Here is a 144,179-nt window from a genome sequence, read left to right as displayed (position 1 = left end):
ACTATCATTTACCACGTCTCTGATGTTCACCTTAAGGTGTCATAAAGCAATTTACATCCAAAAAACCTGGCAGGTAATAATACTGACTACATATCAGTGCCCTCAGTGTCAACAGAGATTCCTACCAATCATTATGCTCTTTTTTTTTTTTTTCCATCAATTGGCTTCTCAGGAAACACCTTTTCTATCATTATTTACATCTTCACATTTTTCAGAAAGATGGGTTTCAGTGATCTTCTCCCACTCCGTTTCCACAGCTAGCTCCATTATTTTATGACTTGCTGTGAAGTATTGGAATTTTTTGCTTTTGATTGGAAGGAAAGAGTGCTTAAATCACAGCTTCCAAAGAAAGATGCCTAATCATAATTTACAGAGATCCAATTGAGAAGTCTTGTCAAACCTGAGAACGATAGGTTGGGGATTTCAACAGCAACTACTTCTCAAAAAACCAGGTTAGAAGCAATGTACAGATAATGTCATCCTGCCTTACTTTTGGAGTATCACATATCAAAGGACTTTATCCAGCAATTTCTACAGTGTAGAAAAAATACTTTATGCTTGATGTTTCTTAAGGATACCCACTCTCATTTAAACACTCAAATGATAAGTCAAAAATCTTCCACTGCCATAGTTCTTAGTAGTTTATCAACTGTTCAAATGTTTCACTGCATTCTCAATCTGAATTTTGTCATCAGTTTCTAGAGATTGGCAGACATACCTTGTTCTCTTAGGTCAAAGAGCATGTACTATCAGATTTTTTTCTTCTGTCAATCTATTCAAAAGGCACAGCACTGTAATATTTCTATTTGCAAACAAATTAGGCTTAGTTATCATATCTGAAAACAAACTTCAAATCTCTCACTTCTTTTCAGAATGCTTAGGAATTGCTTGATACTTCTTTATGAAGAAATTAAAGAGATCTAGTAGAAATATTCCAGTAGTGGTCTTCCCTGTTCTGCACATGACTGTAACATCACTCCTTTTTTCCACTTAAAGTTCCTGTGATGGTAGATCCAAGTACTCTGTTTATCTTCAGCTACAGCACCACACCTTAAGTTTGCACTTGATACCTTAAGTTTGCACTTGATTTGCCATAGATCATGTCCCAGCTCCTATCTCAGAATCACTTTTCCAGGAGACAGTTTCTTACTGTATGTATATGGCCTTTTTCTTTGGCTTTCCCTATAACTTTATTAAGAAATAAATTATTCATAGGTACTCTCCAAATGCAGCAGTAGAAACCTATTGATATAATTGACCTGTCCTCCAAATTTCATCTACATCTGTGTTTATTTTGTGTTTTCTTTTGAGCCATATTGCCAGCTCACAAACACTGGACCAGGACTAACACAAAGAAAAATCAGATGCTTGCTGTTTTTTTTAAGGAAAATACAAATCACATTTTTGTCATTAGATATATGCTGCACTTATAAGCATGAGTGTTGTTTCAAGCAATTAACATTTATAAATATATACTGGTATCATTGCTTTCCTGGAGAGAGTCTTAGCAAGTTAATAAACTTGCCCACAGAGAAATTTTGAGGACTAAGCTAAGTGTCTTGAGTACTTGTGCTTCAATATTTAGGGTGTTTAAATATTACAATTATTTGAAGTTTAAATATTTTTATGAAGATTTTAAACTCAAATCAGAGAAGAGGAAACGGCCAAAGAGCAGAAGAAAAACAGCCATCAGTCACTCCAGCTGAGATAAACAGAGACTGAATAACTTCACTTCAGTATCTTTTTTTTTTTTTTTTCCCTGGCAAGATTTTATGTTTTTAATTTGCTAGACCAGCTCGTTGATTTTTTAAATTTTTTTTTCATATTTGCCTGGCTGCAGAGAACTGCACATGAACCTAGGGTAAAAGGAGTTGTACTCAAAACAGTAGCACAGCATAAAATGTTCAGACACAGGATAGGGATGACCTCATCCTATTTTGCCTGAGTTGACTGGTTGTAAGAAGTAAGCTCGCCATTAATGTGTTCCAACAATTCTTTGGGGAACTGAAGTTCAACATTAAGAGGGATAATGCCATTCCCCTTCATCCATAGCAATACAGTGGATATTTTGGAAGTTTAAAATGCAAAAAAAATTAAAGGAAACTGAAAGTTTATTGCTCCCAAAGCAATATTAAGGAGGAATTATGATTAACATCATAAAAGAATATATCACAGCATGCACTGCAAGCAGTAGGAGAATTATCCAAGATATTGTTTTGCAGTAGGAAAAATCCTGAACAAATTAGAGCAACTAAATTCACTCCTGAATGCTTGTACTCTTGTTGTGACACCATTTAACATGTTTGCTCTTCTAATAAAAAAATAAGGAAAAAGCTGCTTTCACATAAAAATGAAACTGAAATGAAAATTATCTAATCTAAAAGCTATTTTCTAGTGAGACTATCTCTGCAAGTTCCTCTCATGCTGTTCATATTCCTGTTTTCTGTCCTCCAGCATGCTTAAATGAGTTTCCCAAACCCACAAAGCTCCACACATTATTCAGCTTTATTATGTCTTTCCATAAAGTCAGTCTTGTCACATTAGTCAAAGTATGAACATCTCAGTCTGTTTTCCTCTTAGCTGTTCCTTAAGTTCCAGGAAACAAGCTGTGTCCCTCACGTGCTTACCAACAAAAACCTTCTCAGAATAACCCAGACTAACTTTCTAGCAAACTGGGAGAGGATAATATGTGGCACAAGAAAAAGCAAACTTCTTAGTTGTGGTTAGGCACATCCAGAATTATGTCATCCACTTACACATATTGATTCCAGATTACAAATCTATTTCCCCATAAAGCTTGGACATAGATTTTTATCCTTTTCTGAAGGAAATGAGAAACACTGGGGTTCCAGACTGCAATGAGTCTACATCTTCCTCCTCATAGCAGAGCGATGTGGGTGCACACAGACACAGAGATAACCTCTCTCCAATGTTTTGAAAGAACACAGCAATGAAACTTATTTCTCCAAACTACATAGGTTTTTGCAATTCATATGTTCTGTTAAAGGAACAAATTAAAAGTATCTTCTATTCATAGAGGCATTTATTTGGGGTTGTGGGGTTTTTTAAAATCAAGACAACATTGCGTGGCCTATAAATGATTTTTTCCTGACAGCTCTTAACACATGAATCATCTATTAGACTGTAAAGCAGGAATCATGATGGTTTCCTCCAAAGAAAACAGCAAACAATTTATGCACAATGTGCAGCCTTGTTAAAATGTTTTTTTCCCAGTGGAGCAATACAAAAGTTCTCAGAAGTCATAGAAGGGAGGGAAATGTTTTATTCCCTTTTTGCCTTTGCTTCAGAAACAGCATCTGTGCCAAAGACATGAAGGGATGGATGAGAAATGTTAAGAAGTGGAAAAATTAGCAGATTTAGGCTGCTCTAATTAAAACTGTAATAGAGGAAAATCACAGCTACCATATAGAGACAGAAGAATTATGAATATGAATGAGAGAATTTTATATGTAATTAATTTTATTGAGAAGCATAATTAATTATACAATAGGAGGGAGATTGTTGCTTCCTAAACACTTCTGAGCAGTAGAGTACCAGGCACCTTGACACAAACTTACAGGAATTTCTGTATTATGAGCAGCTCATCTGCTTCACAGAGATGCTATCCTCTCACCTTAATCTCACAAAGGTGTTAAGAGTGTCTGTGGAATCATTTCCACCTCTTCACATCACAGGAGGAGGTATCATGTCTCAGTAAAATGGCTGCAGTGCTGTATTGAGGCATTTCAGTGCTCAGGGCATTATATTAATTTGCTTTCCTCCCACTGCTCCTCCTGCACCAGGCAGGTGTCCAGTGTCCAGTAATGCTCTTGTTCTACATCCCTGATATTCCCTCACACAAACCAAAGGAGCTTTTTACACTCTGAATAGAACTCTTCTTCCTGAAAGATATCATTAAGTTGTTCTTAAAAGAAGAATTCAAGCTGCACTTTCTCAGCTATGGGAGGAAAATTGTAACTTTCTAGAAGGCTGGTAGACAGAATTTTTAAGATAGGTATCTGTGAAAATAGGCACAATCATCTATTTGGAGCAGAAAACATCATTTTGCATTGTGTTGACTATATTACATTAGACACAGTCTTGCCACTGCTCAATAATGGAAAATTATCTCTATAAGTCATCCATTAACCAACAACACAGGACCAGTTAATTCAGCAGTACATAAATATTTCTCACTATTAATTTGAAGATAAAACAGTTTGAAATGTGTGAGAAATTGAAGGACGCAGTAATAAAGAATAGACGAGGTACAAGTATAAAGGGGAAATAACAATTGTCAGAGTTTCCAAATGGTCTTGTGCTCTTTCAAAATCAATCCATTCTCAGTCCATTTTAAAAAACAACATGACTGGAAGGAATCTCTTCAGTCAGTGTACTCAGACCTTTGAGGAACCTCTCAGGGAGGTTTATTTCATAAACTGATTAAGTTATTTCTTAAAACTCATTCTAATTTCAGTTCTGCTCTTCTTGTTGCTATTGAGTAATCATCACACAGCTTCATTCTTCAGAACCGAGATACTTTCTTTTGCTATCCAGCCTAAATATATTTACACTCCCTGAAATCTATCCTGAATTTGTTCCAATATTCTCTTTCAGTTTAGTTTCTCTTTTTCTCACTTCTTCCCTTTCAACACTATGACCTGTCCACTCAAACTCTTCTTTGATAAGCCAAATATAGAACAAGGATATTTTCTGGGGTGGTCTGAAGTCTTGCATCCCAAATATGTACCAAGGCTGAGTTATGACTCTTTCCTGGAAAGAGACCGCAAACACACACAAATTTCCAGAGCCTTGGTCAATAACATTGATACTTCCTTCTCTCTGGTTGAAACATGTTGTTCAATATATCACAGCATTTTGGTTTTTGTTTTAAAATTCTTTACTGAAGCCAAGATAAGGGAAATTTATTGTGTCTCTTTTTTTAGCAAAACCCAGAACTCTTATCAGGGAGAATGTTTGGGTTACTGGTTGTTTGTTCTTGGGAAGTGCATCTCGCCTTTTCTCCATTTTCCAAACACAGTTCACGAGTAAAGGATTTTCTTCCTCCAGTTACACTGTAAAGTCTTTAATACAACTAATTCAGTCTAACATAATCAAATTCTGTTTTATCCTTTCTACAAGTTGCATTTAACTTCTGTCCTCTCTCCCCTTCTTCCCCCACCATTTGGCTATAAATCTTACTAATACACTCATGTTTAATCAGAATATCAGAATTCTGGAATTAAATATATCTCACTCGCCCCATATACACACTCTGGCCCTTGGATGATAAATATCTTGAGATTAGATTTCACTTCAGTTCTGGCAATTTTAAATCAAGATATTGATTGAATGGAACTTCAGATCTGGCCATTCGCAAGATAATACCTCAGCTCCTACTTAGAATTTCTGCAAAAAGGAAATCAAATGTTTCTTGTGTCAGGGAGCAGCAAGAGCAAGGCTGTTGCACAGGGGAAGATGAGCTGGGAGCTGCAGATGATCACAGCAGAGGCTTGCTGCAAGACCCAGCTATCCAAGCACACCAGGATGCTGATAACAGCTGTTTTGTTGGCAGTCCCAGACAAAGGAAGATGATGAATCCTGTCCAATATGTATCTAAGGGGTCCAGAGAGGCAAGAGACAGCCTGGAGGCAAGACCAGAGAAAAGCCAGCAAGATATGAGACAGTACTACAAATGTACACGTACAGTATAGCTCAGGCAAGGCATAAAGACACAGTGCAAGCTGAAGCACAGCTCCTGGAGAAAAGGACAGAGGACATGGAGTGGAGGCCCCAGGGGGAGGTCAGTCAGGACATCAAGGCCTGCTGTGCACTTGAACATCGTGGTGGTCCTGAAAACCAGTACCTGCTCTACTCCCAGTCACTGCACTGCTTTGACAAAAAGCAGCCCTAGAAAGGGAAGGAATGAACTATATAAACTTGAGAAAGAACCTAGAAATAGTGTATTCAAATGAATGTTTCCTTGATGCTGACCCCTTCATAGCTACCCACTTCTGCAGGTATCCAACAGACAATAGAACTGCTTCACTATTTCATTAATCTTATTTTAGGGCCCTCACTATGGAAATATTATGACAATAATTTGTAAAATTATAATGTCATACCTACAGTCTGACCAGAGTTTATTATTTTCATTAGGATATGGCTCCCCTCCAACCAAATAAAGCAAAGCTGTGATTTACCAAAGATTTCCTTCATTTTTGCACCAATTTGACTTTCCTGTAAAGAATACAACCTGTAAAGAAGCCTACTTGTCTCACTATATTAATAGTGATCTTCTAGTAGAGACCTTCTGTGTAACAATTTATCTAGATAAAATGAAAGTCTTAAACAACCAAAATCAATAAAAATATCTAGCATTCACCTCAGTCTTCTGCCACTTTCTCTTTTTAAAGCTGCAGGCACATTTGATGCCATTTCTACATTCCCAGTAATTGTAGAGGCTGGATTTAGTTTTTACTGTCAAGAGAATCTCACCAAAGGTAGTCCAAGGTGAAAATATTGCTACAAGGTTTTCTGGTTGATAATTGGTAATGCAGCAGAAGATAGACTGAGGCTGTAATGACAGGGAATGCATATTTGGGTTGTGACAGATTCTGGGATTTACAGGTGGAAGAACATGGCCTGAACCAGCAAGTAGATGTTCAACCCCTAGCCAGGGAACACCAATGGCAACTGCTTCAGCATGTTTGAAAGAGAGTGGGACAGAGAAATAGGAAATAAATTAACTTCTGACAGGTAATTTGTCATGGATTAGGAGTGGAGTCCCCAGTTAAGTGCTCCTGCTGAGAGTCTCCAAACCACACTGTTGCTTGCTCCCCTGCCACAGACTGGAGAGGAAAACTGGATGCAACAAGGGAGAGGGGTTGAGATATGAACAGTTAACCAGAAACAGCAATGAGATAAGAAAACAAACAGTAGCAGTAACAACATTAATAACAAAAGTGTACAAAAGCAGGAGTGATTCACATGCAAAAATGCTCACCATGAAGCTTGACCCAACCCCACCATAGCCACACTGCCCTGACTGGTCCCTCCAGCTCAGAACCAGGGCCATGCAACCACTCCCTATGCCAGACTTACTGGACTGGAAGGAACCCCTCCTCCTCAGAAGGGACTCCTCCCTGTCCCCAGCAATGACATGAGGTGCTGTAGAGTAACCTCCAGGTCCTGGACATGGCTCCTCCTGGCCACTGCAAAAATTAACACTGGCTTGTTGGAACCAGGACATAATTATATCTCCAAAAAAATATTTCCCCCCTTCATTTCCTTATACAGTAATGTTGATGGGTAGTGGATTGATGGATGGATGATTTTGGATGGAGCTGCCAAATCTATATATGAGGGTTTTTTTTCTGTTTTGTATTCCCTCTTTCCCATTTTCTGTTGACTGTGCTGACACAAGTCAATGACAGGTGTTGCTATTAATTTCCATCACTGAGGTATTTTACATCAGGAAGTACAAAATCTGGCGACACAAACCTAAAGCACAACTGTAGCTATAGTGCTTTACAATCAAGACAAGGTTGATCAGGGAGCAGTTTTCTCTCATCTCGCAGACTGCACAGTCTACATTTTGTAGCTGGCTACAGCTTCTATCAAGAGAAAGCAGATGGGGATGTCATGATATTTTCATAGTGAGAATCCTAAAACACTATAAGACTAATAAAAACAAAAAAACCCTAATGATATACAGACTGCTAATACTTCCCCTGCTGTAAGATGCAGCTTTAATTAAATATATTCACAGCTAACTAACTGCAGATTGGAAGGAGTACTGGGACTGAAAGGTTGCCAGTGAAAGATAAACAGTCATATTGAAAAAAGAAAACAAAGCAACAAACCTGGTTTCTGGGCACTGCCTGGGAAAAGAGACAATGTCTCATAGGTAGTCTGCAAAGTGATGCCCATTTCTGAAACTTAAAGCATAAAATACGACTCAAAAATAAATAAACACCACCAGCAGCACCCAAGGATGCCAAATTTCAGATGGTGGAGGCTTCAGCTGCAGGGCAGAAAAGGTTCCCAAGACAATCTTGCCCTGCTTTGAAATGTCACCTCTCACTCACTCACTCTATCTTTATTTAGCTTTCTCTTGAGACCTGCCAAGCCCAGTAGCATTTCCTCCAGAAGAATTTTTTATTGGCCAAGGAGTTATTCCCAAAGGGAATGAGCCTTTATTAGGGAACAAAAAGGGCATCTGGTTCAAATCAAATAGTGGATCAGAGAGCAGAAATATTTTGTGTTTACTGATACAAGACTTCTGCAGCTTCCAGTGAACAGAATGGGGCACAGAATGCCAATTCAATTAAGCAGCACTGTTTCCTCTAACTCCAGCAGGGAAGTTTGCTGGTGCAAGGCAGGGACTCCTGGGAGCTGCTAGTTACTTCCTATGTGACCTTGGGCAAGATTCTTCATATCGTCATGCCACACTTAGCTGGCAAGAGTGTTGAAGTCTTAATTAACATAGGAGAAACATGAAGGAGACTGTAGGAGAAGCACAATTTTGTCATTATTACATTCTCATTTGGACTGGTTAATGCATCTCTTGCTCCTATTCATCAGCTTCCAAAACTGCCTCAGTTTTAAAGGAAATACAGTGGCTGTTCTAATACACTAATTTATAAAGTAAGAGTTACTCTACAGATAATCAAGTCAAATCTAGGAGCTTGCTGAAAGGAGCAGTCAGGACTCCCATCTCCTCTCTGCCCCAGTGCTGCCTTGTGCTCATGCTTTCCTGAGTGCTTCATGAGCTGGTAGTGCTTACTAAAGGCAGGAAAAATGCATTTCCCCACATGAAAACATGGATTCAGAGAACAGACCTGTCTCCTTTAGGTCAGCCGAGATCTTGAGACAGGGTACAGCAGGAACATAATTCCAGAGAGCTTGTGTGGGGTGGAACAGGGAATGGCAGCTCCACCCTGGCAGCTCTGAGCTGCCCACGTCCCATCTAAGCCTTATCCATGAAGCTTCTCCTCTGTCCAAGCAGACATCGCCACAAATGATTCATTTTTTGGACAAGGAGCCCAAGACCAGTAAATATGACTCTTTTCAATAGGCAAAGGGGAGCCATCAGAAGGGAAGAGACCTTAAAAATCAAGAACCATTTTAAAAACAAGCTCACCTATGCCTATTTGACACCCCATGGTCCTGAAAGCCATTTCTCCTGCTTTCCTTTGTTTACTTCTTTCAGAGCTCTTTCCAGAGAGATAGACAGCTGATAAGTGAGCCTGGAGCTGTTGCACAGGAAAGTATAAGACTAAATTTAAAGTCTCTAATAAATATTTAGACTATTTTGTCATAATCATACTACAGCATCAAGAAAGCTTGCACGTTAACTACACCAGATGAAGGGCAAAAGAGAAGGGAAGAATGCAGTGATGTTTCAGAGGGGAAAAGGTTCACATTTTCAACTCCCTATGTTTCTTCCCAGTGACAACTGTTAAGGAAAATATAAAGTGGAGAAAACAATTGCTTTCTCTTTCAAGGTAGGATTTAATCTGGCTCGTTTTCTGCCCTGATAATTCTCCCATTTTTTCAATACTGTTCAATCCTTTTGAAAGAAGCGAGAGGGGGCAAAGTAAAGGGAAGAAAAAAATTCCAGTTCACTGCAAAAAAAAATATCATCCATCTCCTTGTCATTAAGCCTGTATTTGGCCTAGTGGAAGAACATGATTTCAAAAGACGGATTTATTTTTTTATTTAATTAAAGTTATTTCAGTGAAAGCTGGGTGTTGTTGATATTGCAAAATCCGTACTATTGCCCCTAGTAGAGGGGCCTAGAATGAAAAATTGCTTCAGCAGTTGTTTTGGTCCAAGGCATATTCATGCTCTGTTTTAATGTTTGTAAAGTAAAAATTTACCAGTAAAAGAGAAAAAAATCTTCCTCATGATTAATTGTTCCATGAAATTCAAACTAGCTCCTACAACTACTGATGAATCAGATTAATATACCTACAGTGCACAGGCATACTAACACGTGAATGCCTTTGTTTGGCTCTAAATTAAGAGTTAACCTGTGGTAGTTAAAAATCAGAAATTGTTCTTATGATCTTCCTTGCTTTTAGAAGAAGCCTGATAAGAACCAAACTACATTTCCTTGAAATTCTTTGGTTTTGTTCTGCTTGTTCCCACCCTCCTTTGAAGTCTTCTGATGCTGGAATTTGTCATATTTGTTATATAATAATTGCGTAATCTTCTATTTCTACCACCCTTAGTCTTTATTTTTAAGGTTCAGCCACTAAGGGCCATAAAGAGAAAAAAAAAACAAAGTTCTCACTCCAGAATTGACACACTGAGTTGATCAGTTGAAAGGGCTTGTCATGCAACATTGCAAAGTTTAATTCTGTGCTTCACCTTAAAACAGGGGAACTAGGAGGTACTACCAAAACGTTGATTAACATGCATTCACATTAACTGGGGGAACAGAAGGCATGTGTTCTTCAGAGATCTGGCCTGTTATCTTCAAACTTGTGCTTGAAATAAATTTTAGTGAACCCCAGAGGATAAATCAAAACATTTACCATACCACTAAATCCGTCAGGAACCCATTGCTAAGGAGAAGCCAATGAACATATCCCAGACTAGGTACTTTGGAATTTTAGCAGAGAGAGACAGGGCAGATGTTTTCTGACCCATATTAATAATAGTGTTGCTTCAACAAAAAATGTAGTGTGTTATCCAATTACATGTGCAGTCAGTGGCTTGGGTCCATTGGAAGCTGACTGGTTGCCCTCCAATGAGCATAAGGATGTGTTTCTGGTGCAGCAGGTGTGTTTTCTTTCCATGCTGTGCATCCACCTGAAACAAGATGGTTCCCTACCACTTTTCAGCTGCTGTAAAGTCCTTGCTCTGAACTGAGGAAAACCAGAGGCAGAAGCTAAGCATTGTAGTCCTTACTCAGGAAAAGTACTGTAAGACTACTGTTCACATAGGAATTAGCAGAGACCTTTCTCATAGGAAAAGGGAGTAGGCTGTTGATCTGTTTCTGCAGCAGATTCTCAGCAGATATTTATCGACTAACCAACTGTCCTCATTCTTTTCCCTACTCTTGTCATGGTCTTTTCTGCTAATTGCACATATTTCTGGAATCCTGAGATTTTTTGAGATAGAATTCATTCAGGACACAATGGAAGAGGAGGCTGTTACCGTTTGATGAATAAATCAAGCAGCAATAATGACCTCCAGTTCATTTCTGTGTAAACCACAGAATTTTTGGGAATGTGTATATTCCCCGCCCCACCCTTTTCTCTTACAACAGTAAAACAGTTTAAAAAACCACAACAAACAAACACAAAATCAACACTGACCCTATTAGTATGCAGTTTGTAATACAGGATGAGTAAATTTTCTAAAAGATATGGGGATTGTTTTTTAAGTTTTAATCACTCAGGTAATCAGACTCACTGGGCTACAATGGTTGTGAGATTAGCAAGGTTACAGTCTCAAGGATGAAACAGGACAAAGACTGAGCCTGTGTGCTTGTACAATGATAAACCCCATGCTGCTCTGTTAAATTACTCTTTGTACTCCAGCTTAAGAAGTGAAAGCAGGAACAACAGAACTACACTGACCAAATCAGTGCTTCCAGCTTCATTGTCCCTTCCATCAGTGAGGTGGCCCATTGACTCAATAGCTTCATGCTTTAAGAAGTCAATTTACCTTTAATGTACTTAGAGTGTCGAATAATTTATGAACAGCTCCATCCCCAGTGTGGAAGAGACAGGAAAACTTGAGAGAGTAACTGTTTTAAGTGTCCCAAGCTTTGCCATATTGCATTCAGCTCTGGGGTCCTCATCATAAGACGGACATGGACCTGTTGGAGCAAGTCCAGAGGAGGCCACAAAGATGCTCAGAGGGCTGGAGTATCTCTCCTGTGAAGACAGGATGAGAGAGCTGGGGTTGTTCAGCCTGGAGAAGGGAAGGTTGCAGAGAGACCTCTAGGAGCTTTCCAGTACATAAAGGATCCTACAGGAAAGCTGGAGAGGGACATTTTATAAGGGTGTTTCATGATCAAACAAAGAGGAATGGCTTTAAAGTGAAAGAGAGTGGGTTTAGATTTGACAATAGGAAGAAACTCTTTACTGTGAGGGTGGTGAGGCACTGGATCAGTTTGCCCAGAGAAGCTGTGGATGCCCCATGCTGGAAGTATTCAAGGCTGGGTTGGATGGAGCTCTGAGCAACCTGGTCTAGTGGAAGGTGTCCCTGCCCATGGCACAGGGTTGGAACAAGATGATCTTGACAGTCCCTTCCAGCCCAAACTATTTTATGATACTCACTCACTCATTCTCTTTAGGATCCATGTGATTTTCAGTAGGTCCATGGACAGCCAAGGGAACACACACACAGAAATGTTTCAGACACTTGAATCTCACGAATACATTTGCTGTAAATAAAATAATTCACAGGGTTGCAGAACTAAATGCATTTAGCTCACACATGGGTTTATATAAAATGTGGGAAGGTTTACAGTGTTATAGATTGTCATTTTGTTTATAAGGCAGCTGCAATGCTGTTGTTGCCATCAGAAGGGCTTCTTCGTTTTTAAACAGACACATTTTGGAAAAAAATGGTTACCATTCCTTTACTAAGAGTCTTAGTTACCACAACCCAGAAGTGTACAAGTAGCTGTGTGAATCTCCAGAGCACTGATTAATTTTTATGCAGCTTTGAGAGCTCTCATAATTTGCAAATTTTACACCAATACGAAATAAAGTGACCAAATCACTCCTAACTACAGACACTTAACTCTAAACTGAGATAATGTCATTTGACTTACAATAATACTTTCTTGGATTCACAGTAAGATGAAGTACAGATCAGAGATTTACAGCCTTTACCACCCAGGACAGGTAAAAATTTCCTTTTTATTTTAAAAAGCCTATTAATAATTCATATGAATGGACTGAGCATTAATTTGTTGTCTCAAACTTCAAAAACAGGGTAAATTTAGCAGATGCTCTGGTAAACATCTGTAGCTCTTGTTAAAATGATAAAAACAAAATTGGTTTTCTTGGAAGGTCAGCCTAAATGTCACCTTCTGTTTGCCTTATCCTTAAAGATAGGATTTATTTAGAGAAGCAGATCATATGCAACTGTTTAGTGTTATAAATTCCTAGTCCCAAAGCTGCCAAGAGCGTAGCTTTCCTGGCTTTCTTACAGGTTTTTTTGTTCATCTTATGCATTAGAAGGAGCTCTAAAATTGTTACCTTTAATACTTAAAAATAAATATATTGATACTTCTTTAAAAAAGGAGATGAGGATGTTCTGCTTTGAAAAATAAGCAGTTACACTGTGCTCTGCTTAAATATGTTGTGTCTAATAAAAAAATACAATGTGCAAAAAGAAGAGCTTGGGTAAGGCTATATACACAAAAGTGATTTTCTTCTGGCAGCATAACAGTTTATTGCTTGGTAGTCATAAAACTGAGGCAATTTCCTTCTCAGTTGAAGATGTCTAACAGTGGTTATCACCTCCCTTCAGCAGGCAGGTAGAAACCACAACAGAACCAATAATTTTTAATCGTGAGACCAGACTTTCAAGAATCTTGGCACAAATTTAGAGGCAAGGATTCCTGTGGTCTCAGCATCACACCTATATTGCACTCCTCCACTGGGTGTACAGAAAACAACTCAGCTTGCCTGCAATAAGCAGGCTCATCACAGTAATTCAGAGCTTGACATGGGGTGATTTCTCCAGTGGAGAATCTGAATACCGCCTTAGGAACAAAAGAAGCAGTGTTAGTTCAGATCTCTTATCTAAATAACATTGGATGTTTTGAGAATTCAGACACAGATTAGGTCTAGCCAAGTGAATTTTTACGTAGGATAGTCACAACGCCCTGGATGCCACCAAGCCTTCTTTCTTTTTACTTTCATTATTTCATTGTTTTAATTCTCCCAGCCAGAAGAATATGATGTTAATATCTGTTTGATGTATACGGTTTTTAAAATGTCTTTGCAAATAAAGTATTTTGAAATATTTACGATTGTGCCAATGGGACAATGTAAAAGGGAAAAAAATTTCCATATTTATGCTTACTTAGGTTGTCAGCTTAACAGGGAAGAAGGAAGTATATTACCATAGGGATCCTTAAGTAATCAAAGGTTTGTAAGCATTATTGCTGTATAAATAATGTCTGAATCTCTTTGAAATTCTGGAATTGCTGACTATTAGTTATTTTGTATAATAAAAGTCAAACTAACCAAGCTCATTTATTTTAGTGTCATTAATAAATAGAAGAACTCAACCATGGATCCATTACTGACCCTGGCATAGTTCAGTGCCACAGCATTCCTATTGCAGGTCACAACTGTTCAAAGACCTCTAATATATCTTCCATTTCTGTCAGAACATATAAATCAAAATATTTCTAGCAGTTTCATGTTTCCTTTTGAAGGGAGCTTGTAAAGAGGAAATGCAGTTCCAAAGCCATCTTCTGTCCCCAGTAAGGAGTACAGGCTTGGGAAACACCTTCAGAATTCATTTTGAGCAATCTTTCTTAAATGCATACTGTCAGCAAAAGCTAATACCATGGTGGTAGCAAAATTGTCACTGTGAAGCACTCTGAGATAATGACTTAATTAAATTCTTCAGTTTCAACACAGAAAAGGACTTTAATAACTATTCATATTAAATAGTGATTCATAAATCAGCACATATAATGTGAAGGTCTTACAAGCTTTAGAAATACACAACGTAAAATACCATATCTCTGTTTCTCAGTTGGGATAACAGTGAAATAACCAGAGAAAACAGAAATAAGGCTATTTACTAGTACAAAGTAAGAGAGCTAAAGAACAATTCTTGCTCAACTTAATTACTTATTTCATTGTAACCTGCACTGCAAACATTCTCAAGTGCAACATATCAAGAGAGCAGGTTAAAGTCCAGAGTTGGAGTAAGAATTAGAGATGTTTTTTTAAGGCTTGATATTGGTATGCTACCCCATTTTTTGCCATCTGTATTTAAAAGGCAGTATTTTCTTTGGCTGTAACATCAAATAACATAAAAATTATCCCCCTGGCTTAGAATGCAAGCATCGCCTTCAGTGCTAGCATTTGCTTTGCAGAAAAAGAAAGAGAGGTAAAAGTGAAAAGTGACAAGAAGTACAAATCTAAACTTTAAGGTGGCGTGGCACACTTACTGCATGTCCTTCACAAGTGCATGCCTCTTCTCACACTGGAGAAGAGCCAACACAAAGCATCCTCAGAGTAGATTTCAGCAGTGGCTTTTATACAGCTGCCCACTTCTGGCATGGTAGGCTGGGTAGCCTGTCCAGTTGCAGTTCAGTTCTGTGGGCTTTAGCTGATAAATTACCATCCACTGGTACTATTTCAACTCAGTGTGAACAACTTTGGCCAGAACTACTACTCCTGTCTGCCCATAAGTGCATCCTAAATCATTATCAGATTATCTATCCTTGATGTGCAATCTGTTGCCTGACCTAAGCAGGCAGCATGTAATTTGTCTGCATAATATTCTTAGCCCATCTGTGGGACCAATAACATGAGCTCTTCAGATTTTTCCAGCCTTTTCTGGGATGTTCCATAGAAAAGAAAAAATTATTACAAAGGAGTAGAATTTAAGACACACAGGCTACCTTGCTGCATTTGTTAGGGTATCAAATTTAATAAAGTAAAGGTTAGAAACCTTATCTGTCTGTCAAATATATAAATGACTTTTAACTTAGGATATAAAATGTATTCGTATATATAAGTTAAGAAAAGTCTGTAGATGGAGTACAAATATTTATAATTATAGTAACAGGATGTGATCATATCCAATGGCCAGGCAGTCACTTATCCTTTTAAACTTTTTATTCTGAAAACGTCTTTTAATGGATAGCTTCCTAAGCATATCAGAAAGAGTAAATCCAACATAAAATCATATAAGTAATTTCAGCTTCCTTGGAGACATAGTATTGGTGCTGAACCTTGAATTAATGAAAAAGACCATATACAAAAATAATGATTAGTTATCTATTTGTCTTTTTTTTTTTTTTCATTGATCAGAGTCAGTCCTTGTTGCATCTCAGAACACCATGGATTTTGACAGATTCACAATAGAAGTTTTGATTCATGAGGTTTTCATAAAGTCTGCTGGACATGACCTAGTGAAACAATCTTTTTTAACTGTGATACCACTACTCAAATGTGCAAATAGAAGGATAGTTGTTGATACAGTCCCACTTTAAATAAGATGGATCCAAACCAAATATCTGAGATCTAAAACAGAATAAAAACTAAGTAGTACAGCTTAATTAATGGAAGTATTTAGCCTGCAAAAATCCATGTTCTCGCTCAAATGTAATCCATAGGTATCCTCACAAACCAGAAAGTTTGAGGAAAGCTGTGACTCCATTTCTTTTAAGGAGCACTTGTTGCAAACCAGTAATCCCTCAGAGTCTCCAGTTTAGTTGTCTTAGAGGGAAAAGAAAGTTCACCCTTCCCTTTAGCTTCTGTTTAACCTAACTTTACTTCCACTTAAGCTCTGTCCTAAGCGCAGTCACCCCTGGCATCTGTTACTCTCTGAAGAGGTGACAGCTCTGAGGGTGAGGAGGTGCTTCATACAAAAACTCAACCATCAGAAGCACATCTAGCAATGGAAGTGTGGCTGCTAGAGGAGGAGCCAGGGAAGTTTGCCTTTGTCTTGTCCTTTGTCACACACAGATAGTGACTTGTATCCTTTCTCCAAGAATATCACCCAATCAGGGAGAATAAGAGTCTAGATATCCCAAATAGTAAAATCAGCCCCCAAAAGAGGAACTCTGACCTTCAGGAGGACCTGAACTTCAGAGCTAAATCTAGTATTCAGAAATTTAGTAGCTCTCCATTTTTTCTTGTTAATTCAAGCATTCTAATAAGTAAATATTTAAATCTAAGAGCTGTCCTTGGGATGCTTTTCAGACTGGGGAACTCTTGAGATACATGAGATAAATAAAACTAATTCTCTCTCTTTTGCCACAGATTGGAATAGTCTAGGTTTGCACCAGGGACTAATTCCACAGTAGTTAACATACGACCATGCCAAAAGTGTTTTCAAACTCTGCCAAGAAATTTCAGAAATTACTGACATTCAATTCTTTCTATCTCATTTAGCAAGAGATCTGTTTTAACCTTGCTTTGTTGTATAAAATGTTCTTTTCCTGGTTTAAGGATTGTAATAATATTTTGATTTTACCTTTGGATGACAACTCAGCTAGTAGAAGACTGCCAAACTCAAGGATTAAAAATACATCTATGAGTTAGCTCCAAAGAATGCAGTAGGGGGAAAAAGTAATTTAAAAAGGCATATTTTTACATTTAAACATCTAAGCTACTTTGAACATGTTTTTGAGATTTAATCTATAAACATGAGGTACAGTCACTTTTTTTTAGGGAAAGCTACATTAGAATTGGACTTTTACACTGAGCAAAATGATATTTGTTTAATCAAATTCAACAGCGGACAAACAGGTTAGTATCAAATTCCATGTAGACTTTCCATGGCCAACAATTTCTACAATCACAGACCATTTAAGTCTTAATATATTTATCCTCACATAGTTATCTCTTTGAGGCAGGGCAGTGATCACATCTGTTTCCTAATGTCTCACAACAAGTTTAGGAACAGAACTCTGGCATTGTTTGCTCTGTCATAGTGATTTATTTGCGAGATCAGTTTTTCACATTAGACAGCTATTTTGTTTTCAGCCCCACCGCACTGATTGAGCCAGACCTTGTTTACAGTTTATTCATCAGAACTGTTGTAACCAAAACGCCAAAGTTCACCCAAAACTGAAGCAGTACAACAGTCAGAACTAGATCCCAGGGATCTTGCCTTCCATACATACATTTTATCTTCAAATCAAGCATCCTGCTTACCATGAGAGGTAATAGAAATCATCCATATAAGATATGCCCTCCTAACATGCTTGTTCATGAATAATATCACTGAATACATGAGTTGATTTCCAGCTGAAGAGCCTGTTAATATTACTGTGTATAGAAAGAACTGAGAGAATTGAAGATATTTATGGAGATGAGTGAATATCTAAGACATATTGGCTTCAGTCCTATGTCATGTACTAGTGTAGCAAGGCATGCTGTCTGCATGGTATTTCAATAGTCTCTTCAAAACAACAGGAATTGTGAAACTTGTCTGGCGTTGTGGTTCTTTGGAAACTGAAATTAAAAAAATGTCATTACAAAGACCAATGTTTTCAGTTAGGAAGCATTTCCAAGAAATAAATGCATTCACTTTGGAGATGGGAATACATATTTTAAATCAGAAAATGCACTTATATGGTCTTGGATTTCCCCACAACTCAGACAACTTGTCTAATCTCCAGATGAACATCTTTATCCACAGTATTATTATTTAAATTGAATTCTGGAAATTGGAAAAGAGAGCTTCATTGAAACTGTTATTTCAGGAAATATACTGGTTTCAGACAATAAATATTTTTGGCTCCCTGCCTTTTTACTGTTTCATTACCTTTACACTCAAAATAAGCAAAGAAATCCCAACAAACCTTATCCCATTCTACAGCGACAGCAAGAGAGTAACTTCTAACGATGACAAGGGAAAATGGCTATTCTGAGAAGGCCACTCAGGCAGATACCAAAGCTTAAAGTTAAGCAGTACTAACAATAAAACTAACATCAGTCAACGACACCTGGAAGTGTTTGATGCCATCCTGATGCAGTTTTTTAACTACCATTTTTTTCTGAGAATATTTAAGGAGGGTATTTAGAGCTGTACTTCAAAAGCAAAGGCCAAAAAAGAAAAAAGTTTCATTGCAAGCAGCTGCTTTTCAAGAGCAAGCTATCAAATTTATCACTAAGAGAACTTCCAAATCACACCTACACACCTTGAAATTCTTTCATGTCCACTTCAATAACTCAAATACACACACAAGATCCAAACAGACAAGCCCAAACTGCTCCCTGAATTTCAAAGTATCCACGTGTTCAGGTTAGATGTGCAGGGAAGGTGTCCCCAGCTTCTGCTGAACCAGAGCATTCCACAATTGTCTGTGTGCTTTCCCCTCAGAAACACCTAGACAATGCAGAAAGGTAGGGAACTCTTGATTCACATCAGGCCCTGCTGACACACAATCTAGTTCATGTCTGCACTATTAATATGTGTTTTCTTCAGCTCAGAGAGACTGTAGCATCTCAAATCAGATGTTTTGCTCTCTGAGTTAAGACTGAAGTAACTAAGTGCTTCCATCAAGATTTTTAGATTTTGTTTTCAAACTTTAGTATCCATTCTCTTACTCTAAATCACCAAGCACATCATCAAATCAAAAAGAAAAGCAGAACAGCAAAGTAGAAATTAATGAATGCAGCAATATTTTATGTACAAGAAGTCCAAATCTCAGCAGAACACTGGAGAAATCTAAAGTATTATTTTCTGTTCTGCAACCTTCCTTGTGACTGAAATAACAAACCTACATAGGAAAAAGTATTTCAGGACAGTACAGGAGATAGTGATTTGGTTGTCCCAAAGAAACACAAAGAAATTATGAATAACTGCTTAGGGACAATGAGTAATTAAAATAAATCCCTTGCTTTTCAAAACAGGTAAGCCAGTAATGAGGAAATATATCTAGGTTATTCTTGACTAAGGAGCCACTTAAAGAAGAACACAACAGCAGAGTTTTTAAAGAGAAAGGAATATAGCTGGAAGAGCTAGTGAAAAAGCATGTGTTCCTAGAATTATTAAATCCTCTGGAAAACAAAGAAAAGTCAATGATAGTAATATAATCCAATGAACCATAAAGTCTAATGTTAGACAAAAAGTAGGGCAATGTTAAATGAAAAATGCAAAAAAAATCAGAAAAAAATTATCTAAAAGAAATCTAGTTGCGGTCAGTAGCAGCTTCTAGGGGATAAAAACTATTTTGTTGGAATAAAAAAAATATAGAAGGAATGCTCTCATGCAAATGACAGATGAGTGACCTATCCTTATCAAAGAACATGGTAATATCAAAAAGAGAAAGAGAAATCAAGCACAAATTGAACAAATACACTTCTTGGGAATTAATTAAGAATATAAAAGTGAACTCAGAGGAAAGAGATCAAAACAATCTTACAAAGGATACCTTTACACATGCACATGCATTGCTCTCAGCAAAATTCACAGGACAACTCTCCTGCTAATATTCCATTGTGAAGAGATAAACACAAGTCAAGTATCCTGACTTAGATATAGAACCCAGCAGAGAAAATTTCCTCAAAGCAATCGAAGTACACAAGAACCAGAGCTAAGAACAGCAGCTTCAAAACAAAGGAATGCTTATCCACAGCTGATCTTACTCAAGACAGCAAAAGCACTACCAACAACAATGTAATTCATCTGCTCCAAAAATCAATAGTGCTCATATTTGTCTTCCCACATATAAGCTGCCCAGCTCTTCACTGCTACAAAGGGAGGTGCATGGGGTGGAATGCAGAAAAAAAGAAACACTGCCCAATTTCACCAAAGACACATCTCTAGATGGGGATTTAACTGTGTTGAACACTAATACATCTCTATGCTTTCTGTGAAGCTTCTTTCTCAGGGGAATAGAATATAGCAGGGATCTTCCACATAACATCCTAGTTTTAGGGCTTGGTGGCTGATGGGGAATAAGTGATATCCCTGCTCCTGGCTGAGGGACAGTCTGATTGACAGACTACTTTATTGTAGAATGTGAAACTCAGCCTGCAAACAGATTACAGGACTCAGACACATTATCACTGACAAAGAAAATCCCATCTATGGCCCTAACCACACCAAAACAACTGGAGATGATAGAAAAAAAAGTACCTAAATGGGGACACACATTATAACCAGTGGAGAACATTGCTACAGAGTAGGTCTCAACTTAAACCGAGTTCTTTGTCTAAAATGTGCCAAACAATAGCTCAGAGATTCTTCTATCGCATTGTTTCAGTGTGCCCTTTGTCTATTATTGCTAAGAATTAAAGCCTACTCTTTTGTCAAGGTCAGTGCTGGCATATGTATCTAGATACCTCAGCTCTTTCTAAAGCTATTAACCACAAGCATTCAACACTGCAGACATCCAAATTCTTCTCTCTCTCATCTTGTAAAAAGGGCTTGTGATATAATTGATACCAATTCTAAGAAGCAGAGAAGAAAAACAAATGTTTTCATTGTGGTGTTTGTGAATTCATTTGCTGTAAGTGCTTCATGTTACTGTGAAGCTGTCCATAAGGGCTTTGAGAACAAGAAAAAGCAGTGCATTTTAGACTGACTTTTTGGGAGAAGTATCTTTAACAACACTGCCCTGAGAGTATCTTAAATGAGGCAGAAATGATGCATCTCACATTAGCTTCTGTATGTGAACCATCAGTGTCAAGTACTGCTCTACAGTCAATATTCACTGCAGAGTTGAAAGGCTTAATTACATAGAAGCCTATTGTATTTTTTGCTTGAACTGAAGAAAAAACATCCATCAGAGTTGTACTAACCCTGCCATTACAGACTGGGTTAACAGAAAGACAGTATCAACAAAATGTTCTTAAACACATGCACAATGAGGAACAGGACTAGACTGGGGATTTCTTTTCCTCTTAACCCAGATGACCAACAAGGAGATACCTGTGTCAATAGTGACCACCTTGCTGGCCAAGTACAGCTTATATTTACACCAGATTTCTACCAGCAAAAGAGTATAATATGACTTATATATCCATAGAACTTATATTTCAATAGGACTTACATATCCAAGTAATATTCACAACCCCCAAGTTGGAACTGGTCTCATAGATGCAGCTCTCACTGCAGTTAATGGAAACCTAATCTGTATAATTGTACCAATGTAACCAATTATAGAATTTGATTTCCAATGCAAGATTTCTTTGGATTATTTTGGCAGTGCTTAGCTGACAAGACTGTGGTACCCCTAGTAGTTCTGTGTATTTGAACAGACCTATTAAAAGAAATAGAAAGGATACCACAACAAGCTCTATAATAAACAGACTACTAAAATTCTGTTTCAGTAGCTAGAAGAAGCATGTCCCTTCATACAGGTACTTTATGTTCTACTAATCTAGAAGATCAGTGGGCAAATCAAATTAAAGCAGAGTCAGTCTTCAGATGAACAAGTAAAAATTGAATTTCATTGTGTTCCCATCAAATCCCTGGATCTGCATCTCCAAATCTCTGGATAAAGCCTTTGCATCACGATAAACACAAGAGAAGGCATGGAAAGAAAAAAATTGGATGAGCCACATATCCTTGATTAAAAAATCAATCTGGCCTCTTGTGTTCAGGTTTTAGATTTTTTCAGCTGTTGTCAAAGAAAGGTCAATGTAAGGCTATATGGTTTGGGATGTTTTTTTTGGATTGCCCGCAATAGGATGTTTTAGTTGTGTCCATTCTCAGCAGAAACAGCTTATTGTTGAGGCTATAACATCTTCTATCAGACCTCACAGCAGCTTTTTTTTCCACACTTGCAGGAATGCACATCCCACTGGAGCCAGTTAGCTCCCCCATGACAATTCAAGAGCCTTGCAGTTCCCACTGCTGTCCCCACCGATTTGCAGACCAAGGTGACATTGCACTGCTTGGGTCTGAGGTACCAGCCACATGAGTGATAGCAAGATAGCTCCCTTCTTTACTGATACGTGAGAGAGAGCATCAGCTGTGTGACCTAGGGAGAAAAGAAGCAATTAATTGATTGACAAAATTCATTCTTGAGAAGGCATCATGCCAAAAACGGGACTGACCTGGGGATCTTCACACCACCCTCCATTCTGCACAACAAAGTTTGGAATTTTAAGGTGCCTCAGATTGCCAGCAGTGGAAATCATCTGTGCATATCCCAGTGAAGCATGGATTTAACAGTGATGCTGTTTTGCCTTTCACAATATTGTGAAGGAAAAGGCAGTATCATATTACTCTATCAAAGTACTGCACTGCAGATAAATTTTGTCCTGGCTTGTCATTCTGCTGTCTGATCTTCCAAAAACATAACTTTCTGAATTTCTGCACTATGAACTTTTACATACAAGATATTAACAACTTGTAACTGTATTTCCAGAAGTAATAAATTAATGAAAGCAAACTGATGTGTCTAATTTCTAGGGGTTTTGTTGCTTTTTTTTTCTTGTTGTAGGGGGTGTTTTTTCTTTGTTTGTTTGCTTGTTGGTTTTTTAAGCATTTGTGCAGCAGAAATACTTTGGTTAGACAGAAAACAGCCATTGAAATTTCTGGATTATCTGAGAGGTGGGAATTCCAAAAGTAGCAAATAAACTCATTTATTTCTAGTCCTTTTCCTTCAACAGCTAGTAGTAGACTGATTTACTGACAAAAGCAGCTATTTTTCCCAACAGCCTGGTACAAAATAAATCAGTTCCCTTTACAATGCAGTGCACAGAATTTAATATAATGCTGCTGGGACAAAGGGCACCTGCAAATGAACCAGATGTTGTTAGATCATGAAGATGACTGAGCAATATACATTTGCACAGTTCTCATTTAACTGTGAGCAGTCTGACAGAACATCTGGTGCTGGGAATTCATCAACTATTCTTCACCAATATGCTTTCTAACAGACTGGTCTAGGGGTGACTGTGAATGCTGATCATATTTCCCTAGATTCCAGGGAAATCACGATATGTAAGCAGAGTACAAAGAAGGAGAAATAAGGCATGGATGTGAACAACATAAAAAGAACATAAACAAACAAGTAAACAGAAAAAGAATTGTTAGAAGCAGGGAAGAGGCAGGTAAAAACACAAATAAATGTAATGTATTTTAACATCAGAAACCGTGAACTGATATGAAAATATGCAAAATTATTATACGAGCTACTTTTGGCAAATAAAGTTCCACAAACAGCACTATAGAAGCATCTACATTATAGCAGACTTGAGATATGCATGTAGGTTTATCTGTGCAAAACTTTTATTACTGCAGTCCATTCTGACACCCTTGCAATTAGTGTCTTAGCAAAAAGGCCAGCACCTCTTCCACCTCTGCAAAGTATGGGCAAAAAAACAGGAGACAATGTCAAATATGCTCATGGGCTTGAGCAATGAATTCCTTTCTTTTCTACCTATGCCTTAAAGAAGGCATAAGAGTTACCACACTTGTGCCTACACTTGCTTTTCACCGAAAGAGCAGCTTTACAGTTTCTTCAATCATTTGGGAAGTTGCTCTGCTTTGCTACAGGGACCTCACTCGCAAGGCTCTTCCCATACAACTGAAGACTGAAGAGTTGATGTCTAATTGTTAATGCCATCTAGAAATTCATCACTCTAGTTCAATTTTCCCTCTCATAGGAATTTAGACTTTCAATGTTGCAAGTAATTTAAGAATTTATATTCCTGCATCAAGGCTTCCCCCCCAAATTAAAAGCACTTGCACTGCCTAACGAGAAAATGTTTTTAAAACCCAGGTAGCCCAGAACAGAAAGAGTGAGCACAGACCTCAAACCTGAAAATGCTACATAACATCATGTCAGTTGCTGCAGTGATTTGCTTAATCCATGTGCCAGTAGGAATAACAATAAAACTGCCAAAAAAACTTCCAACCCCAGACACAAATCATCAAAGGGTCTAAACCTCCTTGTTAGGAGAGCTGTGGAATTCCAATATAGTAAGCTTATGGAAAGCTGTGCACCATGCAGCCTTAAATCTTTGTTAGCAAAAGTATCCTGCTTCTTCCTCCTGGCTCTGGACCCAACTGTATTTTTTTTTGGATTTTAGTTCATGTTGCCAGCTTTCAACTCCACACACTGCTGTTCTACAAGTAAGCCACCTTCTTTTTTTTATGTTCCCAAAAGTTTGATACTATTCTAGGATAAATATCTTGGCACATGGGTTAACCTTTCCACTTTCACTAGTGAAGTGCCAGTTTCAGTGATCTGTGCTGTGTTGAGTCAAAGGGCATTCCACTGTCTTCTGAAGGGCGTGCAATAAGATTGCGAATGCACAGGAGATAACTCAGACCTGCCAATGTTAGTAGATCTGGAAGAGGCCAGCAGCCCACTGCAGGGTACTCCTAAAAAACCTCAGCTGCAACAGGTGTACAGCTCCAAACTGATCCCTAGATTATCTGCTGTGAAAATAATTCTCCAACAAATTTGACAATTTCTTATACTCCCTGATGTTCAGTTTTAACAGTGAGTGTCAGACACCACAACCTGCTACATCCTCCAGGGTATAATCTATCTTACTGTCAAGAAGTGTTTAAAATTACTTCATCTATTTGTCTGCAGAGTCTGGTGCTCCTATCTTTTTTTCTTAACCAGAACTATTGACATTATTGCCAATTTCCTTCATGTTTGAATAGCTCAATAGTGGTATGACCTGGGATAAAATCTTCTCTTCCCTGGACATGGTGCTATACATGGACCAGCTTCTGCTTTCTGTCCTTCTCATGTTTGGCACCATGGTAAATCATGTATTTTCTGAGTGCCACAGAATCACTGGGTGAAGTTGGAAGGGACCTCTGGAGGTTATCTGGTCCAAGAGACCTGGATACAAACCAAGATATAGGAGGTTCCCTCTGAACATCAGGAAATATATTTTTACTGTGAGGGGGACTCAGCACTGAAATAGGTTGCCCACAGAGGTTATGGAAGCATTCAAAAACTCTTTGGTCTTGGTCCTGGGTAACCAGGTCTAGGTGAGCTTGTTTGAACTAGTTGACTTTTTACTGCATGCCTGAAACTTGCATCATTTCTAGACCATTTCCAGACCAGTCTGAGAGCAATTTGTTCAGCTTTATTAGGCTTAGGTGACTTTGTTTGTTGTTAATACATGCCTTCACACCTTGTCATTTATTTGTGCTACAATGATGAACTAAGAAAATAGGCTGTCCTTATGCATTTTTATGTTAGTTGGGACATTCTGACATCTGGCTAAATGACAATCTCTCTAATCTTTCCTACCATTACAGAAAAGACTTTTGTAACAGTGTGTTCCAGCCTGCCCAGAAATTTTGCATTTATTATTCTAACAAAAGTATTCAACTATATGCCATTTTTTTACTCCTCTTTATGGTAATAGAAATACAAGAACATTTGTATTGTATGAAGCTCTTCCACTATTTGTTCCATATTATTATAGGAGGGTACCAGCTCACAGCATATCTTCTTGATTCTTCAAGTTACTGTCCTGACCAGAAAGAAAAGCTAAATTAGATTTTTAAACTCAGGTAGGATCAAATTTTGAAGAAGCCATGTGACAGCATATGTTTGATGCTGCTGGTGGTTCATAAGTATCCAAACCCTACTGAACACAAGAGAAGAAAACAGTTTCCTGGCCTGCAGCAAGCATCTTTCCAGCAGTCTTCTAACTCCTTCTCCATATTCTAGCTCATTCTCTTTCTCCAGGCAGCAACTGACAGAACAAGAGGACACAGTCTTAAGCTGCTCCAGGAGAAGTTTGGGTCAGATATTAGGAAAAAGTTTTCCACGGAAAGAGTGGTGAAGTACTGGAGTTGTCTGCCTGGGGAGGTGGTGGAATCACCATCCCTGGATGTGTTTAAAAAAAGATTGGATGTGGCACTCGGTGCCATGGTTTAGTTGAGGTGTTAGGGCATGGGTTGGACTCGATGATCTTAGAGGTCTCTTCCAACCTGGTGATTCTGTGATTCTGTGATTCTGTATTTCTAAATTTAGACTGATTCTATCTTCCAGCCTCGGCTTCAACGTCTCATTTTTCCACCTCAGAGTGTGTCATACACACCAAATATCCTTCACAGATATTATGCTAACTACTGAATGTCATTACACTTTCTTCTCTCTTGGGCAAAGTATGTGGTGAACTCTCTTCCATAACAATTTTACATGAAAAGCAACAATTTAGCAATGTGTCTCTTGGTCTTTTAATCTTACATAGTTCATTGTTTATATCTCAAAACACTAACACAGAGAAGTTAACAGACATGGTTCTAACTCCTCTGACTTTTCAAATAAGCATTGTTTATTGATTGAATGATATTTCTCAAGCACAACATCATATTGTGAAATCCCTTTTTCCCTGTAAACTTACAAACAAATGACAGGTGTTTCTAGGAGGTATCAAACAAAGCTTTCACTTTTCAGCAAAACCCTATGCTGTTGAACAAAATGGGTGTTGTACTTCATGCAAAATATCAAATGTGAGAGAAGCAATGAATGTAAGGAGCTCAATGACAAACTTGACATATCACCAAGCATTCTACCTAAGGTATTTGTGTGTTAGAATGACTGCTTCAGTCAAGCAGCCCAAAGTGCAATAATCCAGCTGATTGATGCTAACAGCCTGTTCAAAAGAAATGACAGCTACTTCACACTTCATGCCTTCTAAAGCACAGAAGTCTCAGCTTCACAAGGGTGTGGTGCAGCAGAACCCGACTCTGAATATATTGAATTCATAATGCAATTGATATATCATCTGGGAATGTCTGTCAACTTTATCTGGAGCGTCAGATTTTGATGAAGTTCAAAGACAGTTGGTTTGACTGCGTAAGCTCAGCTTCACCTATGTCTGTATTTCAGTTTTTCATATGCATGAGTCTGAATACATTCCATTCTTGGAATAAAGACTATCATCTATCCTCTGTATCTCTTCCAGGACACCTCTTTATATGTCTGGTATGTCTAGTCACTGAATTTTCCACATGGCAATCTAGAAAGGATGTGGATTAGCTGGAGAAGGTTCAGAGAACAGGGCTAGTAAAAGACAACCAACACTTACCAGAAGAAAGAAAAACAAGGAATTGTTTTCTTTAGAGAAGGAGAACTAGAGAGATGTGTATTGTTCTTTTCAAATATTTAAGAGGTAGCTATGGGATGATAAAGCAGATAAACACCTCTCTATGCCTACCATGAGTAACAACAGTATTAGTGTTTTCAGTTATAGCAGTAGAGCTTTTTTACCTCTACTAACACCACTGTCCAGCATTGGAAAATAAAAGCTTTCTCATAATAAGAATAATGAAGAAGAGGAATAAGCTGTCAATCAAAGTCAGAACCTCCATCCCAGAAGATTTTAAGCATTTGGTGGATAAGAACCTTTCAGAAATGAAATCCATTTCATATACACCTACTTTATGATTTCATGTACACCTTCTTCATGTATACCTTCGTGTATACTGTCCTTTATCTGTGCTCTGTTGCACCATATTTTCTATGATCAAATCTTCCCTATAAGTCAGGTTCAGAGAATTTTTTCAGGCAGCCCAATCTACTCCAAAAGGCTCTTAGATATTTGTCTATGACTTTTGATGTACTTCCAACTTTAACATTTTCAGATAATGCAAAGAAGCATTTCAGTTGAAGATTCATTGTTCGATATTTAAGTCATGGATTTTTCTATGGCTCTGAAATGCAATTGCAGCCTCTTCAATATATGCCATTTATTCTCTCTCAAAATTTCCATTGATTGTGTAGAAAAAGATCGCTTTGGAGTTGCAGCTAATGACTCTATTTTGCTATATAGATACAAAATCTAGGAGGGATTGTGTGATAAGTGGATTTTAGCACTCCTTATTAGTGTCGGGCCACAGAATTTTGATTATGCCAGTTTTATTTCTTATCTTCCTTGCCAGATTTTTTGCTGCACAAGATTCAAATATATCTCTACTGAAAGTCTTATGAGAGAGAATACTGATAGAAAATTAAATAACTGTTTATGGACTTTTCTGATATGAAAATCCCAAGCTGCCAAGATTCATCTGAATCAGTTCTGGGAAAAGAGCAAGGCTGCAATAATATAATATTTTTCTAGTTCACTTGATGATTTATATCATTAACAAAACACTTTGCTCTGGACCCTGGAATGATGATTGCAAGGTACAATCAACCACTGTCATGGTTTAACTCTAGTCAGCGACTAAGCCCCACACAACTGCTCCCTCACTTGTCCCCGGTGAGATGGAGGAGAAAATCCAAAGAGTTGCAATGAGAAAACTCATGGGTTGAGATAAAGAAAGTTTAACAGGTGAAGTAAAAGATGTGCCTACAAGCAAAGCAGAACAAGAATTTATTCCCCACTTCCCATAGGCAGGCAGGTGTTCAGCCATCCCCAGGACAGCAGGGCTCCATCACACGTACCGATGACTTGGGAAGACAAACACCATCATTCCAAACATCCCTCCCTTCCTTCTTCTCTCCCCAGCTTTATCTGTGAGCATGACACCTTATGGTATGGAATATCTGCTTGATCAGTTGGAGTCAGCTGTCCCAGCCATGTCCTGACTCCTTGTGCACCCCCAGCCTCCTGGTGGGGTGGCGTGAGAGGGAGAAAAGATTTTGTAAAGTGCTGCTCAGCAGTAACTAAAACATGCCTGTGTTATCAATGCTGTTTCCAGCACAAATCCAAAACATAACCTCATACCAGCTACTATGAAGAAAATCAACCCTATCCCAGTCAAAACCAGGACAACCACCAGCTCTATCAGTCTTCACTAATGTAAGTTAGACTGTAATTTTGCTGAAGGGCAGAAGAATGTTCCATTACAGAAGAGACAGTTTTCTGCAGTACCTTACATAACTTATTAAAATCTTTCCTAAATTCTATACACCTTTCAAAATCTTTCCTGATGCTCAGCCTCTCCTTTTACCACTGGAAGCAATGTACAATTCTCTGCTCCTCATGGTATGGTGGAAATACAGAGAAATTTTGCCCTACTTAAGCTCCATTCTTTTCCCAACTCTCCAGAATATTTGAGAAACTTAGAAGATATAAGAAAAGGGCATTAGCACAATTTTTAACACTAAGCAGTGAACTTGAAACAAATATCTAAGTGTCCTACACGGTAAAAAAACCACACAATACCCAGCTCCAAATACAGAACACTATATGCAAGTAATTTAAGAGTTATTACATATTCTTCTGCTACAAAATGCATAGATTAGCCAAGGATTGATTTTTCTAGGGCAAGCAGCTCTACAGGACACGTTTTACTGAATGATCAATATATTATTGCTTATTCAGTAAGTGATGAAGCTTGGCTGCTTCATAGGGCATTATCTTCCCTGCTTCCTAGTACAGAGGAGGGCCATGAGCAGTGGATATTTGTGACCCAAACGTAATCCACAGTGGCAATGCCATTGTCATATTCTCCCTAGTGGCTGGAATATTCCTCTATGTCACTGTCACAAGGGACTGAAAAAATACTTCAGGATATGCTCTTTACTAAGAGCACACTCTTACTTTTTCCTGCCACATTTCCCTGACTTCTGACATTGCAATCATGAAGAAGAACTGAAGGATAGAGCTCACATCTCTGCCTAGTAATTTTCTTTCCCCTCAAAAGCCACATAAAGCTAGGTTGTCTGCCCATAAAACCCTACAAAGAAGGAGACGATGCCTATACTGTGAATAGTCTCTTCCTATTTCTCATTCATGAGTGAACCAATTAGGCTGTCCAAGAATAACTGTATCATGTAAACTCAAAGGTCCTTCTAGTCCAGAATTTTATTTCCAACAGCTATAAACACAAGAGTGTAATAACAAGACAAACACACTGTAGTACTAATGTACTTCTTTAGACTACACTCTCTGGCTGTAATGAATTTTGGCTTAGGAAATCACTGAGCCAGAGTTGCTTAATGGTTTGGTATGACTGTATCCTACAGCCGTAGGGAGGAGAGGAAAAAAGATCCAGCAGGCAGGAATTGTGCAGCAAGATTGATTTATTTAATTATTTTACAAACTCTTTTATAGACTTTTTTCTTCATAGTCTAATTGGTCAAAGGATCAGCCACCCCTTGGGGTGATTGGCTAAAATCCTAAAACATCCATTGTCAAAATATTTTTCCGCTGTACTATAAACAAAGGTTTGCAAGGTCGCAAGTGTTCATAGTTTATAGAACTCTGCTGATGTCTTCCGTGAGAGAGAAAAGTATCTCACGGGACTGGAAAGAAGCAGGAAAATTCCTTGCTAACAGCATTTTTGTATACACAGTTTGGGTTGGGTTTTTTTTGGTAATACACAACCTAAGACTCACCTGCATGAGTGTAGATTCTGTGCCGAGAACAGAAATCTTTATTGAAGAAGTTGTTACTGAAACAACCTCAGAGTTAATTCAAGATTCAGTGTTGCAGTTTATGTTGTAATGATTATCACTTGAAATGCTTCAAAGGTGTTCAATTAAGGTTCAGATTTTATATCCCATTGCACCTGTCTCCATCACTATCACTTTGCTGCTGTGACTCTTAAGAAACTTCAGTATGCTCTGAATTGGGCTTAGGAAAACATTTAAGTCATAACTTTTGGGAATTGCTGACAGGAGTCAATTAAAAGTTTCTTAGAGTAGGATTTCCTTCCTTTCACTACTTACAAAGATTGTATTCCTCTTTTTTCCAAAATGCTTGTCTAAAATTGGTGACTTTGCTTTTGGAATGTTTTCATTTTCAAGTGGGCAAAAATGATTTTGAAAAAAAAAGAAATTGGAAAACCATGACTTCAACAAAGAAACTCTTGCAAAAAGTATGTGTTCTTTTTCTAATATTTTGAAAGAAAAGCATTTAAAAATATTTTCTTCTTCCTGTCCAGATTTCTTTTATATATTGTTTTCTAATTCAAACAATATGAAAAGAGAAAAAGCCAATATTATTTGCCATATGTAAGATGACAAGATTTGTTAGTGAAAGAATTATACATCAATATAACAGGTGTTAAAAGTAAGAAAAAATGCCTGGTATTTATCAAAATTATTGCTTGTGTGGTTCTAAAAAACCATTTTTTTATTAAGATTGACTTAACACTCATTTTGCAGATGCATACTTGCCATTTTCTTCTTTTTTTGATTTGCCTGATTTTTCTCTGCCTCATATAAAAATTAACCACATTAGATGGCCAAATTCTGCAGTGAATAAGAAGCTAGGAATATATCAAATGGATTAGATGATGCAGCAGACAAATACTTTCTCTAACTTCAAGATTTTGGAGCATCTCTGCACCATACTCTGAAGATACTAACATGACGTCACAGAGTTTTGCTTGTTAGGTAGTGGATAGACAGCTGAAGCTACTAAGGAGATATTAACATGGAATAACCTATGTAGTACAACTGGCCTGTTTTTAGTGGACATATTTCCTTGATGTGAAAAAATTTAGGTGCAGTGGAGATAACATAGATATTCATTCATTTTCAGGTGTGTGTTTATGATGTCTGAGGACCTTCGAATAGAGACATAGTTCAGAGAGGCAACTGCATAAATTACCAGTTTATTTAGGCTGCCAAAAGACAAATTTATAAAGAGGTACTCAGGTTCCCCACTTTGTAAAATATCCAAGTGAATGAAGCATCTGAGCAAATTTTGGAATGCTCTGGGCTGAGGACTGGTAACCAAGCCAAGTTGTGAGGCGGTTTCAGCAGTTATTTTACGTTTTGTGTTTCTTCCTCTCCTAGCACGGCTCCCTTTGGATGGCTTCAGTTAACCAGCTGTAATTTTAGACTTTCAGGAGAAAAAGATAAAAGATCAAAGAATAAGGATATTTTAATTTTAGTTGCTTAAGAAAGTACTGGCAAATATTAGATGAAAAAGAATACGGGGAGGAAATTTAAATCCTTAAGACCCCGTCATGCCAAGAACTTATTTAACTGTAAGGTGGTATGTCAAGGGGAAAAAAAATTGTACATTTTTAGGGCTGCAGAGAGGAAATAAAAGTCACATGTCTTTGCAGAGCTTCAGCTGTTTTGATTAGAGGAAGGTTTCTTTCTAAGGAAGCTATTAACTACAGGAGTTTAAATATGCTATTTTAAGATACAGAAATAAAGCGGTTGCACCTCAGTGAGCTTTGGCACATGATTTCTGGCCGCTTTTAAAGGGGTGCAGAAGGGTTAATTGGCTTTCTGCAAAAATGCAGAAGGATATGCTGACAGATCCAAGTATTATTTTGAAGACCAGATAAGGAAATACATATGCACACACATGGTTTGTGGAAGCACTCAGCTAAACCAACAAGCATTTAAGATGCACATTCACAAGGTGCCTAAAATCCTGTAAAAACACCATACAAACCTTAGAGGAGGAAAAGACAGCCTGAGTGGCTTGCTCATTTTATGGGTACACCGAAGGGAAAACTGGGATCCCCCTCCAAAGAAAGCTTGGAAGGGCATGGAAAGTTTCTAAGAGACTCTAAGAGAAATGTAAACAGAAAAACATCTATGTCGTGCATTTTTCACAGGTTTGCCATTTTGCAGCAGACACGTGGGATGAGAGCCTCCAAACCTCAGTGACTATGGAGCTGTTTCAGTCAGCCTGAAGGCTTTGGGGTATAAGGGCTAGGAAGGTTGTCAGTGCTGCTTTCAGCTGTGGATCGTGTCAGTCCTAGACCAACCCTGTGAATGGCATCCAGTATGAAATAGCCCCAACAGCAGCTGTGAAAAACCTTGTGAGGACACAGTGAATGCATAGCAAGTCTGGTGACTTTCTGTGCCTGCAAGATTTCTGCACCAGGCTCCAAAAGCACCATAATCCTCCCTGACACTATTGGCCCCACCACCAGTTTGTCATTGCAGAGGTAGGTTCATCCAGATATACATGCACTGAGGACAAGATTCCTGCTACTTTTGCCACACTGAGAGGAAAAAAAAGGGCAATGCCAATGGTGGCTTATCTTTCCCACAAGAACAGAGACCCAGACAACATCCTTGGCATTCCAGTAACAGAAACAGCACACAGTGCATCACTCTGACACCCAAGCCCAAAAAGTGCATCTTTCTTGAGTTTATTTAAGTTCATCACCAGTTCTGCTCTCTGCACTTCTATAAGCTTGTCACTTCATACTGGCACTGTTTTTCTATCTACTCTGTCTGATGCCATCCATCAAATGTGCAACAGAGACACTTCTTGTTTTGAAGTCTTTCCCTTACATTCATTTTAAACCCAGCAAGGGATGGCCAGGCCTCAGGACTCCTGCTTCAAATTATACAGTTTACTTCAAATAAGCTGGCAGTAAAGTTCTGAACATGCCCTTCAGCGACAGACATTGCTGCAGAAAGGACTGCACCCATTTCAAACTGTGAGTGAAAACAGATTTCAGATGCTTGGTCTCTCATGAACAAAATCATCATCATTTAAAGTCCCCTAGCACAGCTGAGTCAATGTGCATAGCTGAGCACTAGAGATGCATGAGGACAGATGATGACACTTGATCAGGGTTACAGAAATGTAACCCAAACATCTGATTCCAAGGCAGGCTTAAAAAAGTTGTAACCAAAAAATAATACATTTAATTAGACCACTCAGAGTGAAAATCTACAGAGTGAAGACGCTGGTTGAAATGACCTAAGATTAAAGCACTAAGTCAGCCCTTCATTTCTACTTAATTTTTATGGAAATTTTGCTGAATGGTGAATTTACTTAAAGAGAGACAAAATGAAAGGAAAATAACGAAAGAATGCAGAAATACAGACAACAGGTAAATCCAGAATGTGGTCCTCTTAGGGAATCTCATTGGTATTTTTTACCCTTCTTTTGGCAAGAGAACATTTTTTTCATTATGTAGGGCAACACTGGCACTTTACTGTCCCTAATTCTTGCCAGTTAGTGTGCCTGACTGCCCAGAGAAGAAAACATGTTAATTAAAAAGCTAGCTCAGTGCAATAATAATTCCTTTCTGCATCTGCTACCCTTTCTAAAGAGAGGAATATATCCCATTTTGCAAAGTTCACAAAGGGCTGGTATCACAAAGGTACTGCTATTAATTTCAGACAGCTACTATAATGAGAAGTATAAATGTCCTGTGAGAGAAGGATGTTGGCAGCATGAAATATTATATTTGAAAATCTTTTTGAGATTGACCTGGCTTTCAGTTAGTGACAGCTTTAATCATAATGGAGGCTTTGTGACAGAGTCTTCAAACTTAAACTACTCATGAGACACACACATTAATCCTGGGGAATAAAGGCTATTAGTCCTGCTTTTCAAAAAAGCTTTCAAATCTGACCAAACTCTTATCTATCTTAGAAAAACCATCCTAGTGAACCCTAATAATGGGAAGGATAACCCAGACCATGATTTACAGGAAAACATGAATTTCCTAATGTAGAGTTCTAACCCCACAAAGAAATTCCATTTTTTCTGTCAAGAGCAGTGATTTCACTCCTATTATGCAATTCTACATTTGAAGCAGTACTGTTGTTACAAATGAATTGCTTATTTCTTCCTTAGTGGTTTCACCTTTTGGCCCTCATCCTAACACAGAATTGCCATTTTCAGGTTACAAAAACTACTCCAGAAAGTTTCATTCTAAATGAAATAAACCACTATTATTTAAAAATCGCCCAAGAAAATGTTTGTATGTCATATACATAACAAAATTTAAAACCTGAATAAATAACGTGACATCAAATCACACCATCTTAAAATTTCTCCCTGTCATCTAAGGGATTTTGCAGCTACCTTAAAATAAGTCCTAAACAAAGAGATGTAGCTTTACTTTCAGTACAGTTTGAGATTTGTCACTGACTTTAATAAAAGCAGGACTCAAATCGATAAACACTATTCAAACACAATGAAAGAAGATGGACATCTAACCATGCAGCTGACTCATCTCAAATAAATGGTATATGATTTAGAAACCAATCATAATCTGTCTTCACACCCTTTCTTGAAAATAATGCAATTTGAAGGAGTTTTATCCAAATATCACTGCTCTGGAAATCATCATGAAAACTGTGCTGAAAGCATGACATCAGAGTACATGTCCGAAGGTCCACAGAAATTTTCTATGGAAGATACACTGAGCAGCAGTTTTAAGGACAGGCTTATCATTTAAAAGTTGTCTATTAAACATAAAGGAATACAGACCAGAATGCTAGCAAAACCTCCAAAACTTAAAAAAAAATGTTTTAATGCAAAAATACCACAATACTACTCGACATTAACAAGGCAGCATGAGAAGAAATAATAAATTCAGGAGTAGTATTGCAGCCCTAATGGTTCAGTGGGTAGGATACAAAACTGAAAACTCCTGCATGCAGAGAAAACAGGGAGTCTCATGGACTCTCAAAGGAGTTCACACCATCAGGGCAAGGAACACACATGAATATACAGAGAATTAAAGGTTGTTGGTTTCTTTCCTGATAACTTGAGAAACGAATAAGGCTTTTCAAAGCTTTTATAAATTCTATGGCACAAACTTTGGCCAGGAAGGCAGTAATTTCTCATCCTCCTGATACAGTTTTATGACCGTGACTTTTACAGGAACACAGAGCAACAGAAAGCAATTGCCACAACCTAGGCAGATCTGCTGACCTAAAATAGAAAGAGATCTCATTTATAAAATAAAGTGGTGTCTGAGTAGCTGTCAGCAATCAGAAGAGACAACTAAGTCACACTGATGTGTGCTGCTGAATGATGTATAGAAATAGGGTACAGGTAGGGGGAGTTTTGTTGTCTGAGTGAGGCAGGGATGGAGTTGGGATTCAGTGGCCCATGCACTAGAAGGAAAAGATGCAATACCACAGCATAGCAGGCAATATTCTGGTTTCAGGCTTCTTTGCCTTCCACTTAATTCTACTTTATTTAATACAGAGAGGAATCTATTGGTGATAGTACCTGAGGGTATGTTCGAAAACCCTATCGTGTTAGAAAACAGATATACACAACAGCATGACATTCCTAAAGTACTGATCTTTAACTTCATAGCCCCATTCACATCCTCCAGACCATTGGTCTGTTTAGGGTTTCTGGGCATCGTGAGTATTTAACTCCATGCCAGGTACTCAACAGGGATGTACAGAATGGCACACACACCATTGGTCTGAAACACTACAATGCTTTGTCTAAGATGTCATACACAGAAAATACTGTAGTCCTTCAACAAAAAATACCCTCCAAATTATTTTTGGGTGAAATTCAAGGTAGTGAATCTGACTACTCAATCTCACGTTGATCTAGGCTGTTCAACAGCTTTCAATCCTTTCAGCTACACCCATCTCATTTTCTGTCTCCTCCCTTTGTTCCAAGCAGTCTGTTTTTTTCTAGCTTGATCACTTTCTCCCTTTGCTCTACTGTCTTCTACATAGGAGTAGGAGTACAAATGAGGGAAAAACAAGACCCATTTCATTGTAATATTTTTCATTTGAGGACTGCTTTATATGTTTATGTGAATGAAACTGAAATGTGAATAAAATTGTGTTCTGTTGTATTTTATAGAAAAGTCCTGAAAATAACAGAGAGGATCATTTTCCAGTTGACATAGCAAGTCAGAGCCAGAGATCTCAGGTTCTCAGATGTGAACATTCACACACCTCAGAGAGAATGATTTTCCAAAAGTAGATTCCAATGCCTGTCTGCAATTTAAATGAACAACAGCAAGATGAGGTCTTTTGATTTCCCCCAAATTGAAATATTGCAATAACTGGGCATTTTTGAAAGTTTTAACACAGGTTTCTATTGCAGTTGTTAAATAACACCTTTCTCCAACATGCAGTCCAGAGTGGCATATGAGAAGCACACAAAGGTATAAGGGCATACATTGCAACAGATATAGTTGATGGGGTTGTAAAGACACAGGTATTTTCGTGTCATCTCAGGAGTAGTACCAACATTGCTCACTGCAATATAAACAGATAATTTCTGTAATAATAATAAAATTTCAAGATGTTTCTATTCTAAAAACACTAATATGCAAGATGGAATTTCCTCATGTATAACATCTGGTAGAAATAACCACGGAGCTCTTCTGTTGCCATGCAGCATGAATGTGTCAAAAAGGTCCAAGAGTTGAGTCTATTGCACAACCAGTTCCTGAAGCAGTAGGATCAAGACAAGGACCAACAGTCAAACTGAGCTTCAGAAACATTTCTCTTATTAAAAGTGACTGACTGGTGAAGCACCATAGCATCACTCTTCACTGATGACTCCATTCACAAAATGAGGAAGTATCCCAACATCCCAGTAAAATACCACATAAAGAAGTTTTCAAGGGTACTTTATCTAACATAAAAAAAAAAATATCTTCCACCCCCACCTAAGCAGTTGGCAACTTCAAGGATCTCTCATAATATAAATATTCCACAAGCAGTTTAAATTCAAATGCATTTTCAAAAAATAACATTACTCTGGTTTTGCAGCAAGAGGACTCTGGCAAGTAATTTACAGTTTCTGCAGTGCTCTACACTCTCTGTTGCTCTTAGGTAATAGCAATATAATGTGTTTGGTTTTTTCTGCATATCTGTGTGCTGAAAGTGCAGAAACCTACAATATAGAAGCTATTAGAGATCTATAAATTATACAATATATATTCTAGGAGGTTTTACCACTACTCTAATGCAATACTAAGCTGAATAAAACCAATTTTTTTATTAAGAATCATGATATTGTTTCAAAGCAACAAGTGTCAGTTTTATACTCTTAGCTGTGTGAAATTGCTTTTGTGCTTGTTTGTTGGTTTCAGTTTTTTAAGACATTAGGAAGTCTCAAAAGCTCTAACAGAAATGAGCAGTAGCTTAACTATGCAAGACCCATTACCTGACCTTCAAGATTGAAAAAAAAAGGCATCAACAGCTTGGGGTGTCCATGCTGGGCTCAAAACATCCTGAAGATATAAGGGTGCGGCATATTTTGTTTTAGTGAAGAACTGGCAGTTAATATCCAAAGCAAAAGCTCTAATAGGCATTTTCTTTCATATTACCTAAACTGAAGGCAAATGATGACCTTGCCCTAGGGCATGAGTAACATTCTTTTTTCCTAAAATGAAAATAAAAATAGTATTGCCTGTTTTACTTTCCAGAAGAGAATGATCAGCAACTGCTGAAAACCTTCCCGGTCTACACGTGTGAAATAAAGTAGGTCAGGAAGAAGTCAATGGCAAAGCCTTTCAGAAAAGCTACCAGCAAATGAAAAGTGTGGGAAGGAAAGAAGTGGGCCTGTGATTTCTCATCCGTTCAGCCTTTCAAATGTGTAGGCTGCTGTTTAAGGTAGAACTGAGACAAGCAGCTACTTAGACATCAACTCCATAGCTATGTTCCTTTTGGAGACCAGTTCTCAGATCAAATCCTAGGATGAGAAAACTGGAATAGCAGCTCCAGAACCAAGACACATCCTGCCTCAGCATCTTGTCTTCTCTTTCAGTCAATGTGAAAGAGAGAGGGCATAAGCACGAGGGACCCATGCCAGTGGCCCCTGCTTTGTACTCCCTCCTAGGTACATCAAGGTGTGTCATCACAGCTTCCTTCCTGCTGAGTGAAGGTGTTGGCTGCAGCTGGCTGGCCTGAGCTGCATCCCACCACTGTGCTGCACCTTTCTATCAGATCAACAGAGCAAGAGGAGAGCCTGTGGCACTGCACTTCAGCTACAGATTTACAGTCCAACACGGTCCTGTTAAAAAGGACACTGTCCTACTATGAGACATTTTGATCTCAATACTCTAATACACTTTTCCATTTGAGGTTGCACATGCCTTGATTTCCATCAGCCTTGAGTAACCTCAGAGTGACACTAGAGCCTGCTGAGCCAGGGGCTTGCTGGTGACCAGGATGTCATGCTGGAGAATGATTAGGTTTTTCTATAGAAAAGTAGTTATGCAGCAGGATGGAAACCTTCCCTTTATTCATCCACATCACATGGCGACTGAAGAAACAAAAATTACGTTACTTGGCTTCTTACCTCCTCAGCCTACACAAGGGCAGGATTCCCGAGCCACTATCACATCCCAACCATGCAGAAAGTTTCATTTTTTTCTTTTCCACAGATGAAAGACATACACCTCCTACCCCGCACCATTCTAGATTAAAAGGCAGTTTTGGGGAAGTTCTAACATTATTTCTTGTCATCCACTCAGTCATACAATTTTTCCTTTTGGATTTAAGCTTCATTTGAGGGATGGCTTCTTTTTTTACTTTTTCTTCTAAGGATAAAAGGTGTTCAAAGATAAATCAAAATCCAACAATCCTCTTAGAAAAATACTGTCAAGGCTGGATAAAGTCCAATTAGATAGAGAGCCATTTGCTGCCCTTCCTTGAATCCAGGAAATCCAGAGAAACTACACTAATATAACGAGATTTTCTCTGGAAAGAAGCAAATGTCATTTAGTCACTAGGCCTTTTTTTTTTTTTTTAGTGTTCATCCCTGTTGTGTATGATCCCTCCCAGGCTGCTTACTCAAATTATCCAGTGGAGCAGCTTATCCAGTGGAGCAGCAGGAGTATTAAAATTCTAGGGTTTTCTATGTCCTCCAAACCCTGCCAGCTCAGAAAACCTCTCAGCACACAGGCAAAATAAAAGCCAAATACAAAGCACACATCTGTCAGCTCACAGGAAAAATCAGCTTCCCCTGTTGCCTATCTTGTGCCCTCCCTGGACAGTAATTTCTAAATTGAGTAGCCACTACACCAAAATTGAAACCAGTTCTAAGAACTCCAGAATACAATAGGAGTTAGTAGATATTGCTTATACAGTGAATGCTACAGTGCTAGTGACCCAGAATCCCTGGGATCTGTCTTGGTTCTGTCTTGATAAACTCTGTGATCTTGGACATGTCCCTGCGCATTCCGGTGATAACTCTTCCAGACTATTTAGATAGCAAACCTTCTAACAAAGTCCCACCCCATGACAATTTTGCACAGGGTCCAGTCCAGCAGAGTTACATCTCTACAAATTGCTGGCAATTACCTGTGATTGAAAACATTAAGCACCTGCTTTCAAAGTACCCAAGTCAGACGTCAGCTTTCTTGCCCCTGATGATGTGAGAGTGGGAGAACTAAGTTATGTTTTTAACATTGGTATATAGGAGTGGAAGACTGGGCTGAAACAAGGAGATGAGATCCTAGCATGTTCCTCACAGGAGAAATACTCCAAGTAAGCAACAGTATTGCCATATTTCCCACACAGTAGGCGTGCCACGGAATGAAAGAAGGCATAAGAAGGCAGGAAAGAATACATGGGGGTTAAAAAGTCTGGACAGAGCCTCTCACATTGAATGTATGAGATTAATTGAGTGTTGGTGCAGTCAGCTGCATGTCACCAGATGCTGTCAAACTGGGGCTATTGTTTTCACAAGCTTAGGCCAGAGTGAATCGATTGAATGTGTATCATTGTCTAGTTCCACAAGCTGAGGACCTGACCTGACCTGACCAGATCAGAAAAGGAGCTGTAAGGAGAACATGACTCTCAAAGAATGAATTAATTTTGTTGATTTAAATTCATTATATTTGCACACATATACAGCCAGATTCCTCACTTTCCCAAATGGTAAATGCTGTAGCTGCACTTATATAAAGCAAGCATAACTGGAAATCAGAAGAAAAAAATTGCTCAATTTTCAGTTGTATTTATTTTTGCTGACTTCCTTGAAAGCAACGCAGCTCTTGTTAGACTATGGTCTCGGGTCATAGATGTTATATAAATAGGAGGCGGGTATGCTCCAATCAGTGGGCAGTCTGTGGCTGCCATCTGGTGGGTAAATGTAAAAATTACATAAGGAAAATAAGGAAATACTCCTGTCTCTCGATCAAGCTTTTTTAAACTGCATTTTTAAAGAATATGTGTGTATTATCTGTTTCTTTTATTTCGGGGTTAGTAACATGTACGAGATATTCCAAGAGTCATTATTAATATATGCAAGTTCTCAGGAATTTAATTCTCATTACCTTTTGCTTCCAGAAATCATCAATTATTGTGTCCTCCCTCCCTCTCCCTCATGTAACTTATGCTCTGAAGACTAGATGTAAAAAAACTTGCTCTAAAAAGTAGTTGCATGTAGAAGGGCAAGAGATTCTCATGTGGTCTTCATCCCTTGTCTAGAAGAACACCAACCCTGCAGTCATTGCCACCCCCACCACTCCTGTACCAGCACATCCCTAGATCCTTTAGAATCTAGACAATATTGTCACACAGTAACAGAAGGTGTTGATGTCCAGGAGGCTGATATTGAGGAGGTCAAGAGCTCCAGAAGAGGGACTGATGATATGCACACTGTGAGGAAGTCTAATGACTGAGGTTCAATGCTTCTAAGGATGCAATTCTATTAAGTTTATGTAGGATAGATTGTTCGCTTTCACTTCCCCATCAAAATCCTTGCAATTTAGGGCTGTTCTATTTACATTTTCAAAATAGCATTTATTCTCCCCAGCTTCCCTCTTTCTATGCTGTCTTTTCAAATAACTTTGTCTTGTTGCAACAAAAGAACAAGTTGCTATTGGAAACACTTCTTTTTTAATCCCTTCTGTAGGACTGTCTGAAGGATTCACCCTGGGGTTCAGAATGTAGAACACAATTTCTCCAAGGACTCGGTGAAATACTGTGAGTAAGTCTGACTGCCTTTATTTAAACTCTTCAGGTGAGGAAGAAATGATTACACATTTTGGTAAAATACTCACGTAAAACCTTCAGTCAAATATATATGGTTACAGTGCCATATTTCACAGGCATCCCTACATATGCATAGCACTGGTCCCACCTGAGGATGCAGGTGCCCCTATAACACAAATTAATAATACAGCACATGAAATCTCACATATGATCCACATATGAAAATTAATGTAATTTTATTCCAATGATCACATTTATAGATTTGGATGCTAAATGAAGTCAACCTTCACAGCTCCTTCTTAGCATCCAAGAAATGTCCAGTAAGTTCTCAACAACTTGTTTATTTTAGTAGTCTTTTAGCAACAAAACCTAAAGTCTGAATCAATTTCACTGACCATCATCAGCTGCTGATGGGACATACTGAACTGATCACCATACATACCTACTGCCATATATTTTTTTGCTTCAGTCATCCACTGTGGAGGTGCAGGAATTGTGTTTGGTTTGTATTTCTCACATCTGTGAAATCTTTTTTCATGATAATGATATTCAGCAATGAAAACAGACTAAGACATGAATGGGACCTGATCTCTCATGCCTGCCACTCACATAGAAAGAAACAAAAAGATAGACATGGCAGGTCTCCTCAGAGTCACTGTTTTCATTTACCTCACACTTGAAGGTTCAGAGGTAGACGTAATTTTAAACCACAGAGGCATTGGAATTATTAAGTTATCTCTTAACAAGAGAAGAAGAAAAGGCATTTACAACTGAAGTAAGTAATCTTGTCATGAGAAGGACTGGACCCCACAGAACCAATTTCATTCACCTTGAAAGCTGGCAGAATCTCATTTCAGTCAATTTAGTGTAGTGCTTGTTTCAAGCTCCACTAGAATGATGCATTTACAACATAAAAAGTCTCAGCAGAAGAGGGTTTTTCTTACACTGCTGGGTAGGACAGCCAACATGACTGAATTCTTGAAGTGAATTTCTTTCTTCAAACAATATCAAATTCACTGTCTGAACATGGAAAAACAGATGTTAGCACTTCCTTTTCACATGGAGTTTCAGAGAACTGATGACTTCTCTTTAGAGGTCAGGGCAGGAGAATGAATTTTTCCCCTTACACTGCAGGACTTCCACAAGAGTTATTTTAAAGAGTTGTTTATTTCTTTCCTTGCCTTTTTTCAGCTTCTGTCTTTAATCTGAACTCTGTCCTTTGCTCACATTTTTTTCTACAGCTGCATATACTTTTATTGCTCTCCCAATTGCTTTCTTTATCAGGAGGTTGAGTGCACTTCAATTTGTCCTTCACATGGTGATCACACAAAGTTCAGGAGTCTGATTTACTTGTGTATCATTCCAATTTCACGCCAGTGCAGTTTCTTTTTAAGAAGACTATAGAGGAAAACTGCTGTGGTTCAGGCCAACACTACAGGTTTGTATGCAGTACTAAAAATGATTCAAGTATTTAGGTGTCTGTTTGGGGCGCAGTTCCCAGGCCACTGGGATATTCCTCAAGGAAAGACAGTGCTTGAAATATGCAGACAAATAGAGGGGAGGAAAAACCTCCCCAATTTTTACTGACAGTGGAAAATACAGTAAGTGGAACTTTCTCTGGTAGCATTTCATTTTTCTACATGCACACAGTGCATAACTATCTTTGTCAAAACAATTTGCCTTTGCAATTGCAGCAGTTGCACATACAAAGAACTAGTTAGCTCTGAAAGAACTAGTTAGTCTGAAAGAAGAATGTAGACTTAGAGAATACTACCGTCTGGCTTTGGGATATTGTAGTCTTGTGGACACAGTCCAGGACACAGTACTGAGAAATCAGAGAATTTTGTGTCTACTACAATGACCTCAGATAAGTCAGAAAAACTCTGCACTTCAGACTCTGTGAGGATCAAAAGAAGTATAATGCATAAAGTGTTTCAAACAATCCAGGACAAATGGTGCTAAGGCCAAGTATTCTAATTTCTCTGTATAATAAAGAGCATAAAACGAAGTAAAGGAGCATGAAACCTTCAACCACAGAATTATCCTGAATAGGACAAAAATTGAAATAGACATTTTAAACTTCTTGAGCAAATACTTATTTCTTACATCTGACCACAAAAATCCCACTGAGAATTATTAGCCTCTCATTTCTGAGAAAATAAAATTCACAACAGGAAACTATTAAAAAAATAAGCTTCATATTTTGTATTACGATGTAATCACACAACAAACACAAATGTCCATAACAGCAGTGCCTATTTTTAACTTGTTTTTAAAAGTTAAAGCCACTATGTCTTGTACACCAACAGAATTGAAATGGTTTTCTGCTTCTGTCTACTAAATCTCTTCCAGCTGCAACAGAAAATCTTAAAGAATAAGCAGCTAGGAACAGACAAATAGCCCAAATTCATACAATAGTGATAATCACAGCAACAAAACTATTCTATAAAATTCCAAGAATACATGCTGGCTAACTGTGACTCACCGTCAATAAAGAGGGGTATTTAATAGGCAATACAATTTAAGTCTGTGCAAATAAACACAGGAAAAAAACCCTCTTTTCTTTTGTTCCTGTAGCATGAAAAACCTAGGATATTTGTAGGCTTCAGAGCCCTCCAGTGCAGCTTTGAGAAAAGCAAAAATGGTCAGGATGCTCATCTTAAGGCAGCTGCAACATGACTAAACTGCAGTTTATTGATTTCTCGAGAGGCACATATTTTGATGTCAGCTATGCTCTAACATCTGAGAGAGTTTCCATGCATACATTAGTCTGCTCCATTCTTGTTTTCCACACTGACACCCCAGTCTTTGGTGCAATTGCAGGAAGAATATGTACTTGCAGTACTTACAATATGGGAAAGATCAGTGCCCTGGGAAGGCAAAAGCTGAACACACAGAAGAAATTCTGTATATTTCTATAAAAACTTGTTCTTAAGCTGTAGAATGATTCAAGGCAATTCAGCCATGGTGGATTTAATTATGCAGAAACAACAGACCATTTATGTTCTCATGGTGACCTTAACACAGGGCACCTTGAGCTGATTCAACATTCTGCTGCCAGAAAAGGGGCAGATACTCCCTGCTATCACATATACAGCTTGTCTGACTCCTCCACATACCAAATCAACACCATAATCCAGCAGTAAACTGAAGTTGAGAGTAGTAAATACTCTTCTGTGCCATAGTGATGAAACCTAATAAATCCATTCATTAGCAGGCCAGTGAGTACCACAATTGGAAGAGAACTGAGTTGTGAAGCCAAGAGCAGTACTGACAGCAAAAGCTACTCATTCTATATGACAAGCTTTTAAATCAGCACAGGCTCCTTCCCTTAACTTTGTACCTCTGCATCTTGCAACACTGGGGCTGCTGTTTCAACTGGTTACAATTGCGAATTTCCTCAGGTCTTTCCATGTGTAGCAGATCCTTGTGGGCCTTTACACCAGTTCACAGCGCCTTCCTCTTCCTTCTTTCACAGTGTACTACCCCAAAATGCTGTACTATTTGAATAACCAGTCTCCCTTCTGCAAATAGATGGATATTTACTTCCATGACCTCTGTAGAAGTTAGTGTTCCAGCATTTCATTAGGAAGGCCCAGAAGATGGGAGCACAGGTATTTCAGACACAGTAACAAGTAGCACCGCTCAAGACAGAAGGGAGTCAACAAAAGAATGCACCTGGATGGGTAGTTACTGTTGCAAATTCATTACCATTTCCTTTAGGGTGTAAAAATTAATTCCCTTGGAGACCTTTAAGATCTGGGAGAGGAGGAAAGAGGATACAAAAATAACCCAGAAGAGGGAAGGAGGACAAAATGAGTGAGCCATGACAGTAGAAAAGCAGCCTTGCCACTGCTGCATTTTTGACAGTCACCAGAGTCACAGGAGAAGGAATCTTATCACAGCAAATACTCCACAGATCTCCAAGCTCACAGCAACAGGGTCAAGGCACAAACCCAATACAGCAGGTAATAAACTTGACTACCAATTATTCAAATCAAGGATGTAAGAGAAATAAGGAGAGACTTTTTTAGTAGGGTCTGTTTTGATAGGACAAAAGGAAATTATTTTAAACTAAATGAGGGTAGATTCAGACTAGATATAAGGAAGAATTTCTTTACAATGAGGATGGTAGAACAGTGGAACAGGTTGTTCAGGAAAGTGGTGGATATCTCATGCCTGGGTAGATTAAGGCCAGGTTGGAAAGGGCTCTGAGCAACCTGGTCTAGTTGAAGATGTCACTGTGCATGACAGGGGGGTTGGCTGAGGTAGACTTCAAAAGTCTCTTCCAGTCCAAACTATTCTGTGAACCTATGATTCTAGGATTGCTTAGTGCTTTAAGTAAGCACAGAAGCAATGTTCTGACTTCTTTATACAGAGACCTGTATAAATATTAAGCAAGCTTACCTTTTCTTTCCAGTACATAGCCATATGTGGCACCTTGCAGAATGGGATGTTTCAGAAGCACTGTAGGGACTTGTGAAAAATCAAAAGCAGCATGTTTTCTAGGCACCTTCAAAGTTTAATCTAGGCACTTTCTTATGCAAATACATTGAGAAGAGTATATAGTATGGGAAAGGAAAACATGAGTTATAAAACTAATTATTTGCATGCCCGATACGAATAAAAAGTGTGAAACTGATATTTTGAATTGTTTGAAAATACGAAGTTAGAATAAAGTATAAGAAAAGATTTCTAGGTGAAAAGTCTTCTAGGTTTCATTTCATGCTGTTCTATTGAAATTTTACAACAATTTATGCAATTTATTTCACTTGTGAAGTATGTAACAATAACAAAATACATAAAATTTAATTAGTGATTGTTTCTATAGCATAATAAAGACTTGGAACTCATTAATTTGTTTCTTCCCTTTTTTTTTTTTTTTTTAGGAAATGATTTCATCCTACAGAACCCCTGGGAAATAGGCAAGTCTTTTTATTTTACTATCTGTACCTCAAATTTTTAACAGAGAAACACATACTTTAACATTTACGAAGCAGACCACATATTAATCCACAAGCACCTCTCTATTAAAATTACAGAATCATAGGAAATATTAGAAGGCACCCCAGAAGGTCAAGTCAGACTGACTCCTGCTCAAAACAGAGCTAGGATCCAAGTTAGATCAGGTTGCACAGGGCTTTTTTCAGGTGTTTGGAGAAATTCCAAGAATTTTTATGCTACATCTTTGGTCAGACTGCTCCCATGCTGAAGGCCCTGTAATCATGAAACTTCTTCTAGTTGTTTAAAGAAGGCTTGGCCCATTTTCTCAGCTTGATAGAGCAGTCAGTAGCAGGTGACCCCCATGATGTCCTCTTGCTGGCCTCCTCTCAAACCCTGACACATAATTCCACAGCAGAGCTCCATGCATTTAAGCATCTTCTTTTCATCCACTCTCTCACAGTTAAAACCATAACAAAGACTGGCAGCTATAAGCAGACACATCTTTATTTGACAAATTATAAAGGCTGTCCTTGGACACCACACTAGTGTTACCTCCACACTAAACTGGCTGTTCCTCCAGCGGGTTGTGACACCACCAGTTCCACCTTCTTTGTTTTATGTCCTAAACAAAAGAATTCAGAGCCTCCTAACTCTAGCATCTGTTAAAATAGCTTTGTCACTAAAATAATGAAAGGCTACTGCAAAAACCATCACTGAGACAACTTTTCCCCATCCCTTCCCAAGTCCCAAACCTGAATAAACTCAGAGCATGCATTCAGTAGGTATATGAAAAACCCTCCCCACAAATATTTCCAAGTGTTACGTGCAGTAAATTACTGTGACATTTTCACATGCTGAAGGGCCAGCAAAGAATAGAGTTAACCTGCAAGTATATAAAAAGAAAGTAACACAGAAGTTGAACTTATTGTATCTATATTTGAACAACACCTTAGCATACAAATAGGTTCCTCAACACCTGCAAATAAAGATTGGTTGCAACCAGACCTAAGCAGAACTGTGTCATGGTAAATTATATATAAGTGGATAATCCTAAACAAAACATTGCCCAAAATTTGCATCTCAAAACCAGCAAGTTTGTTTCTTCAAGCAGATGAATTGAAAAAGAAAAATTTTCATACATTCCTTGAATCTCAGAGATAAGAAAAAATAATTTCTGGTACTTTGATTAGTAGAAGATTTTTCACAGAAGCAGGAGAAGCATTAACTTTTCTTACTTTTGGTTTAATGAAATGGCTTTGCCTACAAAGTGACCTATATGATTCAGTATAGAAAAAGCATAACATTTTATGCATTTATCACAACTGCCATTTACTCTTGAATAAATTTTTTCTATGACCTTTGGATGCTGCTATTGTATGTTTAAAGTTCATAATGTGCTGCCTAAGCTGCAAGCACACTGAAAAACTATATATAAAACATTTCAAAGCAGTAATTCAGAACTTCTAAGTGGTGTGGGCAGCTCAGTTATTTTTAGATTACTAAACAGCACCAAACTTTTGACAATTTTCCCATCTCAATTTCCTCACTGCTCCTTTCCATCTTATTTGACTTGAAAAAGTATGGCCCTAAACCACTGGGATTGATTAAATACCTCTGGAATATTAATCAAGAGATATGTTTTTGTTCAGTGCCTAGTCCCATGGTGCTTCATTAACCTAATTTCCAAGTGCTTCAAAAACTAATTAACTGATCCAGGGGGTCTCCCAAAGGTGCCTTATGCCCAAAGGTGCCCTGGCCATATTAATCTTTCTAAGAATACCAAAAGACATGTCCATTCTTCAGCCCCCTTAACACTGTGTTGGTTTCATCATCCACCAGTGAATAGTGGAGGAGAAGCAAACACAGCCACATTATGCAGGTACAGGATGGGGAAGGAAAACAGTCCACAGGATAGAAGTAAAACCTCCACCATGCATATTTCCAAACCAACTGCTAATAAGCTGATGGCAACTTGTCAGGCATCTGAGTTTTACTTTACAATGTGACAGAGTACCCTGCTCAGAGTATCACTATCAGCAGGACTTTTGCACAGTAGTGTCAGACTGCAGACGATAGTGTCAAGCAGGAGACACAACCAATACCACAACCAACACTTCTGCTTTCGACAGTAGACCTCCAATGCTCCTGTATCAAGATTTCCTAGCGCAATAGGCTCTGCAGATGAGGCAAGGCAAAGTCCAGTGTCTGGAATTCATCCTAGGTTCAGGTTTTGCCTGCATCAGCAGTAGTGTGGCTCAATAGAAGCAGCCCTGTAGAGTGCACAGTCCTTGTGCTGCTGCTGCGTACAGACTGCCCGTACTGTATGTGGACACGGGTACAACACAATTACAGACTTTTTGTCTTAAACATCAGCTGTCTCCCTTGCTGGAGCCTGAGCAAGGGTTCTGAGGATGAAAATCCACACAGAGCCAGTGAGGTCACCTCTGCAGGCCAAGTTCCACTCTGTTCACGGCCCTAAAGGTACAGTCTTATCCCAAATATGATGACTGAACTGAATGGGGGAGTTTTTTGCAAAATCATACAGTGAAAATCTTGAGAGGAGAAAAAAAGACACCAGCAGAGTCAAAAGTGCAGAAAGTTTCAGCCTTGTCCTCAAACCAGCAGCTGCATGAACCCACTCTCTTTGGGGCTGTGCCTCCATAAAATGGAAGGAAGCACAGGGCGTGGAGATACATGATAGTCAACCCACCTTCACAGGGGCACATATCTCTCTGAAGAGTCTTTATAGCCTGTCAGAATGTGTTGGGTATTGGAGTAAAATGTTTCTTAAAATATGTATTTTAAAACACTGGCTTTTACATTTCTTCCCCCTCAGATTTGCCTTGCTGGTGTTGCCAACTGTGGTGTGTGGCCCGTGGAGGATGGCATGGCATAGCACAGTGTGACAAATCCACGGCAAGCCAGGTGTGGAAGTCATTGCTCTGCGTTCTCACTTAGCTTTGTAATAAATCAGAAGAACTGTGTGCCCAGGTGGCCAAGAAGGCCAATGGCATTCTGGCCTGTATCAGCAACAGTGTGGCCAGCAGGACAGGGAAGTGATTGTCCCCCTGTACTCAATACTGACAAGACTGAGCCTTGAATCCTGTGCCCAGTTCTGGGCCATTCAATTCAGGAAGGACACTCCAGTATCCAGAGAAGGGCAATGAATCTGGTGAAGGGTCTGGATTGCATGTCCCATGAGAAGCAGCAGAAGGAGCTGGGGATATTTGGCCTGGAGAAAAGGAGGCTCAGGGGTGACCTTATCACTCTCTACAATTGCCTGAAAGGAGGGCGCAGCCAGGTGGGCATTGACATCTTCTCCCAGGCAACCAGTGACAAAACGAGAGGGTATAACCTCAAGCTGTGCCAGGGGAGGTTCAGTCTGGACATTAAGAAAAGTTTCTTCATAGAAGGGGCGATTAGACATTGGAATGGGCCCAAGGAGGTGGTGTAGTCACTGCCCTTGGAGGTGCTTAAGGAATGACTGAATGTGGCACTTGGTGCCATGGTCTTCTTGACGTGGTGGTGTTCGGTCATAGGTTGGACTCGATGATCTCAGAGGTCTTTTCCAACCTAACTGATTCTGTGATTCTGTGGAACACGGGGCGGCAGGATATCGGAGGGGTCTGGCAGAGGGGAGACGGGCAGCCTGGAGCCAGGGCTCCGCCAGAGCGGGGGCCGGGCGTGCCGGCGGGAGGGCCTTTCCACGGGCGGGACGGGGCGGGGAAAGCGGGAGAGCGGGGAGAGCGGGGCTGTCCCGGCCGCGCCGAGGCGGGCGCCGGCGGGGCACTGCGAGTCGTGAGGCTGCCGGGCCGGCAGCCATGTGGACATCGCTCGGAGCCCGCTCGGAGCCGGCCGGCCCCAGGGCAGCCAGCGGCCGCTTCTGGGCTGTCGTCCTGGGGACGGCGGCGGGGCTCTTCCTCCTCGGGTTCCTCATCGGTACAGTGCAGACTAACCCTCCTTCGCATCGGGGCTCGTCCAGCCGGGGGACGTGGCTCGGAGCCGGGCCGAGGAAGGGCCGGGGTGGGGGGAGAAGCGGGCGGGTTTCCAGCACCCGGGAATTTGTGCCAAGGGTGCCTGAGGTGAGTCCGTGCTCAGCCGGCCGATACCACCCTCCCTGCTTCCCTCCCTTCACACCGGGCGGGTACAGTCACTGACCCTCTCTGGAATATCCAGCTCCTCCGCAGAAGAAAGGTTTTTTTGTGTCTTTGCCTTGTTATTCTATTTACTTTTTGTTAAAGTTAATAGAAATAAAATAATGTTGTCGGCAAAAGAAAGGGGCGCTGGGTTTGTGAGGAGGGGACAAAAGACATACCCCTCGACCCTGCTGCCTTGAAACAGCCTCAGCCCCAGCCAGAAAACCTGGGGCTGGCGGGGCACGGACAGGAGGGGAGAAATAGTCTTTAATTCAGTGTCTCACCTACTCCTCGTCCCGAGCAGACAGGACTGAGGGTTGCTGTCGCGAGAGATTCCCCTTCTCTACCTTTCTTTTGGTTTCACGTATGAATCAGGATCAGCTTAGGGGAGGAAGGAAAACAAAAGAGGCACTTGTACTTTGCAATGCCATTTGGTATGTACTTAGGATTGGTGCCATTGGGAAGTCCCGACTGAATTCCTCTCTCATGTAGAGCCTTTCACTGTGCCCGTGACCATTGCCTCACTGGTGCCAGCTTGTTACCCTCTTCAATCCACTGGTTCTCTCATTCCCACTACCCATGTAGCTGCTGCTGCATAAGCACTGAATGTGTCCAGTCTGACTTAAAAACAGATGTCAGGAACACTTCTCTTTCTAGCCAGGTGTTCCTCTCATCACTTACTCTGGTAGTGCTTGCTCAGTAAGGGAAGGATTCCAGAATAAGAGCCAGACAGACCAGAGAGTGAGAAAGGAGTAAAAAGACATCTGTTCCTTACAAAGTGTGCCTGTGTTTCTGTGCATTTTTGTAAAGCTGCTGCCTTATTATGGAGGTAACTATATGACTGACAGCATGATGTTCTGGTGCTCAAGGAAGATAGATAAGTCTCCTTAGCATCTACAGGAAAATAACAGGTGAATAAATATATATGGAGAGAGTGTATAAATATGTAAGAATATAGTATTTTATATCACTCAACATCTACCTAGGCAAATAAGTTCTCTTACCATTTGTGGGACTAACACATTAGGTTATGGTTGCTTGTATGTGCTGAAATAAAAACAGTTGTAAATGTAAAACAGTGCAAACCTTGTGGGGAGACCAAAGAGAAGTGGTGTGTGTCATGAGAATATTGCTCTGATGTTTTTACTGTTGTATTTTTATGTGTTGTACAGGCTGGTTTGCAAAACCTACAGAAAAGAAGACATCTCTGAGTACTCATGAGGAGATGAGGACAGCATTCATGGCTGAGATGAAAGCTGAAAACATCAAACACTTTCTTTAGTAAGCAGTGTGTAGACTAATCAGTTCAGACAAAAAAAAAATAATCAAGTGGGAACCAGCCCAAGGATCACAGAATTGTAGAATGGGTTATGTCGGAAGGGACCTTACAAATCCTCTAGTCTCAACACCCATGCCATGGGCAGGCACACTTTCCACTAGAGCAGGTTGCTCAGAGCTCTGTCCAGCCTGGCCTTGAACACTTGCAGGGATGGGGTACTCACAGCTTCTCTGGGCAACCCGTTCCAGTGCCTCACCATCCTCACAGTGAAGAACTTTTTCCTGATATCTAATCTAAACCTGCCCTCTGACAGTTTAAAGCCATTATCCCTTTTCCTATCACTACATGCCCTTGAAAAATGTCCCTCTCCAGCCTTCTTGTAAGCCCCCTTTAGGTATTGGAAGGTGCTGTAAGGTCTTGGAGCCTTCTCCAGGCTGAATGGCCCCAGGTCTCTCAGCCTTCTCAGGAGAGATGCCCCAGCCCTCTGATCATTTTCATGGCCTTCTCTGGGACTTGTTCCACCAAGTCCTTGTCCTTATTAATGCTGGGCCTCAGAGCTGAGCACAGCACTGCAGGTGGGCTCTCATGAAGCAGAGTAGAGGGGCAGAATCACCTCTCTCAACTTGCTGGCCATGCTTCAAACAATTCAAAACAATGGAACATGACAATATAGATATTTTAAAGTCTATTAGAATTTAATGTAATAAATTTCTGTATTTTAGTAACTTAGAAGCTTTAACTGCAAGTACTTGATCTGTTTGTTTTAGGGATCTTATAAATGGATTATTTTTCTCTTAAGAGAATGTAGTATTTGTTAAAACTTGTACTTGATTTGTTTGTTTTAGGGATCTTGTAAATGGATTATTTTTCTCTTAAGAGAGTGTAGTATTTGTTAAAACTTGTATTTACTCCAGTCAATAATAGACCACAAGTCATGGTTTATTGATAGGAATTTAGTTTCAGTGTAAAGAAAGAGCATCAGATATTGTAGGAATAATCAACAAATTTGGATTTGCCTCATACTCCCAGTCTGATTACATAGCATGGAGTTGTGCAAAACTAAATTACTAAAAGACAATTTTCAGTTTATAAGATTGTGGCAATCCCACTGCTTTCATTCTAAGTGCATTTGCCATGAACTATTGCAAAAAAATTACCTGGAAAGTATGGTCTCTTTACTACATAGCAGTCACGTACTGGACTATAACATACACATCCAAAACCAAAGATTTAGGAGTTTTTAGAGTCTTAACCTGTGTTTTGGCTCCTGCAAAGTCAACTGTTGTTAAATAGCTCTGTGAAAAGACCTTCCTGCCCTCTAAACTCCCTGTCTGTACGTAAACAGAAAACATTGTACCTCATTAACTGTCATGTGGCCAGTCCTGCAGTGAAATAAGGCAGATGTTTAGTCACTCCTCAGAACTGCCAGTACAGGCAGTCAGATTAGAAGAGAAAATGAAGAAAAACACAATGTTCAGTTAAATGGGAATGTAATAGAGTAAAGTGTTATTGCATAAATCAGCTTTTAATGAAAATGTGATACTTAAACACTTACAGAAAACTTAAACTCATACAGAAAACAGCCATTCTCACTCACAATAAGACATAAGTGTGCTCTTGGTTCAGTATATGTCGTCCAGAAGATGATGTTGTCACTATAACAGTGACTTTTAGTACAGTATTAGATGTTGGCATGATCAGAAGAATGTGAGTTTATCCAGCAGCATTTGGCTGCCAAGGACTTTGCCTAGTTTGGAGAAGAGGAGGCTGAGGGACAACCTCATTGCTCCCTACAGCTTCCTAAGGAGGGGACATGGCAAGAGAGGTGCTCATTTTTTCTCCCTGGCATCCAGTGGTAGGATGCATAGGAATAGTTCAAAGCTGCACCAGAGAAACTTCAGACTGGACATGAGGAAGCATTTCTTTACCAAGAGGGTGTTCAGACTGGAAACAGGCATTCTAGAGAGGTGGTCAATGGTCCAAGCTTGTCGGTGTTCAAGAGACATTTGGACAATGCCCTTAAGAACATGTTTTAACTTGGTCAACCCTGAATTGGTCAGGCAGTGGGGCTAGATGGTTGTTGTGGATCCCTTACAACCTATGCTATGCTATGCTATGCTATACTATACTATACTATACTATACTATACTATACTATACTATACTATACTATACTATACTATACTATACTATACTATTATTATGTATAGTTCTTTCCAAGTGCTTTCTTTGATGGCTTTGGTCTTATTTGAACTCAAGAATTTACGTTTTTCCTAATCTCACACCCCTTCGTAATCAAAGATACAATTTCCTTCATTAACACCAGCTGGTGCCACACATGCTGCTGTGGCATGTTTATGGCATGGTCATATGATAGAATGAGGACATCATGATGACAGCCTCATTCAACTGAGGGAGTTTTCAGCTGGCTTCACCACTGGGCTGTCACAATGGTCTGGACAATTTTTTTTTTTCCAGACAATGGGCTGTTCACTATTTATGTTCTCTTTTGCTGTTTGTTATTCATGCTGGCATGACTTTTAAGTCACAAACTGTCGAGTTTTTCTGTTCCTTGTTTATACAATACTCAAAACTCACTCTCTTTTACTTGCCAACAAGACACACTAAGAGTGAACCTTTAAATAAATCACTATTTGTGCCAAAATTAATTAAAATAGTGGGATCCAAGGAGAATATCTAGTTAATTGCAAGTAAGTATCAGAGTAATTATGCACTTTTCTAAATTGAATACGCTAAGATAATTTTACTCAATTCTTTTATCATTTCATGGTGATAAAGTCTAATTGTGCATACGCCTACTGCTGCTCACAAGACAAGCAGTAAAAAAAGGACAACACCCCATAGCCGGTGTCATCACACCATTCTTGCTAAACCATGCTGCAAGGAAGATAAAAATACCTGTGCTAGATCAGGACAGCCTGAAACCCTTCACCTCAACAGAAAAACTCAGATGCAGAGAAGTCTTGGTCCTTATTTAGCCTGAGTATATCTGCTCATTTCTATGATGTTTATTTCCAGCTAGTCTAAAAGGAGTTCTGACTATGACCTTCAATGCCTGACCCTGCTCATTTCTTCCTTTTCTCTAGCAATTTTACACAGCTTCCTCACCTAGCAGGAACAAAGGAAAATATGCATCTGGCACAGCAAGTCCAAGCTGAGTGGAAGAAATTTGGTTTGGATTCGGTTCAGTTGGTTCATTATGATGTCTTGCTCTCTTACCCTAATGACACTAAGCCCAACTACATCTCAATAATTGATGAGCATGGCAATGAGGTACAAAACCCATAATTTTTCCAACCAGGGAACAAAATCACCTTCATACACCTGGGAAGGCTGTGAGGGAAAACTGTCCTCTGTTCACTTAATGGTTTTGGGCCTGATGCAAAGTTCATGGAAATCAGGGATTCCAGTTTGCTTTTATATTTTGCATCTTTGTTTCATAATATATGTGCTAGGAATACTAATATTTACCCTGGTTCATACAGCATCCTGACATGTGGATTAAAGGACAATTATGTAAGTGAATTACTCCACGTAATTCAATTGTTTGAAAATCACTCCATTATTTAGGAAGAGGAAAGAAACCATGGTCAGCACCATTCTTTGCATTGATTCATTGTACAGTATTGATGATTCTGCTAAATTCAATTTCTAGAAGATTAGAGTTTAGGCCTTGAGGTGTGCTATCACAAGGGGCACGAGTTCATTACATGCTAGCTCTAGTGCATGTAGAAGCTTCAGGGATGAGCAGAATGCAAGCAGTTTTACCACTGTGATCTAACCTGCTTTTATCTGCTGTACTGAGACCACTTCAGGGAACCCTGTGTCTATTTATGCAGGATTCTCTGTGAAGAGTGGAGATAGGATTTGTAAGTTCACACACTGAGCATGCCTACTGTAAAGGATGTTCAGTGCTTGCTAAAGTTTTGGCCACTTCTTATGTAGAATTCTAAAACTAGAGTCCTTTAGTTTGCAAAAGCTTGTGAAATGTGCTTGTGAACAGAAAGTACTTATTTTCCATATTGCCTTGTTTACCTTATTCCTTTTCTCCTTTCCCATCAGATTTTCAACACATCATTGTCTGAGCCTCCTCCTCCAGGATATGAGGCTGTTAGAGATGTGGTGCCACCCTACAGTGCCTTTTCAGCCCAAGGAATGCCCAAGGTAACATAGTAGAATGTTACATAGTAAAAGGAATAGAAGTAGTAACAGAAGTAGGAAAAGAAGCAGAGGCAGAAATAGAAATAATAGTAATAGAAAAGATTGAATACCACAGTGTACTGAAGCATAGCACAGAATATCAGAGAGCAATACAGAATAATGTGGAATTCCTTAGGCTTTAGTTCAAAACCCGAGTTACCCTCAGCAGGAAAAGTGACCTAGCTCTGATATTCTTGGGATTATTGTGATGAAGCAATGTTCAAATTGAGCAGTCATACATATCTTTGATTTTTTTTCTCTAGTTTGAGTCAGAACTGGATTTTATTTTTTCTTTTCCTTAAAAAATATGGCAATAAATCTTTAATACCAGCTGCTGTAAACTTCCCCAGGCATTTCCGTAACAATGTGCCATTGTTTCCCTTCTTGGTGGGCAAATAGACTGTTACATTTACACAGCCAAATGAACAGTCTCACTTTTCAAAATGTTGCTTGCCCAAGGCTCACATTGACAGGTATAGCTGCACAGTGTTGAGTACGATTGAAAAGCTATTGCTGGCGATGAAAGTGTTGCTGTGATCTGAATTTAATGCTAATCCTTCATGTCTTGTTATAAATATGATACCAGCTGATGGACTTTCTTTGATAAAGCTAGCCTGTGTAACAGGAGTTTTCTGATCTGTGATCATTAGTGGTTTCAATTAATATTTTGTAAGATTAGAATTTCTTGGTGTTTTTCGCAATATCTTTCCTGTCTGTACATAGAATAATTTAGGTTGGCAGAACCCTGTGAAGTCATCTGGTCCAGGCTCTGCTTTAATGTCCAATCTGGAAACATGCTAATGCTTCTGTTCACACAGCTCAGTATTACATCAGTCATGTACTTTGTGAAGTTTGTTAATAAGCTGTTCAAGTCCAGAAAACAAAAGGTATACTGTATTCATTTGCCTCAGATACTCAAAGAAAGCTGGAGAACCAGGCAGAAAACCAGCTGAAGAACCAGTACAGAATCTGTACCCTGGCACATAAGAGCTTTGAGTGTTTCAAGAATTGCAGTGGGAATTTTGGAGCATAGTGTAAGATAAAATTCATGGGTTTTGACCTTTTATCATAACATATCACCAAAGAAAGACAGAATAACATCACTGCTTTATTTGGTTTGTGGAGAGAGTAAGTGATGAGATGTGGGAAATAATGAAAACAAGTTTAAAAACCTTCAGCGTCCTTCTTTAGGAATTTGTTCTATTTTAATTAAATATGAGAACCTTGTTACCAATGAAAACAATACCTAAAGACAGATTGTCTTCTCAAAATATGATGCTGATTTTCACCTTATTACATAATAATAGTTTGACAAGACCTCCAGGTACTTAGCTAGGGCTGTTAGCAATAGCATTCTCCAGTGAGCTGTTGTCTGCATCTGTACTGCAAACAGCACAGGAGGGAGCATGTATAAAGCTGCTCAGCAGGAATACCCAATGGGGCCAAGGCTCTTCTGAGTCCTTGCAGGCCAAGAATTTTATGTTAAAAACCATTCTATTAAACAAGCTGTGAACTGCACTGCATAAAATACAACTGAAATTTACTGTGGTGTCTGTGTCCAAAATACTTACAGCTATCCAAGACTGACTCCAGCTTAAGCAGACTACAAAGAGAAGCAAATGCTATCTGAGCGCTTACTTTAAGTTTCTGATACAGAAGTCATAGGTGAACATTCTCTGTTTTGCACAAAGTCTGGCAGCTTTGGATTGCAGGATTCCCTAAAAGTCACTTGCCTACGTAATTGCTTTACAATCAAAGAATTCATACTGCAGCCAGTCCCAGAGATCATTGTTCCCAGGTTGTTATCTTACTAGAGCACATCCTCCTTTCAACATGCTCTTTGACATTATTGTATCAAATCCTGCCTCCTTCTCTCAGGGTGAGTTGGTGTATGTGAATTATGGCCGCACCGAGGACTTCTTTACATTAGAACGTGTAATGGGAATTAACTGTACAGGGAAGATTGTTATTGCCAGATATGGGAAGATCTTCAGAGGAAATAAGGTAATCCCTGTGTATAAAAATGTTACTGCCCTTCTCAGTGTTATTCCCTTCACTTCAACTGTTCTGCCCTTCAGCATTTTCAAGAGACTGAAACACTTCCCTAAGCTGTAGTGGAGATTAGAGAGTGACTGAGTTTTCATAGACCCCGTGTTCAAAGATGATTCTTTAGTAGAACCTGTCAAATGTACATTTCATAGATATGTAATACATTTCTAGGATAAATCAGTTGGAAAATGTTCCATATTTTAATATTCACTTGCATTCTATAAATTGTTCCAAAATATCACTAATAGAGTGTCATACACTCTTAATTCTGAACTAGATCATTCTTCCCTGTTGGTTCAGCTGTTCTTTACCATGTCTATATTGTGTTTCTTTATAATGGTTCTGTACACCAGACAGAGACTATAACTATATGGAGGTTATTTTAAATTCTGTATTTGGTTATTCAACGTCCCCGTCACATAAATTTATTTTTAAACTACAGTTTTAGGCAGATTTCCATGACCTAACAGGAAAGGACATAATCCTGTATATACTTCAGGCATACACTCAAGTTATTTCTCAACAGAGATGTAAGAAGACAGTCTGTTTTAAGTGTGTTTGGCTCTTGTACAACAACTAGTTTGACCCTAATTTAAACAGGACTGTGATTTGTATTTTTCAGTCACCTAAGGGGGTATCAAGCATGGAATTCACTGGAATGCCAATTCTTATTATATGCTGTTGATTAATCTTGTGTGAAGCTTTTAAATAGATTATTCACTGGTTTACAAATATATCATTTTCACCAGTGAAAAGTGGTATATAACTCATATTCTGGGTCAGATAATATTTTCACTAAATTGTTTACCACTCCTAAAGATGCTAACTGAATGGAAAAGACTTAAAAATTGACAAAGGTTTTACTCTCTGTGGATCTTTTCTTAAAATGAAACACCAATACTTTGGAGTTGCTACTATCTAGAGAGGCAGTTTTCCTGTGATTTGGAAATTATATGCCCTTGTTGACACAAAGGGATATCTTCATTCTTACAGTAGTATTTCTAATGACTGCTTATATACTGAAGAATTTGGGAGCCTGTATAAAATCTGGAGGACTGTATGGAAAGCTTTTCAACTTCCTAATGGTGTGACAAAAATAGGATGGAGGATGAAGGCAAGTACTGCATTTCCTTTAAAAAAAAAGAAAAGAAAAGGAAAAAAAAGCAATGATATTTCTGAGTTAAAATACCCAAACTTAAAACTGTTGAGGATTAGTTGTCACTCAGTCACTATCCATCACTTTCATATCTAGTAGCAAACCAGACTGAGATGTCAGAATGACATATATTGTGCAATAATAAAGTCACACATGAACACTTTTAAAACAGCATGCAGGTCAGTCCTTCTGCCATAAAAAGCTTAAAATATGGGCTCTCTAAAGGTAGTCTTGTTCACAAAGAAAGAAACAGCCAAAGGCAGTTTCAAGCTCTCCAATCTTCCTGCGCAGTCTGAACCCTGAGATACATTCAGGAATCATTTAGGTAAATAAGGTAAGTACAAGACTGCCTGAAAGATACTATTGCATTAATGTGATACAGTTTTTTCTGTTCATGGTGTGTACATTTCAATAGTCAGCTGATTGTATTATCTGGATGACTGAATGCAAACTCAGGTTATGCAGCAATACGGTGGAGGATGCTTTCCATGCCACTGATGTTATCTCCCAACTAAAAGTCAAAGTGACAGCAGACCTTTTACTTTCATATGAAACCTGATATGTACATATATATTTTTCAGGAAATTATGAGACAGTTATGGGCTCCTTACTTATCCCAAGTGCTGTAAAAGACCCTGAGAAAAAATCACTGTAATTTATACTTTCTTTTGCCCCTTGGACTCTGGGGTCAAGCTATAAAGGACTGGATAGAGACAGGAGATGTACTTTGCAGGTGAAGAATGCTGAACTGGCGGGTGCCAAGGGAATTATTCTGTACTCTGACCCTGCTGACTACTGTGCACCTGGAGTAGATCCTTATCCAAATGGCTGGAACCTTCCAGGTGGAGGAGCCCAGCGTGGAAATGTATTAAACCTGAATGGGGCAGGGGACCCTCTGACACCAGGTTATCCTGCAAAAGGTGAGTGACTCTAGAGAAGGCATTCTCTGAGGGTCTGGTATTAGGAAAGGGCAGGGGGTGGGAATGTTTTCTCCCTTGTAACAACACACTTTTTTCTTAGTCTTTGTTGCTAAAAGAGGCAGCTTCAGGTTTCACTGCAGTGGGCCACTTCTGTAAATGGTGCATGAGAGAAAGTGAGGGGATATTAGGGGGAGCCCTAGAGTGTTGATCTGTATTCACCACCTTCACCTTAGGCTTCCTCAGCTGCTTGAGCTGTGCCTAAGCTGTTTCATTTAGCAACTGAACCAGGTAATTTTGACTGAAATTCATTAAGAACTATCTATGCCAGCACTTGGGCCAGCATATATGAGAGAGGCAGTCACCTCAAGAAAAGTAGTCCCTAAGTGAGGGGTAGTGTTGCCTCTAGGCAGCAGAACTTGAGCTGGAAGGGGATACATGTTCAAAACAGCAGCATGCCAGAACAGACCAGGAAGAAAATTTCTGGTTCCTCATGCTAGGGTCAGTGGTCTCACAGATGAAGCCCTATCTCTCACATAAAGGGTCCCTGTAAATATTGTATTAAGGAGGAAACTCTTCCATAAACGCTTTTGTCCACATCATGAAGAGTAAGATTCTTATTTGTTTTAAAAAAATTATTTGTATTTGAGCTTTGTCAGAACAAAACCTAGATTTTGTTTTATACACAAAAACAACAATCCAGAATATTCAGCAGTCCAGTGTATAAGATTTTATCTGCATCTCTTTATCAACTGACAAATTTTTTTAGTTCCCAGCTGAATGTTCCAAGCATCAGACTATGGGCTCCCTCTTTGTTCTAGTTCTTTCTGTGTAGCTTAATCTGAACTTCTTTGTCATGAATAGAAGTATTTCTATGTAAAAGTGTTTCAACACAAAAAAGGAACAAATAATCTTAAAATTTCCAGCCATCTTTAAATGCATGACTGCAGACACTATGGGAGAACCTTCATTAGTGTCTCTCTGAAAACACATTGATAAAGCGCAAAGAATAAGATCACTGGGAAGATGTCAGCTCAGCTTCCGGGAAAGTGAAATGATTATTCCTGACTCCAGTGTTAGGACTGTGCTATGAATTGTGCAGCTTCCTTCTGAGACTTGTAAATATACAAATATCTGTCGTTTGCTTTCAGAATACACATACCGATTAGACAAAGCCAGCGGTGTAGGGCTCCCAAAAATTCCAGTTCATCCTATTGGCTATCACGATGCAGAGGCATTACTGCGGTAAGTGCACGGGGGGCATGAGGAATTTTTAGCAGATTGTTTTTTTGGAAGTTATGAGAGTATTTGAAAAGAGAGTAAAAAGACTTTTGTACTGTGCTTCTCCTGTAGCCGTTGAAATAATATGTTTGTTTCTCATTAGGAGGTAAGTGTGGTGCCTATTGTTACATACCAGGTATGTTCAGAGTTGAAAGGATCATTTGTAATACATCTTGGTCAGTCAAGTATATCAGAATTACTAAGTGCCTCTCAGTGTGAATAAAAGCAAACATTTTTGCTTATCATGCCATTGAGGCTGGCATGATACCTGTAATGTAAAAAAGACCACAGATGAAGTCATTCATTTGTCCTGGGAAACAGTTGCCATGAATGTTTGATGGGACAATATCTGTCCTGTTCGCCGTAAAAGGAAGGTGTATTCTTTCTCTAATCAGGTGTATTATGTTGTTTAAATATGAAATGATGCTAGTGAGGCCACTGAGGAAACTGGGAGTGTGACAGGGGATTGAATAGACAACAACATGTAAGTAAGTGTGCTTGCTAAACATGCAAGTGGCATGGAGACAGGCTACCAGCTTGCCAGTGGACAGCAGTCAAATTCATAATGGTTTTAACAAGCCAAATGAGTTCTCTAAAAAAAACCTATGATGTGATTGAGTTGACATACATATATCATTCCCCTAAAAAATGTAGTAGAAATCATCTGCATCAGATGTAGAGATGCAGAGCAGGAAATGCCAGACTTGGCAACAGTATGATGGATAAGTGTTTAGGGCAGTAAATGAACATAACCCTGGATAAGTGTTTGTATAGGAATTTTATGCCTAAATCACATGAGCTATCATTCTGCTGTGTCACATACCTCTATTTGAATACTGAGTCAAAAAACCAAAATCTGTTGGTTCTCTATGCAAATTTCCCTTATAGTGTTGAAGCTATTTATTTTCATGTGAGGCAGGATTTTACTGTCTTTGCTGTTTTTGCATACTTGATGTTCATTAACACTGTTCTACTGTTTTTTCTATTTCCTCCCAAACTTTTATGGACTAATACATCTACAAATTGTCTTTTTTTTAAAACTTTATAGTCATCACTGTTACCAGGATAACTGTGATGTCTATAAAGGTATAGGTTAAAAACCTCTTTTATCCACTGCCTATTAGTAGTGATAGAGCAGATTACTATGTATAAATAAGATGTAGCCAGACATTTCTGTTTAATAAGTGGTAAATAATACTAGAACTTGATTTTAATAATTATAAATGAAACCTAAATCCTTTAAAAATACTGGGTGTTTTCACTTTTGTCTTGAGAAGTCATAGCTTCTTGTTATTCCTGCTATCACATTTTGATAAAAAAATTTAGTAAGGGCCTGAAGACTTGTTGAAGTGTTCTGTGGAATAAAGCTTGACTGAGTATTCATTTACAGTAGAAGACATGCTTTCATTTACAATAAATATATTTTGCTTCCTGAGAGCCAGAATATCCAGCATACCTTCTTTGTATCTCAGAAGTTCATGTCAGAAATATAAATCCTTCAGGGGAATAAGTCTGGGTGATTGCAATCCACTGAATTACTGCATTTCCAGTTGTCTTAACAGGAAAAACATCACTTTTGACAATGGAACAAGAAAGGGTGACTTGGACTGATCATGTTTCTCCACTTTAGCCATCTTTAGCACACATCAACTGTCTATGCTATGAGATTAAACAGTGTGCAGGGACAGGCACCAGAAAACAATTGCCTGTGCTGTTAAAGAGTTGGAATGGGCCAAGTTGCTTTCTGCTAATTCAAATGCAAATGCAGTCCAAGGCAGTAGAATGTTCCAGGGACCATTTACAAGAGGCAGTTTATATGCAAAACCTTTCAAGGAGGCCAATACTGTTTCCCAGGGTAGCTGTAGGCCATGCCAAGCTAATCTCTATGCCCAGGATTATTGCTCTGTGTTAGTTTACTAGTATTAGTGTACCTAAAACTCCAGATTATTCTCCTGCCAAAGCTTGTAATATAAATTGTCTAAAACGAAGACCAGCACTGGTTTGTGTGTGCATGGGACCTAGCAAAGTGTGGCTTCTGGTTCCTCATTTGAGTTTGGTGCTGTTCTAAGGTGTCTGTAGCTAATAATGATTTCATTTTTTTTCCATAACAGTAATATGGGAGGAGAGGCACCACCTCATAGTAGCTGGAAAGGAAGTTTGAATGTATCTTACAACGTTGGTCCTGGTTTTGCAGGAAATTATTCTACAAGGTCAGTTTTGTTTCCTAAGTAGAGTGTGCTTGGGATCAGAGAAAAAAAAGGTAGAGCAATAGAATTTGACCAAAGATAGAGTAGCTGGCTTTATTTACATAACTCCTTTAATTTTGGCTATTTCCTTGGCTGAAATACACTCAGTGCAAAGAATTAGTACACTATGTCTTGGTTGTATGGATATGACCTACTTGCTTTAGTTTCCAGCTAGTCCTGAACCAGTTTCATTTGACAAGCATCTAGCCTTTGAAAAACTATTTGTTGAGAGTGAATTAGTGATTTTTTTTTTAAATTTTTGTTGTCTTTTTAAAATTCATGTGAGTCTAGCTTCTTGTCTTAGCTATAGAGTTATATAAAGCAATATTAAACTGCTTTATATAAGCAGTTTTTCCAGTCAGGTTTTCCAGAAAAAGAGCTTAAACTACAATGTCAATTTATTGCTTCAGATTGTTTTTAAACTGAATTAGTAATTAGAGTTTAGGACTAAGGTCTATGTGTTTCAATGTTGTCTGAGTGCAGTGTACTGACTTCATATGAACTGTTTAACTTCATATTCAATTGTTCATACTTTTTGAACTTTATATGAACCCTTGGGGCTGAGTTGTTACACCTTCAGCTGTGGCACAGATAAACAACTCTTGATGTTGTAGAAAAAATCTCTTGATGCACCTCAGGTTGTCTGATTTTCTGCTGCCTGAGATGCTGCAGTAGTATTGATTGTGCTGGAGTGTTCTTGTTTTGGCTGGGGTAGAGTTAATTTTCTTCACTGGTGCTGGTATGAGCCTGTTTTTCATTGGTCATGAACACAGGGTTGATAATACAGAAATGTTTTTGTTATTGCTGAGCAGGGCTTACACAGAGCCAAGGCCTTTTCTGCTTTTTGTGCTGCCACACTGGCAAGGATGTTGGGGGTGGTAGGGAGGAGACACAGCCAGGAGAAGCTACCCCAACTGCCCAAAGGGATGTTCCAGACCATATGACATCATGCTCAGTACATAAAGTGGGGGAAAGAAGGAGGAAAGGGAGACGTCTGGAGTGATGGTGTTTGTCTTCCCAAGTTGCCATTACACATGATGGGGTTCTGCTCTTTTAGAGATGGCTGAACACCTGCCTGCTCATGGGAAACAGTGAATTAGTTCCCTGTTTTGGTCTGCTTGTGTGCATGGCTTTTGCTTTAGGTATAAAATTGTCTTTATCTCAACCCATGAGTTTTCTACCTTTTACCCTTCTGATTCCCTCGCTGCTGGTGGGGGAGTGAGTGAGTGGCTGTGTGGAGTCTTGGTTGCTGGCTGGGGTGAAACCGGGACATGGAGTCAGTTCTGATTTGCACCAAACTGGAGAAAATTAGAACTATTTACCTTTTTAACATTAGATGCTTTCCATTTTTCTTGCACTGTTTAAAAAGTAGCTGCTAGCAAAAGATCTTTGGAGTTCTGATCCCGTTATCTATATAAATATTGTTGACATCAGAAATATTACATAGCTGTCATGGGCTAAATGATATTCTCATTTGCACAAGTATGAATCCAGAAAAAACTACACTAATATTTTCAGATTTACTTTGGTTTAATAGGAGATAAATTTGGTCAAGATGCTTTCCTTATCATTTATTTTGTACACTTTTGAAAGGCGTCAAGATGTTTGATTATCTAATCTGGTGGATTTTCTCTTTGTATTTTCTTCCCAATACACTAGAAAGGTGAAAATGCACATTCATAACAACAATGAAGTAAGAAGGATTTACAATGTGATTGGTACCATCAGAGGCACGGTGGAACCAGGTAAAAAACCATTTGCCTTCAGCATAATATGAGTGAGCAGTGACCTTCATGGTTAGAAGGGGGACATGAGGAATATAGTTTTCTCTGAAATACTGCACTGCATGATCTTTGGTGTTCAAATATTTATTGCACTGGCTTTCATATGGTCCAGGGTATGTTAGCACTTTCACTGTAAATGCTAATTTTCAAAGGGGAGTCATAACCAAGATGGAAATACTTGTCTTCAGGCAAGTAACTTTTCAATTGAAAGAATATTCTTAAGTGGATATTCTTCCCTAATAAACATGGGAATGGATTTTGCATTCCATTGGAAGACACTATATCCACCATGATTGACTTTTTGGCTGTCTTACAGTCTCTTGTAACCAGTGTGATTTTATACTCCAAAAAACCAGATATATAGACACCCCTATGAATGATGATAACAACTTTTACCTTCTAACTGCAGCACTTTCCTTTTGCCTAAAACACAACTATTAACCGTATTATAGTAGAACAGAGACCTAGTCTGAATTTTATCTCAATAATCGTATCTCTGCCATGATTTGGACAACCCTTTTTGTGATTGATTATATAGATCCAGAGAGAAATACTGCATTCAGCACACCCTAATGTTGTGAATTTGTGTTCTATACAGATATAATTAGTTTGTCAGCTTCTCCGTGAAACACACTATTGTGAAGTATGGAAAGATGCTTGTATCTTTAGAGGAAACCTGTAGTATGTTTAATAATAGAAGTAGCAATACACAGTTTGAGGTTTTAAGTCCTGTGGGATCCAGTTATTGGGTTTGACAAATTCTTCAGCACTGACCAAAAATACAGAGAAATGTCTTCAGAAATTTAAAACGTTTTTTACCTTTCTATCCTGTATTTTAAAAACTTTTAATCTCTGTTGCCTGATACATATGTGGAAAATTAGAAATTACTTCAAGTTAACATCTCTATGTCAGGAAAAAGTTTTCCTAAGTAAACCTCCAAAATTAATTTCTCTAGACAGATATGTCATCCTGGGAGGCCACCGTGACTCATGGGTATTTGGTGGCATTGATCCTCAGAGTGGGGCAGCTGTGGTTCATGAGATTGTGAGGAGCTTTGGAAAACTGAAAGAGAAAGGTAATGTAATGAAAGAATAAAGCACATCAAAGCAGCTGCTCTCATCTTTGCCCATTGATTTCTGTGAGATTTAAATAAATGCTTGAAATTAAAAATGTGTTATCTCACTGATGTCTTGAATAAACTCTCTGCTGTGCACCTTGGTACATGTGAAGTACTTCTGCTCAAGAGATAGTACACCTAGAGGGAAACAAAACACAAAATGGGGGATGCTGAAATAAACACGACATTAAGGTACAATTGACTCCTGTGCATTTGAGGCTGGTCAGACTGGATATGTCAGTGGTGTTATAAAAGTGACACGGTGGTAGACTGATAAAGGCTTCATCAGGGCAACACTGAGAGCCTTCTCAGCACTTGACTGTGGCTGGGAGGCATACTCAAGAATAAGTGAAGGATGTCAGTGTAATGCAGAAAATGAGCTGTGCAAACGTAGTAGGAGGTAGTGGTTAAAAATACCTCATGCCTAGTTGCATTAGAATAGGAACAAATGTCAACTGCACCAAGTTTCTGTTCCTGTCAGAGCAAATGCTGTCTCCCTATCTGACATTCCATGGAGAGAAGCTCTGACATAAATACTATGCTAGAGAAGTGTTCTTTGCCTGCCTATTACACATAAAACCTATTGACATTTAGTGTTATTTCCATTTCCTCCTGGTAACTGAATATCAGGGGAAGCTGTCTCTGGAATGCAAATGGGAAAAAAATTAAAAGTTAAAAAAGAAAAGGAGTAAAAGATGGAAAAGTTCCTGTAGCTTCAAAGAAAACTTTGGGCTGAGACACAGAAGAAGGACAACAGAGCCTGTTCCATTTGGCCTGGGTTTAAATTGAATGGAGGACTTCAAGTGAAAGATTTTTCTTTTGAAGGTGATCTGTCAAAGTTACAGGGAATCGCTTAGGTTTCGAAATCTGTCATTTGAAAGACAGGTCAAAGAATTTCTGTAATATATATGAAAATATGCTGTTTTTCAGTCAGAGTAGACACTGGTATACAACATATACTAAGCAGAACCGACCAGTAGGATTAGAAAAGCCTTCTTTCAAGAATTTGTGCACAGCACATTATTTTTCCTTGATCAGTTTTAGATTCTAGAAAATTTTCTTGCATTTAAAGGTCAGAGATGCAAAGGAATACATTATTTGGCACAATATTGAAGTAGAGGTGAGATTGCCACAACAACAAATCATATCTTAAATTAGGTTACTGAAGTTGATGCTAAAGTTCCTTATAAATATCTCATTCCCCACAGATCATGGTAAAAGATGAGCCCCCCAAAAATGCCATATGTTTTCACATTAGTCATGTAACAAGCATCCTTTATTTTTGTAATATAATTTTCATGGTCTCTCACTGCAGGATGGAGACCAAGGAGAACAGTGATATTTGCAAGCTGGGATGCAGAGGAATTTGGCTTGTTAGGATCAACAGAGTGGGCTGAGGTAAACCAATAGTGTTCAAAAAGAAATTTCCATGGTAGCTGCTCTTTGAGAAATCTGCACTAGAAAGCAGCACTTCTTCCCTCCCTCCCCCTCTTTTCCTCACACACCACATTCTCTCTCTCCCTTGAGTTTCCTTTTGAACTACCAAGAATCTCTAGCTCCTTGCAGTATATTTTTCTCTGAAACATCTGTTTCTTTTGTGAATGGGAAAGTAGTTCTGAGGGAAAAAATGTTTATCAGCATTTTCTTCCTTTTTCTCACAGGAAAATGCCAAAGTGTTGCAAGCACGGGGAGTGGCTTATATCAATGCAGATTCTTCCATCGAAGGTACATGGATTTGACTTGTGTTTTACAGGAATAGTGATGGTATGACTGGGAGGGATTTTGGCTGGGAGATTTATGAGACCTTAAGTGTGATAATTTTTGTTGCATTAATTCAGAAATGGATATGGGAAGAAACTGTGACCTGGAATCATAAAGTATCCTTCAGATATTCCTGTTGTGTCAGGGAAAAAGTCCTTTACAGTAGCTACACTATTTGGGAGGTCATAGGAGAGGCAGGAAGTGTTATGCCATGAGTTCTGTGGCTTTAGAGTCAGCTTCTTCTCTTATAACATGCATAATAATCATGGGGCATAAGAAAAGCTCTTAAGACGTGCTTCAAAAGCTGGGCTGTAATTTATCCCAGCCAACAGAAATGCACTGAGAAGATCACAGGAAGGCTCTTGTCAGCTTGCTTCTCATAAAGAGTGTAGCTCCTTAATCCCTTTCTTGTTACTAAACAATGGCATAAAATTTCAGCTGAAGGAACTTCCTTCTTCAAATAAATAGCTTTTCATGTTTTTTCAGGAAACTACACACTGAGAGTGGATTGCACACCACTGATGTACAGTCTGGTGTACAGTCTGACTAAAAAGGTAATATCACTTGAAATTTTTAGCCAGTATGTTCAGTGCTCACTTACTTGATGGGGCTCTGTCTGTAAAATATGGTGTGAGATCTTTATTTTCTGACTGCAGTACCCCTTTTAGGTCAATAGCTAAGGAACTGGAGTTTTTTCCCAGGAGGGATAAGGGGATTCCAAGCTTATACCTTTAAATTATTAGCTATTCAGGATTAGGGGATTTTTCCACTCCTCCTGTGAAAGCATTGCTTCTAAGAACAAAAGAATAAGGGAATGCTGTGAACTAGAGGACAGAAACAAGCACAAACCTGGCTGCCCAGGTCAACTACTAGCATGCCCATGGTGGTGGGAGACTCTGACTCCCTTTAGGCAGGGGAAGAAAGTAGGGTGGCTACCATGTTGCTTTTGTGTGATGTGACAGGTTTGGTCAATATGCTCAGCTTCAGTGTACCCTGTTAGTTATTCATTGTCTCTGACCATGATGCTCTCACACATTTGTGTGGCACACAAAATTAAGAGGTAGGGACCTTTCTCAGGAAATAGCCACAACATCCTAGATGTAAGATGTTCCTTGCTTTGGGAGTGGGTCTTAGAGGCTGGCATTTTATTTCTGATTTTTTTTTTTCTTTTCAACTGTATTAAACAATGAAGATTTAATTGGTTTTTGTGTATGTTTTAGATGCCAATGTAATGTATATTCAACTACTGTGTATATTCTGTGATCTGCTTTATGTACTCAGTCATCTGTCTTTTCTAGGGTTGATAATTTATTATTTCTTGGAGGCTGGCATTAAACTGGTGCAAAAGTAAAGGAAAAGTAGTAAATCAGTATAGCAATTTTCTGGCAATTAAAAGACAGCAAATAAAATGTAACTCTGCTAAAAGTAGGTACCCAGATAAAGATATTTCTTTCCTGAACTCCAGGAGAGTTGATCACCTGCAGTTCCCATGGTAACCTGTGCTAAGTGAAGGTGTTCAGAACTGTCAGGAAATCAGGTCAGCAGAGTCTCAGTTTGGACACCAAATGTTGACCTAAATACCAGTAAAAATGCTTGTGTAACCCTTCTTCGAGCGGGGAAGCAAAGGCTGATGAATGCATGTAACCACAGCTTGTTGGTGGCTGATGTCTGAAGAGAATGCTGATCAGGAAGCAGGTCCCATGTGGTCCCATCCAAAGTTAATCTGTGGTTAAAAGTCTTCATGGTGATAATTCTGTTCTATGAACAAGTTCCTTCATGGACAAAAACCCAAATAAATTAGTTTTAATTTGATTCCTATTGTGGAGTAATTCTTAGATAGAAGATAGGTATATCAATAATAGAATGTATATTAATAATCTTTAAAAGATTCAAAATAATAAAACCTCAGCAGTCCATCAATATAAAGATGAAAAAAACATCCACAGTGTTTAAGCTGCTCAGTTACCTGCAAATTAGCCAGTGATAGGAATGAACTTTAGAATGATCATGATTTTTATGCCCCTCTAGCAGCTATGATGACATAAACACCAGGTACTGTGCACTTAGCCCTTCTAAGGTTGCTTCTGCATCCATAAACATATTTTTTGTGAATTGAAATAAGGTAGAAACAGTTCTGGATTTAAGTAAGACAAAACTGAAATTTCCTGCCAAAGGAAAGCAGAATGTTTTGGTTTTGTTATGAGGTTTCTCTGCTGAATATTTAAATTAAATGGCTGAAAATCTCATAAAGAAATATCAGAATGTAAATATTGACTTGAAATGTTTTGCTTTCCTTGTGTTTTCTTCCATCTAAAGTTACCTACTTTCTAGCAAATAAACTATTCTTCTGGAAAATGTTATGCATTTGAAGTGTTAAAATGGAAATGCAGAAAGGTTGAGGGACTTGAGATGATTTACTCATTGCCCTAAGCCATAGGCTTGGTGTGATAACAGGTTGCTTGGTAACATTTAAAATTGTACTTTTTGTCTTTTTCTAGATACCAAGTCCTGATGAAGGGTTTGAAGGAAAATCTCTTTATGAGAGCTGGTATAAAAAAAATCCATCAAGTGAATATAAAGAGGTCCCCAGGTCAGTGAAAAAAGAAAACAAATTATATACCAAACATTATTATAACTTGTGAATTGTGGGTTTTAAAGAAATACTCCTATGAAATGCTGAGTGCTGAAAAGAAATGGTGTGATTCTCAGCTGGTATAAATTTCAGAGTTGCAATGATTGCAGCTGATACCCTATTGTACAACAGTTTTGTGAACATGCCTTTGTAGATGAACAGGAGGCTTTATATATGAAAGTTTATAGAGGTTTAGACAAATAATGGTAGTATGCACAAGCCAGTGGCAGGTGCACAAGATGTTAACTCAACAGCTTTCCTTTGCACTTTTTTCCAGTCTCCTGGAAGGCCTCTGAGTTCAGGTGGCTGGGGAGCACACCAGGCAGGATTTTGCAAAATTGTCCTTCAAATTTACCAGGGGTTTTCTACAGAATCTCAAAAACTGATATTATTCCATGAAGCCACGCTAGTACTGCTGTGATTTCTCTGAGTTGTGAGCTTGGGATAGTGGAAGTTCAGCAGAAGGAAGGTCATTGGTTCTTGTCAGTGATAAAAGACAGTGAGGTGAATTCTCCTCCTGAGAACTGGGTATCTCTGGCCTTGAGAAAGGAGACTGCCCCTCTGAGAATGCAACTGATGAGGTGCAGGTAATGTAGGAGTCAGAGGCAGTTCATGGTGTATTGATTAAAAAGAGCACACTAGGAAAAGACTGTGTAGTGTGTAGTGACTGACTGCTGAATAAATAACTGCCATGGTATGCTTGAAAGCAAACTAAAATTATACTTTAAGTATTGTCACTCAAGACATTTTCCTCTTTCTTTAAAGAATAAATAAACTGGGTTCTGGCAATGACTTTGAAGCCTTTTTTCAACGTCTTGGCATCGCTTCAGGCAGAGCACGTTACAGTAAAAATTGGGTAAGTCTGTGTCTTTGTAGTTTGGTTTCCCTTGTAACTGCCTGAATAACCACCTGTAAAGGAGCCTTTTAGACTTCCAGCTTTTTAGGATAGTTTAGTTCAGTGTGTCAGAGTGGTATCTAATTACTACAATTGCATGTGCTACCTCAACACAAATATGCAATAAATAAGAATGATTAACTTGGTGTCAATCAGATAAAAGGACTTTTGCTCAGGATTAATGAACACACTCAAAATTATCTGTGGTTGATGAAGGCTTCTGAGTAGCTTATGGTGACTTCTGAATGATTTGTAACACTTTACGAAGCTTTGAGTTCAAAATGGTTTGTGTTTTATTGAAAATATGGGTTGGGCTCTGGAGCTTATTGTGAGAAGAGATTAACTGAGAAATGTTCAAGGAGCAAACTATTCAATGTGGTCATTTCCTCTGAAAAGGAAGAAATATCCAAAGACACAAACAAATGATTGTTGAATTCAGCAAGAGAGGAAGTCCAATCTCACCTGGATTTAGCCAACTGAGAGTTACGTGTCTGTGCTTAGCTACCTTCTTTGGGCTGTGTATGTGGTCAGTGGAGAGAGATTTCTCCAAATGACCATTCATCTCATCATAGGTTAATGTCTAAGAGAACCACCACTGACCAGTTTTTCTCCTTCGACTGTCTATAGTGACTACATAGGATTAGTATGACCCGAACACGTAAACTTTACTATGCCTTGAATCCCACAGCAAAGGTTTTCAAGCCACACTGAAATATTCATAGCTGAAGAATGGTTTTGTTTTGACTTGGTTTCTTCTGTTCCAGAACGTTGAAAAATACAGCAGCTATCCAGTTTACCACAGTGTCTATGAAACCTATGAAATTGTGGAACAGTTTTATGATCCCACTTTCAAGAATCATCTGACAGTAGCTCAGGTACGGGGAGGGCTGGTGTTCGAATTGGCCGACTCTGTTGTGCTTCCTTTTGACTGTAGAGATTATGCCTCAGCTGTGAGCAGCTATGCTCACATCATCTATAATTTGTCAAGGAATCACGAAGAGGAGCTGGCAACATACAATGTATCCTTTGGTACGTACAGTCTTTCATCACATTCCTCCTCTGTTAATGCTAACAGTGCCTTATACTAATGCATGTCTTAGTCACAACCTGGTATTTACCTGGTGCTGTATGAACAGTAAATAAAACAAGAGCTACACCCTCCATTAATTTGAGATGGGAATTATTTGGTCACTAGAATGCCTGTGTAGGGACTATGCCACCACTAAATAGATCTAACACTGATAGTTGCATGTGCTTTGACCTGCGTGTGATTTGCCAGTGTTGACAACAATATATCATTGCCATGTCACACAGCTTTTCAGCTTATAGTGTTGGATAATTCTGTGCCTGAGAAGCCTTTTTGTAATTAGCAACATTATAGAGTATTCAGTTTAGGATTTGGCTGCTAATGACCAATATCAGGTACACGCACGCATGTTCTCAGTCTTTCTCAAAACTGTGTGGAGGGACATAGCAGTAACACACAGGTTGTTGGGATTTATAAAATCTCAGACCTACACAGTCTGGTTCTCATTCCATGATCCAGTTTTTGATATTTCTGCATATTCTTCAAGTAGCAAATAGTAAACAATATTCACAAAAATACTTATTTCTATTGTTTCTGAGAGGTTTTCACACAGAATTACATATTTTTAATGTAGGAATATGGGGTCACTTTCTTTTCCTTCAGTGAGACTCCTTAAGTGAGACTTTTAACAGTTCGTGATCATGATCACAGTGGAAGATAAAGCTTTAATTGAAGAATTTGATTTGTTAAATGAGATCTTCAGAATCTGAAGTTAAATGCTTTCTTCCTGCTCCCTCCAGATGCTCTGTTTTCAGCTGTGAAGAATTTTACAGAACTTGCTGCTAGCTTTCATGAGAGACTGCAACAAATAGATATCAACAAGTAAGTTTAACTCATTTTTTCCTTCAGTCAAATACTCCATGTAGTTCTCTGTGCTCAAGAGGGCTTAGTCTTGACTTGGTGCCACTTAATTGAAAAAAAGAAAAAAAATGAAGCTGCAGTTGTGGCAAGCATTTTGATGAGCTTTCAAGAAATTCTATGCACCATCTATGCCAAAAGGCCTAGTTTGCACTTGACTTAATTCTTAATTTATTCTTTGTAGGCCGTGCCCAGAACGACAAGCTAAACTTCCTTTTCTATATACATATATGTGTGTTCCATTTCTTGGGAAGAATCTAATTTAGGCATATGCTTACCCTTAGGGAACACTGAGAATAAAAGCCATCTTTTTAATGGCAGCAACTTTCAGATAAAGGAGTTAACAGTAACCTCTTATGCAAAAGACAACATTTATGACGTATGACATGTATGTGACATTTTCAAAATGGCTTTATTGATGGATGGCCTAAATCTGTGCTTTAATTCCACCAACCAGTTTCAGTTTTTGCTTGCACCACTGTAAACTTGAAGCAAAAGTGATAGTAGAATTAATCCAGGTTTACTGTGATATAAATTTTAACATTTTTTATTGTTGAATGCCTTTGGAGGTCTACAAGTTACTTTGGATGTAAACCACCAAGCCCACATATACTCTGTATAACCTTCTTCACAGTTCTTTTATTTGTTAAGCATCGACAGTATGCTCAGGGCTATTCAAAGCACACAGACACAGATGGTCTATGCTCTAGGGAATTTAAAATCTACCATCAGAAAAACTCAATTCTCAGATGGCTCAAAAGATGATTGTACCATCACAGGGTTCCTTTTTCTGAGATGTTGTGATTTTACATAAAAAGAAATGCAACTTTTTTGAAGTAATTTGTGGCTGGCTGGCTTTGTGGAAAAGAGGTTCCTTAGAAAACTGTTGTACAAAAGAAGAGAATGCTCTGCCTAAGCATCCTCATGAAAAGGAAATAAAGGAATAAGATGCAACATGAGAGAAAATACTTGAAATGCTGTCTTCTTCAACACTATCACTTGGCCTTTAAAAACAGCTTTAAGAGACTTTCCAGTTACAGTCACAGGATAGATCAGCATAATTCTGTTGTGCAGGTTAGCTGACACAGGCTATCTTTTGTGGGCTACACTTAAAGTTCAACATCACAGATCTACTGTCCTTCATAAATACCAATGTGTATGCTGGGATAAGAGTAGGTCAAACACACTGCAGTTAATGTATTCAACATACTGCTTTTTGGTTTTTTTTAGCCTGCTTGCTGTCAGATCACTAAATGATCAGCTCATGTTTCTAGAAAGGGCTTTCATCGACCCTCTCGGATTACCTGGCAGGCCATTCTACAGGTGAGAAAGGCTTACTTTTCACTTTCCTCATGGAGTACGCTATGAGAATTCCTTTAAGATTTACAGGTCTCTAAACGGAGTTACAATGATTTTATTCACCACACTAAAAGTAGATGAGACAGGAGGAATAAGACTGAAAAGGGGAAACGACATTGGGGAAAACTTCAGTGTGACACACTATAGGGAATGAGGCAGTCTTGTTGGAAGCCCATTCAGATAATTCCTCTTGGTTTCATGTGACTTCTAAACAGATGGAAAAGTTTCGCCCTGGAGTCATTTTAAGTAATTTTTGTTGTAGGGACTTCAGGAAGTTGTTCTTATTATTTGAAAGTGAAATAGAGTATAATTGAAGTACCTACAATTTAAATAATTTTAAGAGCACAGTCATGGTAGCAAATATAGTGTGGAGAGCAGTACTGAAACAGCTGGGAAGGAATTCAGCGGTCCTCTCCTCCAGTTCAAGAAGTAAATCTTATTTAAGAGGCAGTGAATTAAGTCTAGCTTTTTGGTCCTTCTACCAGTCTGCATAATTAAGAACAGTAATCTCTCCACTAAAAACTAACTGCAGAAGGAGAAATTAAGATCTACAATCTTTGTACCTCTCATAGCTCATGGTTAAAAATCTACTGAGAACAGAGTCTCTTGTTAAAAGTCTTTCCTACCTCAAAGCCTGCCTGTATATGATGGAGATTGTGTATAGCTCTGAGAAAAAAAGTTGGCTTTTTAAAATTTTTTTTTAATTTCATCTAAGTTGAGGGAAAGGAAAATACTTTAGTTAACTTTATCTCAAGTAGCTATAAGGCTGTGGAATTCATATGGCTTAATGTAGTTTATGTTATTTTCTTGCTTCATGGACTTTAGCTACTATTGCTGCAATAATCTTATTTATTTACATCTTCAGTGTCAAGAGTTTACAGCTGGTATAGAAACAGACTGGTTTTATCCATAAAATAGTATGTTTTATTTTCCTAATGCATAATACTGTTATTTTTTTCCCTCAACTTCCCTACAGACATGTTATCTTTGCTCCAAGCAGCCACAACAAATATGCAGGAGAATCCTTCCCAGGAATCTATGATGCCATGTTTGATATTGAAAGCAAAGCTGATCAACATGAAGCCTGGGAAGAAGTGAAGAGGCAGATTTCCATTGCAGCCTTCACTGTGCAGGCAGCAGCAGAAACACTGAAAGAAGTAGCATAAATATGAACAATATAGTTGTCAATGAACACTAAATGTGACAGTTTGCAGAAGCCTTAAAAGTGGAGCATTTGAAAACACCAGGAGGATTATGACAAAGAATAAAAAATCAAAAAAGTGTTGGTCTTTGCAAATAATATACCCAAGTGGAATGCATTTAGTAACGTTAACAAGGTAGTGTACTCCATTCTGAGAGCTCAGGATTTAGATGTCTTCTGAAGCAAGAGTGAAAATGTTTCAGGTTTTCTCTCAGCTTTGTATTTTAATAGTTGCTAACCACTGGATTTATTTTCAGAATTTTGAATTTTTCTAGCTTGATTATTACAGTGAGCTTCATAGTCCTTCAGGAAAAAAGAACTCATTTCATGTTTCTATCAGTTACTAATTTTGTTGTTGCCTTTTTGTTATTTACCCTGGGATTGCATAATTATACTTCAAGACAGACCTTTCAGCCCTCCTTTTACACAAAGATTCATGGATGGAGATGGGAAAACTGTCACATACCATGTGCAGGATGTATAATAATCATAACAAGTTTTGGGCAGCCAGCCCAGAATACTCATCCATGACATTCTTTTCCTCACATGCTGAACCTTGCAGCTGTTTGCAAATAAATTTAAGCAAGAAGCTTTTAGTCACTGGAATTAAAACAAGGCAGTACATCTTGTCAGACTTATAGTCATCTCACAAAATGTCTTTCGAGATGAAGACCCTATTGTTACTCTTTTTACCCAAAATCTACCCTTGCTATGCCTTGCCCATATAAAGGTGTTTTTAATATGAAGACAGAAGCAAAGAAAATTCATCATGTCCTTAGTTTGAAAGGATACCAAATTATTACCATTTTTGTAGAGTCTGCATGTCTGGTTATCATGTGCTGCTTACTCTTATGATGGACCGTGAGACATCCAAGATCAGACAGAGAAGACTCAGAAAATCAGATCCCTTCATCTGACATTTTGCCACTGGAGGATTACTAACCTCTTGCAGAGCTAATATTTTGTGTGATTTGATGTGCCCTGTTAGCTGAGGACTCTACCATGTTTTAAAAAAAACATGATCTGATGGTTTTCAGTATCATGGTAGATTATTTTCTTTTCATGAGGCTTCATTTATTCATAAATATTTCTATACTTCACATTAAAACCTTTTAGACAAGTTATTATAATTAAGTCATTATCTTGCTTAACTGTTGGTCTTTCTGATAAAATAATCTAGTTTACCAGATAATGGGAAATGCTCTTATAGTTATTGCCCAGTTATTTTCACATTTTTTATTAAACTGATAGGAGTAAAACCATAGAGATATCTTCCCCCAACTCTAGTGCTGATGGGAGACATTGCTGACTCTGTTTTGTCACTGCTGGCTGCTCCACTGCCCCACTTTTACCACTGGAGAATTCATTATGAATGTCTAAAATCCACTTCTGAAAAAAATTAGCCAGGTTAGTTTAGTTATCTTAACCTAAAGGATTTTGTTTGCAGCAGTCAGGAGATTGATAAGCAGAGGGAGGCAACAATAAACAGCTCCTGTTGACCAGCTGGACACAATCACAGTATTTTTCTATTTCTAAGGAGGCTGAACTGAAGTGCCAAACTCCAAAATTGAGGAGATCTTTCCCTATGTGACCTGTATGCTGCTTCAGGAACTTTTTATTTCAGTCAAGAAGACATAATTTTTAATCTCTGGCCTAAACATAGCATTGTTTCATTTGAGTTTAATTAGGGCCCTTTTTGTTAATAGTTAGCAGATAATATACAATGTCAGGGCCCAGGACCACACAAAATAGAGAAGTAGTCACACTTAAACTACAGCAACATTCATGAAAAAAAATCTGTTCCCTAATCACTGCAAGGAACAGGATACAGGAATAGAAGTTCTCTCTCTCCTGTTTAGTACAAGCTGGAGACATAGGCTTGTGTGAACCTTACAAACTTCAGTGGAGCTGAGGGCCAGGTGCTGCTGTGTCAGGGAAATTCCAAGCACAAATCCAAGCTGGGCAGAAAATGGATCAAAACTAGCCCTAGGGAGAAAGATTTGGAGGTGTTTGTGGATGAGAAGCTCATCATGACCTGGAAAAGTGCACTTGTGGTCCAGAAAGCCAGCTGCATCCTGGGCTTCACCAAGAGAAGTTGAAGTTCACCATCAGGTTGAGGGAGGGGATTCTGTCCCTCTGGTCTGCTCTTGTGAGACCCCACCTGCAGTGCTGTGTCCAGCTCTGGGGCCTCAATGTAAGAAAGGCCTTTTTTAAGGAGTCTACAGAAAAACCACTAAATCACAGGGCTGGAGCACCTCTGCCATGAAGATAGGCTGAGAGAGCTGGTGCTGTTCAGCCTGGAGAGAAGAAAGCTCCATGGAGACCTCAGAGCACCTTCCAGTACCTAAAGGGCCTAAAGAAGGCTGGAGGGGAATATTTTATAAGGATATGCTCGATAGGACAAGGATGAATTGCCTTAATGTGAAGTGCACTGTCCTTCTATTCAGTGCAGAGTCCTTTACTCTCTCTGCCTCACTGGGTACATTCCTCCTGTGGAAGAAGGGGTCAAAGTTTGCAAGCTGCACTTGTCAGCTGTCAGCAATGTAAACTTTATTTTAGTTGGAATCTGATAATGGTCTCCTGAAGTTCAAAATAACAAAGACTCCAACTCAAGACATCAACATCTACTACCATTTTAATCCGATAGAAGACAGCAGAGGCCGTGAGAGAGTTCAGGGGACTGTGCAACTGGCAGAGTCAGAAGGAAACTACTGATTTGAAACTGCGATTGAGCATTCCCCTGTTGCCACTTTCCTGCCAGAGCTGTCTTTCCCACAGACCAGGGTCCCTTGATCTCTCAAGCCACAAGTTCAACCCTTAGTCAAACAGTAGGTCAAGCAGCACAACCGTAGTGTATCTTTCTTGCTGCAGATATAAAGCTTTAGGGCCCACTTGCTGAGCAGCTACAACCTACAATTTACAAGCCCTGGCATTCGTCCTGTGTTTCATGTACCATTACTGGCTTTACTAATTGGTTGAATAGCATAATTATGCATTCAACACAAAAATGCATGCTAGTTTTTCATTTGGCATGTGTATCCTTGCCATTCTTTGAGCTTTTTTAGTTTACCCGGGATTTATGCATTTTAAGTGAGTAGAGGGTATGTAGCTGCCTGCAAGTGCTCCTAGCTTCAGCTGAGCTTCACTCTTGTTTTCACTATCAGAATGAGCAAGTCTCACCACTCCTGAACTCAGTATGAGGCATATGTGGTAACTGATAATTTTCCTGATAATTCTAAAAGTGATATTAATTTAAAGAAGTACTGTGCATTCAGGAGTTTATGGTTTGGACCTTTTTTCTTATCTGCGCTAACAAAAGGAGTCCTTTTACCCTGTAATCTTTTCACAATTCGTTTTGCATAATTTCTCTAACTACTTTGGGTTGGTTTTTATCTCCTTCCAGCTTCAAACCTTTGATTAAACTTAGATCAAAGTGTGTCTTTTCAAAATTGAGTAAAAGACTCAGCTATTATCAGCAATGCCCTTGTAGAGGTATCTCACACTGGTAATACCTTAGTTCTAGCTGGAAAAGCCAAGTGTAAAAGAACAGGGTGGCTGATGGATGTGGCTTTGATTTTGCCAGGGAAGGACTTAAAGGAAGATGAGTCTTTTGGGCTACTGATCATCTCAAGAGCTCTGAGGTCACTCCTTGGGTAGGAAATGAGATTATCAGTAACAGCTAAGGCTGAGATGAGGTTTTGGTTGGAGCAGCTTCTTCCACCTTCTCACATATGTGACTTTGCACATGCTTTACTTTGGATCTCGCATGTCAGGTCCATTTTTCTCTTGACTCCAGGTATTCTGAGGAACATTTGTAAGACTTCATACGATGCCTTTGGCTTTGTGGTTGAGTAGTGTGTGTGTGTGTATGTATGTATGCATGCAACCAGACCTCATCTCGCTTCTGTTTCACCCGGATGAATAGTAATTACTCAGCTTTCATATGCTGGTTTTCTTCCAAGGAGTTTGTAGGTGAGATAACTCAGGGATGCTTTTGCAACCTGTCAGCAAGCAATTTCAAAATGTTTGTATATAAAACAGATATGATCCAAGGAGAACAACTAAAATTCTTGTGTAGTAATGTCACTCTTTTCAGTGGCCTCCACAGCACACCAAGCTGATTCATAGATTAGAAGTTTGGGTTGGAAGGGTCCTCCAAATACCATCTAGTCCTTTGTTGCTGCCTGTTCCGAGCTTCCCTTCCCCCTCCCCAAGACAAGCCAGGACTTGCCTCTGCCATGTGCTCTGAACTCCCTTGTTCCAAGCGCGGACAAAACCAAATGTAACTCAAACTCTTTAGCAGTGTCTGATTGGCCGCTCACCCCGGGCCCACCCCCAGCCCTCTCCTTTCCCCTTCTCCGAATAAAGAAGGGCCCAGGAGGGGGCCCACCCTCTTTGGCTTGCACCTTTTCTGCGAACATCTGTGTGTTTCTGTCTCTGTTTGAAAGCTTCTAATTGCAGGATTTGCAACCAAAGACTGTTTGCCTCTTTGCTTCTACTGGTGGTTTCAGCTTTGCAGCTACCACTTGCCGCTTTCAGAGCTACTGAAATGCCAGATTGCCCGTGCTACCTCTCTAGGCTGCCCGAGGCTTTCTAAGGCACTGAACTACGAGCCCAGCCGGTAAAAAGCTGTGAGTATTTTCCACAGTCCTTTCCCCCCCTGCAGTGAGCAGGGACATCTTCAAGTGGACTGTGGTGGCTGATTGACCTGTGGTTCAAGAGACAGAGAGAGTTCTTGGTAAGACAGTCTCTGGTGCCAAAGACGTATCGGTTATGGTGATGGAAAGGAGCCTCTCCCGGGATGCCTTGTTTGGTTATGGTAATGTAGCCCAGCTATGCTTCCCCGGTTGGCTCCTGGTGTTAGCCTTAAGCTCGAGCTGTCACGTGCTCAGGGTCATTTGCCTCTTGAACCCTTCACAAGTTATAGCAATAAACTGCTTTCTGTGGAACTCTAAGCAAGGACCCTTCTCAACTCCTTGCTATCGGCTTAATATTACTAAAGCCATCCCTGTGTCTGTGTGCTTATGCATGTGAGCCACAGAACCGTAGGGGACTCAGTAATGGTGGACCAGGTGGGTCAGAGCCCTGTCCAACATGACAGTCAATGTTTCCAGGGATGGGGCATCTACCACCTCCCTGGGAAACTTGTGCCAGTGGTTCACCACCCACATTGTAAAAAATTTCTTCTTTATGTCTAGTCTGAATCCACCCATTTTTGGTTTAAAACCATGTCTTGACCTATTGCAACAGGCCCTACTAAAAAGTCTGTCCCCATCAGTATTGGGTTTGTGTGGCAAGGCTTTGGCTGCAAGGGGCCACAGTGATGGCTTCTGTGATGAGCCCTGGAAGCTTCCTCTGTGTCTGACAGAGCCAATGCCAACCAGCTCCGAGATGGACCCACTGCTGGGCAAGGCTGAGCCCATCAGTGATTGCGGCAGCACCTCTGGGATAACAGATTTTAGAAGGGGAAGAAAGTTACTGTGCAAAAGCAATTAGAGCCAGACTAGAGAGGAGTGAAAAATGTGTGAGAGAAACAGCCCTGCAGACCCCAAGGTCAGTGCAGAAGGGTGGAAGGAAGTACTCCAAGTGTCAGCAGAGATTCCTCTGCAGCCCGTGGTGCAGGCCATGGTGAGCACCCTGGCTGCCCAGAGCAGTATTCAGTTGTCTGAAAACAGGCTCTGCAGTTTCACTTCAGGTGTTGGGAGAAGTCTCACCTGGCCTGCAGCTCTTACCTCAGAGCTGGACACAAGTGCTGCCCTGTACTGGTTTGCTCTGTCTAGAGGTTTTGGACACTCCATGAACTCCCAAATGGCACTGGCTGTTTTTCTGTTAGGAAACGAACACTCTCAGTACAGAATAATTCAAGTGCTTAAAGTTAGGGGCTTATCACACTTTAGATACCCTAGGATGTCTGGCCTGATCCCAGGATGGCCTCTGTGTTGCATATGGTAACCCTATGGCAGTGAAATTGTCAGTGAAGAAAGTTAAGCTGAAAAAAATAGTTGCATTGTGAGAGAAGATGTCTTAATTTTTGGCTTTGTTTCTCACTATCCAAGTCTATTTTAAGTTGTAATAAATTATTTTTCCCTAAGTGGAATCTGTTTTCAGATTACCATATGATGGTAATGGGCAGATAATATCTCTGTCTTCACTTCAACCCATGAGCTTTTTCGTCTTATTTCCTACCTCGGCCTTGTTGTGGAGGGCATGTGATTGAAGACAGATTTACACTGTATGTTACACTTGCATTTAATTGTAACATAATATACTCCACCTGTGGCCAATCCGTGGCATGTAGGAACATGTCACAACTAACAACTTACAGTAATAGGACTGTATTTTAAGTGGTAGAAGCCACTTGGCTGCTGCTCGTTGCTCAACCTCAGCATTGCTAGTGCCCTTGTCACTTTAAAAAGACGTACGCATAGAAATAAATGCATTTCATACATTCTTGCTGTTGCTATTCTTGCCTTCTTCCTCCACTGATGTTATTATCATGTGAGGTCTAATTTTGATAGTAATCTCCAAAAGCCCTTGTCACTTTGCTGTCTATTATGTGCCAGTCCTACACCTGTGGTGCTATATAAATGCTAATAATACATCAATATGTTCATTCTTTTTGAATTCTGTAGGTGGAATTCCATCTGGTTTGTATATGTCAATTCAGATGCTGGTGTGAAATGTCATTGCTGTTCAGAATTTGTGATGGCTTATGAGCAGTTGGGAAATGACAGGAAAAAATCACAAAACTGGACGTGTTTATCATTTGAACAAAGACATCCAGCCCTATGCTTAAGACAGTGGCTGTGACTGGTGCAGAATACCCAAGTAGTGTAATTTTTCTCTGAAAAGCCTTAGTTTAAGTAATTGGGACATTAACCAGTCTTTTCTGCTTTTTCTGAATATTTTCAACTCATCAAAATGTATTTAAGAAAATTTTGATACTCGGAGTACTGACGTTTCTTTTGCAAAATGTATCTACTTTGTACTTTGGGAGTGAGTGGTAGGAATTTGAAGCAATCCCAGGCTCTCGGAAAAGCTTTTCTGCCTTCAGCCATATAACTGGTCTCAAATTGGCAAGTCCTCAGTTCCAGAAAGGTCAGTCTTGGCTTCTGTGTCCCCATGAAGGGACTCAGCAGCAGGGAGTGATGGGCAAGGTCAGAGTAAGTTTGTGCAAAATGTAACGATTCTATGAACGTATTTTTTGACTATTCCCTGGGCTGCAGTTGTTTCCTTCCCCATGAGGTACTGATGGATTTGAATAAAGTAGACTAGGAAAACTTGATCTCGAGAACCTTGTAATCCTAAGTGCAAGAAGCTAGAGAACACAGGAAATAAATTTGCATTTTTTCCCAGTTGCAAATTGGATGATATCTGGAAGTGTTCTCAGCGGCTCCATGTATACATTCCTTGCTAAGGATTAATGTTACCATGGATTAAAAAGGGAAGCAATTCAGTGTTTCATTGGTAAAGAGGAAACAAGTTTTCCCTTAATTTCATCTCTTGGCCACTTCCACTGGAACACATTGTGAACAAGCCTAAAACAGGAACTTTCAAAACCAGAAACTCCTAATAGTTAATAGAAATTAGCCTCTTAAGTAGTATGTGTGCATTGCGTGGTACACAGCCTGGATACATATTTGTTACAGAAGATACACATGCAGCTACACAGGAGCTGTCTGGTGGGGTGAAGCTAAGAATTGGAAGAGTTTTCTTTCATTTGGAAAATTGTATCATCATCGCCTAGCGATTAAGGCTGGTTAGGCAGCGTGAGAGTTGAGAAGCAAAGAAGACAGGGACAGCCCTGGGGCTGTGGGTGGAAAGGGGAGGAGGAGAAGGAGGAGGAGGAGGAGGAAGGCAGCTGCTTGCCAGCCCTCAGAGCCTGCCAAGCTGCCGGCCAGTGCTGACCGTATGGCCAGGAGCAGAAGCAAGGCCGCCCTCCGCGCGTGGCTCGTGTGCCCTGGGCTGCTCGGCTGTTTCTTGCTGGGCTTTCTTACAGGTGAGTGCAGAGACCCAGGGGCTCAGCCCCCGGCTTCCTTCCCCTGCACATACTTGTGTGCAACGCCTGTTGTGGTTAACTCACCATCAGGGAGATTATAGTGCTCTTTAGCAACATGGTAAAGTACTCGTCCCACTGCTTTTCTAAGAAGTTTTTCTCTCAAGCATTTTCGGTCTTTAGGGAGTGAGGAACAGAGTGGCTCCGTGCTTCAGCTCAGGATGAGCCCTGGTGAACTGGCAGATTCCTGAAACAGGCAGCCAGGCATTCAAAGAGGAAAGATTAATACAAGAGTTTGAGACTTCAGCGATTGCAAGATCTCCCAGATTTTTTTTTTTTAATTTTTATTTCCTGTTTTTTACTGAAGATATATTTAAATACTCCTATTCAGTTGCTATTTTAGAAATTAAGGGTAGAATGTAGAGGAGGAGGAGGAGTTTGACTGACAGCCAAGTTACTGAAATTTTCATCATGCACAATGAACTTTGTTAGAGATTCTTTTCTGATGTCACTTGCAGCATTTGATTTTAAATCTAAAACTGCAGGTCCTTTTCAAACTTGTGTTTTAACACAAACCTAAGGCTAAAGCATGAAAGAAAAATCTATGAGGGCTATTAAATATATAAAATATTAGTTTAATTTAGGAGATCCCTGAGCTGCAAATTTCTGGTACTTGTGCTGTGCTTATACATTTCCCTGAACATCATCATTTGGCCCTGCTCCAAAACAGGACTCTGGGCAAAATGGATTTTTGGTCTGATCAAGCATCACTCTTCAATTCAGAGAGTTACTACAATTGTATTTAAGTGTAAAAGATCATATATACTGTGCATGTGACAGCACATATATTTGTCTTTCTTACAAAATATTTCCCAGTTTGGGATTGTCTAGCTATATTAATAAAAGGATTTTTTTATTGGTTGTTATTTTCTTAAGACAAGCTCATACAGTTGATATACCCTCTCCTACTGCTATTTATGGTTAATGAATAAACATTTTAAAACTGGATTGGGTGACAGTTAACTTTATTCTTTTAATTGTTAAATAGACTAAACCCACCCTTCTCCAAGTCTGTAACTATTACAGTGCTGTCAGGGTGGCTGTTGAGTCCTAGACCTTCCATTTAAATATGCTAACATATATGTTTTAAAGTATATGCATAAACTATATAAAGTAAATTCATCATGAGTATCAGGAGTTCAAACCTCACACTGCAAACAGTTAATTGAGAATTCAAACTATAGTTTAAAATTAATGAGAGACGAGTGCCTTAAAAAGGGGATTTACCAGGGATTTAGGGTGTAGTTTTTTCATTATGTTACTTTTAGGCATTTCAGTCAATTAAATATATTTTACTTTTCTGCTTCACTTCTCTGAGCCTACAGACACTGACAGAGGGTGCTCTAAGCTCTGTTCATCCTTGTGGTTTTAGCTGTTTAGTACCACAGGTGGCACCTGCGCTCAAACATGTGAGGACATTCTTGCTAAGTCGGAAACTTTTCAAATGTGTTTCAGGATGGTTTACAAAACTGACCGAGAAAAACCCCAACTCTTCAGATGTCCGTCAAAGTGTGAGACAGAAACTTGTGGCTGAAATGAAAGCAGAGAACATCAGGAAATTTCTTCGGTAAGCCTTGTGCATCCTGTTTTTTGAACAATGTTATCAGGCAAGAAAGCCAGAAAGTGATAACATCAGCTCCAAGGAAGGGCCTCTGAAAGCAGAGCTTTTAAGATGCTTTGGAAGTATTTAGTTTGTATGGAATGTCTGAGGGAAGAAGAGAGAGGCTTACAACTCTTCTGTTCCCCCTTCCCCATTTTTGAAGTTGCCTTTTTGAAGTGGCTGTACTGTCAAGTGTACTTCCCTCAGCTGCATTACTGCCAGTGCTTACCAGTCTTCATGATTCCCCATCTTCTTGGTTTAAAGAAGAGTGCCTTTTTTTTCTTGCAAGTGTCTGAAGCTCTAACATCAGATACCTTTGCTTTCTTTCAGACTGAGATGATTTTACTGTATTTGGGATACAATGATTGACATGAATTACTTCTAACTGATCATCTGCTCAGTGTCTCCTTAAACTTTCCATTTGAGCAGCTAGTCTGAGTAGAAAATTAATCTGTTAAAAATTAATGCTACAGATTTGCAGAGAGCACTGAGTTGCATGTATACTTACAACTGATATTTCCTTTAGTGTGGCCATTCTGGATAATGTGCTGTTAATTGGGAGCTCTGACATCCCATTATATCCTGTCTTCTGGTTCAGAGATAAAGGGCTCTGTCCATGGTCAGTGTGCTTGTACAGTTGATTAAGGTTTGCATGATGCAATTGTTAGTAAATAATCTTTTTTGCATCCCAGTGCATCCATGCAGTTCTTTCAAAACATCTAAAATGCTAGGGATAGAAAAAACCCTCTTTTTTTCCCACAGAAAATGAAAAAAACACACATTATTGTATATATTTATATTTTCTAGAGAGGAAAAAATATATTCATGTGAAAAGTAAATATATGCCAACTCTGGTTAGAAAAGTGTTGGTATTCAGCATGTAAGTCAGCAGCTGCAACAAGAACATCAAAGGATTACTGACAAATTAGATTTCTATACATTTATTCTAAGCCCAAAAGATTTCATACCTAATATCAATTAGCTTTTTAAGTCTACAGGCCTAATCTTATTTTGTATTTCTTGCTTTCAGTAGATTGCAGAGTTCCTGAAAATTATGTTTGAGTGAGAATCTAGGCAACATAGCATGAAACAGCTCTGTAATTATGCCAAAGTCTCTTGGCTGTGGGACATTAATGGCTTCTCATTTGTCTGCTTGCTTTGGTGATGGGCCAAATGCTTCATGCTGATTGGGGTTTTTTTTGCCTAAATTGAAATAAAAATCAGGAACTGCAGAAAAATTGTATTAACACACTATCCAAAAAATTTGTCAAAAGCATAAAAAATGTGAACTTGAGAATTTTGGTCCATATTCTTAGTTTTTCACAGTACTAAATCTGCTTTTATCAAGTGGGAAAAAAATCTGTGAGTCTCAGAAAACGCAGACACTTTGGTCTTAGCATGGTATCATAGTTCTGGAAAGGATTAAACTGTTTAGAAGGGAAAATGTGGAAAAATAAAACCATCATGTGTGTTTTTCCTGACGGCATATGTAGCATTTAGTACACTTAAAGAATTAAAAGGTACTTAAAATGCTTGTGAGAATTAAAGTGCAAGAAGACAACCAGCAACAAGGTTTGGCAAAGGTTGCTCCCAGACTTTGGTGCATACCCACACAGTTTAAAGAGCGGGGATGGCAACAGCAGGGAGGGTGTGGTATACTTAGAGAATCTGGATGCATTCAGATCTTGGGGCCAGGTGGGACTCATGTGAAAGACCTTGATATTATGATTGCAATGTTGCTCTGGTTGAGAAGTTCTGATGATTGAAGGAGGCCGCAGGTGGCTGAAAAAGGCTGATACTGTGCCCCTCTTTTAGTAAGGACAGCCTGGAGAGACTGTGAGCTGGTCGGCTTCAGGTCTGGAAGGGTGACAAAACATCCCTCTGGAATCTGTTTCCAAACACATGAAGGACAGAAATACAGTTAGGAACAGTCAACATTTATTTCCTATTTGTGTGATCAGCATGATTGCATTCTGTCAGGAAATGACTGGCTACGTGCATGAGGCATTATAGTGGCTCTAACATCCTTGACTTCAAAAAGGCTTTGAACATCATTCTCCTTTGGAAGCCGAGGAAGTACACACTGCAGAACATGGGCTGAAAACAGTCTGAAATGACAGGCTGAAGTGATATTAATCATGGTATTTGCTAATGTTAATTGCTGGTATCTGACATCTGTGGGGCAACCATTGACAAGTAGCCTGTTGGGAATTGGAAGCTGATGCTGAGTACCTGGCTGACTGATGAGCTTTCACCATTACTTCCTTGTTCAGTGGGCCGAACAAATTGTAGACAGATTTCTTTAGGGTAGTTCAGAGGGACTGGATCCTGTTCCTGACTGTTTGTCACCAGTATGTGTTTTATCTGATATGGAAGTAAATGTTAAGAAGGATTTTGTTACTCAGGCTTCTGATTAAGAAAAAAGAGCAAACCTATGCAGATAATTTAATGGAATGATTTTCAAGTTAAACTTATTAGGACGTTTTATGCCAACAGTACAAACCCATCATCAGATACCAGAATTTTCTGGAAGACTCCTTTCTGAATGTGTAGCTCTCCTATATTTATTTCTGCTTCTTGCATACTGCTAATATTCTTTTGCTGAATATTTGACACCGATTTTCATTGCTTTGTGTGTAGATGTGGCTATTCCTGTTATGCAAAGAGAAAAGTTCAGCTGACTTATTTTAAGGCCTGAGGAAAGATGCTCTGCTCTGACTATATTTTCTACATCATGATGCAGACTCTAATGAGCAATCATGTTATACAGCTCAAACTTTAAGACCTTACTGTCCATGGAATGTGTCTTGAACATTAGCTTTATACACACTGATCCTATTTCACTATTGTATCTCTCTACATTTGCTGCTTACTAGTGGTTTTCTGTTTTATTCTAGTTCGTTTACCAAGTTGCCTCACCTCGCAGGAACTGAAGAGAATCTTCTTCTTGCCAAAAAAATTCAAGGCCAGTGGAAGGAATTTGGATTGGATTCAGCAGAACTTGTTAATTATGATGTGCTTCTTTCATACCCAAATGAAAAGCAGCCAAACTACATTTCAGTAATTGATGATCAAGGGAATGAGGTGATCTTTTCAATGACAAAACTATATTTATGTAAAACCAAAAAAACCCCAGTGACTTCCTGTTAAAAAAAAAGTGTCTTCCTCTGTATTCCTACCTACTCAGCTCAGCATGTGCTTTATATTATTAAAAAAATCCAGTGCAAAGGGAATTCATATTTAGAAATGGTTTTCCAGGCTATACAGAAAACACAGCAGAGTGGCTGATATCTCAGTGCCTCATAACAGAAGAGCAGGGATGTGTGGTGAGGCTGCAGTTAACACCAGTAGACCATAAGGTGTTAGAAGAGTTCAGCTTAAGGATATATCTAGGCTAATCTCCTGCTTCCATAAACAGCCTTAAGTGGATGCACAGGGATGTTTAAGAACAAAGAAATGTACTTCAGGCATGCAGTTCTTCCAGTGTCCTGCTGTTTTCAGCTCAGGGCTTTTCCAAATGTGCTACAATTAGTCTCTTGAAAAATCCTTGTTAGACCTTTTCCAAGTATTTATCCAGTCAGTGACCCTCATTACATCTCTCTTCCAAGTACCTATCCAAACCCTGCTTGAACATCTGTACAATATTTGCTTCCACAACATACTGAGGTAAGGAATTGCAGAGATATTGTCAATTTTATGTAGTATTGCCTTGTTTCCCTTGCTCTGAACCTGATCCCACTGGCTTCCCATGGTGTCTCCGAAGGTAGTGTTGGAAATACTAATGAACTAGTCAGTCTATAGACATCTTCTCCCTTTTGAATGCCCAGGGAAATAAAGAAGTAGATGTAAATTCTGACAAGGAGCCTGAGCAAGGAGAGGAGGTGGGACTGCTAGAGAAGCATCATAGCATATAGTTAAGGATGAAAAGACAGGATAGAAAGTAAGGAATATGTGCTCAGGGATGACATGAGCTTAGAGGTGAAAGAATGAATAAATTCTTCCAGAAACCCTGTAACAGTGTCTCAACTATAATCTCACAAGGTGACAAAAGGTGGACATGAACCTTTAAGCAACATGAGTTTTACAATACATAATGATAAAAGGCAGCACGTTTAACTGGAGCATTACTAGAAGAGACATGAAGAGAATAATAATAATACAGGTGGGAGAAACCACAAAAGATACCTGGGATGGCATGGATGAACCAGGTGTGTTTCACTGTCCCCACTTCTTGGCAATTTTCAGTTACTTCTTTCCTTAGGTTTAGGCAGTGGCTGATGAACATCTTCTGACACGTGATCCATCTCTTTGTATTTATATCTGCATTCTATTACAAAAGTTCAGCTCTGGATCCCTAGCTGTGTTTTTGTTTGAATTATGTGTGCTAGTTAGAATTGTATTTTTGCTAGCAATTTATGAAAATTATAGTTTAAACTGCTGAAGAAGCTAACTAACTTGGCAAAAGCCAAGGCTTTTGATATTTTTCATCCATAGGACTGCAGTATTTTGAAACAGTAATTATTTGACAAAGAGTCTGATGCACAGAAACTGAATAATTGTCTCTTTTGACTTTAGTTTAAACTATAATTAGCATTTGCTTAGTGTGTGAATTTGTGCCTGGAGTATTTGACCAAAGACTACTGTTATTTTTTTGATAGGTTTTCAATACGTCATTGTTTGAACCACCTCCACAGGGGTATGAAAATGTTACTGATATACTACCACCATATAATGCTTTTTCAGCACAAGGAGAGCCAGAGGTAAGAAAAGAAATTATGTAAGGGTACTATTACCTATTTTTTGAAACACTTTCTGGGACAGTTGCTCTAACTTCTCAAAATATTTGTTGTAGTAGTTTTAATTACCATTTGTCTTAATTAAAGAACACTTAGGCACAGATAGGCCACATTTTATGCAAAGGTTAGAAGTCTTTTCTGACCAAAAAAAGATCTTTCTTAAGTTGCTAGAACTCTGAATCACATAACAAGTGAAAAGTTTTCCTCTTGATGGAAAATTTAGGATACATCTCAGATTGCTCCATATTATTCAGTCATATGTAGAGGAGTTGTTTAAGGCACAGGTAGAGGTAGCAATATTTAAATCAAGTTGGAAGGCATTTTAGATTAAATGAATGCCTTCAAAGGCCACAAAAGTTCCTCACTTAATCTGCTAATTCATTATGAAGCAGGTCAGGGACGACACTGCATTGGATAAATAAATGAAATTATATAGTAGTGAGTGTTTGTGTATGCAAAGCATGCCACTGCTTTGTCACAGCCAGAGAAGTTTGTCGGTTTAGCAAAGTACATTGGTTTATTTTCCAGCCTGTTTCTAGGACTGTTGTTAAGTGTGGGATAATATCCAAACATCAGAAGCTCGAGCCAAAGCTTCCTAAAGAATATTGTGGATATCTTTTGCTATTGTTTTTATGGGCACTGGATCTCATCTGTAGAAATGCAAAAAAAAAAAAAAAAAAAAAGAAAAAAAAGAAAATACCTCAATGATACATTGAGAGTGAAACTGTATTTCTGATAATGGGTATTTTGTTTGTTCACTGGCCAGTTGCCACGATGCTGCTTTTCTTTTCTGCCCAGGCAGATCTGGTGTACGTGAATTATGGTCGTACAGAAGATTTTTTTAAGCTGGAGCGTGAAATGGGAATTAACTGTACAGGAAAGATTGTCATTGCCAGATATGGGAAAATCTTCAGAGGAAACAAAGTAAGGGTTGTGTTTTAATTTTTCCTCCGTGGGTCAGGCACTTTCATGGTAGAGCTTGAGGGAAGCAGTGAGGGCTGTTTGTTGGAACATATGAGCAGAAGGAAGCCTGCAATGTATCCATTGTGACTGCAGTCTAAGAATAACTTCCAAAACAATAAAACCAGATGAATGTATTAAACTCCTGAGACAGAGATGACTGCAAACTCCCTAGGCAGTTCTTGCAAGAGAATAGTTTAGGCAACTGAGTAGTTTGTAGAGCCAAGGCTTTTGATACTTGCCATCCATAGAACTGCAGTACTTTGAAATAGTAGCGTTTTGACAAGGAGTCTGATGCACAGAAGCTGAGAAACTATCTCTTCTGACTTTAGACAACAAATCTGGCAAAATTTGTGATAGTGGGGCAGTGGGGACATTGCCTCAGTTTCATGAGTGAGGTTTTGTGCCTCAGTTTAATGTTCTGTGCTTTATTTCATAGCCTTGAGCTATGACTAAAGGTTTGACACAAATAATGAACATATTGTATTTCACTGTGCTTGGTCCTTCTGCTGAATCTGGGGTAATTTTCACTCTTTCACATACTCATCTTCTAAAACTATGTCTGCATGGAAGCAAATCTCAACATTCAGATTTATTGCTCATTAAAAAAAGAGTCTCATCTTAAAAGCAAATAATTTCACAGGTTAAAAATGCCATATTAGCAGGAGCCCAAGGGATCATACTTTATTCAGACCCTGCTGACTACTGTGCACCTGGAGTAGATCCTTATCCAAATGGCTGGAACCTTCCAGGTGGAGGAGCCCAGCGTGGGAATGTTTTAAACCTGAATGGGGCTGGGGACCCTCTAACACCAGGTTATCCTGCAAAAGGTGAGTGAAGGTTCTGTAGCCTGGGCCATCAAGTACTTTATAAACTGGTGCTGAAAGTGTGTCACTAGAAATTCATTTATTTTCAGTACAGATGCAGAGAAAAAAGCTGCTTGAAATTATTATTGACAGTGGTTAATTTTCTATTATATAGCAAGTTCTATCTGTGTCATTCTAACTGGTTTCAGGCAGGGGAAGAAAGTTTCTAGCAGAATCTTTGTATGGTCCCACCCTTGTGACACTTAAAAAAGCAGCGTATGTAGGTTTACAGACTCTGAAGCAGCAGAAAATGACTGAGAATTTATAGCCATTTTAAAATATCTGTGTTTCTCAAGAGGACCAGTTTAAACTAGATTTACTCCACCATCAATGAGGGCTAATAGCTTTACATGGAGGTATGTTTCCTTGCTGATCATAAATTCCAAGCAGAAAACCAGTTTAAAATCCTCTTTAAGGGGAATTAATTCCTGTAGCAAAAATAATAGTAGCCCGGAGTCTTTCAAAAGTTGGCACCATGTGCTTGTCTTGTCCTTGTTGGCATCCGAAACTCAGTCTGAACTAAGTTGCCTGCCAGTGCTGTCTGCTGATGGGATGGCTGTAGAGGGGTCCTTCTGGAAAGCTCATGGGCTTGTGTGACCACTGTTGGGGGTGTAAGACAACCTAAAACCAGGTGAGAGTGTGTGTGCCAAGCCCACCACACTCAGAGGGACATTGCCTATCTTCAACCCAGGTAAATGCATCTGTGGATGTCCTCTGCACCTTGTCAACCAGCTGCACAGGTGCCATCTTCACCTCACACACCAGCTTGGTTTCCCCACAGCCAGCCTGGAGGAGAAGTTATAATATGGTTGGACTGCAAATGTAAGCTTGCATCAAGCCTGGGGACTTCTTTTGCACAGCTGTGCAGATGCATTCCTGGGTTTGTGGTTCTGTCATTACAGTTTGGTTTCCTAGAAGCAGTATGTGAGAACTGATGTAAGAATTAAAAAGAGGCATATATGCTTGTGGCTGCACTGCTCAGAAGTGTTTCCAGTTTGGTAAAAGTTGCTCAGAACACTATAAACTTGACATTTTGTTCTGGTTTCTCAGAGTACACTTTCAGATATAAAGTTAACGAAGGTGTAGGGATTCCCAAAATCCCAGTTCATCCCATTGGATATCATGATGCAGAAGTATTACTGCGGTGAGTATACATCAGTCCTCCTCACCAGAAGTCAGTATTCCCAAATGTATAGATAAATTTTTCACATGAAGATGGCAAAATCTATGCTGTTACTTGTATTTGCTATTCTTTTGTAGTAATGGGTGTTTTACAAAATGTGGAAAATTCAAAGCAATCTGTTTTTTGCAATAACGCTTTTAGGAATTTTGTAAAGTCATCTTGGTTTTGCTACAATAATTATTAAGGGAATTTAAGATTTTAGCCTACTTGTCAACTGCATTTGTCTTGGTTTTCACTTCACAGTGCAATGGGAGGACCTGCAGCTCCAGACAGCAGCTGGAAGGGAAGTCTCAATGTGTCTTATAACATAGGGCCAGGATTCACAGGCAACTCTTCTACAAGGTCTGTTTTAATACTTGCCTGTTTATACAATATTGAAAAAAAAAAAAAAATCCCCCTGAAGGAAAGACTCTGAAATGATACATCTAGAGATACTTGGGAGAAATTTGCTACCTTCTGCTACAGTTACATTTGGCGATAATTATTAGAATTTGAAAATAAATTACATTAAAAAAAGATCATAGATTAGCAGATCAGGCCACATGACAATGACATTTGGCAATAAATTGCAATAAATCTAAAGATCACTTTTGTGTGACTTTTCCACATAAAAATAGTTTCAGTTTACATGAGTTATTATTCAGTGAGGACTGGTAGAGGACCTCGATGAACAGGGTAAAAATGGTGTATCGTTATCACTACTCCATCTCCTGGATAACAAGAGTATGTCTGAATATTTAATTTTATAAAGACTTAATTTATCATTATTCTTTCCTGCTCTGCTTTAACACTAGCTGAAAATGAATAAAGTATGAATAACTAAATAAGAAAGCATATTTGACATAATTACAGTGCTCTTTGGAGTATCTTGAAGAAGAACAGTGAGAAAACAATATGATTCATCCGCGATACTTGTATTTTTGAATTCACTTTTTAACATCTTCCTACTTGGCAGAATAACATTTTTTGTAAATATGGATTAATTCTGCACATAACTTCTTTCTCAGAGTAGTTCCATATCAAAATGAACTTTTGATTCTAGGTAGAAAGTCACTTGCACATGGAAAGTGTGCACATATGCGCATGCTCAAGGCACTGGTGCCAGTTATTTTCTGGGCAAAGATCCAGTGGCTGTCCTGAAGTAGGTTTTGATTTTGACAGCTATGCAGATCTGCTGCTGAAAGATAACTTCAAATGTGAAACTCCTGAGGTTTTGCCAGACACAACCCCCCCCATTGTTTGGTGCTTTGTTTCTCCTACAGGTTAAGGGGGATGAATACTGTATTCGTTTTATCTCTCCCAGTACCTGGGTTCCCTTTGTTTTTATGACATTTCACAAGTGGATTTTATTGGTGAGGGACAGGGAAGCAAAAACTGTGCTTCTTGTTTCCTGCCTCTGATGGAAGATTACCTGCCCATGGCAGGGAGGTTGGAACTAGATGATCTTTAAGGTCCCTGCCAACCCAAACCATTCTACTATTCTATGATTGACATATCTTGATCACTTAGGTCTGCTGTCCTAAACAGAGATTTCAATTTATTCCTGGATGAATATTCCTAATGAACTTTTCTCCAAGTTCTATATTATTACATGGACCTGTGCTAGAATATCAAAATGTATTCTTTATAAACGTATGCATATCCTCATTTATAATTTTGGTCAAAATGTAAATTTTTTTTAATTACTGTGCATGTTTTTCAGTTTACTCCTCTAGTACACAATTATCTGATTGGCTCCCATAAATAAAAATTCAACAAATTCTGTAAATCTTTACAAATTTATAGACTGGACCAGCTTGTAGGGTTTTTTCTAAGGCATCACCAACAGGCTAAGCTGAAATAAAAAATGGGGCTCTGAGACAGCATGACAATGCTGAACACACATAAAAAACACAAAGCAGAACAGAGGCACAAACTCTGGTTTATATATTAATAGTATTGGCTTTTTTATTGGCTTATTGGTCAGAAATGGATATTCCACACTGCCTTTCATTTCAGAAAAGTCAGAATGCATGTTCATACAAGCAATAAAATAACACGAATTTACAATGTCATTGGCATCCTCAGAGGAGCTCTGGAACCAGGTGAGCATCAGGTGCTTGATGACTTTAATTCCTTCTTTATTTGTGTTTGTTGAAGTTGTGTTGTAAGAAGCTTAAACATTTTTAGATGCCCATATAATATGGAGTCTTAAGAAATTATTAATGGTTTTTCTGTCCTTCCCACCACACAATTTTTCATTGATATCCCCAAGAATGCATTTTAATGGGAATGCTACAATGGTAGATGTCAGAGATGTTTTTTTATGCTGCCTGCCATTTTACAGGAGGTTTCCCCTTACATCAGTCATGCATTTTGCCTTTGCAAAATTTAACATCATTCAAGTTACAGAAAACTAGTGATGATTTGGGACCTTAACATTATACTGTTGATACTTAGTAGCAGGTCATACACATGAAAGACTTTTAGATGGAAAAATATTTATTAAATATTTCTTGTCTTTAGTTGCTAACCTCAGTAGAGTAAGCGAATGATTGCAGATTCCCTTAAAAAATAAACTTGTAGCACTGGTATTGAACTTGGTATTTCATTTGATACAAGTAAGGATGCAGTCAAAAACAAACACAGGTAATCCATGTGCATTTTTAATTATGCATTGATGGCGTATGTTTGTTTCCAGACAGATATATTATTTTAGGTGGTCATAGAGACTCTTGGGTGTTTGGTGGCATTGATCCAACAACTGGTGCCGCTGTTCTGCAAGAAATTGTACGGAGTTTTGGTAAAATGAAGATGGAAGGTAACTTACTACAGGTGTAAAATAATGGATATGGAAAACAGGAGCTTTGAGGGACAGTGTTTTCATAAGCTGCTGTATTGATTTAACTTTTCACCTCCAGAAAATGTTTTATTTCTCATTACGAAAGATGCAAATTCATTGAAAAGAGGCACATGTAGCATTGTGTGGTAGTTGGGTGAATTTGTTCCCTCATGAGTGTAATGGTACCCTTTTAGCTGTGCAGAACAAAAATATTGGATTAAAAAGAAATGCCTCTGCAATAATGTATTCCTCTAAGGATTTTAGAGAGGATTTTTTACTGTTATATCAGTTAAGTGCTATTTTTAAAGCAATTTCAATTAACTGTACTTAGTAGATTTTTAAGTTAAATTTTCAAGTTTAACTATTTGATTGCAGGTTGGAGACCTAGGCGAACTATTATTTTTGCCAGCTGGGATGCAGAAGAATTTGGATTATTGGGTTCCACAGAGTGGGCTGAGGTAAATAAAAAACTGTGTAAAGCAAAGCAAAACTTGGAAGTGTGTTGCAGGTGGCTGCAGTACCCAGCATCTATTCCTGGACTGCAATCAAAAACTTCATGGTAAAATTGGAGCACAACAGACTCCTTCAGGTGCTGTGAGGCACTCATATATCTATATAAATTACCTACCTACCTACTGTCTTACAACATAAGTACAATAACTCTTCTAAGATTTAAAAATCTCCTTTGATTCAAAGCTAATATTCTTCAGTTGTCTCTATGTGGAAATCTACCCCATCATTTAACAGAATGATAGTATTTTATATAACACAGACTAGTCCATTTTCTAACTCTCTATTTGAGAAATTCCTTAGTTTCTCTAAATTTAAGTCCAGGTCCTGAGGCCGTGATCCATCAGCACGCCAAGCCCTTTGTATGAAAATCAGTCTTAGTGGGCAAAGGAAAGGATAGGTAATCTGTGAGTGAATAGTTCAAAATTCCAGTGAATTCCAGCATTGTAGAGTCTCAGGGGCAGGACAGTCGATTAATTCTGTAGGAGGATCCCTGACTAAATTCCTGCCCGAGAGAAGAATGTTGGAAAATTCAGAAGTGAGGTTCTGAGTGTTTCTGTCTTCCTTTTCCTATTGGGCATGCTATTTTTATCTTCCTTTTCCTGCCTGAGAGAAGAATGTTGGGAAATTCAGAAGTGAAGTTCTGAATACTTTTATCTTCCTTTTCCTGTTGGGCATGTTCAGTTCTTAGTAGATTTGTTCAACCCCAATAAGAAATATAGGTCTTATGAGAGTTTTCATTGCTTTGTCTGTAAAATCCAAATTAGAAATAGAGCAGGCAGAAAATTGCCTGATGAAACACATTTCTGCTGAACTATGTCAATTTATTAGTATTGAATGGTTTAATAGAAATGTGTTGTCTTGTTCTTCTATTAGAATTTTATTTACACATTAATATTTAGCTATGTGGATAGAGCTTTCAGAATCTATCAAATAAAAAATTTTAATCTTTTTAGTTTAGTTTATTGGCATGCATTTCAGCAAATCACAAAATTACATAGCAAAATGGCACATGTCAGAGGAGGTAACAAACCCAGAAATAGGCTCCCAAACACCAAAGGGATTCCATCATTCTTCTGTTAACAAAACTGAGATTTTTATTCCTTCAGATTTGCACTAATTTTTTCGCTCATAAACTGTTTGTCTTCCAGCTGTAACAGAGTCTCTTCATCTTACTGTTGGTTTATGAAACAGAGGAAGAAAAAGTAATTTATTTTAAATCATTTACTGAGAAATTTTAAGGAGTTGGCATTAAAGTTCCATCCCACCTGAACTCTACTGGTGGCAAAGTATGCTGTATATAAAACTTTATTTGTGATTTCTTTGTCTAGGTATGTCTGCATACCTTTAGGTGCTGTCAAGAAAAAAACACACAATTGTTTTAATTATGAGGCATACGAAACAATGATACTTAAAGGATCAATTTCTCTTGAGCAAGTCATTAATAAATTAGGGAGTTTTCTTATGTTCTATTTGTTAAATATTGCTACTGCTGTTCTGTGATGAGTTTTGTTTAATAATTTGGTATCTAGTAATCGATCATTCATTATTCCATGAAATGACAGCCGTATAAGGTTAGAAAATTGTAAGCACAGTTCATATTTGAACCTGTGTTTTGATATTATTGTTTCCTTGCTTCATCTTGGTGGTGTGCATTACTACTCTTTTAGGCCTAAATTAGATTCAGTTTCTCTAGAGACATTCCTCACAGCTTACATTCCTCTTCTCTGCAGCTGCCAGATCTGTCATGTATTAAATCTCGAGGAAAATTAACCCATAATATTCAACATCTTCTGTGTAACAGAAAGAACTGTGATTGTGCCAGCATCCTTTTGCTACACAGATGATCTCCATTGCTCATAAACAAAGGACTTTCTTTTGCTGCAAACATGACTTTGCATACAGGCAAGGCCCCACGTAGGCATATACAGGCTTGCTCCCTCCTGTCATGTTCTTTTGCAGGGTCTCCTCTACTGTTTTTTCTAAGACATTAATTTCATTAATGCAGTATGTAGCTATCAATTACCAATTAAAATTTTAGTTCCCATGACTTACAAATTATTAGTTGGGTTATAAATTGAATGAATCAAGTAACAATTGCTAACCTAATTAAAATATCTGTCACAAAGCCAAAACCTCGTGAAATACCACTTACTGATTAGAATATCAATTTCAAACATAATTACATGTTTGCAAAAAAAATAAACAAGATGTGTGTATACATTTAGCATGAAAGCAATGCTTAGGGGACTCCAAATAGTAAATCAACTGCATTTTAGTAGGGAATTTCAGGCTTTGACTTATCCCTTTTTGAAATGGAAGGTTGTAGAAATGACAGGAGTGCTTGGTTTATCAGTGTTAAAATTGAGTTCAGTGCTGGGAGAGCATATGAATAACTAGGGATTAAAAGCATGGAGGAATTCTAGCTGACCTCACAGTCACATCTTGCATGTTCAGAAAGTCCTGAAGTGCAGAGCTAAAATGCATGTAATAACCCTATTTTATCATGTTACAGTTCTTTTCAATAATTTTCCTGTTCCATCTTGCTCCTGTGTGATGCAGCAGGCAGCACCTACATTTTGTGGATGTTTTCCACCACAAATTAAGTCCCAGAAAGGAATAGTGAATTTCATGTGCCCAGATCATTTACCCATCCTCAAACAATATAATTAGTAAGGTGCACAGTAGTAATTATCCTGACTGAGATCTTAAAGGCAATGCTGTAAAAAACAATGTACTTAACATGCTCTTGACTAAATTCCACTAATTGAAAGTAACAATTACACATTTACAACTCTAGGAAAACGCCAAAGTCCTTCAGGAACGGGCAGTCGCTTACATCAACACAGATTCTTCTATAGAAGGTGGGTCTTTTTATTTTTAACCTTACTTTACTTCACAGATGTAATTTTTAATAGTTCTCTGTGAATTATTTATCGCTTGAGATGGGTATTGTGCTGTACAGAATAAGTGTTGCAAATACAGAATTAAGTGGAGAGAGAGAACAATTTAAATTTTGATGCTGCTTTCTTTTGCAAATAGTGCCATCCATGAGCTGCAGTCCACATGTCTGAGTCAAGAACGTCTCCCCTGAAGGAGTTTATTATTCTGTGCTAAGGAACTGAGAATTCTGTATGTTAAACTGTCTCTTAACAGCATTAGCTCTAATTTACAATTGTAGTTTTAATATATGACAGTCTGCTCCTTGTCCTGATCACAGCTCCAGCTCCCTTCCCTGTGGCATTATAATATTTTGAGACAGTAAATTATTATGATTATAAGACCTCAGGCTTACACTTTGTGGGGTGGGAGACGTTTTGGTGCTTTGAAAACAGTGTGCTCACCTTTGTTGATTGCCAGGAGCAGGGAGTTATATATTTATTACAGCAGGACTTTTCTAGAAAAATAAGCACTGAAGACTGTTTCACAAAAAACCCTTATGCACCATTATCCAACTATGGTTGTCCTTCAGACTATGAGAAGAATATGTCATTCAGGAATGCTGCTTAGAAACTGGCCTTTTTTTTTGAGGGGGCCCAACACTGTGATCTGTATCACAAAATCCTTCTGAAAATAGGCTGTGCTTTTTTACAGAAAGACCTTTGTTGCTGTTGTCTGTGCTGAAATAATAGAAGAGTCCTGTGAAGCTGCTCTGCATCATAACCTCAGTTATTCAGGGCATTACTCTTCCTATGTCAAACCCAACTTATTTGGGCTTCCTGCATGTGAATAAAATGGATATCAACAGGCATATTTAGGAACTCTTTTTGTTCCTGTCAGCTGAAAATTTTGTCTGTCACAAAAGGATTGGAAAGAAAGAAAAGCCAAACCCAGTTTCTAAATGCTCAGTTGGAGTTGGGGAATAAGGAGGGTTAGAGCTGTTTCTTCATTTATGCTGCCTACATGCTGTGTAAAAAGTAGAGCTGAATTTCATGCCTAGAAAATCTCACAAATGAAATAATGGCTTTACAACTGCTTCATATTCTCACCATGGATTGTAACGCATATTTTTTAGTTGGTTTGAAGCCAACATGCTGCTGCCTTAACAATTTTGTTCTAAATCTTGATTATTCAAACATGTCTCTTGCTTCATGCATTAAAGAAAATATGAAAGCAAAACAACTGGAAAAGAAGTATGTAATAAGGAAAAGAACACCATGTTCAGTGTGCTGGTTTAAGTATCTTGGACATCTTGTTATGATCCAGTTTTAAGGTTCTTAGAAATGCCTCTGCCCAAATTAAGGGGCAAACGAGACCATATGCCAGTGACAATAGTAAGGGTTTTATTTGATGGTAAATATGAGAGAGAGAGAGAGAGAGAAAGAAAAAGAGAAAGAAAAAGAGAAAAAGAAAGAAAGAGAGAAAGAGAGAGAGAGAGAGAAAGAAAGAAGCAGAAGATAGGTGGGGGGGACAGAAAGAGTGACAGGGACAGAATAAGGAAAATATCACCACTCCATGGATCCCAATGATGTTGGCTGATCCTCTCCAGCTGGACTCTCAGTGGTGAAGGTCCCCCAGAAGGCACAGAGTCCCATGGGTGTACATGCTCAGGCTGGGTGGGCATATCCAGCCATGTCCCCCTGGGGTGGGGGTCAGTCTCTCACAGCAGACTCTGGGTCTGTTGCACCACGTGCAGCCCTCTGGGGCCAAGCCTCTCACGGGAATGTCCCTTGGATGTGCCCTGTGGGGTTGGGGGTTCCACAGCTGGGCCAGTTTGTGTAATCACAGGATGGGTGTTCACTGCCTCTCACCAGAGGTTGCACCATGCACCCAAAACCTCCTCCTCCCCCTCAGCTGGGGGGAGTCTGTGCAAACCTGGCTTCTGTGAGCTGTGCTCTCCCCCCACCCCAAACTCACCCGGGGATAGTTGCAGCTGGTGGCTTTGGCCTTTTGTGGATGCAAACCTTTCCCTCAGCCTGAGATGATTCAACAATGCATTTCCCTTTGTCTAATCAACAGTTTGACTTTCAGTTCACAGTCCCACTCTTCAGGGAAGCTTCTTCAGTTGTAGCTTCTTAATAATGAGCAAAACTTTATATCAGTGTTTGAGGCATGAACTATTTTCATTCTTTTGACACATCTCTCACCTGACTGAGCAGTAAAATCCCCTGTAGACACATAGCATCCATATACTCTTTTGAGATTTTGGGGGGGGTTTTTTATGTTCTTCACAACACTTCTTATACCACTTTTTGTACAGCAAATTATTTCTATTTATTGTCCTATGGCAATGAAAAGAAGCAAAGCAGGTCATTGTTTTGAGCACTTTTGTAACTTGAATTTCCAGTTCTCAAATTCTGACTCTCCTTGGAAACATGGTTAACATTATGTGGTATTTTTTCCATCATCTTACTTTTTGCCTTTGGTTTAACAAAAGCTTTGGGAAGTGTATGAGTGACAAGGGCTTGTAGCTAATGAGGGATAATTAGGCATACTTTAGAGCTATGGGAAGGCTTAATTACATTACTGTGGATGTACTATACCCAGTACATGATCGTCATTTAGTGGCAGTAACTCGTACAGTGAGACCATGCAGTCTATTTCTGTATATATTCTGAGGGAAGATATGAATTCTTCCCTTAGAGTCAAAAAGTTTATCTAAGAAAGGACTGCTGGGTTTAATCCACTAAGAAGATAATGCCATTGGTACATGAAGGGAAAATTTCCATGTCTTTGTTTTATTTTCAGGTAACTACACATTAAGAGTTGACTGTACCCCTCTTCTCAACAAACTGGTGTATAATCTGACAAAAGAGGTATAGAATCAGTCTATTTTTTCTGCCTTTCTAAGAATAAGTAAGATTCCAAGTTTATTTGATGAAATTGGATTATTGAATAATATCGGATTTATTTTATTGCTGTGCTGGAAGAATCTTGATCCCACCAAAATGAATAGCAAAACATCCCATTGGCAGTAAACAGTCCATGCTCACAGTTCCTCAGTATTCTTAAAAAGATTTAAACATGTTACTGACATAAGTGGGATCTTATTTGCAATATATAGTAAAAATAATAATAATAAAAGCAAGATGGCAAAACGCTTCAACAAGATCCATTCTCTAAAGTGATAAACATTGAAGGAAAAAATTTTCACATTGGCTAGCTACCATTTTCTCTCTGTCTGCTCCCCTGAATCTCCTCCATATCTCACTGAGCCCCTGAAATATGTGATAAATGCTGAAGGATTGAGAAGGTTTTGTAACAGGTCTGATGTATGGATTTGCATGATTACAAGTGCTCTAACCGTGCCTCCCTTACTTTCATCTCTCAGGATACTTTATCGTAACGCTGAAAGGTTGTGATCCATTAAAGCATGGAACTTTATTTGCCATGTGAGGAGTTAACTAGATTAGGCACCTCTCATGAGCCACTGCCACCATCCTCAGATGTGGATTCATCTCAGTTAACAGAAGACAGCTCTGTCTGACTTGAGTGACATGGGCTCCCTGTAAAGGCATTGGGTAGAAATAGGTGCCTTAAGGATGAGATGAATTTGACCAAATTAATTACTATTGTATAGTACTATATGCACTATTTTCCCCCCTGATCTTAAGGGAACTCAGGTCACTTGGTCCAGTGTAAAAATCTGCCCTGTAACGGCACTTGGTAGGATGACTCCAGGTACCAATCTCCCATCCTGCCAGATGCATTCATCCTGAGTTATTTTGAAACACAGTACTCTTTTACCACCTGAGATGCCATGGTTTAGATCTGGGGAGGTTTATCTATGCCATTCCCATTATTTCCTTGCCTTGCCTTGCCTTGCCTTGCCTTGCCTTACCCCTTGCCTTGCCCCGCCTTACCCCTTGCCTTGCCCCTTGCCCCTTTCCCTTCCTTTTTTCCTTTCTTTTATTTTCCAATCAATTCTTTCTATCTTAATCTTTCATCCTTGCAGAGGGAAGAAGCTGTGCTGTTCCAATATTAGCTCTGACACTTGGCACACTGAAGAGCATTCTCTTCTGACTATAAAAATTTTCATGTCCTTCGTGCTGCAGGGCCCTTGATAAAATAATTTACTTTCTGTCTGCAGTAAGCCACTAACTCAGGAAGACATTTTCCTGTGAAAGATAAACAAAGTTTAAAAAAAATGCTCTGGGCTAAAAATAGTAACTTGCTCTTGATCTTAAGTCAACTATTCAACTATTGCTGGTTTGAGTAGAAAACTGCCATTAAAGTACCATGCAAAGTACTTGAGACTGACTTTAAAAAATTAATGCCATATTCACTGTTATTTTAGCTTTTAACAGTGGAAGCATGATGTAAACAATAGAAAACCTGGCAGCCTGACCCCTGATTATGCATGTCCAAAGGAAAGTTATTTCTGTTCCTATTAAGGAGTCCAACATCCAGTTATCCAACATCCAAAGATCTCTTTGCTCTTCTTGTTTTTTAGTGAGCCAGTTCTCACCAGAAAAAAGTGTAGTGTACACATGAAGTGTTTCCTTTCAGGGAGTTCTCATTTAAGTGTGGTCCCCAGCATACAGATGGGACATTCACCTATTGACTGTCTTTTTGGCCCTGCTTTACTGCCAGGGTTTAGACATTTGGTCAGCACCAGAGAGTGCCTGCAACAGTTCAATTCCAATTCCCCTGTGATTATCACTTCTCCTTTTGCATTTATACTTAAAGAACTCTGCATCTTCCCTTGAGTTAGCAGGAAGCTTATGCTGAGCCTAGATAGGGATCTAAGTCGGGGCAAATATTATGTTTTACTGTGCTCTCAGTGTTGTATGAAAAAGCTGACCAATGCTTTTTACATGACCAGAGCTGTCGGAATAACATCTTTGCCAGAGCATAGAGTGCTTTTGCTCCCATATGTCAGAGTTCAGCTTGCTCTTATTAATTTGCCATTTTCACTTTAGCCCTAGGGCTTGACCAAAGTACCCTGAAAATGACAGCAGCCAAGCAGTTATTTCACAAAATTGTTATTTTCCTCCTAGCTGCTGACAGAATCTCAGAGGTCAGAACTATTTGGAATTTCATTTTGGACTCTGTATGTTTTTTGGTGTCGAATTTAAGTCCCAACAATATGGTGGGACTGTGTATCTAGCCATGAATATTTTATGCTTTTTATTTTGGGAAAAAAAATCCATTCCTCTGCACCTAATAACTAATCTTATAGGTTTAAATTTAAATATTTTTAAAGGACAATGTCTATCAAAGATTGTTTAAGTGTAGGTGGAGACCAGGGCTGGAGTCTTGATTTATTTTCACTCTGCCACAGACTTTCTAAGAGCTTTGGTCAACTTATTTTATACTCTTTCATAGTTTTGTTGTCAGCATGATGACAGCACTAATACTTACTTTTTCCATCCTGGTTACAGAGATTTTGGGGTTTTTGTTAAGGTAGGGGTGAGACCTACATTTGTACATACAGTGTCTTGCACAATGATTCTCCAGGCTTGGTTGAGTCCCCTTGGCACAGCTGTAATGTGCCTGGTTTGGACCCTTCCTTCCAGTACAGTTCTTTTGTACCTTTCCTACAGAAAAAGCAGTCAAATTTTAGGTTTAGCTGTGTTGATAGAATATTGCTGCTGTGCAGGGAAAACAGGCTTTTGGTTGTCATCTCCCCATGCCTGCTGAAAGGAAAGCAGCTGGGACACCCTAGTTTCTGGAGAAGTCCCATGGTATTTTATATGCTGTTGTGTGTGTATACGCACATTCCCCCTGTAGTAGATGAGCTCCAGGTAGCATCCTAAAGTTTTTAACTTGTTCTTTCCTACTGTCTGTGGTTGGTTCCAAGTGCCTGTGACATGCTTTCCTTGTTGGGAATGCATAAATGTGTGAAAGAAGCACCAATATTCACTTCCCAGCACGCAGCAACGCTGCTGGTCAAGAACGATGCAGGGAGCTGCGAAGATCTCCTTTGATAACAAATCGAGCCAGAGGTACTTCCAGTGAGATCTAATATTTCCCTCTCCAGATTTTAAGCCCTGATGAGGGTTATGAAAATAAGTCTCTTTATGAGAGCTGGCTTGAGAAAGATCCCGCGACTGAAAATAATACCTATCCCAGGTAAGCTCTTAATATGTTTGGGTTTTTTCCCCCAGTATTTTAATCATATCATGGCACAGCTACTCACCAGAATTTTTCGAGGTGTGCTACTTATGGCAGCAACACAAAACCTTTTAGCACAAGGTGACTCTCTAGCAATATCTTTTATAGTAAAATAAAATAAAATTTTATTATTTTCATTTAATGATGGTGACATTATTCCTGCAGTAAAATGAAACCTCATACTTTTAAAAGGCCTTTTTATTAGGAGAAATGCAATGTGGAAAGCAATCAAAAAAAAGCAGGGTGGGGAAAGAGTTCAAAACATAGTTTAGTCACCTACTAGATGAGATAAAATCAAAATTATTAGGATAATGAAATGCTCAGTTGAAAAAAGCTGCCTAGAGTGGTAATTAAAAAGCAGTCATTAAAAAACTTGTGATAATTATTCCTTGTTTATACAATGGGTGTAAATGTATTATATTACAAATCTATGTATGAGTGTATTAAGACTTCATATTTGAAGGTATTAAAACTCCAAAACACTCTTTCAACCTATGACTCAGAAAGGCTAAATCTTATTCACAGTGTGGCATTACTGATGTAAGGTAAACAGAACCGCCCCTTTTTGTGATCTGACCAAAATGTTGTGCAGGTTTCTCGCCCTGCTAAGATGAGTTTCTGGATTCATTAGACTCACAGAGATGTCTTTCTTTTGAAAAAGCTACCAGATCCGATCTTTCTTAGTTGATGCAAACAGCTCCTTGCAGAAATGCATACCAACTATGTCTACTAACTTCAGCTGAACAGAAGAAACTTTTTTCTTTTTAGCTGAGAAACATTTATTATTCGCCAGGCCAGACATGTACACCTAAAACTGAGCATCAAACGTAAATATTTTAAAACACTTAGAATATTAGGTCTGTCTACTGCAATTTTCCTCCCCTGCCACGCCGCACCTCCCCACCAGATGGCAGCAGCGGCCCGCAGGTGCCGGGTGCGACCGCTCCTTCCGCAGTGGGAATTATTTATCGGTCTTGGATTCTGCGGCGGAATGTGCCAAGTACACAAACACATCTGTCTTTACACACACTGCTGCCCAATTCGTATTAGTTTGGAAATAGACGATTGATGTTTTAAGACGGCAGAGACATGTCTGGTATAGTTTTATGGCTCCTGTGCATAAAGTGTTTGTTTGTATTTTTAATGTCATCGCTGCCATAATTAGGATTGCTACAATTAAAAGATCTTTCTAGCAATATTGGATACTAAATCAGAGTGTTGGAATAAAATCAGTTAAGTAATTAAGCTTGCCACTCATCTAGTCTTTGATCTTACTAGTGTCCCTGATGTGCCCTTCAGAAGAACTGACCTCAATTTCTCTGAAAAATCTGCATTTTGCATAAATTACTACCGTACTGTTCATAAGTGCTCTCACTAAGATGTTGTCTTTTCAACATGCAGAATAAATAAACTGGGGTCGGGCAGTGATTTTGAAGCTTACTTCCAGCGACTGGGAATTGCATCAGGCAGAGCTCGTTACACCAAGAACAGGGTAAGTCTGACAGATTGCTTGAAGAAGTTTGATAGTGCTGAGCAGTCATCCTGTTAAAAGCATTTATTCATAATTAATAAAAAAGCTTCAAAGCATCTTTGAATGGTTTGTATATCAGTGACATTTCTTAATTTAGCAAGAAGCCTAAATGTTTGGAGAATAAAACGTTACAGTGATGTGTATATCCTATAGGATGTCAAGTTTACGGAAAGGTATTTATGGAGTCTGATTGAAGGTGGATAGTTTGTTCCACCATGCTATTAATAGTCCTCTTAATATACAAAACTTCCATAGTTGTGTTCAGAAAGAGCTACACAAGGTAAAAAAAAGGCTGTGATTGAGGACTTTTGCTATCCAAACTCCAAACTGTTTTCATTCTTGGAGAAGGCAATCTGTGCAATGGAACTGAAGGCTGGTCTGTGTAGGTAGAGAGAAGGAAGCCTGCTCACTTTAATCCTGTGCAACAGTCCATGGATTCAGGTTGGTTTAATTTTTTAATAGGAACACACAAAAATGAAGGATAGTAAATTGTGTTTTGTAGCAAATAGCTTTTTTGATTTGGAAACCATAATGAAACATCAGTCGTAAAGTGATCAATACATCTCCTAACTGCAGTCAGAATACAGAGCATTGACGAATTTTCTTGCTCTTTTCCAGAAAGCAGACAAATTCAGCAACTATCCTGTTTATCACACTGTGTATGAGACATTTGAGCTAGTGGAAAAATTTTACGACCCCACCTTCAAGAAACAGCTAACAATTGCCCAGCTACGAGGCAAACTGGTTTATGAACTGGCAGATTCCCAGGTCATTCCATTTGACTGTAGAGACTATGGAGAAGCCTTAAAAGGATACAGCAACAGAATTTATAAATTGGCCAAGAAGCATGAAGAACAGCTGAAACTTTACAAAGTATCATTTGGTGAGTTACAGCCACAAGATTATTTCTTAGGTGCATTAATTAGAATCGTGCAGGGACATGTTACATCTGTCACAGCTCTGCAAATTTATTCCTTTCTTTCCTGTTTGAATTTTGCCATCACAGTAAAGAGCCTCTAGTTTTTTTCCTAAACACAACATAGGTTTGACACACTGTCTTGATGAGAGTTATAACAACTTTGATGCATATTATTAATGACAGGCATTATTACAGTGCTCATGGGCAGTCAAGGACCTCAAATGTAGGACAAAGAGGTATCTTAGCCTGCTTCTCACTCCCTTGCTTAAAAAAGAAGACAAGTCAAGTGCTTACGGCAACTGCTTGGAACTTGAGGGGCACGGGTGTCCATTCCTCTTCAGCCAAAGACTTCATCTGACCCCAGGGAGCTTCACCATCCCCCTCGGTGCCTGGTTGCCATTTTTAGGGCACAGGAGCACTTCTCCAGCTCTCCTGCATTAATACATCCATTCATACATTTGCTGGGCACTTGAGCACATTGCTCTGGAGCACATAAAACAGGTCTAAAGCAGCAGAGGGTAGCCAGGCTGGGATATCTTCCACAGTCATTTTCTGTCTCCCCCTTTTTTCTTCTTTTTTCCTTCTTGCTTTGATCACTCCTTGTGTTTCTGCACCAAGGAGATTTTTCAGTCAGTCCTAATTCACTTGCTCTCTGACAAACCCATGATTTAGAGACATAAACTGCCTTTTGGAGATGCAGTCCTCATTTGGGGTGTGTGAAACATTGTAAGTAACTCAAATTGAACCCACATTTGGGGGAAATTAAAAATACATTTGAAACTTCATGTAATGGTTTAGGTGCAAAATTCTTGACTATTTTGAAAAATTTGACTATTTTTGTAAAAAGGCCACTTGAGACAGAGGAAGCCTTGTGGGATGGATCATCTGGTCTGAGATTCTGCAAAACACAAGGAATTATTTCAGTATGTTCTAGTGTTCACTGCAGCATGTCTTGTAAGATCAAATCTAATTATTTTGCAGCAATAGAATATCTATCAAAATTTCTGTGAAAAAATTTATTTTCATTGTTTGAGTTTCTATCTATTTTCAGATTAGAAGTTGCACAAACTCCTTCCAGACCAATGCATCTATTCTTGTTCCAAGAATCTAGAAGCAATCTTTTTGATTGCTTTTTTTGGATCTTTTCGCTTTTCTTTTCACCCAGATAACACTGAAACTTCTCCTTAACAACTTTATAAATGTGTCATTCTGACCATTTTTTTACAAGGGATGTTTTTCAGTCTTTTCATTATTTTCATGGCTCTTCTCTGATGCCTGATGAATTTTAAATTATTTCTTGAACAAACCTATAATTTCTAATTTATTTATTCTATTGCACCAGAGTACATTAAACAACATAGGTGGTTTTTACAATACTGTGAAACTTAAAGTTAATTTCACTCAGAATTTTCATAGAATTGCTTATTGACAACACTGGATGTCAGAAAATTGTTGATTAAGTCTGAATAAATCATATAATTGTCCTTTAAAATAATAGATTAAGGTTCTTATTTACATTTAGATTCATATTTTAGCTGTTCCTCTGCAACAATGAAGGCTAGAAACCTTTTTTTTTCATAAAGTATGTGCTTGTAGCCATATGCTATCAGGAAATAATGTTTTCAATTGGGAAAAAAGAAATGTGATGTTTTCTAAAATAGCCAACATTGACAACACTGAATAACTAGCGAACACGAACAGAAAGTTTCTTACATATTTTCAGATTATCTTCTTTTTTTTTTTTTCTCTCTTAAATCCCCTCCTACTGCTTCTGAAATATAATCTGTTGCTGTGATATAGCCATGGTGTCAGCAGGGCAGAACTCTGCCCCTGGGAAACTTAGAGCTCTTGCCACAGGGTTGTGGACAAGTGTGAATTCTCACCCTCACGAGGTGATGCGTCCCTCTGTGCTGCAGTCCATAAACAACTTGGATACACAAAACCTGTTCCTCCAATTGCATCAACTAAACAACAGTATCAAGACAAGAAGAAGCAAGTGTAGGCTCGTGATGAATAAATAAGTTTGCTAGAAATAGAAGAGCAAATGAGACTGAGGAACAGCTTTCAATAGGAGTCCTGGGAACAGAAAGCCTGTCATGTGAAATTGGGTGATAAATGTATAAACAGTGAAGGGATAACAGTTGCCAACAGAGGACTGGATTTAGGAGATGATCTAATCGTATGTCCCATCTTCCTGTGCAATCGAAGCGAGGATACTCTGGTTTAGCTGAAGTTTTCTGAAACCCGTGGGCAAAATTTACAAGTCTTAAACTTTCCTTCTTTCTAATTGAGTTGAGTTTTGTTGGGGCCAGAAGTTAGCCTCATAACATCCACCTGTTACTTATTCTACAAAAATTACTTGCATAAATCGACACTTTTCCCAGGTCTGTGTTAAATAGAGCCTTCCGCAAGAAAATCATCACAGCTGCTACTGCCATTAAAAGGAAAGCCTGCTGCTAATAACTAAGTTATTCCACATGACTTGGATGTACTGGCAGGGAGAGGGCAGGAAGAAGCAGCAGCCATTCCTGCCAGCCTGACTGCACACAGCCAGGCAAACCCCTGGGGTCTGAGTGGCAGCGCGGCGGGACAGCACCGGGGCCCATGGCAGCAACACCTCCTGTGCTGCAACTCCAGCGTGCAGAAAGCTCAGGACTCGGCTGCTTTAATCCACTGTGTCTGTCACTGTGTGCCACGACAGCTGTGCCTTTTGTGCCTCACCTAACACTGCTCAATGCACGTTATCACACTCTCCTGTTGTGCTGTGAATAGGACATCTTTCTCCCAGAGTGAAATCCTGCTGTTCTTCCACAGCCCTCTGGAACAACTGGTATTTTTGATGGAAGTCAGGCTTTTTATACCTGAACACTGCAGGGCATTTGTTAAACAGGAAACTGCAGAGCTCTCAGTTTGCAATGACAGCCAATTTTTTCCTTGCAAGGCAGAGGGAAGATGTATGGTTGTGAAAGCTTTACCAAGCACTCTGCTTTCCTGTTGGTCTCATTGCAAAAGGTATTTGCTAGTAGTGCAGCTCTTTAAAGTCTGCACTAGGGAAACCTCAATTATATAAAGACAATTATATAAAGACAAGAAAATTAATGCTATTATATCAGCAAGACAGATGCAGTTCTCCCACTGGGCTACTGAAAGGTATATTTGGCTTAGTAGATACTGTGAAGTTGTTCATGTAGTCCTTCCATTCCTAGATCCTCTTTTTTCTGCTGTGGTGAACTTCTCAAAGGCTGCTGCTGAATTTCACAGGAGACTTGAACAAGTTGACAAGAAAGAGTAAGTCTGAAAAAAAAGTTATATATGTATAATGTATATATTTACATCTATTTATATACATAAATATATATATTTATATACATCTATATATTTACATTAGGTACCCAGAGTGGAAGTTCTTTATGTCTTCTATTACACAAGGATTCTCTCTGATTAGTGTAGAACAGAGCCCTTGAACTCTGAGTTAGGCAGTGTCTGCTAAGATGAATTGGCAGCTATAAGAATGTTTCCTGTGATTGATAGTATGAGCTGTAGAGCTTATTACTAGTATCAGGTTGTCATTAAAATTACTGTAATACATGGAAAGGCAGGTAGCAATGAAAGTTAGACTTGGACTGAGATCTCTATTTAGACACCTACGATTGAGTGCTGTAGGTGATGCCAGAATTTGTACTTTCAGCACACTTCAAGGAGAGGATGATGCTTCAGAGTATCTGAGATATCTATATGATGCTTTCAAGCCTAAGGGCCCTGCAGGACTCCTGTGCCCTCTGAGTGCAGTGACTGGAGGCCACATATGGTACCAGTTGTGTTTAGGCAGCTGAATGTCATCCTTACTATGTTACTGTATAGATTAAAACAGGACTATGGACATTTGGCTTATGGGTGGACACCAAAATTTAGCTATCTTCATCTTGATGTATATCTCAGCCTTCTTCTCCCCTCTCTTAGGTGGCATCTTTCCAGTGCCATTTAATACTAAGCAAATATATGACACTCTCAGGAAGTTTCCCATTTTATTTTGCATAGTATGAAATCTTGTTGAGTTTTCTAACACAGAAATACCAATGCATTAATATAACATGGATTCAATATCTGCATTTGCCCAACCTCATATTTTTTTGTGAACTGTAGACCACACTTGTCTTTTTTTTTTCTTTTCCTGCCAAAAAAAAAGAGAAGAAAAGTGTTTTAAATGAAACTGGGAAGTCATGTTTCCCCACTGTGTGACATTTCTCCACCTCCCTCTCCTGCAGTTCACTTGCAGTGCGCATCATGAACGATCAGCTGATGCTGTTAGAAAGAGCTTTCACTGATCCTCTGGGCTTGCCAGGAAGGAAGTTTTACAGGTGAGGCTAAAAGTTTCTTGACCTGCTGTCTAAGGCACTGTATTTTTGCAGCTGACTGGTCAGCTGAATTGCTGTATAGTCTCAGGAATTACAGTTCAGCACATTGCTTTAGGTACAATCCAGTGAGTAGTGGACTTTGTTTACAAGCCTTAAGGAGAACTCCTTGGCTACATCAGTCTCATGGAGCCAAATTCCTCTCTTTTTGCTCTCTTTTTATTAGCACAACACCATCATACTCTGCCTTTTACTTGTAGGTGTTCAGTACTACTGCTGTTACAACTTGCTCTTGTGAACATCTGCAAAGTGAGGACTGAGTGGAAAGTGAACTGTATTGAAAAGAAACGTGAAAAGAGGGTAGAGTAGAAGGGAGACAACAATGAGAACAGATGTGTAGTGAGGGTCAGTTGAAGAGAGAAGCTGAGAAGGGAGAGCTTGGGGAGAGTTTGGAGAGACCTTTTGACACAGGACAAAGGCCCCTGAGCTGTGCTGCAGAGCCCCATCTGTCACAGCTTTGGCTGCTTCTATAGGTGCTCCAAAAAGCTTAAACCACTAACTACTATATCCTTTCTAGAAACCCAGTGCTTTTATTAGGAATACCTGACGAGAACCCAGCTTTCAGTGTCAGGCATGTGACCACCTCACTTTGCTCTCAGTATCCCCTTTTTCCCAATGACTGGATATATCTGACTCACTGATGCATGGCTTTCACACCATGCCAGAAGTTCTCGTTCTCAGTTCTTCAGGTAGAACTGAGAATCACACTTCCATCCTCCTAGGATAAACTGTCATTCACACTTTGGGAAGAATGAAATAATTTCTTTCTGGAGTTCTTCTTGTTGGGTGTTAGGTATAATTTAGAGCTGTCTGGGATTTTTAAATTATTATTTCTTACTTGCTTGCATTTATTAATGTAATTTTAATGTTTCTTTTCATTTGGGAGGACTCTTTCACATGCTATAAATGTGCTTCGATACTTCATAGTTAAAATCAAGTTGAGGAGATCTGTAGCTATTCATTATTTAGGAAAAAAACCCACACCAAAAAATAAGATTGGGATTTGTGCCTTTCTGATCCAATATGATTACTTCTTTTCTGAAGAATTGATGCTTTTCTCAAGAATTCACCCACAGATTTTTTTCCTCTCCTTTTAAATTCCCTTCCCAGGTAAGTAATCTGCTGATCATCATGCACTACTTAGTTGTTTTTGAGGTTTCTGTTCCATTTCTCACAACACACCTATAACTAGTTTTATTCCCTGTTCCAGATTGCCAAATTACTTTGACAAGTTTGTTGAGCTCCCATTTTCAAAAAATGTAACATGGTTTTGTTCCTAATTAGACAAATGTGTCATTTCTTCCCAAGGAGAAGGCCACCTGACCTAAATCTGTGCCCTTTCCAATAGATTTTGCTCTTGGGACTGCTCCTGTCCTTTTAAATACCAGTTTCCTGTGTATTTAGTAAGTTCTGATCTTCCTGGGATTCACAGCTGCTCTATATAACACACATACAATGAACACACACCCCAGTAATAGCTTCTTTTGTTTAGTATAATTGCATTTTCCTTCTTTCCCTACAGACATGTTATCTTTGCTCCAAGCAGCCACAACAAATATGCAGGAGAATCCTTCCCAGGAATCTATGATGCCATGTTTGATATCGAAAGCAAAGCTGATCAACATGAAGCCTGGGAAGAAGTGAAGAGGCAGATTTCCATTGCAGCCTTCACTGTGCAGGCAGCAGCAGGAACACTGAAGGAAGTGGCATAAGATGATGGCTTTGAAAACTCCCACAGCAGAGTCTGGCATGCAGAGTTATCAGGCTACTGCAGTGGCCCCATCTCCCCGAGTGCCTGTCCCACCTGAGTCTCCAGCCTCCCAAACTGCATGGCAGGTGAGCAGAGCTCTGTGTGTCAGAGAACTCCTGAGCTAGGAATTGCTGCTTCTCTGGTACTGACAGAACTGTAGCTTTGTGAACAGCCCTGGATGGAAGCAAATCTGGATGTGGGAAGCAGGGGAAGCAGGAACAATCATTTTCTGCTTAAAATTTTCTGAGAGATCTGTCAACTTTGAGGACCCAGTGTTTTGGATGTACAGTTGCAAAAACCATTATTTGCCAAGCTACCTGCAAATTTTGTCTGTAGCAGTGTTCAACAGCACATATTTTGACAGAAAAAATGTAACACTTGGCCTGTCCACTTGTCTTGTTCTGATAATTACTTTTATAATATTAGACACCAAAGGCATCTCTGCATTTCAGAATCTATTCTGCAAGACTGGTGAATGCTCTTTATACTGATTTGCTTTCTTTTCCTTAAAAAAATAAAAAAGTGACCCTCCTACTGATTCCCAAAGCAGTACTGGCCATTCTTGATAATCAGGGAAAGCAGCTGCTTATATAGAGAAATGCAGAAGCATGTTCTCAGTGGAATGCATGTCCATCCCTCTGAAAGTCACTATGCATCTCCTTCCTTTATCTGCACTTTGGAAAATAAAGATTTTGGGGGGTAACCAAAAGCTGACCTCCCTGCTCTTTTTGGCACTTTCTCTTGTTCCAAACCCATGGCAGCTTTTGTTCCTATTTTTTCTGGGCGATCTCTTTCATATTTTTTCTATCTGAAGGAGCTCGAGGACATTGTTACTATTAACATGGGGCTTGAGATAATTCTGTCTTCAACTAAGACCTGAAGAACGTTTCCCAGCAGGAGCTGATTTTGCATTCAAAAAGGAACTGAAATGCATGGGAAGGCCAGTTGTATAAAACTGTTTAATTTGTATAAAAAGGAAAAAAAAAAAAATTCTTGCTTCATTTGCCCATTAGATATAATTCTCATTTACATGCTTTAAAATGAATAAAATTGCTAGAATTTTATGGAATCACTTGTGGGAACTGACACTAACCAATTTTTTCTCTTATGCAAAATATACTACAGTTTTTCTCACAACCATAAATTGCACCAGGCTGTGGGAGTAAAATCCTCTTTGTTTTATGGGGAATAGAACAGATGTGGTACTAAAAAGGACAGAATTAGAGAAGAGGGACAGAGGAGTTGTTCTCATCTCAGATGCCTTGAATTCAAACAAGGGAACAAGAAATTACTTCCCGTGGGAGGTTGTTTTGGGGGATATATGCCACCAAGAAGAGAGGCTTTCACTGGCATCCCCTACAATAAGCCTTCATGAAAGACAAAGAATTGTGTACTTGTGGATGTTGTCCTCATAATTTACTGTTCAACTGCTTTTCACAAGTCAAGCCTTAGGCTCATGAGGAGGAAATTGCACTTCCACAGTCCATGCTTTACCTCTTTTGTTGAGAAATGGAGTGCAAAACTGACCTTGCCAGCCTGCAGATAAGAGACAGTATAAGGAGTAGATGATGCTGGGGCACAGAACAGGTGATTCTCTCCCTCTGCCCTAGTGAGGCTCCACATGGAGTGCTCCTTCCAGCTCTGAGGCCCCAACTTAACAGGGACGTGGGCCTGTTGGAGCAAGTCCAGAAGAGGCCATGAAGATATCAGAGGGCTGGAGTATCTCTCCCATGAGGACAAGACTGAGACAGCTGGGATTGTTCAGCCTAGGAAAGGGAAGGCTCTGGAGAGACCTTGTTTACAGCCTTCCAGTATCTAAAGAAGGCTGGAGAGGGACTGTTTACAGGGACTTGCAGTGATAGGACAAGGGGGAATGGCTTCACACTGGAAGAGGGTGGGTTTAGAGTAGAAGAAATTCTTTACTGTGAGGGTGGTGAGGCACTGGCACAGGTTGCCCAGAGAAGCTGTGGATGCCCCATCCCTGGAAATGTTCAAGGCCAGGCTGGATGGGGCTAGTGGTCTAGTGGAAGGTGTCCCTGCCCATGGCAGGGGGTTGGAACTAGAGGATCTTTAGGGTCCCTTCCAACCCAAACTATTCTATGATCCTATGAACAGTGACTACATTTTTGTGGTTCTCTTTACTTTTACCTAACTGGGGACACTCACAGTTAGTAAGTTCATCTCCACATAGCTGAAGTTATTGCTTAAGGATATCTTGCAATGATGTGACTGATACATCTGGGTTTTTTTCCCTTTCTCCTTCCTGCTCCATCATAACTACATTGACTGCAGTGGGCAGTACTGAATGTGCCCCCAAGGAGGGTTAGGATATCTAGATGGTGGAGAAAACCACTAGTGCTCCTTCCTTATGAGCAGCAGCCAACCTTGGATCTGTCAGTTGTTGCTGCTGTAGCATCATCAGAGTATAAGGCAAACAAGGAGTTTCCACTAGAAAGGAAGCATTTGATGAAACTTGCTTCCTCCTTCATTCACAGAAATGTATAAGGCAGTGAACAAATGTTTCACCAGTAAACACAGTCTTTCAGTGGTAGCTAGCCTTTGAGGTTCTGTACTGTTACCTTGCTGCTGCAAAAGAACATACAATCTCTCCTTGTTTCCCTGAGCAGTTTGGAGCTGTAAGAATAAATTACAGCTCCCAACAGGCTGAGTGCACAGCTGGCATTGATCGCTTTGTTCCTCTTGTCAACTTAATTGATAACTGTGTGAATGTGAGATTCATCATGGCCAGCTACATCCTGAGAAGTATACAAAATAGATTAAATCTATTTCCATTCCTGTCTATTAATTTCTACTGAGGGAAGCGACAGCCAAACACTTATAAATAAGGAAACCAAACCACTTATAAATGGCTTACACTAACTGATTTCCACAAAATCCCTTACTCTTGGTATTGAAAGGATCAGTTACTCAGAGCTCCAATTGCCTTTCCTTCCTCAATGAGTAGGATCTTATGTTCTATAGACAAGCAAATAAGCCTCTGTTCCTCAGTCCAAAGTGTAGCTCTGCCTGCCCTTAATTTTAAAGTGTGGGAAGGGAATTTTTCACACTCTCCTTACAAATGGATAACACTAGATCACCTACTTGGTCCTTCCCCAATTCCATTTGCACAGTTCCTTCACTCAGCCTGGATGAAGCAATCAGTGAATCCTACAGCTGGGAGAAACTGACCATTCAGCCTAGACTGGGGCTGCTGAACAATATGGCAAAATTAAACTTGGATGAACAAAATATCACTTGGATATTTGGGTGGTCAATTGTCTCTTTAGAAAATCAGTTCCAAAGGGCCAGTGCCTGGAAGTTTATTTCAGCCTGGAGACAAACTTTTTTGGCAGGACCTGTTGCATTAGTACAAGAGGTAACAGTTTTAAACTGGAGCAGGGTCAATTTAGATTAGATACAAATAAGATTTTTACAGTGCAGATGGAGAAACACTGGAACAAGTTGCCCAGACTGATGGTAGATGCCCCATCCCTGGAAACATTCAGGGTGAGGGTTCTGAGTAACCTGATCTAGTTGAAGATGGCAATGGGGTTGGAGTAGATGGGCTTTCAAGGTCCCTTCCAACCCAAACCTTTGATCCCATGATTCAGATTCTCTTATGGCTGAAATACCTCTGGTTTGTCTTTGGAAAGAAATCTGTAACACTGGGTGCTGGAATCTCCTGGTGACACTGTGTCAAACTCATCTGGGGACCTCTTCCTGCAGCTGGTAGGAACTGGACATACTCAGCATGACCTGTGTTTTTCCTCTAGTTTCATTCATGGGATTTCCATGTACAGTTAACAGTGCTATTGAAAAAGCTGAATGACGGTGAACATCATGAACTTCCCTATGGCAAAGCAGAGAAGACAACACTTATTAAATGGAATACAGAAATCTTGCTTCTGCTGTTCTAAGCAGAACCAAAGTGCTCTGTTCCTCATTGAACAGCACCTGCTCACAGAAAGTGTCCTTGGAGAAACCAGTAGGAGCTGAATTTAGTCTTTGCTAAGGTAGAAGATTGTTCCCATTACACCACTGAGACTTGTGCCAGTTAGAATCTATGAAGCCAAGGATGCTCCTGCCAGCATCAACACAGTGCTTTTCCTGATGGATCCTGCACCCTTAAACATCTTCTTCAGCTTGGGGAGCTCAAAGAATCTAGGAGGAGGAAGAGGAGGAGGAGTAAGAGTGCTTTGTTAGGCACTTCATGCAGAAGGGCTGGACCTGGTACAAATAAACTCCAAACACATTCCAACCTTTCAGTAAGGGAAAGAACACAAGAGGCAATAATAGAAAAGCATTTCACAGGAGGGTATCAGATAAGAATAGACTTGCTAAGTTCACATGGCACCTTCCCCAGATGTGCTTTGCTAGCTTGCTGACAGTGCAGCTGACATAGTCCTGATGCTGCCATCCACATTGCTTCCAAACTTGGCTGTACTTTTAGAAGTCCCAAGTCACAGTTGCTGACTGTTGTGACAACACACCCTTACGTAACCCGTAAGAAGCAGTTCAGGCAGAGGAAACATGGTCAGCTGTGAACACTGAGCACTGAAAGATTCAGATCTCTCTGAGGTCACTCATCCTATCAGATATTTCTGGAACCAACACCTCCCTACTGAAGCACGGTTTTTGTTTCCTCAGCTCTCTCCCAAGCCGTATTTCCATACTCTCTGCCGGAGCCTGCATGCCTGGACACCTCCTGCCTGTGCTAAAGCTCTCTTCAGCCTGCAGCACACACCAAATTATTCTGGCACTACCCTTGCAGGAGTGTGGGCACTGACAGTAGGGCAGTGCTGCCCACTGCCACAGCAGAGGAGTCAAACACAAACATCCTGCCAGTCTCATTACAGGCAGAAAGAAACACACTTCGTAAGTAAAGACAGGTTCATTATTGGTATGCTTGAAATCATAACTGTGTGATCAAAGAATGATCAGTCTCTATTATAAAAGGAAAAGAAAGAACAAAGCAGTTATAATATTTATGAGCTGTTTATCTTCCTGGGATCTCCACTATTCAGAAGTGCCTCTTCTCCAATCATCCCATGTCTGTGGTTCTCAACACCACATCCCATGCCCCAGTTTTCAAGGCCCCTGCTTGTATCCTTCTGCAACATGGCACTAGAATCAGAAGTATGTTGCTCTACACAGTAAATCTGCTTTAGTTTTAGTGGTTATATAAAACTATGTCTACACCAAGCAACTATAGAATGAGAAACAAGGTAAACCAATTAAGACAATAGTCACCTGGCCATGAGAAAAATTTAACAGCCAAACAAGCAAGAACAAAGCTGCAGGCAGGTTAAAAGAAATTCAGACAAAGCAAGCCTGGCAGGTTCGGGGACCCCGCAGAGCTGGAATGAAGCTTCTGCCATGCTGCCAGCCATGGGAATCCTGTGTTCATTGAACTGCCAGCAGAGATCAGCACTCGGGGACTACTTTGGGGAGGTCACAAATTTTTTAAAGAACAATCATTAAGGACAGCTACTTTCCATAGTCATAGATACACTTAGTGTTCAGTCCTGGTAAACCTGAGAAATGGATGAAACGAGCCCAGCTTTTCTTTCTGTATTTTCAAACCACCCCTGCCCATCTAATTCAGGCTGACTGGACTTTGGTTTTGCAAATATTCCTGTCATCTACAGTCTGATAAAGAACAACTTGCCTGAGGACCAGATATTTATACAGGATTCAGAGTGCAACTGCAGAACTCAGCACTTGCCTCTCAAGCAGCTTTACACTCAAAGCACAATTACCAGAAGAGAAGAAGCTGGAGAAGCTGGCCAAATCTATCAGTTCTCCCACAGCTGCTGCTCAGTCTGCACAAAACTCTATTTACAACTTCAGTGAAGAACACCTGCAATGCATGGAGGAAAAGGGAGGATGTACAATGCTGCAGGTTGCAATATATTCCTGAAGAGTTATGCTTATTTAAGTACCCTCATGGGACAGTTTAAGGTAAAACATATGTGCATTATATAATACAATTGTGAAATAGAAAAACTCATTAAAATTACACATGGTTTAGCTTAAGAATTATCCACTCAGCATTTGGGTATTGCCACTCAACCACACTGAAGTTTTTGGCCACTTTCCATTGTACAAGTCCCAACCATACCCAACTCTTCAAGCAATGTGTGCCAATACAACTGTGTAATAATAAATGAAACAAATTTAATTGGCTGTGTTGTAAAGTAAAATGTTGAGGAAAAATAACAGCAAAAGAAGTGCTGATCAATGCCACGGTGCTCACACAGCAAGGAGACAAACTCTTACAAAAGTATGTGAGAAAACTATGAAACACTGTCAAGTTTAGCAAGTGGGAGTTGTTGCCTTGTATTATCCTTAGCATGTTTTCTCTCAATTATTTTTCTATTAATATGTGAAAATCTTTCTCTTAAAAGCTTATTTTGAACTACATTTCAATATCCTCCATTCATTTTACCAGCCTTCTCTTCTTTACAGTTGTTAATTGCTCTTGGAAAGCACAAGCGTCCCAGTTAAGTTACTAATCCAGTGAAGTAAAACTGGTAACAGAAGAGCTGACAAGCTGCCAGTTCACAAAGCTGCAGTTAAAGAACTTAAAACTACCTCTTTATTGTAGGTTTTGCTCAGGAGTAGACACTCCAAATCTTAACTGCTTTCACTACAGGCAGAACACTTAAATCTTGGGTTTTTATGCATATAATGATATAACCTGATTACAAGGCATTCCCTTAAAAAACCTCTAAAATTAAGTCCCTTGGGGTATAGAAGCACAACTCTGCCTCCTTATACACAAGCCTGATTTCCAATTAAGGAGGAACAAATTAAGTTAAGCACACTGGGCTAGATGCACATTAGGTTAGTTTTCTCCCAAGCATGGAATTCAGCAATAATATTGCAGTATCAATATTTATCATAGGTTTAAATCACATTTCAGAGAACAAGGTTTCTGGACTGAAAGTATTTAATAGATCATTGTAAGGTAACAGCTCTGCCTTCAGGTAGCTTTAAATGAATTTTGTTGCAATGCAGCTTTCATTAAAATTTAACAAGGAACTAATTTTCCAAATACTTGTTTCCAGTAGGTAACAACAGTATTTTATTCAAAAGGATGCTTCCTTTTTTGCTTAACACTCATTTGACACAGTAACCTGTGGATTAGTTGGTAATATCTGTGACAGTATCTTGGTTACCTCTAGTTAAAACATCCACCCAAACTTTGGGAAAACACCAAGTATTTATTACCCTAGAAGATAACAGGATTCAAGAGGTGAACCCTTTTCTACACTGAGTGAATGCCAGAGGTTTTGAAAAGTATCTTTTTTTTATCTGAGCAACAATATCTTCAGCAACTTTAGAAACAGCTGCTGTATCTGGAATAATTCCACTTCCATTAAGTTTGTGACAGCTCAAAATACTTGGACTGAACTATTTCTGTGAATGTGAGAGGCCAACATCTCAGTAACCACACTCAGATTTCTGCAAAACTCACATATCCTGACTGGGCTGTAGCATTAGAAAGCAACAGGCAAAGAAAGGACATACACATGGGGAAAAAGCCCTTGGTGATGCAGTTTCTCTCCTATATAAACTCACACGTGGAAAATGTCCACTTACATTTTATTTCAACAACCCTGTTGCAAACCGACAGGGAAGTTCTCACCCATAACAAAAGAAGTCAAAAACCAACCCCAAATGCAACCAGCATGTAATAAGAATTTTATTGAATACATTTAGAAAAAAACTAGAGCATGAAGACATGAGATTAATTTCTGCGTGTAAGTTTTATGAATGTGCAGGATCAAACAGCCATGCAAAAAGTCATCTCCTCTTCAACTGTAATTCAAGACTCTTATAATGGCAAAAATTATTACCACCCTAAAACAGTGTTCCAGACACATAATTCATTACTTTAAAAAGGATCTCCTTCCTGGACGGAGGTAAAAAAAAATTTGTAGCAAATTGGGAAAGAATAATGATTAACAGGTAAAGTATTTAATCAATACTCATGCCATGTTTAGAGAATGCAAGCCAAAAATGCATCATTATGTAGAATAGGTAGATTTTTTTTCCAAGGCAAAATTCCTAGTAAAACTAATTCCTAAACTAATGAAATGGTGACTTGATAATGTACATGATCCAGAATACCATCCAATGGAAGATTTTTTGTCAGGTTGTATCAGTGCCATGTATGACCTAAGAGTCAGAGTAGCTGAACAGCCCTGTGCTTAAGTGTATTAACATTTAACATAAATTCCAATTTCTCCAAGAAATGTTGTTACAAGATCACAGATTTGTTAAGACTGGAAAAACCTCTAAGATCACAACCACCAAGGCAGCACCACCACTATATGTTCATTAAACCATGTCCTTAAGTGCTATATCCATGTTTTTTGAACACATCCAAGGATGTGCAGACTGCACTGCTTCCCTGGGCAGCCTGTTCTAATGCCTGACAACCCTTTCCATGAAGAGCATTTTTCCTAATATCCAATCTAAACCTCCCCTGGCACAACTTGAGGCCATTTCCTCTCATCCTATCACTTGTTACCTAGGATGTAATGTTAGGGTACAAAATGTGTTATGTTAGGTAGGAAAATGGGCTTATACATGAGGAAAAAGATTAAGATTCTTGTCATAAACTTGTATACTCATGCAATTTTCCATATTATAAAGGGATTGTGAAGGTAAAGTTTTATATGCACCTGGACAGTCAGTTCTGACTTGTGTAACATGCTTGTCTACATGTGTAACACATAAACCCATACTGAAACACACTACAGCTCTTAAACACTTATAAAAATATAGCTAGGCTGTATCAACCCAATCAATTTGATAAATACAGCACAACTTTTGAAAACATGAAAAAAGCATAAATTCAACACCAAGTACTCCTGTTCATCCTGGTTTGCAATTTAGTGTCAGACAGGTGAAAGACTGTGATCAAAAATCACTTTGCTTACTTGACAAATCTTGCTTTTGGGAAAGTATGATTGGTTTAGTACTACAGCTGGCCTTGCCTTCTCTCCACACTTACTAATAAAAGTTACAGCCAAGCCAATATTCCATCAAAGTGTCTACTACCACCATGCATGTCAAGATGTCATTGCATGAAATACCAGGATCACCATTTTCCTTGGTATGTTGAAATCTGTTGTGAGCAACTGCTCAAAACACATAAATTCACTGGTGATACAGATCTTGCAGCTTCAGGATAGAGGCAGACATATGGTTATAAAAAACTGCTAAGAACTGCTGCAGTTAAACAGACAGTTTATGGCAGTCTAGGCCACGTGAAGGTTTATCTTTTTATTTTGAAAAGGATCCCATAGAAACTATGCTATTATTGTAAAATCAATACCTTCTTGCTTCACCAAAGCTGGTGGGGGGGGTTTTATGGGTTCTTTAATTTGTTTGCTTGCTTTTTTAAACAAGGTAAGTTTTAGGTGCGGTTTTACTGCCACTGGTAAGGAGAGACAAAATAGAACATCTGAAGTATCTTTAGTTTTGTGCTGAAAGTATGAACAACAGGAGAAGAGCAGGAGGAATGAATAAAAAGCAAAAAACAGAATTTGGGACCATGTTTAAAGGAGCTTTCTCCCTCCACTTATGGCCAAGGTGACTCAACTACCAGCAGAACGTGGTTTGGAAGGGTGCAACAAGTAGTTACAGGATCCCAAAGCCTGCAGGAGTCACAGCAGATGGTCCATTCATCCACATTTCTCTCCGTTTAGGGTACTAAGGCAGAACATGACTCATTTCAAAACAGAAATTCTGTTTTCCCAAGGAATTCCATTTTCCACGTAGTTCTTTAAAATGGGTTTTACATTATGTAAACCAACTGCATGTGAGGATGCAAATTAAGTGAAAATTATGTTTTCCACATTTTTTAACATATTTAGGATATTTATATATCCATATGGATAGACACATTTGAACTTGCTTGTTAAATAAGAACTTTATTCTGGCATTTAAGCACTACTAATTTTGCTGTCCAAGTTCAGAGTTCTGCACACACAAACACAGATGGCATGCTAGCAGCTACAGCTATCTAGAATTTTTCATCCACTGATGTTCTCAGTGTCATACTAGTAAGTGCCCCACTTGTTGGTTCAGAACACATCAGAAAACATCTGTTCAATTTTCAGAGGACTACTTGGCAGGCACACACTTTATAAACTTGTACCCTATCACTCTGCAGTACCTGACACTTTCAATTAAAAAAAAAGGAAAAAAAAAGGCATTATTAGAGGATAATACAATCTATTCAGCAGATCTTAGAGCTAGAATTTTTAAAAAGGGCCCAAGGGAGTAAGCAACCATGCTCAAACTAAGTGATCGAGGAAAATGGATCTTGAAAAGAAGGCAGAGAAGCACCAAAACAAGTTTTATGTATGTGTGTATATATATATATATATATACATGTTATATTTGTATCACACCGGTGTTACTTTCTTGGTGTTCAGGGATGGTTTCTTTGGTAATGTATTTCCTACTACTTTAAGCATGAAGTAGGACTTCAAGTACTGTTAGAGACAGAAGTCTGAGCTCAAGTCAAATTATACCCATTGGAAAACAGCAAGATTCTTAGAAATCTGTATTTCACTTCAGAATGCCTTTACAACACCCTGTGTTTTTCTTGGCACTATTCCAGGGTTGCCAAGGCTAGTAGGTGAGCATCCATCATTTTCACAGTCCACAAGACCTCTTTACATATATAGGATTAGGCACAATTAATAACAGTGTGCATTTTGTGTTACTATTATAGGAAAACATTTTAATTTCAGCTGCAAGCCAAAATTAAGGAACTATTCCAAGCAGAAAGAAAAAGCAACATTACTGCATGTGTTGCTGCTTGGATAAAAAAAAAAAATCTCATCTTTACAACTATCCTGCTTTCAGCCACATACCTTTACTGATGAACTGAAAACAAAACTAAGGTCTTGATTTCTAATTACCTCAAGAAATACAGTATTTTTTTAAGTATTTTGATTCAAAGGTACAATTACAATTTGAGACAGACATTTTAAAGCATGTTGTTTCTCCTAAGATTTGTCCTGTACATAAATGCAGTTCTTACATTACCATCCTCAGAGTCAAAAGATAATACACATCTATTTGGAAATCATTTTACCAAGACACCTACAGTGTGTCCTGGCTTCTCCTACTAGACATATCCACCTACTTTGAGAAGAGTCTTGAGATTTTCAGTGTTGTAGAATAGGATAGAATATACATTCTAAAGGCTGTCAAATATATACTTTGGCAATTTTATAATAGTTTGCTGTTTGCATACTCTTCACAGTTGAAATGCTAAGTTATCCAGCCATTTCACTGTCCATTTGCTTTTTTATTTACTATTCAAATAGCAAAAGTAAAGGAGTTAAAAAATAAATCCCTTCTTGCCAATTTTTAAAATTTTAACCTGATCTGCTTTGATACATGAAAGACAGCAGGAGTCAGCAAATACTAAAATCCTTGGAATAATACCATTTATTTCATCCCTCCATAGCCAACAGGTATTGAAACAATCCTTCGTTTCAGAACATGGAAGTCTATGAGAGTACAACTTCATATTTCTGTTTATGTAACTTTTTACTCTAGATGTGGAATTGCATGCTAATCAGTTCAAACTCTTGATTTTTGTATCTGCATTACCGTATGCTTCCTAACAGTGTTGAATTTAACACGGGCTACTGAATGCATCCAGTCTAAACAGAACAGCTGAAAAACAAAGACACCCACTGTGAACAGAGAGCATATCTACTGGGATAGTCAGTGCATGGCAGGGAAGGTTGCAAGCAAAGGGCAATAGCTGTTTTACTCCAAACTCCCATGGAGACACTGCATCTAGCATAAACATACCCATGGGAGCAAGAGCAGAAATAACTGTTACCCTTTTAAGTTTACACCCCCATTTACTGTGCGTCAAATTTCTTTCTAGAAGGGAACACATGATCTAGCATTAAAAAAAGAAATCTATATAAAAGTTAAATATTTGATTACAGTAGCAAGTCACCACTTCATCATGGGAAATAACTTGTCTCTTGGAATCGTTATTGATCTGAACCTTCCTGTTTTGGTTGTGTGTTGGATACTGGTAATTCCAGACTTGCCCATAGAAGGGGCTCTGCTTTTCTCATAGTGAGCTCAATCTTTGTAGCAGTCATATTCACGTAACTCCTCTTTACATCGATCACCTGCAACAGAAAAGGTATTTCATGCTTCAATTCAACAGACTGATAGATATTTGGGAATCAAGTTAGGGAGTACCCCATCATTAAATTTCAGTAGATGTTTATGTAGATGAAGACCCCTCTGGTATCTTGAGAAGTCAGCTCTTTCCCATTCCCAAGCTATGGAATGCTTATGGCCTAAACATGTGCCTATGCATATCTAACATATACATTGGCTAACATACATAAGCATGAATTTTCTGCAACACCACTACCATGGTGTTGGGACCAGAAAGGACCTTGGAAGGTCACCTTCTGTGCAAAGCAGCATCCAAATGATGTCACACTGGATCTCCTGGGGCATTATATTTGGATTTAAATGCAGTTACTCAATGTCATGCAACTGAAATTATTTCAACAAACAGAGTAATGAGGAAAACCAAACCATTTTGAAAGAGAGGAAGCTAAAGGCTTATGTTTTGTTTTCCTTCTGGGGTTTTTTGTTTGATTTTTTGTTTCTTTTTAATAGAAAAAAAATTTTTATACTTACTCCCCATAACTTAACACTGCGATGAAACTCCTTTTCTCCTTCAAATACAATATGGATATTTATCTTAACAAGAAAAACAACAGAAGATTAGAAAATTTTATCATGTTAATAAAACATTTGACACCTCAAGCATGTTTAAGCAAAATATACCATGTAAGGGCTAGGATCCTACAATGACCAAAGTAATGAAATTGTCCCTCAGAAACAGAAGTGAGTATCTATTTTAACAGATTCTGATACAGTTGCAGTCAACAGTGGCCACTGGTAGCTTATCAGTTTAGATTAAGAAATCAGAGAAGCATTTTAACATCTGTGTAATATAGTAGCTGTGAAACAGCACACAATGAAGAATGGCACTAAATTCCATTAAGTCAAATACAATTAAATGATGAATCTATAATTATTCACACATACGGTGATGCAAATCCATCACGCTTGGGTTTTAATTATGGAAGTCAAATTAAAGGGGTTTTTTTTGGCATACGGTATTGAGGATTTTAAAAAACCCACACATTAAAGTGCAGATGTCCAAACAGAAGGGAGAAAAAAAGATATACATACTTGAACAAATGCAAATGCCAAGAAAAAGCAGTTACTCAAAAAAGAGTCTTATGCTATCTCTGCCTTGTAAATAAAGCTGAGCAGATTTTCCTAAGTTCAAGTTGCTGATCTTAAGGTAGAGCCTCACCATTGTGCTATTAGCTTCTACGTAGCTCAGATCAGGGACAGAGTTTTTAGCATACACAGAAATAGTCACTTCTCCTCCAGTCTGGTGCCAATCATGCCTGCATGGAACTACTTTCTTACCCTATATAAGGAAAAAGGTACAGAAAAAAGGTACAAGATTAACAGCATAAACTACTTCTAATAGCCAAATGGCATAGCTAATAAAGGACTGTATTTCATCTTCACAGGAGACTGCAAGACTCCACTTGCAACTCTTCTTACTAAGTATTTCAGTATCCGCCCCTTAAACAAACTACAACAAAAAAAGTGTTACTTGGTGGATCAACTTCCTTTCCAAGACTACAGTTAGCCAACAGTTTATGGAAAGGAACTGAATGAAGAAAAACAGTGCCATGACTCCAAGAATGCTTCATATTCCTGCAAAAACATTTGTTACCCTCTGTTCTCTGATGCAGAAAAAAGAAACTGTGGAAAAAAAGCCCTCAAAAGAAAAACATAAAGCTAAAGTAAAAAACCCCTTGTTGAACAGAAGCCCATTATCTCAATACACATACAGTTAATATACACATAGTTTCTTTAAATGTGGGTAAATTCTTTACTCTCTTTTTCTACAGTCTCCTGCTTTAGGCTCACAACTTCAGCTGTTTTTTAATCCCTACTTTCTGCACTTGCAAATAATTCTTGAACAAAAATATAAATCTTCAAAGCAAGCAGCAATTATAAGATTTAAAGGAAGTAAAGGATTTTTGAATTGCTCTAGAATAACTACACTTTTTATCCCTGATGTTTGCAACGTCAAACCCATTTTGCCTCAGCAACAGACAATATATTCATAACAAGAACTTTGTGTTCACCTGTATCCATCCTGTCACCACATAATGTTTTTCAAGTGTTTTGTTCCATTATTATATTCTATAATATTCTTAAAGAATCAAGTATACCTGTACCGCAGATTATTTCACACTCCATTTCTCAGTTTTCCTGCTGTGCACAGTATCCTCCACATTATGTCAGAGGTAGTAATCTGTAATAGCTTAGCTACAGTAATAACTCAATCAAGCTACAAACTGCATTTCAGTATTCAAAACTGAGAGTGGCCAATTACAGAATGCAATCTTAATGCTACTTACTGCATCCTTTTTAGTCCATACGTGTGTTCCTCTTGTGCAGCCTTCTTGAGCTAAAAATGTATTGAAGTCAGAAGTTTTTCTTTTACAACAGCTCCAATACTTCATCCTTGAAAGTTTGCAAAGTAATTAACAAACAATGTTTAGGACACTGTTTACTGTGAACATTTAAGATCTTTCCTTTATGCAATATTACTTTTACTTTTGTATACCCTCTTCAAGCATTGCCATTTTTGTCTGAAGAGGGAATACAGAATAAATCAAGGTAATATCTTCAAAGAAAGCATGAATACACAACAGATTAGTCAAAAAAACCCTGAAGGTAACTAAATACTAACCCTTCACAGAATATAGGTACAAAAATGGAAGTTAGCTGAATACTAACCCTTCATGGAATATAGGTACACCAGAATGGTATATACATACTTCTTCTGTGCTGTGTGGTCCTTCGTATGTCTGGTGGGACAAAGCATTTAAAGTATATTACTGTTACAGGATTTGCAGCAAGGAAAAAAACAAAAAAAAAAACCCCACAACACAAACCAGAAATACTGACCAAAGTACAACAAAGCTTTTGGGTAAATAATCTAGATCTAATGGCTTGTCCTAGCTTCTCGAAGTAACCATTGAACCTTCATTCACAGAACAAAGCCACTGCTAAGAAGCTGTACTTCATGTTAGTTCAATGGCACACATCAATGGTGACACCATCTGTGATTATAAAGGTAACTTTAGATCCTCAGAGATATCCATGTTTAAAATACTCTGAGCATTCAGAGGAAACAATAACTTACCTTGAAAATAAATTAAATTTATCATTCATGAAACACATGAATTCTCAAAAGAAAGTAAAATAAACAATACACAACTTAGCCACTGAATATCAGATCAGTTCTTCCCAACACAAAGACTGCCAAAGTTCTCCTCCCACCAGAGCTTTGATAGGTAATGCAAAATCTGTCAGGTAAAATAGCTATTTAAATCCTAATGTCTCATTTTGCACAACGCAAGGGTGTCAGTGTAACTTTCACTTACAATGACTATGTAATATAATGACTCATTTTGGTGCTGGAAGTGTTAAAACACTGACTTTTTAATTCTTCATTCAGGAAGCATTAACTGATAAGATCAGTAGATGCTTCTGATCTATATACAGATTACCAAGACCAACTCAAGTGTTATCAGTAAGCCACCTCTCACCAATTTTATATTTAATATTTTAAGCTGAAACATGTCAGTAGCATGGCTTTGACAAGCTTACTAATTAGAAGTTCATAACAGGTTTAAAAAAAACCAATCTTAAGAGTTTCTGCAAACAACTCACATTTGTCCATACTAAAGCGTGTTATCAAATGTGCATTTGTTAAACCCAATGGACTTTGTGCCTTTTCCAAATCTACCTCTAGCACACAAAAAACCAAAACTGCTCACTTAATAGCTGAGCAGCTGGATTTAGAGTACAACTGAACCACTTACTTTTGAACAGCCTGCATTTTTACATGCCGTCCCAATCTTGATTTCATCACTATCTTCCTCTGTAAACAGAATATTACAGAAAATAGAAAATGAATTGTGTAACCTACGGAACACTTTGCTTTTATTAAGAATTAAAATGAGCCAAGGAGGAGATTAGAAAAACCTCCCTCTTCAAGCTTCTATTTTCTGTCTGGCATTGAAATCTGCCAGAGAGGTACAAAGAAACACTCTGAACACTGTATTACCTAAGCATCAAATTCTAGGCTCTATATCTTTACACATTTTAAGTGAGGTAAATAAAAAAAAGGTAAAGACAATCATTACAATCACAGGGGAAGAGAACAATTGTTCACCTTGTTCAGTTTTGTAAAACTAAGAATGTAAAAGGCTTCAACTGCTGTCTGTAAATACACACAAGGAAATAATCTGGGTACCATGGAGAAAGAATAGCTAAATTAGTTTGGCACAAGAACAAAAGAGCATAAAATAGCCAAACCGTAGTTGAAATTATAAAGTTTCTTAAGGAGCAATGTAGTTCTGGAACCTAATTCCAAATAAAATGTGGGAGGAAAAAAGAGGAAAAACAGATGAGGGAGAACCAACTAGTCTTCAGAGGAATTTCACCAATTTATGAAGGTTTTATATGATACTGTCTCTGCAGCAATAGGGAGTAAAGTTCATTTCTTGGTAACTCTGTCAGTCACATATTCAGAAATGGATGTTCCCATTACATCCATTCTAACCAGGAAATCTTAGAAAAAACACAGTTCAAATAATGTTAAGGACAATGTACTGCTCCTGACAACTAAGTCTCCATGTTAACCACATTTTAACTGCAATCAAGATTCCCTGGACTGGAAGGTAATTCCCAGATTAAGAACATAATTACATGAAACTATCACTTCAGAAATTACAAGATCAGCATTTCATTTATTTGTGGGACAACTATCATCACATACCTACCTAATCTCCCTGCTTTCTTACCTTTTTTCCCTTCGTTTTCTGATGACAATTTCAGTTTATCAAGAGCTTGTTTCAAGGAAGCTGACACTTTCAGCTGCAAATTTGTCATTGGCTCATCTGGGCTAAAAAAGTCCATGCATTAGTGTCAATTTAATGAAAAAGAATTTATAGAAGACAAAGTAGTAACTTGTAATCTTCCTACAAGGCTCTTCCTTTCAAACCTCCCTTCAGCAAACAAGCTACATCTGTAAACGCCAATCCTTATTGTTTATGAAAAAAGAGACTAGAAACTTAGAAGGCAGTCTTGGCTTTCAACTGGAAATCCTAAATACTCTACAAAAATAAGTCAGAGATACAAAATAATCTAAATACAAGCACCCCAGGATTATTTTTATTAGTTTAAAACACTAAACACAGTTACTAGTGGCATTTTAAGCTATGAGGTTTTAAACCTAAATTTTTACTTCTTGTGGATCTCAGTGCTGAGAGATCCAGTACTTCCTTGTCATAACCAGAATTCTTTTCTCTTATTTTGAAGCTTAAGAAAACATCATCACTGCTACCAAAACCAAGGTCTTCTAAGGTTAATTTCATAATTTCTACATTGTATGAAATGTGCAACACTGAATAACCAAACAAGCTTTAACTTGGCCAACTGACTACAAATTTGGAAAAACTTCAGTTTCATGTACCATACCTTGGCCTTTTAATTGTTTCCAATGGTTTTGGTGCCTGAATTATGTGTTCTTGAAATCTGGGTTTCAGTTCAGCTAGCTCCTTTCGTTCAGAGGTAGTTTTGACTTCTGGTTTAACAGGCTCAGGAGGTTTCTCGCTGTTATGGAGACCCTTTGTACAGCCCTATTGTGGAAAGCATATGTTCATAGATATATATAGATACATGCAGTGTAGTGTGCATTAAAAAGTAACAGAAACTGCAACAAGTTTTCTTGACTCATTTCTTCAACTCCATCTTCTCCCTTAGCCCACTCTAAACACTGGTTGCAAAGGAAATCCTACTGGTAAAGTGGAAAATCTCCTAATTTGGATGTAAGTTAAAAGAAAAATGCATACTTTCTGCAGTCAAGCAAAGCAGCAATAAATGTTGACTTTCCTTCTTTATTAGCAAGTAGTTCTATCGAAACCTATTTAGATAATTTTAATCATTAAATGAAATTGAAAATGAGACTTGACTTCAGCATTATATGAAGAAAAATAGAGCATGTAAGAATTAAGACCGTTTCAACAAAAGCAGGCAAATTTAAAATATATAAGTATACATACCACTTAATCACTATCATTTGATAAGTATAAAAATTGTAAATAATCATGAGTACATACCACAATGCTTAAGAAGTCAGAAAAGTCTGTTGTTCTCCTCTTACAACATGACCAACCCTATAAGCATTTTGGAATAAAAACAACACAGCAATGACTACCAGACTTGACAACAGCAAAATATTAATTATATTCCTTTAAAAGATGTGGCACATCAAGATCAGCAAATGTTTTCTTCCCTATTGTGGATATTATTACCATTTGCATTTTTAAAAGCCACAAAACTCTTCTAGCTTGCTCATACTGCCTTAATCAGAAAAGTTCAGTAAATGTGAGGCAATACTTCCATGACAAGTTAGGTGCCAACTCTGTACAACAGTAAATAGGAATGTTACTTTGTCTCATAAAGTAACATGTAAGCAAAACAAACAAATACTACACCTGAGACCAGGCTCACCCGTGCTCCAACATATAGGCCCTCTTCCAAAAATGATAGATTTTTTTTTCTTTTCTTGAGCACCACTCAAATCTTCCAATTGCTTATTTCCCACCAACAGAGCTGGATATGTGCATTGCACAGCTATCCAACTACATCAATCAAGAGCACTTTTTACTACATAAACCAGAAATTTAATTTTAGAGCAAATTGTCTTGCCACTGTGAATAATATATCTTAGATCTCAAAGAATCTTATTAGAGGCAACAGCTTGACTAATGCACCACAGCTTTGAAAGCTTAAGTGGTGCAACACAATGGGTTTTACGTAGGTGGTTCTAAAATACCCTCAAAATATTAACCATTTCCATGATTGAGGAGACAAATTCACCCTGCTCACCCAGATTATCTAGAACTCATAGCAGGAAGAAAACTGCTCATATGCAATTATGATATATTTTTAATTAGGCCAAGAGATTGGAGAAGGATAACGGGGAAAGCAGTACCTGTTTATAAACAGTGCGTATATAAGAGAAAGAGGGAGCAAATGTAAGTTTTTGAGCTAACTGTATAATTTCTCTCTTTATGATTATGTAGAAGATTTTTGTACTGTGCTATGAGTACAACTATAATTTTGTACAAAACAAATTGCTATAGTCTAAGCAACTGTACAGTATTTGATCTAAGAGCATTTGTCCCAGTTTGCCAGTGGCACACGATGGCCGACTCCAGAGTCAGGTACTGCAATATAAGCAACAGCTCACAGCAAACAGACTGCCCAGCACAAATGCAGAAGCTTTCACAAGGCCAAAAGACATCACATTGCCGGGATGAGATGCACTTTGAGTAGAAGCAGCTCCTTAGTATCAAGGAAAAAAACCACTCACCCCCCTCAAAGCTCAGCTAAACAGCAGTTTGGTGTTCTAAGAGAAGTCACTCAGGCTACATCTATATTAATAGAGTAGAAAGTGCCAGGCTCCATCTTTGGACACCAGATTTCTGACCACACACAGTCAAATTATTAGAATGATTTCCAGTACTGTTTTGGCAGTTGTACCTCAAAGGATTCCCTGTAAGCACTTTGCAGGCATCCAGGAGATCCTGAAGTCATAAAACAGTTTAGCACAAAACCAAGCATGGGCTGTGCAGTTGGCCTGAGCACTGGAGACCAGTCACAGGTATATTTAATTGATCACTGAAGATGGAGCCCAAGAATCCTGGACAGCTGCATAAGAGGCATGGGTGACCAGTCCCAATTTAACCAACATACTCATTTGGCTGATTAAATGAACGTGACTGTTCTTTACAGCAGACAAATGTCACACACACATTAGTGCCCTGGCCACATTAGACCACAAGCAGCTGCTCTGAATTCCAAGCAGGTTAATTAACTGAAAGAGTATGAAAACCTCTCAACAGCTCCACAGTCCTATTTAGAGGACCTAATTAAACTGCTGAGAGACCTAAAGTCAGCCAACCAACAGGAAATAAGTCATCTAGACTTGCATGGCATTTAGACCATATGAGCAGAGTTTTAAATTTCTTCTTCAGGAATGAGTAACTGTGCTTTTCTAATTTTCTGGGGTTGCTCATGATAGGCTAAACATCAGTTTCTGAATACTGAAAGATCTGGAATTAAAAAGAAAAAGCAGCACACTATTTTATGCATATGAAAAAACCAGAAAGATAATACTTAAAAGGACAGTTGCATACTTACTTTGAGAGCATCATGAAAGACAGGCACACCTGGATGGTATGTGCATGAATCTAGAAGACAATTATAATTATTATTAATATTGAGGCATACCAAGAATCTTTATTCATATGATTACAAACCCAGCAAAAATGTCACATTTGCAATTCATGTATGCCATGAGCTGCCCCATTGCCCGAGTGCACATCATTACTCGGAAAAATCCAGACTCCACAGAAAAAGCTCTGTGAGTGCACATATTAAACATAAATAATCAGGACTTTTTTCTTCTTAAGTATTCTACAACACAAACTAGAAAGAAGGTATCTAAGATAAACTACTACTTCCACGTGGAGCAAGTAAACTTTCTATGGACCATCCCTGGCCTCCATCAATAATCAGGCCTTACTGGTAATTTTGCAGAAGTAAAACGGTGACCCTAAGGCTGAACCTGACAGACAGAAAGTACTGGTTTACTGCTTCAAATCCATCTATTTGCACCTGATCAGAGCTTTCTATTGAGAAGCATTCTGTTAAAAAATTCTCTTAATGCAAATAATGAGTTCACAATTTTAAGCATAATTAGCTTGGGTTTTTTTTCAATATTTGTAGTATCCTAGGCCACCTAAGGACTTGAACCCAAAGGTTAGTCTTCCACATGCATAATTTTTACATGTCAATACTATTTATTACTAATTAATTCTGTACAAACACTACACTGAAACACAACCTCCATTAATTAAAGTCTTTATATTCATAGACATTTATCAGCATTACACAGCTGTTCCTTTTTTACTTGTATTCCTTTCACATGTAATAGAATTGCTCTGATTATATAACATCTCACTGACATTACTGCATGGGTAGTATTTTACTGATCTGACTCTAAACACTATCTTCTAGCCTTTAAAATAAACACTTAAAATTAAAAGTGACACAAACACATAATAAGAAGCAAAAGAAAAAAGTGATAAATAACTTTATTGGCAATCTGCCTACAGATATTTAATAGGCAAAAACCCAACTCAAATGTGGTTGTTTTCTTCTTTTTTATAAACGTGTAGATTTTTAGAGAAATCTTGTTTTGTACGACTTGCTTTGATTTTATATTCAGTGCCTAAGTCTAATACACTAATACAGTCTGAGGGACATCAGTTCCCACCTTAACTCAAAAGCACATATTTTGGGATATTGGTCCTTCGGCAAGACTTACAAATATAGACATAAACCTCTATCAATTCCTTCAGTTTCAGAATGAAAAGCTAATACTGGTAAACCTCACAGCAAAATTAAAAAGAAAAAAACCGGTAATTTTGCATAGAGACCAGGACTTCACTGTTAAATTAAATAAAAATATAAGTAGAGGTTATTTTTTTCCAAAAGTATGAAATTATGTCATTAGAAGCATCATGAGATCAAAAATAAACTCTGTTTGTAGCAAAGATTATTTCTGACTCAGAAGACTTAAATGAATACTTCTAATTCTTCATAAGCATTCATCAATAGAGAGGTGCTGTTAATAACTGCAACTGTTTTAGAGACCAGAACCATCTCATAATCAATTAACTCAGCGGTGGCTATGCTCCAGCTCACAAGGCAGACACAGAGAAAGGGTCTGGTCATCCATCTGGCCAAGGGCAGTCCTTTTTCCTTGCTCCCTGGAGCCTGCTCTGCAGCAGGTACATCATGGAGCGAATGACAGCCCACTTGGCTGCTGCCTCCTGAGGGCCCTGCGTGCTCCACGAGAGAAGATGCCAGCACAAGGAGCTCTGCAATGGCTCAGCAGAGCCAGAGGGATTTGTCCACTGAGCACTCTGAGCATTCTCCCTGCTAGAGGACGGCAAAACATCAGCTTGTCTGCACTCACTTCTTGTCTGACAAAAAGAAGGATCCCATCCCACACTAAGTGGGGGAAACTGGAAAATTAGGATACAAGCAGATAAAGGCATATTCTACTTCTGATTTGTATGAGATCAGATTCCAGGCTTTGGTTGCTATCCTACATTTGTCACTGAAAAAAAACAACCCAAAACAAGTTACCTCTCCACTGCTGTTAATAACTTTCGTTCACCAGGAAAACCAAAGTCTTTCAAAGCCATTTTCTCTAACCCTCAGATAATTTTTGGAGACACAAGTACCACAGTTTTTCAGGTCTTTGTCGTTGCTTGTTTGGGACTTTTTTGATGTCAATTTCATAGCGAAACTGATGCTACTGTGCACACACTCCCATCACCTTACTTCTATCATTAAAGGTGAAAGTAGAAATTTGTAGGGGTCACCCAAATGCAAAACCTGGTTCTCTGTAGTGATCTGTGAATAATTACATTTACCTTCAGAACTGCTTAGTCTAGGACACAGTCTAGGACACCCACTACATGTTTCAGTAATTTACTGAAACTAATTTCATCACATGAAATGGTTTTCCCTAGCCCAAGCACCACAGAGTTAGCATATGGCCATGCCAACCTGACCTAGTTTACTGCAACTTGATCACAAACCGTAAAGAAACGATACTTTTATAACGAGTACAGGTCATGAAGTCTTAATAAGAATTTTTTTTTTCTTCTTTTACAATAAATATCCATGTTTGCTTTGCCTTTTGTGGTGGAAGAGATCACTAAATGGAAGCATTCCACAACTGTGCCTGCTTCTCCTGCTACTAATGTTAGCGAGTCCTACTCAACATGCTACCTCCCTCTTTGGAAAGCACTTAGCTCAGAAAAATAAACACATTTTATTGACACGGTTCTAAATCACAGAAAATACACAGGCTAGAACAGGTTAGACTACTTCTAACCCTGGGGGTCACTAAAAATTAAGTTTCTAGAAATTTAACCAACAGTTACTTCATGAACGAGGTGAAGGCAAGCCTTCTGAAAACTCAGATCACTCTTCTGCAGCCTCTGCGGGATTGTGAAAACCAAAATGACAGAGCTTTAAAGATGTTTCACCAGGATACTCAGCACACACAAGAGAAGCACTGCAAGCGCTCAAGGCACTTGGCAAAGTAGACACACGAGTGCCATTCAGACACATTTAAATACCTGCTGCAAGTCCACACACTTGGACTAAAAAAAAAAACCAAAACAAACCCAAACCAACAAACAACAAAAACAAAACAAAACAAAACCAACCAAACAAAAAAAGCCGCTGGTAACCGCGATGTATGCAACACCCACAGAGGCCCTCAGCAGAGAAACCTACGTTGACCTTAAGAAGCTTTAGCACACATGACAGCGATGAGCAGCGCCGGGCCAGCCCCGGCTCCAGACGCGTGTCCCCGGGGCACCCCGCGGGCTGGGTGACAGCCCCGCAGCGCCGCGGGGCCCGGCAGCCGGGCGGGACGGGCTCACACCGCCCCGCAGAGCCCCGGGAGGCCGCCCCCGCTCCCGAGGCACCCGCGCCCCGGCCCCTCCCGCCGCTCTCACCCTCCGTGTTGCTCTCGGGATCGAAGCGCTGCCCGCAGCCCCGGTTGTAGCAGAGCAGCGACATGGCCGCGGCACCTCCTGCCCCGCCGCCCGGGAGAGCCGAGCCCGGCAGTGCACGGCGGAAGGAAGGAGGCACGGAAGGAAGGAAGGAAGGGAGGAAGGAAGCCGAGCAGCAGCACCGGGGGCGGGGCAGCTCCCGCGGCGGAAAGAGCCGGCCGGAGCCTTCCGGAATCTTCACGAAGCTTCGGGGTACGGCGAGAGCGGGCGGGGAGCCGCGCAGGCGCTGCTGCGGGGCCGCGGAATCGCCGAGCGAGTGGGCCTGGAGTGGTGCTGCAGCTGTGGGGGAATGCCCGGCTGCCGCGGGAGAATTTCTGCCGCTTTTTTGCTTTGTTTTGAGTGTTTTTTTGTTGTTGTTGTTGTTGTTGTTTTTTGTTTGTTTGTTTTTGTTTTGTTTTGGTTTTTTTTTGTTTTTGTTTTTGTTTGTTTGTTTGTTTTTGGTTTGGTTTGGTTTGGTTTGGTTTTAATATAGGTTTTCTAAGTCACTTCAGAAAAAAGAAAAAAAAGGGCTACGTAGAAAAACCAGTAACTAGAAAGTACTAATTCTTACTTCCTAAATGTCTGTGAGTTTGATTTGAAGTAAGTGCTCGTGTGTGCGTATTAAAAGGCTGTGTCATCTGCACTGAAGCAGAAACCAGCGTCAGAAACCTACTATGAGAAATACTAATTTATGTTTAGTTCTCCGAAAGTTTGCCTGGCTGCTCCTGACAGCTGGTCAACTTACATATCCTCTATAGTGTGCGTTATAGAGGTTGTATTTAAAATCATAGAATAGTTTGCAGTGGAAGGGACCTTCAAGATACCTAGTTCCAGCCCCACCACGGTAGGCAGGGACACTTCCCTAGACAAGGTTACTCCAAGCCCCATCCAACCTGCCACTGAGCACTTCCAGGGATGGGGCATCCACTGTCCCAGTGCCTCATCACCCTCACAATAAAGAATTTTTTCCTAATACTGAATCTAAAACTTCCTTCCACTTTGAAGCCATTCCTTCTCTTGTCACTACATACTGTTCTAAATACATAATTAGAGACAGCTACGTTTCTGCACGCAAATACAAACTGATTTCTCCTAGTTAAACATCTTTTTGCACAGCCTTTTAAATAGAATTGCCTAGGTGTTTGTACAGCATATGACAAATCCCGAAGCACACGTGCACAGAATGAACAATAAAAGGTGCTTCCTTTTAAAGGATAATCAGGAGACTGCTTCTGATGTAGCCCCGAACTTTTGCAAACTTAGGAGTTTATGCCTGATGCGCTCTGCTGGCATCTTTTTGTGTGTCTCACATAAAGATACACGTTTGTTTGAGCCATCGAATGCCAAGTGCTCACCTCTGCTCTGCAGTTCCCATTGAGGCCTCTTGTAGTTTCAAGCAGGAAAAAAACCCACTTTCTTGCTATTTACCAGAAGCATTTTAATATATAAATACAAGTGGTGATAAGAGTTTGGAAAGAAAGGGGAGATGTAAGAATGCTTCTCTTTCTATATAAAAGCATTTGTTTCTTTTTGTAAGATGCCTTTATAAATAGAAGATTGACAGAAATGTTGCATATTTAAAGTAGGTGTATGTGCATCATTACCATAAGGTGAAGAATTGTCCTTATAACATAAAATTCACCTGTTTCCCTGTCAGTGAAAGTGCCACAGAGAATAAAATGTGATTTATATCCATAAAATAAGTTCTGTGCTATTTCTGTGACCGTGGTTGCATTTCATCCATAGTGTGCAAGCATACATCCGTTTTAGAAGGAACCAACATTTGTTGGCTTTATGCAATGCAAAAAAAGTTATGTTTCTGTAGAGGCAGCATCAACTTCTGTTCTAAGAATACTTTTTAAAAATTCAAAAGGAGTTGTTTTAGCAGCATGGTATTTGCTGGATTAAGCAGTAGCATTCCTATGACGTTAGTAATGGAGTTTGGTTCTAACACTCAGAGAAGACTTGTGAAAAGAAAAATACAATCCATGTGTTCCCAAAAAGTATCACATGTATATTCCACACCTGTTTGCTGTCTCAGTGATATGGAGACATGCCTTTATATCTCCTAGACAGAAATCAGAAAAGAATGTATTTGCTTCGTAATTCAAAATTCTGCAGCATATCACATTAAATAAAAATTAATCTGAAAACTCAGTTTGTTGTCAATTCTAACACAGTCAGATCTCTGAAGGTTAATGAGCTGTATCCATCATCTTTGTACGTGACGTTAAGCAGAATGAGGTTTTTTGTTTCACAGAACACAACAGAAGCAAACAATGGTTTGTAATCAACTCTTGAAATCACATGTATTCGGCCTGTACAGAACACTACAAATTTACAGTACATAATACTCATCTCACAGAAGTCTGCCTAGCTTCAAAAAGGCATTTTCTGTGCTTGATAGGAAGGCTTGAGAGACTTTCAACCCAGTTTTGTAAAGGTAGAAAGTAACTTGTTCAAATAAGATTTAGATAATCATCTTGTGGGCATGATAGACTTAAATCTAATTTATTCCTGTATATTTTGTGTAGAAACCTTTCATATGAGATTCAGAGTGATAAGGAATAAAGGATGATCACTGGATTTTGGTTCCCTAGAACTTAAAACATGAAAAAGATAACTTTTATGTGTTTTGTCCTTTATTTTCAGTTTCAAAGTTGTCCAGAGTGTTAGATTCCAGAATGCTAGACAAGCTTGTATGGTGCCTTTAACAACTGGATCTTGTATTAGGTGTTCTAAGACATCTTATCTGAGAAATAGTTAAAGATTTGTGAGTGTACACTTTTTATTTTAATTACAACTACTCTATTTTTCTCACTTTAGAAATTCTACAATTAAACAATTTTGGAAGCAGTGTTCTACCTTGAAGAGACATAACACAGAAGAATGTACATTCTGGATTTTATGTATGCATGCATGTGTCCTGACCCAGTGAATGTGTTTTCTGGCTGACAGCAGAGGGATTTATATCCCACCCCCCCCCCCCCCTTGTCTTGGTTTGAAAGACAGGTGTCTGCTAAGGAAGGCAGGAGCCTCCCTTGGAATGGCAGATGTAACCCCTTTCCCTCCGAGTTATTATAATTTTGAAATCAAGGGGCTTTTAGGCAAAGATGTGGGAAATAGGAATAACAGTTTTTTTACTATGATATATCTATATGTGTATAACCAGTCAAACAAACACCAATAACCATGGCAGTAACAGCAAACAATCCCAAACCCAGTCCCAGCCTTCTCGGCTGTCGGGCCCTTTCCCCTCGGGTGCAGTTCCGCTCGCAGCCGGCAGGGGCGCTGGCGGCTCCCGGTGAGCAGGGCAGGTGCGATGGTTCTCCCGCGGCTGCAGGGGGCGCTCCGGAGCGAGCTCGGGGAGCACGCGGCTGCTTTGGTGCCCTGGGATCCCGGGGAAGGGATGGGACAAAGGCTTCACAAAGCCCTGGGCAGCCGATCCCGGTGTCCGGCTGGACTCTTGGGAACAGCAGGCTGGAATGGCAGGCTGGAGCGGCAGGGATGAGCACAAATCCCGGATGGCAGACGCGATGTATCCAAGCGGGGAACCCCCCGGAGGTCCAGGCAGGCAGGGCGAGCACGGCTACAACGCAGCGAAGGCTCGAAACAGCGGTGGGGCAGGGAGGCCACGGCCCGGCCTCCAGCGGGGCAGGGAAGGCAGCTTTGGGATCCCGGTGTTGTTTCCAGCAGAAAGAAAAAGCGGGCAAAAAGAACCCGCAGCTCCTCTCTCCCCCCCGAACGCCAAGGCCCAACTGACCCCACACCGAGGTGAAACAAAAAAGGAGCCAGGCACACCCCACCCCCAGCTCTTTGCTTCTTAAGTACCCAGCAATTAGGAACAGTATGGGGAAAATTCCTTTAACAGGAAAAAAACTAGAAATCTTAAAACCCCAACACCCCTTTCTTTTTTTTTTTCCACACAGCTAGATTCTGTACAAAGACTTCCTCTGAAAAGAGCTACCCTGAATTTTTACCAGTCAAAAGTCATTCCATATTGTCCATGAATTATGGGACTTAGGCATTTTTCTAAACATTGGAAATGGCGTGGGTTCCCTGTAGAACTGGAACCTGTAAAGAAACAGGATGTTTCAGTTCACTTCTCAAAATGCAGAATCTGCTGATTTGCTTGCCAGTTTGTTGGGTGAGGAGTCTTTCATCCTGGCGTCTTCAAATCAGGACATTGTTCGTGCAGAACTGCTGAATATGGGATTGCCCCAAACTAAATCAGTTTTCAATAAATATGAAGGACGGTGAGGAGAAGGTTTTCAAGGTTCAGGCTTCAGGCTAGAGTTGTTGTGTTGGTAGCACCTGTCACACCAGCATATTTTGGCTTCTAATCAGAGGCAAAGGGCATTTTGGGCTCCCTCAACTTCCTTGGAACAGCGAGGGAGACCTTGAAATCTAAATGGATTCTGAGGACTCATTTAAAATCAAGGCAGGTAGCTCTGTTTCAGATCTAGAAATATCAAAATGTGAAATAATAAAACAATCCTGTCTTTAGGAAGCTTAGCAGTGGTTTAAAATACAAATGTAAATCCCTGTAAAGCTAAAAGCCAAAAGCCTGCAGAGTTTGCAAGAAACTGTCTTGTTCAACTGAATGTGTTCAGATTTGATGGGCAGAACATCTTAAAATGTCACATCTCATGGAGAAGCAGAACAACTGACTTTTTGGGAGAGAACACTTTTTTCCCCCTTTTGTCATTTTTTTTTAATGCCAGGTTTTCCCAGGAGGTAA

General features: G+C 39.0%; 3 protein-coding genes across 10 annotated transcripts; 2 read left to right on the top strand and 1 right to left on the bottom strand.

Moving 5' to 3' along the window:
- The first annotated feature begins 50,936 nt into the window (after window positions 1-50,936).
- On the top strand, window positions 50,937-78,251 carry LOC138119262 (glutamate carboxypeptidase 2-like). 2 transcript variants are annotated; one of them, XM_069030917.1, is made up of 19 exons: window positions 50,937-51,103; window positions 52,473-52,581; window positions 55,686-55,872; window positions 56,662-56,763; window positions 58,678-58,803; window positions 60,738-60,924; window positions 62,073-62,166; window positions 64,314-64,412; window positions 66,108-66,193; window positions 67,189-67,308; window positions 68,666-68,748; window positions 69,012-69,075; window positions 69,598-69,665; window positions 71,610-71,701; window positions 72,509-72,599; window positions 73,403-73,667; window positions 74,466-74,547; window positions 75,814-75,906; window positions 76,919-78,251. In XM_069030917.1, exons 1-19 carry the CDS (start codon window positions 50,986-50,988, stop codon window positions 77,106-77,108), a joined length of 2,256 nt encoding a protein of 751 aa, XP_068887018.1. In that variant the 5' UTR covers window positions 50,937-50,985; the 3' UTR covers window positions 77,109-78,251. The 2 variants fall into 2 exon arrangements, with proteins under 2 accessions (XP_068887018.1, XP_068887025.1); XM_069030924.1 differs by lacking the exon at window positions 50,937-51,103 and adding an exon at window positions 51,225-51,246.
- A 6,788-nt stretch (window positions 78,252-85,039) lies between these two features.
- LOC138110518 (N-acetylated-alpha-linked acidic dipeptidase 2-like) lies at window positions 85,040-121,945 on the top strand. 7 transcript variants are annotated; one of them, XR_011150973.1, is made up of 20 exons: window positions 85,040-85,142; window positions 86,655-86,766; window positions 89,697-89,883; window positions 91,458-91,559; window positions 92,394-92,519; window positions 93,199-93,385; window positions 94,472-94,565; window positions 94,848-94,946; window positions 96,603-96,688; window positions 97,285-97,404; window positions 97,801-97,883; window positions 100,736-100,799; window positions 103,624-103,691; window positions 106,859-106,950; window positions 108,394-108,484; window positions 109,142-109,406; window positions 112,649-112,730; window positions 113,708-113,800; window positions 115,377-115,690; window positions 120,252-121,945. XR_011150973.1 is itself a non-coding variant. In XM_069015568.1 (20 exons), exons 1-20 carry the CDS (start codon window positions 85,055-85,057, stop codon window positions 115,564-115,566), a joined length of 2,349 nt encoding a protein of 782 aa, XP_068871669.1. In that variant the 5' UTR covers window positions 85,040-85,054; the 3' UTR covers window positions 115,567-116,676. The 7 variants fall into 7 exon arrangements, 5 of the variants coding, with proteins under 5 accessions (XP_068871669.1, XP_068871640.1, XP_068871621.1 ...); XR_011150974.1 differs by lacking the exon at window positions 120,252-121,945 and adding an exon at window positions 116,419-116,676; XM_069015568.1 differs by lacking the exon at window positions 120,252-121,945 and adding an exon at window positions 113,131-113,250 and having other exon boundaries at window positions 115,377-116,676.
- Window positions 121,946-123,288: 1,343 nt separating this feature from the next.
- CHORDC1 (cysteine and histidine rich domain containing 1) lies at window positions 123,289-139,594 on the bottom strand. The gene is made up of 11 exons (XM_069015580.1): window positions 139,403-139,594; window positions 135,999-136,048; window positions 133,910-133,966; window positions 133,269-133,429; window positions 132,593-132,693; window positions 131,609-131,667; window positions 130,518-130,588; window positions 130,136-130,241; window positions 129,007-129,126; window positions 128,319-128,381; window positions 123,289-127,792 (listed from the first exon to the last, which is right to left on the bottom strand). The coding sequence occupies exons 1-11, from the start codon at window positions 139,464-139,466 to the stop codon at window positions 127,649-127,651; spliced, it is 996 nt and encodes a 331-aa protein (XP_068871681.1). The 5' UTR covers window positions 139,467-139,594; the 3' UTR covers window positions 123,289-127,648.
- Window positions 139,595-144,179: the final 4,585 nt, after the last annotated feature.

This window comes from Aphelocoma coerulescens, chromosome 1 (genome assembly GCF_041296385.1).
Source record: "Aphelocoma coerulescens isolate FSJ_1873_10779 chromosome 1, UR_Acoe_1.0, whole genome shotgun sequence".
Lineage (NCBI taxonomy): Eukaryota > Metazoa > Chordata > Aves > Passeriformes > Corvidae > Aphelocoma > Aphelocoma coerulescens.
The sequence above is the reverse complement of the archived record's forward strand: the minus strand, read 5'-3'. Positions and strand labels throughout refer to the sequence as shown.

Excerpts from the sequence above, each read along its gene's own strand:
- LOC138119262 (XM_069030917.1), top strand. The coding sequence starts at position 50,986 with ATGTGGACATCGCTCGGAGCCCGCTCGGAGCCGGCCGGCCCCAGGGCA. Across the intron at positions 58,804-60,737 it reads AGATCTTCAGAGGAAATAAG|GTGAAGAATGCTGAACTGGC; the intron begins GTAATCCCTGTG and ends TGTACTTTGCAG. Across the intron at positions 75,907-76,918 it reads CCTGGCAGGCCATTCTACAG|ACATGTTATCTTTGCTCCAA; the intron begins GTGAGAAAGGCT and ends ACTTCCCTACAG.
- LOC138110518 (XM_069015568.1), top strand. The coding sequence starts at position 85,055 with ATGGCCAGGAGCAGAAGCAAGGCCGCCCTCCGCGCGTGGCTCGTGTGC. Across the intron at positions 85,143-86,654 it reads CTTGCTGGGCTTTCTTACAG|GATGGTTTACAAAACTGACC; the intron begins GTGAGTGCAGAG and ends AATGTGTTTCAG. Across the intron at positions 93,386-94,471 it reads ACCAGGTTATCCTGCAAAAG|AGTACACTTTCAGATATAAA; the intron begins GTGAGTGAAGGT and ends CTGGTTTCTCAG.
- CHORDC1 (XM_069015580.1), bottom strand. The coding sequence starts at position 139,466 with ATGTCGCTGCTCTGCTACAACCGGGGCTGCGGGCAGCGCTTCGATCCC. Across the intron at positions 132,694-133,268 it reads GAAACAATTAAAAGGCCAAG|CCCAGATGAGCCAATGACAA; the intron begins GTATGGTACATG and ends GGACTTTTTTAG. Across the intron at positions 131,668-132,592 it reads AGAAAACGAAGGGAAAAAAG|AGGAAGATAGTGATGAAATC; the intron begins GTAAGAAAGCAG and ends TTCTGTTTACAG.